A 122,204-nucleotide genomic window follows, 5' to 3' on the forward strand; every position below is an offset into this window, starting at 1 on the left:
TTCAGGGAGGTTGTTTTGGTTTGGATGGTGTTTTTTTTTTTTTGACACTGCTTAAAAATAAACTCCAATCTGCTACAGAAGTTGGCATTTCACTCCCACTGGCTGGGTGCTGACACATTCATCTAGAAGGGTTTTGAATTCAGGAATCTGGGGTGTAGGAGGCAGGTTTTAATCAAGTGTAAGAGCCCAGCTTTGGTTTGTGGGTGCTGTAGCGTGCACCCCGTTCTGCCAAGCACCATGGAGAATGTCCTTGTCCTTTGGGAGAGCAAGGACCTGCAGCACTGCAGTGCTGGGGGCTGGCTGAGGTGCCTTGGAGCAGAGATTCTGGGCAGACAGCTACTGCTTTTCTACAGTAGTAGAAACTGAGGTCAGTCTCCAAACCTCTGTATCAGATCCCAGCATGTTTCCCTGATTCTGGGTCACAGCTTGAAGCCAAGGAAAAGAAACCTTGTGCCTGCTGCCTTCATGGGCAGATGGCAGTGAGAAGCATAGGTCATCCCATGGGTTGGGGAGAAATCCATGGGTGTATTCAAGGCACAAGTGTGGCAGGAATATGTGGAACTGGGCGTGTTCTGATCTCCATAGTGTGACTATCTCTAGAGATGAAGCAATGCATGATCTTACTCTGTTGCACTGGTAGATTTTGGAAGCCTGTTGAGAGCACAGGTAACCTGTGGAATGTGTTTAGGTCAGTGTATGACTCCTGCAGGCTTAATGCTGGACACTGAGTCTGCAGTATGACATGATAGAAAGGCTCTTGGGTGAAATTTTGGCCTCCGGTCATGAAGTGCATCCTGCACCACCCAGTGAGCCAGGCTTTCACCCCCACTTCTTCACTTGGTGTCCTGGGTTGGGGACAGGGGTGGCAGTGACATCCTGGCCACCCTCTGCCATCTGCAGCAGCACAACCTGGTGACACACTGGGACAGCTTTGTTGGCAACTGTCAGCTGCTGTTCTCCTGGGCTGAAATCTCTGAAAAGACAACTGCAGCCATGCTCTTTGCAGATATTTGTTTTTCCTTGTCTCGTCTCTGAAGGGGTATACTTCACCCTGCCTCTTCTTCCTCCCCAGTGATCCCAGGACCTTATCCACACACCTCAGCACTTGCTTTTTCTCTCTCATGCTCTCCCTGCTCCCAGCACTGGGCCAAAACACACAGTCCGTGCCTGGAGGCTGGGCGTGGGTGGCTTTGTGGGGCCCTGCTCTGCACCACTTCACTCCACAGTGTGGAGATCCCTGTGCTCTCACTGTGCCACAAAAGCAAAATCCATCCCAGGTGAAAGTATCTCCTTGGGTCATAGCTAACAGGTAATGTCCTTATTGCTCACTAACTGTATCAACCAAGGGACCCGACCTAAGACAAGGAATAAATGTGACTTTGATGATGTGGCCTTTTAACCTTTGTTGCAAAGAAGAAGGTGAAGTCTCCCAGGGCACAAGCCGTGGGGCAGCATTGATGGCCGTGAGCATTGGGGTGTCATAATCACCCCAAAACCCCATCAGTGAGGGAGTATGAGCTGTGCTGCAGAGAGCTGGAGGCAGTCAACTGTTTCAAAGCCATGTTTCCATGGCTATCAGGAGTGTGCTGGGAACATAACGCTGCTTGGCACAGGAACGCTGCTGTCTGACTTGTTTTGTGCAGCTCGGTGTGGAGCAGGGGACAGAGGCTGTCACCTCACACAAGGACTGGGCTTAGAACAATATTGAGTGAATGTGCTGACAGGGTGAGAGAGATGGCAACAAAGGAAATTACTGAATCATATCATGCTAATCTAAGCATTGCGGGAGAGCTTATGGGTTAGTCTTTGTGAACAAACACCTGGTATCAGGAGGGGACTGCTTTGGGAATTGTCAGATATAGCATGAAGAGGATTTTGCAGTGGTGAGAGGTGCTGTATTAACAACTACAAAACACAGATTCTTCCATCTGTCTTCAAGAGGAAAGTTAAATGTGAACGACAACAAAAGGCTCCTCTGTACTGTCCTACCTCAGTGCAGGCTTGGGCCTGAAAAGCGAGTCTGTTCCCCTGACACATTCCATACGTGGCCCTGAGAAGGATTGCCAGCCAAGAGAACAATAAATGCCAAATGTCACGGTGTTCCTGAAGACGGAGACACTTGCCCAGTGGAAACTGGACTAGAGCCAAACTCATTTAGCTTAAGCCATCAAACAGTCATGAATTAATTGTAGTCTTTGACAGGCGCATCAGGAATACTTTTGGAGAGGCTGCTGTTTGCCCTGGGTGCATCTGGAGATCTGTGCCCACAGCGACAGCGAGGAAATGTTATCATGCAGCGTGCAAAGCCACCAAACAAACAGAAGTTTCTAGGAAGCGACTTGCATGCTTGAATCCCCTTCTAGCAAGCCATTTGTGGTGCATCTATATATAAATATGGACATCATGCAAGATGATTTCTATAGCCCTCATCCTTTCCTGGTCATGGGGTGACTCCCTGGTCTGCACCTCACCTGACCATCACTGGCTTCATGGCTGAGGGAACTGAGCAAAGTGATTTCAGCAAGGTGACACAGGAAGCCAAGGACAGCCAAGTATAAACCCAACATCTCTCGGTGCCCAGACAGGAGCTTTAACCACAAGACTCCTTCCTGCTAAGTGTGTCAGCTGGTACTGTCAGCAAATGCAGCACTGTAATTCTCTGCCCTTTTAGGCATGTACAACATTTATGAATGGTACACACAGGAACTGTAAACCCGAGTGGTAGCAATATGTAGAAGTTTTAAGTTAATATTACTACTGCACATGTCCAAGCAAATGTCTACACATTGTGTTTTCGCTCTTTTAGTCATATATAGTGTTCTTTTATACTCAGCTCCTCCTAGGAGGGTGTTTAGTGATGTATTTGGAAAACTCATGCCTGTTGCACAGGCTGTTGATCAACTTTTGCAGGCAGATCTGAATTGAGCTGGTTTAGTGCTTGATGGGAAACCACTGAAGATATTGCCACTGGCAAGTCAGAGAATATTCTTCTGAAATGAACAGTGTTTACATGACCACACTGGGAAAATATTGACACTGACTGATGGAAAGAGCTGTATAAGTTTGGTGATGGTGGCCCAGCAACAACCTACAGTGTATTTGCACTGTGGTGGTTACTGAATACACCATTTGTGGAGTGTGACCACATGTGCACCAGGTGCTGTAATTACACAGCAAGGAGACACCTCCTAACCCAGATCCCACACCAGACACAGTTAAGCCAAAAAAAAAACAGTTGAGGGCAGAGTGAAGGGCTGCTGGGATTCTGCAGGAGCAGAAGTGGATGGATGGTGCATTAGGAAGAGTGCTGCCAGAAGGTATGGGGGGATCCTGCCCCTCTGCTCAGCCCTGGTGACACCAAACCTCGAGTGCCGTGTCCAGTTCTGGGCTCCTCAGGACAGGAGAGACATGGAGCTCATGGAGCAGGTCCAGTGGAGGTTGTGGAGATGCTGAAGGGACTGGAGTATCTGCTTTATGAGGAAAGGCTGAGGGAGCTGCGGCTGTTCAGCTTTGGAGAAGATGCTGAGAGGGGACCTGAACAATGTTTGTCAGTGCCTGCAGGGAGGGGTCAGAGGATGGACCAGGCTCTGCTCGGGGTGCCCAGGAATGGGACAAGAGGCAATGGGAAGAAACTGATGCCCAGGAAGTTCCACCAGAACAGGAGGAAGAACTTTTTCACTGTGTGGGTGGCACAGTGTTTGCCTAGAGAGGGTATGGATTCTCCCTCAATGGAGATGTTTCAGAACCATCTGGACACAGTTCTGTGCCATGTGTTTCTGGGATGACCCTTCCTGAGCAGGGAGGTAGGACCAGATGACCCACTGTGGACCCTTCCAACCTGTGATTCGGGGAAGTTGATCCTGTCCTTTAAGAGAGTTTAGTCCTCAAAGGCACTTTGAAGCTGCTTCCTCAGAGCTGGGGTTTGAAGAAAACAGGTGCATTTGCAGGACCTTCCCCCGAACCTGCTCCTGGGCTGCAAGTAGGACACACTTGGCAGAATGTGGAAGGAGAAGGAAACAGCAGCCATGACGGCCAGGACATGGTCTTGCTGATTAGCTTCAGAATAAACAGCATTCAGTGACTGCTGGAGAAAAAGGAGGCATGTCAACAGCCTTGCCACCAGATCCCCAGCGTTAACTAGAGGAAACTGAAGCCCTATTTCCACTGGGCTCAGACTGATGACTGGAAAAATGTTTCTCTGTTTACAGGAATCTGAAACCTTGTAATTCTCCTCTGCTCTCTCTCCCCTCTTTGCTCTCTCCCCTGCAGCCAGCCATTCCACAGTGGGCACACTTGCAAAGGAGGGTTTATTCCAACTTGAAACCTCTGTAATTTAATAAGAAAAACAGTTTAGGAAGAATAGGAACCACAGGAGCAACATAAACAGAATATTTAAAATAGTCTAGGTCTAGAAAAGTTTGGACAAAGTGCGCTGGAATCAGAGATGCTGATATCCCCTGGGACCAGTAACAAGAGGACAACCACGAGGACAACCAACTGACATCAGCATGGGCTGGGGAAGAAACCAGCACCTGGAGGGCAGAGCAGAGCTGGGGAGAGGCCTGGCAGAAGCTGGGTGCTCTCCTGCAGTTTTCTTACACATATTCCACCACTAGAATCTCCTGATCCTGAAATTTGGTTGATTTAAAGGCTGGAACCTAAGCACGTGTTCTGAAATGTAGGGTACTGCTGGTACAGACTGTGACTTGTCTGCACTCTCCCTGTGACAAAAACACAAACAGGCGGTGAAAAGTTCAGATATTTTTAGAAAGAAAATTCGTCTGAAATACGTCTGTATTGAAGAAAAATTCTGATACTGCATGAAAAAATAGGCCTCTCCTTGTCTTTACTAATTCATTTCCCAAGTCACTGTTGACTCTGGTGGGGTGGGCTCTTGCCTCCTTTCTCAGCTCTGGTTTTATTTACAGAGAAGCTGTTGAATCTCCACTCTGACTAGAGGAAAATTCCTAAAATTGCCATATCAATGAGAGGAACAGCTTGTCCTTCTGTTTCAGTGTTCATAGGGTAGAATAGAAATGATCAGTAAAGCTGGAAAAGGGTGTTTGGAAAGAGTTTTCCCTTTGGATGTGCTGTGCTGTACATCCATCTACCTTGCTTTGAATTCAGGTGTAGCAGGAGTTGAATTCCCAGTTTAGATCCAGGAGTCTCTAAAGTAGCCAAATTCAGTAGTTCATATGAAAGTTTTCAGCTTGACCCCCCTCCACATGTGATGTGCATTATCTTTATTGCTACTTGTCCATATTATGTGTCATAATTGTTTAATGTCTCACTGTTTAGTGTCTCTTTGGTTCATTGCCACATGTAGGTTATTATTGTTCCCTGTTTTGGACTGAAGTTCAGAGATGCTGGATGTAAAAGTTTGCTATGGAAGTCTAGTTGAGCTTTGTTAAGTGTTTAAAATAGTTTCCCAGTGTCTCTGAAATTGTCCTCCTCCAAGTGGAGGTTGCTGGGCCAAGGCGTTCTTGCTCTTTACAACTCCCTGACAGGGGAGTGGAGCCAGGTGGGAGTCGGCCTTTTCTCCCAGGGAACAAGGGACAGGACAAGAGGAAATGCCCCAGGCTGTGCCAGGGGAGGTTCAAGTGGTCATCAGAAAGAATTTCTTCATGGAAAGGGTTGTCAGGCATTGGTAGGGGCTGCCTGGGGAGGTGGTGGAATCCCCATCCCTGGAGGTGTTCAAGGAAAGACTACGTGCCACTCAGTGCTCTGGTCTGGGTGACAAGGTGGGGATGGATGACAGGTTGGACTCGATCTCAGAGGTCTTCTGCAACCTAAATGATTCTGTGATTCTGAGGTGGCTAAGAGCCCCCCACAGCTGCTGGGGCTGTGGGTCCTGCTCTGTCTCAGCCCTGGGCTGGGATGTGACCACAGCCACCTGCGCTGAGCTGTCTGTGCCAGGAGCTGTGGCTCCTGGATAACCTGCTTGCCCAAGACATCTGGTGTGTTCCAGGCACTTGTGCCAGCATCTGGATACCTCAGCAGGCAACCCCCAATGCAGAAACAAAGGTCAAAATTCTGCATCTCTTTTTTCACTTATGTTTTTCCCCTTTTTGGAGTCTTATTGTGAATTATTTTGTAGGCTAATGCTGAATGAATCAGCTGTATTCTTTTTTATTACCTGTGTGAAGATGGCATCTATAAGACACACCAGCAATTTTAGCACCCAAAGCTAAAGGTGAAAGTGGGAAGGAAAGAAGGCCCAGGCAGATCCACAGGAATTTACCTTCCTCAGACTTCCTCCTGTTTAAAAATCAGCAGTGTTAAATCTATAGTATTAATTGGGGACTGTGAGTGTTTGAACACCAGAGATACATTATTTACCAGCAGAAAATTCTGGCAGGTCTGAAAATTCCCTGAGATCCTAAGTGAGGCAGGAACCTTTTGAATTATTCAGAACCCAGATAGACAGCAATCATTGCTGCTGTTGTAACAAGTTTATTATTTTAAACTATTATTTTCTGGTACTCTCTTGTGCACACTCATGTCTTTTTAATGGCTTCTTTCTTTTTTCCCCCTTGTATTCAGAAAAGACTTATAAACTTTCACAGGTGTGAGTATTGCCAGAGCTTCCTCCCTTCAGACAGTTTGCTCATGAAGGGTCACTGGTCTTCATTAAGTATTTTATTGACACCTGACTTGAGCAATTCCTGATGCTTGGCATGGGCAAAATACCAAGAAGGGCATTTCTGTGCCCCTCCAAACAGGCTGAGCCTCTCCCAGAGGAAGGAGCCACCCTTTTTCAATTCAGTTTTATATTATGAAGCCCAAGTGTTGGAAATTTTCTTTGAAGAGATTTTTCTTTCTTCTTCCCCTTTAAATCTTGTAAATAGGCTCCTCTGCTTCTTGGGAAATTAGTTATTTTTGGAGCAGTGAATTCTCATTAAGGCAGAAAGTATTTACGGCAAAAGGCTTAAATGCAGGTGGAGACATTCCTGCACATGAGGGAGTTGTGCTGCACCCCCACAGCATATGTGAAGCCAGCTGAGGTCATCCCCTTCCATGTGGGACATGTGGCTCCTCTGTGAAGTGAGAAAGCCCTGGGCACCTGAAAAAAGATCCATGCTATTGACTTCTGTGACCTCTGCCTCAAGGAAAGTCAGTTAAAAAGGGCAGGGAACAGGGCGTGGCCAAGGGGATGTTGGTTGATACGTGACTGTCACCAGCTTATTTTATATTCCTCTGGTGCCACAGGACCTGAGCTCCTGTGGAAGTGAGTGGGGGCCAAAGAGTCTCCAGAGCACAGGGGGTGAAAAGGACCAACAGTCCTTTCAGGTAACCTATGGTTCTTTCCAAAGAATTGGGGTCTCTCCAACAGCCTGATCTCGCCTCCCAGACCCACTATAGAAACAGATTTACTTTGGCCCTGCTTTTGTGCCGAGATATCCCTCCATAATCTCCCCACTCCATTTTTCATGCCTTTTAAAAAGTGAATTTGACAGCGGGAAGCACTGCTGTTGTGATAGCCCTTAGACTGGACTCCTAAAAGAAAAAAAATCCCTATTGTCATTAGAGAAGAGCTGAGGGAGCACTGTTTGGATTGAGATGGATCAGTCTGGGTGATAGGATTCAGCATTCAGGGCTGAACTGGGACTGAGCCTCTTGTTTTGCAGCCATACAGTCCCACGAACTGTTCCCCTGAGAATTCAGCTATGAATACCAGACACCTTATCAGGATTGCCACAGCCTCCTGGGAGCTGCTGCATTTCTAGCTGAATCTTTCAGAGAAGTGCTTTTAAGATAACTTCTGCATCTGAACTTTTTCCAGAAAATCATAGAATAATTTAGCTTGGAAGGGACCTCTGGAGGTCACCTTGTCCAACCTCCTGTTCAAAGCAAGGTCAACTTCAAAGTTATATCAGGTTACTCTGGACCTTGCCCAGTCAAGTTTTGAATATCTCCAAGGATGGAGGTTGAACAGACTCTCTGAGAAGTGTAAACATTCTCATGAATTTTTTTCCTATATCTCATCTGAATTGTCCTTACTGTAACTTATGGCTGTTGCCTCTCCTTTCTTTACTGCGCATTTCTGAGAGGAGGCAGCTCCGTTTTTCTTTTTCGGTTGTGGAAAACTGCAATTAAACACCTCCAGAACCTTTTCTCCTGAACACTAAAAAAACGTGGTCCTCTCAGCCCATGCCTGTGTGTTTTGTGCTCCCTGATGCCTCAGTGCCCCTCTGCTGCACTCTCTCCTGTTTGCCAAGCTCATCCCTGTCTTAGACCCCCCCAAACTGGACCATGCACCCCAGATGCAGCATCACAGATGCTAAAGACAATCCCATCTTTTGGCTGGCTGGCTATGCTCTTGTTAATACAACCCAATAAGTTTACTGTTCATCGCTATGAGGACACACAGCTGATTTCTGTTTGCTATAAATCAGATGTCACGTCCTCTTCTCTGTTGCATAGTCAGACCCCAACCTGCTGAAATAACCCATTACTGATGCTAGAGTGGTCATGCACATGCTGGGATGGGATTCTGGATTCAGTCCTGCATGGCCTTGGAAGTTCAAATGCAAGAGTTCAACTCCAAGGGTTCATGAGACAACCACATCATCTGGTCAGACCATGAGATTTTTCTCCACTGCCTGTAAAGATCATAAAGATATTGTAATCACTAGAGAAAAAATAGAATGAAAACTTAAAGCTGAAGTCAGATATGCTGTGCTGCCGTGACAGGCCAAGAGGTTGCCATCCCTTTAGAGTGCCAGCATAACAGAAAGTGTAATTGCTTCCTATCTCAGTTCTGTCAAAATATTTGTGGTTAGTTTAAGTGCAGGGGAAGGAGATGATGATGTTTGTGGAGAAAAGATAGGAAGGCAAAAAGCAGACTGCAGTTGACTTGGGGATGGAAACCTACTTAGAGCTGCAGGCAAGAAAAACTACAACCTTTGCTTTTGAAATATTGGCAGCATTGGAAAAGCCAGAATGTGAAGGCATCAGCAATGCCATGAGAAGTCTCTTATGCGTCCCAGGTATTCATAGGTCCTGCTTTTTCTCCCATGGGTGTTTTGAAGAGGCCTCTCAAAAGCACAGATGATGGGTGAAGCCGAGTCCCACTGATTTTTTGAAGGGCACAGAACTCCCCTAAACATCTTTGAAAACTGTAGTTATTAAAATTAGACTTGCTTGATAACTGAGGGGAATGAAAGACTGCTGTGGGGAGATGGATATGCTGTTTAATGGCACAAAAATTGCTAATCCTGAATAGCTTTCTCATGTACACTTGGAGTGGAAAGGGTCAATTTATGAATCTGAAACATCAGCTTCAGATCCCTATATTGGTCTGTGGCTTGCTCTGGGATTACAGTATATTTGGGAGGCTGTGGTAGAAGGCAATTCAGAGCAGTGTTTTATGTAAGGTAGCACTCTGCACTATTTTTAAATTTTTATGATATGTTCTAGTATTTTAATAAAATGAGACATGCTCTTCCTTTTCGACAACGGCAGCAAAATCTAGTCTAAGGCTGCCCTGCTTGACAGCTTGTGGCAGGATTATAAAAAAGAGTTTATTCTGGGGCTATATATAAGTATTATACGTGGGTGGAGGCTGGACAGAATTGTCTCATGGTCACATCCAGTATGCAGAGCCCAACTTTCTCCTACAGATGCTGGCTGTCAATACCATGGAATTTGCTCTTTTTTTTTTCTTTTAAAGTCACAAAAATGTAGTCTCAGTAGAAGGAGAGCCTAGAGCTCACAAGTGGTGGATTTCTGCCTTGATGTCCCCACCACTGCCATCCTCTTTGTCCCACATGGACCTGGAGCAGACTATGTGCTCTCCTAACATGAGACACATTTAGGCTCAAGGCTGAAACTGTGCTTCATATGTGCTCTGAGCATTGGCATTGCCTTCTCACTACTTCTGTCCTCAAAATAAACCCCAATTCTCCCTTCATTATGTCTCCATACAGTAACTCTGGGTATGTTTAAGGAACTGATTCTCCATGGGTTCTAAGTCTGAAGCCATTTTGTTAGAGTTAAAATAAACATGTGCCCTCTTTAATCACATGGGCTCAAATAATCATGTGTAAACTTCTTAAAAGTTAAAACTCACTCAGGTTTGATAGTTTAACTATGGCTAAATGGATTTTATCAGATTTTCCTGAATGATTCACCTCTGGGCTAAAAATAAAACTGGAGTCACTTTGGGTAATTTACAGAAGAAGAACACAAGAAAGCAGCGTTTGGAGTCAAAGCATCTTCTCTTGCATGACAGCCCTGATAATTCTGTGTGAACAGTCTGATCCAGGAGAGACAGGGAGAAAAATAACAAGGAGCAGAATTTGGCAGATTCATGGGTGTTACTCTGTATTTTTACTGTAGGAGCTGATGATAAGAATTTACCCAGCAGGCTTTTAAAAATTCAATAACGATTTAAAAAAAGCCTCACTGGTGTAGGGAAGGACAAGGGAAAAAAAAGACCTGAAGACAAGATAAGTCATTAGCAATGCAAGGAAACGCTGCTGTTGTCTTCAGGCTAAATCTATCGGAACAGAGAGCCATAAATCCAAGATTCATTGCTCCCTCTGCTCATTAGCTGTGTGAAACTGTGACTAAGCTTGAAGGTTAGTTGGTGTAGGGCAGTATTATTGTTCTCATTGCTCTGGACCAGGAAGGCAGCCATGATTCACACATACTGCCTGCCCTGTGAGGTGCCAGATTTCCACCACTTTTTTCCATGAGAAGGAAGATTCTGCAGCCTTGTATGTCTTCTGGCTTCATTAATTTTTTTGCCTGGACAAAAGGAAAATTATTCAAGTGGATCTCTCATTTATTAAAGAAATTGAATTTGTTCACTAGACTAGACTGGGAATGTAACAGGCAGAGATGGAAAGCATGAAGGATACAACCCCAGTGGACATTTCTATTTTAACAATGAAAATATGCAATCTGTCTCAGCAAAATACAGCTGCTGAGCAAATTAACTTGTGTTGAATGCTTATTGGGGGCCCACAGCTCATTCTTTTGTTCCTCCTGTTCAGCAAATGTGTTTTTCTGCCTAAGAAATAATAGATTGTGGCTCTATAGAGCTTTTCATCAGATGATCTCAAAGTACTTGGCAAACATTAGTGGCTTGCTGGGAGAGACTAAACCTTACAGTATATGCAGTACCTAGAGAGCAGGGTGAAAAGTACATTGCAACTGCTCAAGAGGGCTGCAAAATGTTCAGCTTATGTGACTAACAAATACCAGGTGATGTTCTCTGGAGAGATGTCTGGTGTTAAAGTCCAGATATTTCTATTTTCATTTATGGCAACTATAGGAGGATACAATAATGAGGTTCTAATTTGTTTTTTTCCAAGCTAAGGTGTGTGTGCCCACCCAAATAGCCAGATAACTTTAGCACAGTTTCTGTGCACCCTGGCTTCCATCCAAGTCCTTGTTCCCATTTCCATACTCTGCCCCTGTGGAAAGTAGCCCATTCCACATACCAGCTGGGAATTTCCCTGACACATGGGCCTTCTCTGGGTAACATGAGATTGGCAAATGGTGGTGTTTGCAACCCCCCCCTCTTCTAAGCAATGAAGTATGTCAGGAGTGAGTGCCTGGATATTCAGTGTCAAAAGACTGAGCTGGAGCCTCTTGGTGCTTTGTCTTCTCAGGGTTGCACTCCACACGCACCATAGGAAGTTAAACAGGAAAGTCCTGGACTTCTAGAAATTTGAGGTAAGGAGAGGAGCAGTCTCGAGTCAAGCTCAGAATTAAAGCCCAGTTTTCTCATGTCTTTTTAACTGCTCCTACTTCACTGTCTTGAGTTAAAACCTGTAGAAGGCACAGCTGACATTGCCTGTGTTTGCAGTTTTCAGGCTCCTGCTGCTTTTATGCTGTTGTTTTCATCCACCATTTGAACCCAAGTTCACAGAATTTCAGCATCAAGTATGTACCCTGGTGTTGGTGTTTTCACAGGCCTGGACAGAGTCGTGGCTTTGGAGTTAGACTGGGGCTACAGCTGCAAATCTTATACTCTGTCCAGGTGTCTGACATGGGTGGAAATGCAAAATTCTGGATTAAGAAGTTATTCCCACAGTTCCCCATTTGGTAAGAGGACTCTCCTGATGCAATCCAAGGCTAGAGAATCCCTAAAGAGTGAAAATACCACTGGAAAGTCACTTTTGAAGCATGGCTTTATGAGAACACCTCAGACTTGTGGTAACATTGGAAATAAGCATGTGTTCTCTTTTAGACCAAAACATGGATTCATTTGTAATGTAATCTTGTCACGAAGGTCTCAGAAATCAACAAACCATCATCTCTGACCCAGCTGCAGAGAAAACTGGCGAGAGCTGGGGTTTCATGTGGTGCTGTTGTAACTCAATGGAGCAGAGGGAGGAGAATGGGATAGGACTGAGCAAGCCACTGAGTGCAGCTCCTGAGACAAAAAGGAAACTTCAGCTCTGCTCGGAGATTTACATAATGTCAGGCAAAGTGATTTAAATGCAAATGGCCTGGTAAGATTGTTGGAAATTTTGCAGTGGCTCTGGCAGCCAGGTGTAGCATAAAGAGAGTAAGAGCTAAACAAATATTTCCTTCCTCTGTGAGTTCATTTATTCACAACCCAGGTTCATTTCTTTGGCAGATATATTTTCCCCTCCATTTAAAAAACCCCAAACAATATAAGAACTCATAAGAAGGCTGGCTAGCCTCTCTTTCCTAAACACAACACAGAGAAAAACATGCACCCATATGCAGACAGGGGATAACCTCTCCAGGTGCTATGTAATACATATATTTATTGAGTCTGACATCAAGTTCCATGAAGTGAGGCAGACACCAGTGTTTTAAAACAAATTCCCTTCTCCCTCTCTTCTCATATAGAATCCTAGAATGGTTTGGGCTGGAAGGGACTTTAAAGTTCAACTTGTTCTACCACCTGCCATGAGCCGAAATACCTTTCACTAGATCAAGTTGCTCCAAGCCCTGCCCAACCTGGTCTTGAACACTTCCAGGGATGGGGCAGCCACAGCTTCTCTGGGCAACCTGTGCCAGGGACTCACCACCCTCACAGGGAAGAATTTCCTCCATAACTAAAAGATTTCTTCCATATGGCCTGAGGTGACAGTGATGATGTTGTAGCTGCAGCTTTCTAGTAGTCACAGATTCACTCTGTTAAAGCTTTGGGAAAGCCATTCAAAACTACTAAGGGTAAACCTTGGCTGCACTGAGATCCGAAGTTCTTTCTGCCATTGATTAGAGTCAGTTAAAATCTTGGTGTCTCAATTTCCCCAGAAGTGCTCTTGAGAACTCGGTAAGGGTCTGTTTGCTGCTGGTAAAACTGTCATCTGAGGACCTATTCTTAAAAACCCAGGAAAGATAATTATACAGTTTGTGTTAATTAGTTACCATTCAATGTCCAAACAGTGCTCAGTGTTGTAACCTTCCCACAGCAGTTGCTAGAGGACACTTGCAATGGAATTGCAGTGGAATTGCTGGTGTGAATCCCTTTGCAGTTAACGTTTCACCTGCAGGATCACTCTCTTCATGACACTGCAAATGTGTTTGTTCTATTAGAGATGCTGTATTTAGAAATTTGCTGGGCCTCCTCTCAATCGAACAGTTTGACCTCAAGAATTAAATTATGAACAATTTCTCAATGAAAAGACAAGCTGCAGAAAGGATCTATTTCACTTCGCTTGTCTCACAATACCTGGGCAAATTTAAAGCACATCCATCCAATTTAAGGCATATCCATCAGGCAAAGAGGAAATGTAAACATCTTCAGAGCTAAAATCATGTAGCATCTGTTCCAGGTTCTGTCAGTAGAAACACTGTGTTTCCCAGAAAGGCTAGCTGATTTATTGTGAATAGCTCTTATCAAGATCAGAAGCAGCCTAAATTTGCAGTATAGAATATTTTGGGACTTAGGAAGGACTCCACAGTCGATCTGTCTGCCTCACTGGCCACATGTCACCAGTGCAAGGGCTGGTGGGGATGGAGTGGGAGCAACCATACTTGGAACATCTCCCTGTGCCAATAGGGATTCACACTAATGGGTGGCAGACTTCTCATGCAATTTTGAAAAACATTTGTTAAGCAGAGAGTTGCATCCCAACTTTCTGGATAGACTGATATAGATTTGAAGACAGGCTTGGGCTTGTGCTGGAAACATTTGTTCCCTGCTGCAGACCTTCCCAGGAGTCTGGCCTGTGGCAGTATCCAAAACTGGCCAAAAGTCTGGTGTGTCTCTAAAGAAGGGAACTTGGGCTTTTGAAAAAGCCTCCATGCTAGGAATTTTTTCAGCTTGGCCAAGGAGCCAATTAATGCTCTGGCTATGCTTTCTGTGCCCAGGGTCCCTGCAGAGGCAGCAAGGCAGCTTTCCCAGGACTACTCTGGTCATTACTGGTCCTGACTGGGTTGGAAAGACCTCCAGGTACTGTGGTATTTCCATGCCATAGGGCTGTTCTGGCACAATGAGCTTTTTGGGGAGTTGTTTTTAGAATTTTCATTAATAGCTTCCCCTTGTGAACTTTTTCTTTCCCCAGACTCTGCATTTTGCTTGTTGACCTTTTCAGTCAACTGGCTCCGGACGCAGTTGCTTGGCTCAGAAAAGCACGTGAAGGTGTTAAGATAAGGAGTTAAACCTCCACCTCACTAGATGACTGTATTTACCCTTTAACAGTCTTTGGAGTCGTCCACCCCTTTCCTCTCCCTCTCCACAGATCTCAAAGATTTTCCCAGTCCATCCTACTGCACCCACAGGACTGGAAAAAAATATCCATGAGAACTGCAATATAATATGTGAGCATTAATCTAATCTAGCAATCTTCCCTTGTGAGTGCAGATGAGATGGCTCCCCATGAGAAAGGTCATAACGACAGAGATCAGCCATCATGTGGTGTTTGCACTTGCTGATTGTTGGTTTATTGCAAGACACTAACACACAGAAGGAGGAGTTATCACGAAGCTTATGTGATCATAGGTATCTGCCTATTGTAATTGGATTTATCCTGTTAACAGAAGAATGTTTGTTTGTGAAGGAATCCACACTTGATGCTGTACTTTTGCATGCTCCAAGTAGTCATATACTTGCTTTGATCTCCAATGAAACTGTGATATTAGGAGCAGTAGTTTGCCTTTGTTAGCTCTCTCAGGTTTAAAAAAGGGTCAATTAACGATCTAATATAAAATCATGAGGCAACAAGATCATAAAATCTTGCAGAAAGGTCATATTTTTCCTGTTTTTAAGCATTGTCATAGTATTTCTCCCTGAATGCTCAGTAGGATTTCATAGTATTTTTTTGTTTTATTTTTGTTGAGTTTTTTTTTTTTTTTTTGTGTGTAGCTGGATCTCTTCTCTCTGTGAGGGAGAAGGGGGGAGGGAGGCTTACTTTTCTTGGTAATAATCTTCATAATTTTATATGCTTAAGTCCATACAAATAGCCAAGAGATTATCAAGCAAACTCTCAAACTCCAGACCACATACTGAAGAATAATCTTAAAAAAAAAAGGGTACAAATAAAAAATTAGTCAGGAGCAAATCATTGAAGAGATAAATTATCCTCATAGGAGAAAGGTCTTTGTATCATGCTGAGTGGATTTCTATAGGTACAGTGTTGCTGGCTGAGAATAAATGAAAATATAGTATCATTACAAAGCAACAGCCACTCACTCATAATAAAATATGTTCTGCTACTCCTAACCCAGATTTTGCTGTCAAATACGCTCTAAGGCTTTGCTTGGTTTCATTTTTTTCTCTCTAATTCATTGTTGCTTCCTTCAGACAAGTTAATCAATACTCTGAAGGCTATTTTTAGATTCAATGACAAGCTGACTACATCCTCAAGGCAAAAGGAAAAGTTTCCAGGTCTCTCGCAGCCCTTGGTGGATTTTCAGAATAGCTTGGTAGGAGAGGGAAAATGAGACTTTCTAAAAGCACAATATTTTTAACTGTAGTTTGCTACTAACAGGCTTAGGTTTTCAAATGTCTCACTGATGGTGGATAAACATGTTTGAAACTGCCATTGTACTGGAGGGAATGGTTTTAAACCTTGTTCTGGTTTCAGTGGTTCCTCTGCTGTAGGTGTTGTTTTCCAGCTGCAGTACTCAGTTGAGCATCCCTGAGTGCCCTTCACTGCAATCATATCCCTGCCCTGCATCCCATCCAAGCTTTCAATGCCTACAGAGGTCCAGATCCAATTCAGCCCTGGTGCCCAGCCATGGTTTCTGGGCTGAGAAACCCTTGGCTCCCCACCCAACCTGTCCTGCAGCTCCAGTTGCCCACTGGCTGCTCCTCCTGGCCCCAGAGTCCTCTGGACTCCCCAGGCCATCCAGGGAGTCTGCTGTGAATCCAGGTCTGACCTGGGCACAACAGGCTGCCCCTGTGGTTCTGTAAAACCAACTGATCTGCTGTTTTCCCTCTATGGTATCAGATAATAACATCATAAAATATGCTGAGCTGGAAGTGACCCACAGAGATCATTCAAGTCCAACTCCTGGCCCTGCACAGGACACACCAAGAATCCCACAATGCCTGAGGACATTGTCCAAATGTTCCTTGAGCTCTGGCAGCTTTGGAGCTGTGCCCACTGCCCTGGGGAGCCTGTTCAGTGCCTGACCACTCCCTGAGGAAGAACCTTTTCTGATATTCAACCTAAACATCCTCTGACATAACTCCAGCCATTCCCTGGATCCTGTCACTGGTCACACAGAGCAGAGATCGGAGTTGCCCCTCCACTGCCCCTCACGAGAAAGTTGTAGACCGCTGTGAGGTGTCCCCTCAGTCTCCTCTTCTCCAGACTGAACCAACCAAGAGATGACAGGACACAGGTCCGAAGTTTTGTGTCCTAAAGGATAGGGGATCAGCACGTGGCCACACTGCTTGTGCTGTGCCTCTTCAGCTTCTGCAACTACTATGCAGTTCCTTTTGTCTTTAACCTCCACCTGTTTGCTTAGTTGGGATTTGAACAGATCACTGCATCCTTGTGCTAATTACAGTTTAATAATTAGTGCCTATCAAAACACTGCCTTTCAACTGCCATTCATTTTGCTCTTTGCTTGCCAAGTAACCTCACCTTCCCCTCGTTGCAGACACTGTGTTCAAGGGTGACAGAGTTAGTATTTCTTAATTTCACATCCAGTTCCTTCTCTATCCTGTACTTTACCCCCTCAGTGTTTTCAGTTTTACTTCCCAAGATAAAAGATACAAATCACTCTTAACATGCAGAAAACCCACTGTGAATAAACCGAGCCCAGAGTTTCTTGCACAGATACAGAGTTGATCTTCCAGCAGAACAAAAGCAAAAGAGATGGCAGTCAGGCTTGTCAGTGCCATTTTCGGTTGGAGAGATTCATTCAGGTTTAAGGTGTTTTTGTAGGAATTACAGAGAGTTAAAGGTACAAGAGGCTAAAGAGAGACAGTTCTCTATTCCCAGGATTTTAGATGCAGTGAGATAGAAGTAAGTGGCTAAAGTCAGAGGAAAATGACTTCCTGACCTTTAGTCCAGTGATCAAACTGGCTGGCAAGCCCAAGAAGTATTTGTAACCTTTGCTAGTGGCCTGGTGACTTTGAAGCATGGATAAAAGTCCCTTCCCATCTCTTTGTGTGTGAGTAGCCAGGATTGTTGTCACTGCCTCTGCAGCAAAATGCAGTTGCTGCGGAACCACTGTGAGTGTGCTGAGGAGTGACTGTGCCCCACCAGCAGCTGGGGAGAAAATGGATTTTGCTTGCAATGTGAATTGTGGACCAGAAAGAAGCTGAAACTTGATTTGAACAGTTTTCAAGGATTTCTGTGCTACATCTCATTAGTGTTAATTGCAAGTTTATGCCAGTGATTAATCAAACATTAGAAATGCTGCAGACCAGGATTTACATTATGTGAGCTTTGAACAATTTCATCACTTCTTGCTGGGGGATATTTGATCAGTTCCTCTTCATTTTATTTTGTTTTAATCAGCACAAACAGCCTGTCACTGACAGTAAAGCTGTAAAGCTTCTTTATACTTCCAGTGGTGGATCAATAAATGTTCTCTCCATGCTGTCTGCCCATTCACACATTTGTCCTCCAGAACTGAGGGTGTCAGGACTTCACTCCAGAGCTGCTGAAGTTGCAGCCGCCCAGAGTCATGTCTGCCATGTCAGTGATAAACATCCAGAAGAGCTTCAAATAGTTACTGTGCTGTCACTTTCTGTACAGTTCTAAGGTTAAAAGATTATAAAGGTGTTCCATCAGTCATTAAAAAAACACCAAACAACCAAAAAAACCCAACAAAACTGCTGTTTAATGGTATTGTAGTAGTAATGCAGATAAGTTATACATAAAGCCAAGGACTCAGTGGGTGACAGGCTGGCCACACTATGCTCTGCCCTCACTCCACTGACCCCTACTGAAACACAGATAGTTTGGCTTAGAAACGTAATGCCTCCTCAACAGGGTCATACCTCTGAAACACATATGCTAATCTGCCCCCTCTGCTCTTTTCAACTACTGTTATGTACACAGGAAGATTAAAAAACCCAACCAAGTGAAGATGTGTTCTGATCTTAGTTTGAGACAGAGCATTAACCAGTTCATTGCCTGCTCTCACCACCAAGGGATTGCCCAGCTCCTGCTGGCCCAGGTACAGAGTTGGATGGAGAAAGAGAAGACCCTAACAAAATACAAATGATACAAATCTGAATTATCAGACTAGTAAATACTAAGGTGATAGTGTAAGAATCTCCCTGCTTCCTGGAGATATCGAACTGCATTAACTGAGCAGGACAGATAAGAGCTGCTCAGGGAAGCAGGATGTGGGCTGTACCCCGCATCAGCTCAGCTGCTGTGCCATCCAGTACAACCAGACCCAACTCCTCCTTCCCTCCAGCTCCAGTGGGGCTGCTTTCTGTCTCAGATGCTGATGAGCATGGAGGGGACAGAGAGAAGAGAGTCTGCAGCAAACCAAGGCTGGTCCCCAGATGGGAACAGACTTGGGGGCAACACACATGCATTTTCATAATCCTAATTTTTTCTGTAATGTTTGTCCTCACATTAGCATCAACAAACAGGCTCTGACCTTGCCTGTTGATGATTTAAATGCCCTGTTACACAGCAAGCATGGGAATGAGTTAGTCACATGGAAAGTACTTAGTCTCACATGGGCTGTTCATGTGCAGAGAGGAAAAAAACCTCAGTCTCACAAATACAATAATCTCTGCAGGAATCTCCTTCTCTCTCCCCCCACTTCTATAATGATGAAATACAGGCTGGATTTTTGCTTTAAGGCAGAATCATATCACAGTTTCAAGTCATTTTAAAAACACAGGCAAATCAATACTTTATTCTTCTTAACAGCCATGGCATTAGCTCTGTCACAAAGGCCACAAACTGCCTTAACAGACAGTTTAACACACAATGCTTATGTACCTCAGCTCAGGGTAGGGCAGAGTCTAAAAAATGAAAGCCCAAAAACCTCTGAAGACAGATGTGTATATAAAACAGTCCAACGTATTTCCCCTCCTGCCTGCTTGTTCCCAGGCCAGAGGTGAGCTGCCAATGCATCTGGAATTCGTGGAAATGCAAGAAAGAGGTGGGTTTTCTGGCTGCAATGTTTCATTCCCAGAAACACACACTCAGCACAGACCCAAGCCAAAGCCACTGCAGTGTGCTCTAATACACACCCAGACCCTTTCCTCACTCTTTTTAACTAACAGACCTGAATTTTAACCATAATTTTACAATAAATCTAATTTAACCATAAAAATCTGCATGAAGCAGCAGATGTGGGGTAGGTTGCATGGGCACTGTTGCTCAAAGATCAATCTGGGAAGCTTAATAAGTTCTCAAGGATTTCATTCCTATGTGATGGCTCTGCCAGGTAGAGAATTCACTGGTGACACCCAAAAAATTCTTTCCATATTGTGGGGAAACAACAGCAGGTGCATGGACAACATAACCTTTCCTCAGCTGGAAAACCTTCCTGAACAACTGCAGAGGTATTTATTTGGGTGGTGAGAGGATACTCTCTGTTGTTGCAGCTCCCAGAATAGCCTCTGGCAGCAGGGTTGGCAGCTGAGGCTCATGTGTGGTGATATCCCTGCAGGACGCTGTGCCTGGTGGTCAGAGCCAAGCCAGACATCCGTGGGCCCACCTGGGGCCTCACTGCCTGTCTGTTCCTTCACTTCTGTGCGTGTTCCCAGTTGGGCAAAGCCATGAGGCTGAATTAGCCTTGGTCTGGTAATGACCCCTGTGTGTAGGGTTTGTCCCAGCACCTCAGCCACTGCTCTGTGTCCAGGTGCTGCTGAGCTTCAGGAGTTGATTATTCCTCACATTGCTTATTCCTCCAGATGTGTGGCTGGTTTAGGCAAGGCAGGTTATAATCACAACAAAGTCAACCAGTGGACTGCTGCTACAGTAAAAGAGTCATTGACATACCTTGTGAAACTCAGAAAAACATACGTTACCTGTGTGGTGATGCAGGGGAGTGGAGCTGGTCTTCACACAGCAAACTTATGCTTCTGGAACACCACAACTGATGGAACAAGTGAAGTGGGAAAATCAAACCATGAATTGCATTGTCAATGTGTTTGCAGTTGCTATTTTCCTGTAGCTGACTGGAAGATAAATACAAGCAACCCTGAAGCCTTTAAAAAAAACAACAACATCCAAGTGTATGACTAAATATTTCAACTAATAGTTGTTTCTGCGTGAGTAGCATACAGAAGTTCTCTACAGAGAGCATACAGTCTAAGCCAGTTCTCATAGATTTGTTATCTGAAAGCTAGCAAAAAAATTTAAAATATAGATGTATCTATCTAAATAGAAAGTTTTAGTAATTTAAATATTCAGAATTATGTTAATGACAAGATGCCACAAAGATCAATACAATTTACGTCAGAGCTAATATTAAAGATACTTTATTCAAGAGGAACAAAACACAATAAATCAAAGGAAATGTGACTGCAGCCCTTCTGATGGTGACAGATGAGTTGGCCAATCTTCCTTGGCCGAGACAGAGTCCGCAACTCCAGCAGATCCAGGCTCCAGTGGTGTTCCCTCTCTCGCAGCCAAGTGCCAGCATCAATTGTCCCTGTGGGATTTCATGGTAACCTTTCCTTTGGCTGCTGTCTCCATTCCTCATTGCTGCAGCTGACATGGCTCCTATTTATGCCTCCTGGTTGCTCTTCCCCCTGCCTCTCCCAGTCCTGCATCTCTCTGAGAGCATAAGCACTTTCTGCACCCATCACTCCCCTGGAACTGGGCAGGAGGATGGAAGCAGTAAATCCACAGTCTCCACCTCTGTTTGGCTAGAGCATTTCCTAATTTTTCCTCTGTGTGTCCTTGCAATGCCTTCATGTGTTAAATCCGTGAAAGAGTAACTTCCTTGGAAATTTGTCATTTGAAAGTGTCTTCATCTGCAATGCTTGGTGCTGATGGTTCTTTCTGGAGCAGAAGAGCCACAAAACCCCATTAGCAGCACAGCGGTTGCCACGATTCAGTGCTGCAGTGCATCAGAGAACTGGCAATTGCTCTTGCTTTCCCATCCTGCCTAATGCCAGCTGGCCTGTAATATTGATTTTTTTTCTTCTGGTTTTAGAATATGATTTTATGTGAGTGCAGGGCCTACTCCTGTTCCATGGTGCAGATCCTCATCACAGGATTGATGGGATGTGTGGAGGGCAGGGTTTGGCTCTGTACTGGCTGGGCACACATGGAAGGCAGGAGAGCTGTGACACCATTATCCGCTGAAGAGAGGTTATACGGGTTTGGAGCTGCTGGGCCAAAATATCAGTCTTGCCTCCACAGGCATTTATTCAGAGATTGTCTCTTTCCTCTCCAGCCTTTGGACTGATTATATCATGCAGCAGAATTCAGGCCTGATCACTTTTGACAGTCCTCTAAAAGTGTCTCTGACTGTAATTTCCCTTAGCAAAGGGCTCTCCCCTACACAGGCTCCTTCAAAGAGACAGATGGGTTTGAAAAATGAAAAGGGAAATCTAATCCATTTTTAGTAATGATCCTCAAAAGTGATGTGCAACTCCCCTTCCTCAACAGATATTTATACAACATAATGGAGCAAAGCTGAAAATACACCTGGGAGCTCATGAGGAAACATGACAATAGTTGTTCATGGCAGTCACCCGTTCCCAGTACCTTTGCCATTCAAGCAGAGAGATTTCAAAGGGTACTTCCTACCTTTTTTTTAAATATGTAATTTTATTACAATTGCTGTAAAATCAGACTGTGCATTTTCTCTACCGAACTTGCTGGGTACCACAAAATAAGTTCCTGAATGAGCTCATATAAATGCAAAGCCTTTCCCACACAGTGCACTAAGCACTCAGAGAGGGGAATATCAATGTTAACATAAACAATATTCTGTTGAATCAGAAGAGCAAAAGGCTCTTCTTCTACTCTGGGAACATACAGTGCCAATATACATCACAATGAAAGAAAAAAATTGACTTTTTACAGGAGATGGAACTGTTTTCTGGCTATACATTGCAACTGAACCCAATTTCTGACCCTCTGCCAGTTGTATGGAATCCATAGACAGAACTGTGTTGTTTCTGGTTATTTATTGTTCAGAGCAGTGTGCTGCTTTCTGTGTAATTACTGGTGAGCACAAGGGGAAGCTGTGCATGGTTTTCCCCACTCTCAGGCTGCAGAGGTAGCACAGCCCTGTTCACGTGTACAGTGCTGCAATGGCTCAGTTGCTTTTAGCCAGTCTTGACATTTAGCGTCGCCTTGGTGATTTTCTGGGTTCTGCAAAGTTAGCCTGAGCTTATAAAACATTGTCTTGTAAGTGGAAAAAATTAATTTTATGAAAAAACCTGCCTGCTAAATCAAGTTTTAGTCCCTCCTGTTGCTCTCTCCTGAGTCAAATATGCTTTGCAGATTCAGCTGATAGGCAGAGGAGTTTGCTGAATACCAGCAAATACATTTTACCCTCTGAATTGTTTGCAAATTGGAAGCTTTGATGATCTATGGTGGGTGATGGGCTGCCAGAATCTCAGTGCTACTCACTGGAGGCTTTAAACTGGAGTAGGTTATTGGCCTATAGCAGGTGACTGGTGCCGAGAATAATTCTTTCTTACGTACTTTAAAGGTATCAGGTTTTGATAATTATTTGAGTTATATTTTTTGCTATGTTAGGTCCCAACCAGCCCAGAGACTGGACTTTGTATTAGCACTGTAGGAAGAAGTAGCCAAAGATAACATGTGTGCTGGAGAAGCAGCGTGAAGTGGAGGATTTGGTAATAGTATGGAAAGGTGCAGCCTGAGAACTAAGTGCTCTAGATGATACCTTAAACTTGCCAAAAAACCTTGCAATTAAGTGTTTGACAGTAAATGATAGAAGCTGTTCTAGAGGAGCAAAGGCTCTGTGCTGTTTGACCCAGCCCTGAGGAAGCTGGACTAGCCCCTGTGCAGTCACCAGGTCCTTGTCTGGCCACTGCCCATCACACAGACCAGCAGGAAGTAGAAGAGCTTCTTTTAGACCTTCTCCTTTTCTCCTCAACTCTTCCAACCTGTCATGTATGATTCCCAAGACCCCTCATCACATAGACCCTCCACTTGGGCTGCTCTGAGCAGCATTACAGCCCCGGAGGGCCACGCCAGAACTCTGCAATGAGCTGCAGTGTCAGGTCATGGGGAAGATGTGCACACTGTGGTCAGGCCTCAGCTCTGCAGAGCAAAGTCTGGTGACTTGTCACATGGAAAAAATATATATAATATCTCTTTGTCTTTGGAATAATATTATTTAGAAGCTTTTGCTAATGAAATCGCCATCCCCATAATCCAGTTCTCTGTAACTTGCCCCCCACCAGGCAGATCTCCCCAACTTGGATCATGCTTAATTTTCCAGGGAACTTCTTGTACATGTCCTAATCACATGCATTAGTGGAAGAATAAAAACTGCTGTTAGCCTGTTTCAGGGGCTGTTGGTGTCCAGAGCAAACTCCCCAGTGTGCTGCGGAATGAACAGGGCCCCCAGTAACATGGATGTGATTCTCTGATTATTCAGGGGGATCTCACCTCCATCTGACCATTCATATGCTACCTCTCAGCCACGTTTACATTTATTGACTGTCCCTCCTGTCCCCTCATCCCTCCTTAGAGAATCGTATTCACTCATTAGGCTTTCCACTTGGAACCATTCAACCTTGCTGCTTTGATTTTGTAACAGGGCAAACTCCAAGTCCTAGCAGGATAAACAAGATTGCATGGCTAATGATTTGTGAGCTTAGCTTGAATGCAATTTACTGCAGAAATTCCAGCCTATGAGACTTTTTGACCTGCTAATAAAGCACTTTTGGCAGAGGCTGTACAAATACAAAGGACTTTGCAGCCTCTGATTCTGGGTTCATACCACCCTCCCAACTTGCTGAAATGGTGGTTTAATGTACAGTTTAAAAACCTAGTGGCAAGTGTTGGAATGGGGCAGGGTTTCATCCCAATTTGACTTCACTTATGAGGTGCAAGGGATGCTCAGTTTTTTATTTCACAAATTGTCTGCTTGTAGCAGAGTCACAGAACCACAGGATACGCCAAGTAGGAAGGGATCCACAAGGAACATCTGGTCCAATTCCTGGCCCTGCACAGGACCATCCCAAAGAATCACACCATGTGCCCAAGAGCATCGTCCAAATGTTTCTTGGACTTTTTCAGGCTTGGCGCTGTGACCACTCCCAGGTGAAATGAGACCCAGTCCTTATCAAGCTCTAAGCAATAATAACCATCATTACATTGTAATGCCAGACTAATCGGTGTCAGGAACTGTGACTTGGCTTTATCTCAGTTTGGTTCCCTGGGCAGGGAACACAGGGCAGTGGTGCAGTGTGTCACATGAGGGTAATCTGCTGGTGCAATGTCTTGGGTTAGGCATTTCCTCAGGAGTGTGGGTATGTAACTATGGCTCTGTCCCTTCAGATTTGACCTTGGCCATGTCAGTATACTTGGAAAGAGGAGACAGTAATTCTTCTTTGTGAAGAGTAGAGCCTTGAGACTCTCACTGTCATTATTTTAAGTGGTAGTCCCTCTCCTGACCTCCTAGTCTGCTGAAGTTCCCACAGGTGCCAGGAGTAAAAAGAGTCAAACACTGAAAATCATCAGCCTGTATTCTCTTCTTTATACTGCTGGAAACCTGAGGGCTGATCTAGGATCACAGTTTTGTTTATTTGCTGAGATTCAGAGGCCAGCTTCGTTTTATTGATTGCACGGAGTCTCTCCTCTCATTCATGGATGCCATTCACTCCCAGATTTTTAGATGGGCTGATGAGGAAATGTCTGGTTATCCATTTCTTTGTCAGAGTCAGGAACCCTTCCAAACACAGCATTAGCTGACACAGGCAGACTGCTAGCTAGACAAACACTGGCCTGCATGTTGTGTTCGAGTAAATACCTGCATTTGATTCCAAAGGGCTCCATTGATTAAAACCAACTCCCCCCGCAGACCCGGGGAACAATCGTTACAATGGGACACTGAGCCATTAAACATTACTACACAAAAATGCTGCTGGATCCTTTCATGTTTGTTGCTGTTCTTATTATTGTTGAGATCTGGAAAATTACCCATCAATCACTCCTTAAGCTACTCATGGAAGTTTTGCTGAACGTGGGGTCTGAGTTTGATGCTGAATTTGTTAATCCTTGCTCCTGAAAAAGAAATAAATCCATGGGAAGCACATTGCACTTCCATTAGGTTGTCTCAATAGTTGTTATTTCCAGCCTGTTGCAAATGCACTGATACTGCCATATGAGATAAGGCACATGATTTCAGATTCTTTATTAAAACATTTCCTACAGATTTCATTTTTTCAGCACTTTGGGTAAATTTTCATGATATCCATACTGAATAGCTTTCCAGACTTTTGTTGCTAGGCCATACAGCAAAAACCTTTATAAAAGCCTAAGAAGAGAGTGCAGTTTGCATGAGAGCAGGTGTTCATCTAGCCCAGTTTCTTCTCTTCAGCAGTGTTTCAAACTGAATGTGGCATACAGAGAAAAGCATAAGAACAAGCCCAACAGCCAGTGATACCTCTGTAGTGTTCATTTTTTTAGGACTCAATCTTGCAGTGGGAGGTAGGTAAGTTAATTATTGGGATTGACAGGTAATACTAGAGGAGACTCCACCTGCTAATTGCAGAATGATAAACTGGGAGTGCAGTTCCTGCAGGGGCCCAAAACTTGGGGATGCTATTTCAGAGAGCCAAGAAAGGAGGGTTTGGCACACAAGGAAGACAGACAGCTTGGGAGTGGGTAAGGCCAGAGATGTACGAAACTGGCTTGAAGGAACTAAAAGTGATTTAAGGGACTGGAGAGAACATGGCAGGAGAGCTGGCATTTGTTTTCCCAGGCCATTTTTTGCATTTATGGTGAGCTGGATAGTGTTGGAGTGGCTGAAGAGCTGAATTGGAGCTGGAGAAAACCCCACAGTTGTTGGAGTTTGGATCAAAGGGTTAGTTCAATCCCAAAACAGAAGCTGCTTATTTCATTGTTTAGATGTGGCAAAACCTCACAGTAACAGCCACTCCCGCAAGATTTGATGTATGTGGGACTTACAAGAGCAGCGACTTGTCAGATTTCCATAATTTTGTGCAAGGATCTCTTAGATCAACTTTTTTGATAATAACAGCATTGAATATGAACTTGAATTTTAGGCTCAATTTGGTTCCAGATCTTTCAGTCATTCTAAAATTAACTCCCCTTTTCAGCTCACATATATGTACAGGGGGGGAAACAGAGGAATAAAAAGCCATCATGAAATGTTTGCTAATAAGGGAATGGAGCACCTGTGATCTCACACGTATTATTTTTATTTTCAAAGACAAATGCAAAGTCCATTGGGTGGAATTTAAACCGCTGTCACTGAGCTAACTGCAGGAACACGGCGTTACTATGGAAAATTCCTGATTAAAGTCTGCAAAGAATTTCCTATGCAGAGGCTGTTTATTAATAGGTACCTCAGCCTTGCATCTGACATTGACAATTCTGCCCTTTAAACGCATCATTTTGCAAGCAGTGTGATAAAATGCTGCACTCCTTTTTTTTTGTAGGAAGAGAGAGCCTGTCCCAGCCCTCCCCCTCAGGCCTCTGCCAGCTCTGACCGCTACAGTTTGCTTTGCTAAGCACAGGAACAAAAACTGCAACCATGAAATTATTTTAACAAGACCATAAAAAAAAAAGAAAAGGATGGTGACAACAACAACAATTTGCCCAAGTGATGCTTGGAAAAAAAATAAATTACTCTCTCTAAACTAATTAAACTGTACTATGTGTCCTTGTGCAGTTCCTGGAGTTTTTCTGGTTCACTCAGTTTCAATAGATGCACAAGGACTGGAGCCAGAGCTCCTGAGTGACTAGTTCAGAACAAAAGCAGGTCTCCTGAGTATTCTTGGGCAGCCAGTAAATTGAGGGAAAGTTATTTTGGGTTAATCAATGTACTTCAGTTGCAATCACATTTACCTTCTAACAGAGGAGCCTGCAAACAAGGAATTACTGTTCTGAGCTCATCTATGGATGGGACTGGAAAGTGTTACTGACTAGACTGTGCTCTTCTCAATGTCTTTTTTATTTTTTTCTTCCTCCTTTTTTCTTTTGCATCCTGAATTTGGTTTGGCAGTTTTATGTGTCCTCTCCATTTGCATTTCCCCCCATGTTTATTTATTTATTTATTACTGGCACCAGGAGCATGGGAATTTATTGGCAGTTACTTAAAAGTCCCTGCAGGGGAGAATTCTTGCCATGTTCTAGCCAGGCCTACTGTATGGAGCTAGAGCAGTTGGGACCAGTGCTCAGTTTCTCAGCAGTAAATCCCTGATCTGTGCAGGTGTACGTCTGTGTGGGCTGGCAACTGGAATTGCTGAGGTGTGGCGAGGCAAGGGGAAGGGCACTTCCAGCATCCCAGGGCACAGGCAGGGTAGGTAAGGCTCCCAGGTGGGTTAACAGCTTAGGTGTGTAATTACAAAATGACCTCAAACTGACAGAGAGTAGCAGATTAGATATTAGAAAAAATTCCTCCCTGTGAGGGTGGTGAGACACTGGCACAGGTTGCTCAGAGAAGCTGTGACTGCCCCATCCCTGGAAGTGTTCCAGGCCAGGTTGGACAGGGCTTGGAGCAACCTGGTCTAGTGGAAGATGTTCCTGCACATGGCAGGGGGCGTTGGAACTAGATAATCTTTAAGGTCCCTTCCAACCCAAACTGTTCTATGATTCTATGAAAATCATTTCTTTCAGCCATCACTTCTGTTCTTGAGGATCTTTAATGTCAGAAAATGCATCTTCCTTCCCCCATGTTTTTTTGCTAATCTGCCAGTGTGTGAGGTGTGAAGGGCTAGTGAGGATCACCTGGGTGAAGGTCCCAGACGAGACTAAAGGGTGCTGCAGTCTTGTCTGCCTCCTGCACTAGGGCCTGGACCAGCTTGACAGAGGCTTTCTGGCTTCATGACCAGAAGCTTTCATAGGTATTTACAGCCCTGAAAGTCATTGTCTGTTCAATGGACTCCTAAATTATTGTTCCTGCTGCAGTGTTTTATTCATTCAGCCACTCCTTGTCACTCATGTACATGCTATTACGCTAGAAAAATGCCAGTTGTCTGGGCACTCAGGCTGCGCTGGAAGAACCAGTTCAATAGATCCATATCTACCAGTTCAAGCAGAGCCACTGCTCTCAGTGCAATCCCCAAATCCAACTCCTCCATCCTTTCAGCCTGCAGACTCTCCTACCCCCAGTAAAGGTCTGTTCACATACCAGTAAGCCCCCTAACAGTGATGTTTCATTCACCTGTTCAGAATCCGGTTGATTAAGAGATTGAGATGCCCTGACCACACTGGACTCATGCAGGAGTTTGGGGTTCCTGGAGCACAGGTAAAAGGTCTGAATGTTGCTTAACATCTTGCAAATAAAGGTTTATATGGACAGACAAAAACTCAGGCTGCTTCCCAGACAAGTCTGGAGGTTTTACATTCTATGTGTCCTCTTGGTAAGACACATAACACCAATACATATTACCTGTAAGTTTTCACTTCACAAGGTTGCTCTTTAGGTCAACAGAATACTGTTACTGGGGGGCATTCTTGAATGAAAAAACATGTTTTCTTTGTGGTTTGCACAAGAGCCCCAGTGCTATTGTGCAACAGTTTTCAGACACCTGGCTGTGCCTCCTCCCCAGCCTGTGCCTCCTCAAACTGGTCAGTGGGGTGCATCACAATGGTCCAGCTATCCCTGAATGTGAGAGGTGGCCTAAACTGTGACTTCAGTACCAGGTGCCAATGCACACAGGATCTAAACCCCTGTTTTGCAGCTTTAAGCACCAGGATGACTTAAGCACAGTGGGCAGACTACCACTGCCCCCCACCCTGATCAGGACAGGGTCCCCCATTAGGCACATGGTCCTACAGAACACCTTGAATCTGACTCACAGTTGGGTTTAAGTGATGTACTGTACCACAACCATAGGTCTGGGAGGCTGACAGGACCCAGCCCAAGTGGTTAAACCTCCAAATTTATGCCTTGAAACTCGCAGTCTCACAGAGGTAAGTGAACATGAGCACATCCAGATCTATAAAAGCTGCTTTTGTTGCCGCTTGTACTCTAAGGATGGGTAGAAACTTCTGTGGGTGAGACCTTCTGTTTCAGAGACTTACAGTCCATCTGCTCTGGAATTACATGTGAACATTTTCTAGTTCAGCTCCTTCTGTTAATTTTTGTTTTGAGGGACTGTTTAAAAATGTATTTATCTGGGTTTGCTTGTGCCATGCTTGTAGGATTCTTGGGTGGAAGCCATGTCTTGGAATCCCATAACTTTCTCGAGCATGTTTTTCAGTGCTTACCATACTCTGCTGCTGTTATTTTCTTGGCTTTGAAATAAGTATTTTTTATCCTTTTCCCATCCTTTTCCTTTCACATCAAAAAGCAGTTTTCTTCTATCTTCCTTGATTAAATGTATATTCAGACATTCTGCTTCCTGGAGTTGCATCTGAACCAAGAGTATAGACATCAGTGCCAAGTGTCAGGCTAAGACAAAACACTGCTTTGTCTTTGGCACTCACATTTTCTGAGACTGTTTTGTTGAGACCACATCAAAATGCAAAACAGAGATCTGGACCTGTAAGTGTGAAAACTTGCTTACTTAATTGCAGGTGGTTTTGAAGGGCTGTTTATAAACACTTGAAAACTGAGTGTTAGAAGAGTTGCTCTGATTTGCTGTGCCAAGTAACAGTTAAACTTTGAAAAGTCTCAGTGATAGAGAGAAACTAAAGGTTTTGGCATGGAAACCAAGCTTTAGTACCTCTAGGCAACTGTATAAGACCAAATCTGTCTGGCCTCAAGTTCACCCCCTTGGTTTTGGGGTTTTGCACTTCACAAACTGAAATAGTTGGTCTGTCAAAGCTGTGCCAAGCCTTCAGCACTCCAAGCCCTTCACAGGATGTTGGCAACACCAGCTTAAACTTCTAGTACAGCAAGAAATTTGCACAACCAACCCCAAATACTCTACACATGAATCTGAAAGCAGGAAAACTTAAGTCTAATTTGAGCGGGGAGTTGAGAGGACTCGGCTGCCGAGGGCGATCACATGTGCTCATGTGCTGCCTCCTAAAGCCAGTGCACATTGTGCTGGTTGGAGCAAGAGGTGCCAGGGAGAGGCAGGATCTGCTCCCAGGGACTCCCTGCATGACTGTAGGACAAGTCACTTCACCTCTCTGAGCTACAGCTTTTCTGTCTGTTGTATGCTAGCATGAGCCTTAAATAATCAGTGCCAGCAAAGCTCTCCTAGAGCCTTGATGAAAAATGCTTCCTGAGCATGGGGTGTTACTGTTGCTGTGCTGGTGCAGTCCAGAAGGCACGAACAGCAAACAGAGGTGTCTGTCCTGTCTCTGACCTTCCAGTTTCTCACTTTTGGCAGTTTAGGTCTGGTCCCTCTATTCCTCTTCCTCACATTATCCTCGCACAGTTGTCTGTGAGTCTTACTACAGCAGGCACTTGTTTTATTCCAATAAGTAGCTCTAATTAAATTAAGCTGCTTCTATGACCAACAGGTCAAATTTCTCAACTACAATTGACATTTACATTCTTACTATGTCTTCCTTATTGGATTAAGTCTTGATCAAGGAAAATCATTTACTGGGGCAGCATCCAGAGGGACAGAAGAACATTCTGTAGCCTGTTCACTGCTTGTGTGGTTTGAGAGGCACCACAGACTGTGGGGCGATACAGGGCTGTTTTCCACAGCCATTTGCTGCCTTGCTGGCGAGTGGTCAACAACAATTTTTCTTGACTGAAAGCTGTTAGCATTCAGGTATACTTATTTATAGGCTTGTATGTTCTGACTGCGTCATGGATGGTTATGATTTTAGCTCCTCTGTTCTCTCCAAGAATGTCCTATTCCATTGGCAGTTTTCATGAGGGCCAAGGGGAGAACATGTCTTGACAATAAATTCTCTGTCAGAAATTCAGAGGGACTTGCAAGGTCAGACCTGAAATATATATTATGTATATTGTATTATGTTTATTTATATGTTTGATACTTACATATATTCTGAATGTTAGTTCTGTAGCTGCCAGCTTCTCTCACAAAAACAAAAAGCATGTTAAAAAAATGCCACGAGCTTTTGCTTCTCTTTTTTTCTTTAATAGGGATGTTTGGGCTGAGTTTTAAAAAGGAATTATTTCACTTCTGATTTATGAGGCTGAAGGGTTTTAAGTTTTTCTTTGCAGTCATGAGACCTAGGAAAAAAGCTAAGACTTTCAGTTAATGGGAATAGTCCAGGAGTTCAGAATTCATGAAAAATACCGAATTCCACAAGGCTTGGAGGAAAGTTGCTGGTGTCGTGAACCCCAGCCACCCCTGGGGAAGGTGTGAGGAAACACTGACTGGTCTTCTACTAAGTCAGGATCTTTTAGGGGAACAAAGAGAAAGGCTCTGTGCCTCCAGGGCAGTGGTACACTCCAAATCTTTCTGTCTCATTGTAAAAGAAGTTGCATTATTCATTGTAGTCCATCCTAGGGAGAACATGGGATCCACAGGCAAATCTTCAAGGCCAGGTTGGATGGAACTCTGAGCAACCTTGTCTAGTGGAAAGTGTCCCTGTCAATTGCAGGTAGGTTGGAACTGGATGATCTTTAAGGTCCCTTCCAACCCACACAATTCTGTCATTTTAATTCATTGTACGACTTTCCCTCCTCCACCTGTAGTGAATGATTCTATGACTCTATGACATCAAGGGAGGAATTTAAAGCTCTTGGCCCTACTCTCCATATCCTCTGCCTGCCAAGGTGTTCAGCTGCCAGTGTCCAGACTCCTTCATCCCTGGCTCTGTGACAGGAAGCAGGGCTTATGCCCCAGCCACAGTTACAAAACCTGTTTCCTGGATGGCACCCAAGGCAGCACTTCTGCTCCTTCAGCAGAACTTCTCTGACCATTATCAGAGTTCAGTATCAGTTCTCCCAAGTGGCACCAGGAAGGATTGCTGAGCAGCTCAACACCTGCACGCCCAAAGGCACCACCCCCCTCACACAGCCCCAGGGCTGAGGCAGCACCCCGTGGCAGGGATGCTGATGTGACAAACGATGTCTGCGCAGGCAGCTCCTCATTTCTATGGTAACGCTGTTCCTCCTCCTGTTTATGCTCATCTGTACAAGTCTGGGTTGTTTATCCCCATCCACACCAACAATTACACCATTCTCAGCCCTTCTCCAGTTGGCCCAAGGAATTAAAAGTGTCCCTTTTCTTGCCATGTTTTAACATCCGATCCCGTCAAATCTCGGTAGCTAAGCAGGGTCAGCCCCGGATTAGTACTTGGATGGGAGACCTCCTGGGAAATGCCGGGTGCTGTAGGTTCTAGTCCTGAGGACCTCACTGGCACTGTCCAAGCTCGCTCGGCCGTGGCAGATGAACCTCAGGACTTAAACGGTGGGGCCACTTCTGCGCACGCTGAGCCTCACCTAAAATCCACTGCGCAGGCTGGAAGGGCACACCCACGTGGGGACAGCCCTTCCCAAATCTTCGTTCGCGAAGTTTGGCCATACACATACATACATACATACATACATACATACATCTTTAATGTCCTGTAACAAAGAGGAAACATGAACTCAGGCCATAGGATTTCTCTGAATTATTAATCGTGGGAACAAAGGAGCAAGATGTTTTCTTTCCAGGAGTAGGGCAAGTAGACCATAGCTTCTCCTTGGGACTATGCAGGAGGAGAAAAAGATGATGGCTCTGCTACTAATGGACTGGTTTAGCCAGCTTTTGATTATTTTGGATACACTCAGGGATGCTGCAATGACTCAGACAAAATTGCTGCTTTGTCTGAGACACGTTTACTTCTCAGAGTAATGAGTTGATCTCCGCTCTGATTAGATTTCACTGCAGTGCTCCTTACCAGTGGGTGTTGGCAGGAATGGGAGTGGTGGAAGGTTTAACTCAAAGGAGAGAACAGAGAGGAACCTGCTCTGCAAAGAGATCTTTCAAAAAAAAAAAGGCATTAATTGCAACGTATGCTGATCATACATAATAGACACCTCTTCCCACCTTCACTCAGTTTCTTCAGCTTGAAGCAGACTGATACCTGTCAGCTCTGGAGATCAGCAGGAAGCAAAGGTGGTTTACAGCCCTAACAACACCACCTTCTGCCCTCCCACTACCACCTTCTGCCCTCCCACCCCAGCTGTGCCTGGCAGACTCATGGATCCTACCAGGGTGGTGAAATTCCCAGTGCAGAGGGTGCAGAGGGTCTCCCCACAGCTCATGCCCTGGGAAGGTGATGTGGGGGCTGTCTTTGAGCAGGGAAGGACCTCAGGAAGCTTGAGACGAGTCAAGTTGAAGCACATCCAGCTGCAGCTGGGAGAGGAGCCCAGTGCAGCTCACTCTGAGCTCCAGCGGCTGAAAGCTCTGGCGAATGTCACTGCTGCTGTGTATTCATCTTAAATATTATGATTCATTACAGTACATGGGAGAACTTTGTCTCAGGCAAACATGACATAAGAATACAGCTGGATGAATAATACCGGTGACATTTTCTACAGCAATTAATTAAAACTGAAATTCCAGTTTGATCTAGCTCTCTTCAAAGGCCTTCTCCAGGCATTCCCACACAGCTGAGTAGTCCTTGCACCAGCAGGGTTGGAAATACTGAGCTCACGTACGCAAGTGCTTGAGGAGGAACAAACTTTATGTGGGCTCACCGTGAGTTTTCACAGTGGCAAAACTCCCCAGCAGTTTTATTTCTCACTATACAGAGCAGGAATGAATTCCAGCTGATACCTGAATATCAAATAATAATTAGAAGGTAAAAAAAAAGTATCTTGTGAAATTATTTTGAATAATAGACAAAAAACACTGTTCATTCATGAGCTATTTCAAACTGAGGGAGAAAAGACCTTCTCTTCCCAAGGTCTTAGCCCAGTGTGACAGGCCAGCACTTCTGCAGAGTCCTCATAGATGGATTTGTCAGCTCAGGAAGAAACCACAAAGGCCTGATCAGACTCTTTCATGGGTCCAAATTGTTGGTCACTGCCAACTGTCATGTGACACCCAATTTAACTCCCCCTTGTCCTACTGCTATCACAAGTTCCTCTCCTCTGAACCCTTCCCCTCCTCTGAGCCCTCACTCTTTTCCAAGCCTTCAGGAAAATGTTAGGGGAGGCTGTCAGTGTCTCCTTGCTCCACTCTTCACTGATGGCCAGGTCAGCTCTTCCTCCACTTCTGTCTCAGTTTCAAACTTTCCACACCAACCTCCACAAACTCTGAGGGGTCAGGTCTGAGCATGAGTCACACAGCACTGGCTGCTGCCATTACTTCGGGCTGGAAATGATATTTAGTCTTTGGAGCTTTTTGAGACACTTTCTGAGCATGTATTTTAATCTCAGACCATGTAAGACACAGGGATCTGTTTCCTGGCTCATTAGTTGGGCTGGAACATTTCTCAGCCTGGGCTCTACTTTCTGCAGGGTATCCCAGAGAAATGACTGCCTTCATACAATGTTCCAGTCCTATCTGTCATGTCTACTAGGCTGTAGAGTGCTTAGATCCCTTCTATGTTTTGCCTTTTTATCTTCCATTTTTAAAATTTTTGTACCCTTCACCCCCATCTTTTTTCTCCTAGTACTGGTAGGTACTTTCAAGGCTCCACTCTCCCTGTCCATATTCTTCCCCCAAATCCTCCTCAGCCCAGCAGTGCATTGAAAACCACAGCAGTGGTTTGGTAGCTGACATGAATCCAGATAAACAGCTTCCATGTTGTCTTTGCAGAGATGGGATGCTTTGCCTGCAGCCCAGTTGTTCCTTCTCACAAGAAAATATTTGGAAGAAAAAAATTTCCAAAACACCATTTTGGTTTAATTTTGAAAAAAGCACAGAAATGTCCAGGCCATTTCACTTGACATTCAAATTGGACTTTCTTTTTTCAAAAACCTTGTTTTGATTCAGGCTGACTCTTCATTTAAAAATATTCTGAAGTTTGGTTATTACGAAGTCCAGAGGGAAATATTTTTTGTCCAGTGCCAAGCTGCCTCTTTATAAGTTCTAAAATCTCAGACAAACTAAATTACTCATTCATGTTTACAGAATTGTCAGCAAACTGAAAACTCATTTGCTCTCATGCTTCCCTGTCTGGTGTGTCTGTACCCACTTGCTCCTCTTGCCCATTTGTTGGGAAATGCTGATGCACCACAGCGCAACGGAGCCTCTTTTATCCCTAAGGCCCACTGGGCACTGTTGTGTTACAATAATAATACTTCATGATTGGATCCATTTCCCTGTAAAGTCAGGAGATGTCCAGCATAGTGTCTCTTCCCCTTTCAAGCCACACGATTAAAGATCAGAGGAATTCTTGCTTTACTGTGGCTTTTCTCCACCTGTGCTGCCCAGTGCTCATTAGCTGCTACCAGAGGGGTGAATGCTGGCTGGGGAGAGGGCTGAATGCCAGCCTGTCAGATGGAAACAGTTTCCAGTGATTCTCCAGAGGGTGTTTTCTGGGAGCAGACAGTTGTTTGCACAGTGGTACCCTCATTTCAGTTTGTATCTGGAATGGTACATTACCAAACCAAATCTTGCTATTGGCTCCTCTGTGCCAACGGGAATTGCTTCTTTAGCATTTCGGAGGGCATCCAGCAAGCTCTAGCTCTGAAGCCCAGTGAAAAAGAAAACAAGTTTGACTAGGGTCAGGGCAGCAGAGCTGATCCATTTCTCTCACAAAATACATTCAAGTTAGGGTGTTCCCCCAACTCAGTACCACTGTGACTGGCTATGCTGTATGAGCCCAGGCTGGGAGAACTGTGCCATGCCTTCCGCTGAAGGCATGTTTCTCATGGTAGAGAAAGTTTTCTCCCTCTCTGGGCACTGAAAAACCCACCACCAGCCCTTCCCAAGCGAGTTCTATGTGTGAGCACAGGGGATATTTGTTCGTCTGCAGAGAAACAAATCAGAGATTAATCAGACTCCTACTTGTTTCATTGCCCGAGGAAACCTGCAAATCTTAAGCAGCATTTCTGGGTCTTGTTCTTTACATTCTAGAGGGGATTTTTACAACTTGCTGAGCATTTTGCTTTGGTGGGCAGGTTAGTTCATGTTACAGTATTACTGGCTATTGCTGTTATGGCAAAGGATCAATAGCATTTTCCACTGGGAATGTGCCTTCCTTCCTTACGGACCCCCTCCAGACTCTCTGACTTTGTGGACTTTGGCTGCAATGCAAGTGGTTCCCTTCACTTGGGGGAGCAGCATCTTCTCCTACATAGAAAATCAGTTTAGCTTGTGATTTTCAGTGCAGCCTAAAATGTGTAGGTGCCCAGAACCCCAAATTAGATTAATATAAATCCCAAAGCAGCTTTGAAACCTCTCTGTCGAGGTTCCTTTTATCACTAAGGTACTTAAAAGCAAAATCAGTTGGTGATGACTTCAGATGCCTGATTTAATGTCTAGAATATGTTAGTTTCTTAGCTTTTGTGTATTTTGGTGAAACGGAGGGGATGCCTCAGTAAGAACTGGGTTAAGCACTTAATAATGTGAGAATCTGGGGGCACTGAAGTTGATGTGACAAAAAAGCAAAGCCAGGGGAAAGCATCCAAGTGTATCAGCTGGTTCTTTTTTACATTACCCATGTCAGAAGGTCCTCTCTTGCTGAGTGGGTCAGACCTCCTGTGGGCAGCTGAGTCAGATGCAGAAATGCAAAGCAGCAGGAGAGGTTCTAAGCAAGGACTAAGGCAGGAAAGCTTATTACTGGGTACAGCCAGAGGCAGGGAGGGAGAGCATTACTTTCCCTGGTAGAAGTGTTTTGAGAGCTGTGGGAGCTGGGAACTGGAAGAGCAGGTAGAGCCATGTAGGAGCTCGGGGTTGGAGTGGTTGTACCTTGGCAGGGTTGAGCCAGCACCTGCTGCCAGCACTTCTGTGTTTCACTGCCCCAAACTCCGTATCCAACCCCCTCTCCTCACCTTGTGTCTTCCACCTTCTTTTCTGTAAGTATTGCAGGCAAAGGGCATGGATATGAGGGCGTAATCAGTGGGAGGCTGTGGAGCAACAGGAGGAACAGTCTGAGTGGGTTTGAACAGGTAATACCGGTGGTGTTGTGGCAGAAAGGAGAAGTTTGCTACAGGCAAGTCATGAGGCTATTTGTGTTTAGGTTATTTTTCAGTGTGGGAATAGAGGAAAGGCTAAAATTGAACATAAAGCAGAAGAAATGATGCAGCTTCAACAAAATGTTGAGTCAAAGACTGAGTCAAGGAGGAAGCCAAGGCTCAGACTGGTAGAGAAGGGACACTAATAATTTCTGAAAAAAACAAACCAAACCAAACCAGGAGAAGAGAAGGTTTGGAGGAAAAGACTGAGCACACATCCTTGGATTCTTGGCCTATGAGGGCAGTTGTCCTGTGCTATGACAGTGTTACCCAGTGAGATGAGCCCTGGCCTGTCTCAGGGTAGGAGTTACATGCTGTTGAAGTGGGTAAAAATCACCCTTGTCCTAACAGGGCTTGAAGGAGAGAGAGGCAAAACCAGAATCTCACCACTCAGCATCTCCAAATGCAGTCACTCACAAAACACTGAGTACCTTGGAAAGTTATTCCCAGAAGCAATATTCCTCAGGGGACTGTCACAACACACACTCACTTGCTGAATTCACTTGCACGTAATAACAGGTGAGGAATGCACAGAACAGTGTTTTTTCTAAAGACAGCTGAGAAATGTGGGTTGTTTCAGTGTGGACCTGCAGTTCTCTCACTCAAATCAACAAAGCCAACAACAGAACCTGAATCAGGACCATCCTGTTTTGAAAGATGAGCCCTGGGAACAGGAACAGGTACGTAACCAAAGTGGAAATCATTACAGTACAGACTTGCATGTGTATGGTTTAAAGAAGGCATTCAGGTCAGTCTCCACCCAGAAGGGATCCAAGCACACTCTGTACTGGGAAGGGAAAAGTCTGAGCCAACTATGTAATCACTCTCCACCTTATCATTGCCCCAACATGACTAATGAGCCAGGGACAGACTGGAGGGAATGAGGAACATGGAAGCAGCAGCAAAAACAAAGTAGGTGTTTGCAACACCTCTGGTTCTGAACAAGTGCACTGAAATCATGCAGCCATGCAGAAATACTTCCTACAAAGCAGAGAAAATATCTTCAGATTAGGTGTTTGGGTGATTTTTTAACTTGTCTTCCAAATTATCAGTTGATTTCATCCAGCTGGGGGATGGGGTGAGAGTGGAGCAGTTATAGTACATTTTAACTTGATCTGATCTTCTTGTTTCAAAACTTCATTTCAAGCACTTGTATCAGACCCTAGAAGTAAAAATGAGATTACTTTTATAAGCAGAGTTGCTGGTTATGTGCATCATGTGCTCACTAAACACACGCCCCCAGTGCTTATTGCTTTGAACACCAGCTCTGAACCAAGTAGGCTTGTGCAAATCTGCAGGGCAGGGATGTGCTGTGTCTGCCAGGCGTCCATGCTCCTCATCTTTCTTTTCAAGTGGCAGATCCCACAGGTCAGGGGTGAAGATCCTCATCTCCAGTTATTTATAAAGTGTCTTTTGACAGAGCTGTGAGAGAGGGAGAACTTGGCTGTACTGTCAGTGACCAGAGGTAAAAAAAAAATTAAAAAAAGCACCCTTCCTTTAGGAACACTAAATTAACTGCAAAATAAATAAATAAAATGAAGAGCTTGCTCTTGTTATTGTGCTGCAGGCATCATTTATGAGATGCTGCTGTACTGTGGAGTCCTTATCTCTCCCTCCAGATAGTGTAAATCAGAACTCCTGTTGCTGACACCCTGAGAGCGTTCTCATCTGTCAGAGATTTAGTTGCCCTTTTCTTGTATGTTTTCCTAGAGCGATTTTTTATTTTTACTTTAACCCTCAGCACACTCATCATTCATAGCTTACACACTCAGGAAATAAAGGGCCAAGGAGGGATGCTCCAAGGTCTTTTGTTGCTGTTGATGAACGTTTCTCTCTGTTCCCAGTGAGAGCATCTCTGCCACAGGCAGATGCTTTACCCACTCCAAATACACACTGCTTTATGCAGTGGAAGAGTCAGGGCTCACACAGTGGTTTCCCTCCCTCTTCCCAATCCAGCTGAAGCCATCAGCTGTCATTCCCACCCTGCACTGTGGCTTTCAGTATTATTCCTTTAATGGGCTTAATGATTTTTTCACTTCTGAAACATGAATCAAATACACAAATTATTCTTTAAGGCACTTGGAAAAAGTTGTGGTTTTATTTAACTCCAGTGACTTCTCTTACTGAGAATCAGTGGCACCTCAGCCAAAGGCAGGAGAAGCAGATCCCATGGGGGAGGGTGATCCATCTGAGCAGGCAGCAATTTGGTGATTCATCACAGCTTTACCATATTTAAACACACTTCGCATTCGTCCTGATGATTTACTGTGGTGATGGGGTCAAAAACTCTACTTTGAATTAGTTAGTGGCTCTCAGACTACAGTTGGACTCTAGGAAATATGCCATTTCTCTCCCCAGTCATTAGGGATTTTGTGCAAAGAACTAATGGACTTTATGTGATAACTCTGCTTTTTGGTAATATTGTTTAAATACTTGTGTGGGTACATACTTTATGACCTTTCTCAATCTTCTTGCCTTGTGTCTCTCTTGTCAGTGGGTGTTTTGACCTTATTAAACTTTATGTCTTTCTCTAAAGTTAATCCAGGGCTCTTCCCTCCTTTAGCCATCATGTTTATAACATTCATAATTTTTCTGTAAAAACTGTCAACAAGGAAACTGTTGAGTTCTAAGGAAAAAATTGACAGTGCCTTGTCTCCAGTAAGACTGTATAGTAACTATTTGGGTAAAAGCCACCAGATTTTCATTGCACCAAAGAAGTGGGTTTAGTTTGATTCTTACTTTCAGCAAAGGCCCTGAGTAAATAAGTTTGCAGTATCTATTTTTACCCATTTTTAATCTGTCCATGAAACAGAGATGTCCTCAGGTTGTACTGTCCAATCAGAAAAATGGAAAGGAACTTCATGAAGAACTCAAACTGAAATAAATGTAACATATTGAGAAACAATCTGAGTTGTAATATAGACATTTTAAAGTGCAAATTGATCATATATTTTTGGCTTGGTGATTAAGAAATGTGAAAAATGAGGTTGTGTCCAGCTCTATTGCAAATGTTATGACAGCTAAACCATAGGCATGAATGTAAAAGCAGGTTTGCTTTTATACACCCTTATATATATGTATATACACAGACATTGCTTTAATGATGAGTACAGGTGCATATTGTATGTGTGTCCTCTATACATTCTGGACTGAGATATTCTGCTCCAATCTTAGTGCAAATAAACAGTGTCAAAACCTGCTCTTCATTCTTGAATTTTTCCGAGACAGATTCAAACAGCTGTTTTGTGCCCAGAAAATATTGTTCTCAGAAAATGGAGGGTCACAAAATCCAATCCCGTTTTACGGTGATTTTGATCCAGCTGTATTTCACTCCCAGAGTTTCTTAAGAATCCAAACAAAGCACGTACAATTTTAGGAGAACTTCAGAAAGCAGCTTTGAAGCCTCCTAGCAACAACTGCTCCATTATCTCTGCAGGTTGGTGTTCTTGTTTTAAGTGTTGGTAAAGGAATCAGCCCCAAACTCAACATGCAGGGCTACAATTCCCAGGCCAGTTTCTGGGGCTCAGCAAGATTTCACTGTTGCAACACATTTTGCGCAAACAGCGAGAGTTTGGCTTGGAGATATATAGAACCTTGGAAGAATTTCAGCCCACCGTAGTAGTTGACTCTGGGACAAGCCACACACCTCAGGAAAGGTGCCAGAATCAAGGTTGCACAAGAAGAAATAAGCCAGTGGGTTTATACTGGCCCAACAGGTCACGTGTGACACCTGCACTATCCTGAAGAACCATTTATTATGCTCCCCAACCATCACAGTTTGTTATTTTGGGTGCTAGCAGATGACCTGGTGACACTCGAATTGCTTTGCTTCAGATTTATTGAGTGAACTGTGCCCAAGTCAATTGGGTCGAGGTACTAAAAGATGTTTAGATGCTTGAATACTGTTGATACGAAGACAAATTAGATTCCCAGTTCCTGTGTAGGAACTGCCTCCATTCTATCTTGTCAAATGTGCCCTGCTTCATTTCCTTGCTCATTTTTCATAGGGTGCCAGGGATAAAAGACTGTGAGGCACCTGCTTCAGGGTTAAACAGCCATTTAGAAGATATGTGTGGGAAAGTAGGTCTGATAAGTCCAAACTGATACAGCAGGAGATGACAAAACCACAGGTTAAATTGAGCTGGCTTATAGTAGATTGGGACGTAGCTACTTTTCCTTACCAGTGTTGTCTTGTACTGTATAATCTGTTGCTTTCTTTCTTTTTTTTTAATTGTGCTTTTAATGCCATGATTAAAACATTATTTTCAGAAGGCAGATTAATTATATGGAGTGCAGTTGGCCTGGGTATGGTGAGATCTGGAAAAACATCTCAGGAATAGAGAGTATATATGCAAAAAGCACCAGGACACCAAACTCAGGGATGGTGCAAGTACCCTGCAAGAGAGGACCTGCCTTTAATATATAAAATAGTGTAGACACCGAAGCTTTGCAAAGGTATTTGTAAACCTGTCAGCATGGTCAGACTCATATGATTAACAACTTGTCAGTGTGTCCTGCTATCACATTATTAAACTTTGGCATTTACTGATAATTGTTGATTTCCATATATAGTTGAATCAACTAAATTCTACAGCTAAAAACATGCACAAAAGTGGAGGAATGATTCAGATGCAACAAGACAGCAGAGTCAGCTGTTGGTAATATAACCTGGAAACACAATATGGCTTAGAAATGACTCGTGTGGCCTGAAGGATATAGATAGAATCCTTTATCTCCATCAGATGTAGGCCAGAGCGGCAGAGTTCAGATCTAGTTATGGATCACTGAACTAGTTCAATAATATCCAGCAGGAGCCTGATGCCACCAGATATGCTCTCTGTTTTGGGAGTTTTGGAGATCTGCTTCCCTTGCACCCCACTGGGACCAAGTGACACCCACATAAAGTGTAAAACTGGGTCTAGATCTGCCATCCACAGAACCAGCGGACACAAAATGGAAAACCACAGAGAACACCGGCTGCCTTTATCGTAGGTGGAGTTTAGACTGCAGTGATGAAAGACAGTTCTGTCAGTGAAAGACAATTATTGTATTTCTGTTTATTGCTAGTGGCTTTTAGGGCATGTATGTTGTGGGTTATGTAGAAACACAGGGGAAGAAATGTTCTGGAGAAAGCAGAGGGCAGAGAAGGGTTAAAATGAGTTGAAAGCTCCTCCAGGATAGAAAGGACACCACAGTATACAGGATGGGTGATTAGTGTAAGAAATGCATGACACTGTGGTGGAGGACATTTGAAATTCCAAACTGTAGGACTGCAGATACTGGACATTTCATGTTCTTGATTTTTTTTTTCTCTCCCTTTACATGGCACACCTTCCATTTGTTTTTCAGAATTTCAATTGTAAACTTTTCATTTTCCTCTTCATCCTGCCTTTATCTTATTTACATCTCAAGAGATTCTGTGCTTCTCTGAGGGCTGACATGCCCTGGCTTAAACTGGAGCTGCCCTGAGGATCATTTTATATTTAGTAGCTCTTTATGAGCTGCTCTCATTTGAAGCAGCCCAGACTGCCTGATATATTTACTGCAGAGATCTCTCTTGCCTCTCCTGATTGCAAAGTAATGATAAGAGTGAGCTTGAGAAGAGGCTAGGCCCTTACCCAAAGTGTGCCAGGGTAGCAGAGCATTATGGGGAACAGTTTCTACCCTCTTTATGCCTTTAGAGAAACCCACAAGATCTGTGGTTAGGGATGCAATTCTGTCCCACAAAAACTGCTGCCAGCAGAGCACAGCTATCAGCTTGTATCATACAGATTACACATGTAGGAAAGGCCTATCCAACTGCAACCTCTTGCATGCTGATTTTTTTTCAGCATTTATTATAAGTTGGCTTCTTCTTAGGGTGGTGTGTTGATTTGGAGGGCTTAAGAGAAAGGTCTTCTGCAGGAGTGGTACAAATGCAAAGTCACTTGGCTTCCCCCATCCTTTGGGTGCCAGCTTTTTAACAGAGAGCTTTCAGGAATCCACTTCTCTGTTTTTATACAAAGCTCCTGGCTTTAGTATCCAGATATGACTATTGGCAAGTCCTTGTGATAGCAATGGAGTGAATCTCTGACCTGCAGCTTTTCTCATTCCGATGGAAAAGTCAGCACTTCTCAAAGTTCATGGGACTGTGAAAGACCTTCAGCTCCCTGTCCAAACACCCCACTGGGCTTCAGGCTGCAGCAGACAAGTTAGTCCCTTTTAAAATGGTCCCTATTTTGAGCCTGTGATGCTTTTGAGTGTGCGGGTGGGAAGCAATGTATCAGATGGAGAACTGCCTCAGCTCCGATATCATGAGCCTGTGGAATAAAGAAACAGCACAATAGCCCCTCTGTGGAGAGCAGCCTTTCCTGGAACAGTTGACTGAAGCAGCAAGGTGGTAACACAGGCTCTGGTCTCTCTCAGTTGTGTTCCTGGAAAAGCTGTTCAATTATTGATAAGGGTCACACTGACATCGCCAAAAAACAACGAGGTTCTTGCTTGCCTTCAATAATTTCTTCCTCTGCAGATCTTTCCCTCCCAGCTCAGCAGAATCGGCATTGCAGGCACATCAGCTGAAATACAATATCCGTGCTGGAAAGGCAGATAGGCGACTGCTCGGCTGTTTCATTTGCAAACTAGAAGGGGACATAGAGCTGGCACCATGGCCCGACCCTGCTCTGCACAGGGGGAGCTGCCATTGTGCAGTTGGCACTACCAGGTTTTCTTTCCTGCTGATAACGTGTGGTCCTTGTTCATTGTTCACAGCAGCTCTTGAGTTCCTCCTCCCCCACTTATCACACAAGCTGGAAAGGAGGATTTCCCAATAAAGGTAAAGAGAAGGGACTGATACTAATGTTCCACATGTAATTCAATTTAACAAGCACTACTCTAGCTAGTAAATCTGCTGCTGTTTTGTTCAAAGTATAGTGCTGACAGCTAATGCAGGGAGGAGCATTAACCCCATCTGTTCCTTGTAGGAGGTTTAGTATTCGAAAAGAACTTTTGTAATTAAAGAGAAAGCTTTAAGCCTAAAAGACCATTTGAGACTTGTGACTGTCTGGGGTATGTTTCTGTGAACATGCCCTACAGAATCAGTGCCAAATGGGGAGCAGGGGGAAGATTTGGAGGACCCTCATGAGATTGTGGCACTCCTAAACCTGAACCTATAGCAAGTTTGTGCCAGAAGCTGAACTGCCACCTAAGATAAATACACATTAAGAGTTCCTTTTTTAATCTACTTTTTTGTTCCTAGACATTTCTGAATGTCCTGGTGGCTGCCATTCACCTAATTAATGGGATCAGTAGCTGCCTGTGGCATAAGGAGGCTAATGATTGAGAGTCATTAGAAAATGGAAGAGAGAGAGATTCGGATCAGCAGATCTGAATGTTAGGCAGGGCTTCCCATCACTTTCAAAATGTGAGACCTGTAAATTCCCAGAAATTCCAGGTGGTGCTGCAAAATCAAAACCATGCACCAGCGTCACACCCAAGGGAAAGGTCAGCCTGGCCATGGAATTTCACTTCAACACTTCCACTTTGTCTGAGGTCTCTGCAGGCTCAGGAGCCACAGAAGATCAAACCACCTGCTTTTCCACTTCCACACAGTTTTAACACTACGTGGCTGTTTAAGGAACCTGTGCACTGTGCACAGGTAAAGTGTCAGGTTCCATTTCCACAATTACTCCTGTGTTGGAGGTAGAAGCAAACATTGGGTTGCCAGCACTTCTGCGTCACAGAGGCAAACAATTTTCATCAGGGTGAAAGCCCGGATGATACCACCATGGCAACCAATTTTAAATAGAAACAATAGGCCAGCTTCTTCACTGAAATAAAGGCACAGGACCCGAGGATCTGGTTCTATATTCCTACAACAGACAGTACAATTTTTGAGCATTCATATTTTCTGTGTTTTTATTGTTTTTTTCCTCAGAGCGTCTCAACATGCTGTTTGCAATTTATATGCAGTAAATACTAGTGGAATGAAGCCCTCTCTGTGGGGTTAGAGGCAGTCAGAGAACAGCATGGTGGATAAAGCAAGTTCTTGCCAACTTCTTTATCTTTGCAGTTACAGAATCTCTTAAGTCCCATGCAGAGAAGTCAGTCCAGTTTTCCCCATGAAAATCTTCAAAAAAATAAACAACAAATCATTAATGCTGAAAAGATGAAGTGCTGAATCATGCCTCCCATGCTTTAGAACCTCTGTTCCACTGAGTCTAATTATTTCACACTTGCTGCCTAAGTCTTTGAGCAGTCTCATCCAAGAATATTCTTTATGAGGGCTGGAAAAGAAAAAAGTTCTAATGAACAGTCTAACATGGGGACAGTAGTTCTGGTTAAGCTCCCTGGAATCTAATGTTGGCTTTACTCAGGAATGGGATTTTATTTGACCCAAACAACCTCAAGAAAACTTGAAATTGTAGTGAGGACATTACAGTCAATGTGCAGCTGACTGAGAGAATAGAAACTGCAAGGAAATGTCAAACATATTTATAAGCATAATTAACCAGTGCTTTTGAGTGTCTGAAATGAGGTGAAAATATATGAAAATCCAACCAGATTGATCTCTATCCTTTTTTGCAACCAGCACACCGTTAACAGAGTCAGTGGGTGTAGAAAAACAAAACTACTTTTTGGTTGTACTTGGGTACTGTGGATTTACTATTGAAAAAATAAAAATTAGAATAAAATATTACTAACCTACAGTACATTCAGGAAGGGCACGTATCAAGTATTCTCAGCTCTTAATCTAAGAAGGAACTTCAATGCTCTGGCACAGTTCTCCCCTGTGCCATTCTTATCTGACATGCAGTATCAGTTGCCAGAAACTATGTGGGTTTATTCTGTACTTTGTATTCTAATATAAATGGAGCTGAATACTTGTCATAGTCCTTTGGGCAGGGCTCCTTGCTGCTGTAGAGTTTAATATTGAGATTGGCAACACTAAGGTAGCTGATGTAATCCGTTCCATTACAGATATTTACGGCACACCGTATTATAATACAAAGACAGAGGTTTAGAGACTAGGAAGATGTGACAAGCCAAAAAAAAACCCCAACCCATTCAAAATTGAGGCTGACTCTGCAGGGGTCAATCCCCCTCACTGGATGTTCACAGAAATTTCTTTTAATGCCTTTAGGATCATGTGTGATGCAAAACTCAGATGAGGCATAAAGGAAAGGGCAGCTCCACTGATGGCAAAGTCCCTGCTTCACACACATCTGACTGCAGGTCTGCCTTTAACATTAGCCAGTGACTCAGGATCACCAGCATGTGTTGTCTAAAGTTGCTCTTGGGTTTCACCATTCTTTGGCCAAACTTCGCAAGCCTTTGAGTGTTGTAGAGCAGGGGGAAGGGGCAGCATAGAGGAGTGTTTGTTCCTCTTTCTAGCAGCTTCCTTATGCTCCTGCAGTAGTCCAGGAACTGATACAGTGAGTTATTACAAGTCAGAAAGCTATGTGCAGCTTATTTATGCTTTCAAAGTCCAGGATATTTCCTTCTTTCCTTGCTCACCCACAAATTCCAGCAAACCTACAACTTCTTCATGAGGGGCAGTGGAGGGGCAGCTCCAACCTCTGCTCTCTGTGACCAGTGACAGGATCTGAGGGAGCAGCTGAAGCTGTGGCAAGGGAGGGTTAGGCTGGATATCAGGAAAAGGTTCTTCCTCCAGAATGTGGTCAGGCACTGAACAGGAGCATTTGGACAACGCTCTCAAGGACAGGGTGAGATTTTGAGGTGCTCTGTGCAGGGCCACAGGTTGGACTAGATGATTCTTGTGGGTCCCTTCCAACTTTGGGTATTCTTTGATTCTATGAAACCTCCTCAAGCAGTTATTTCAGATTCAAGGGTGGAAGCTCAGTGACTCTCTACATGTCTAAGAGCCTCTTTCTTTCCTGCAGCTCTCCTGGAGGATTTGCAGCATCTCTTGTGCAGAAACAGCACTTCATTAATCTTAATGGAGCTGCTTGTTGGGGAAGGCACTGGATAGGCTTCACATGTAACTGAGGAACTTCTATTCCAGACCATCGAGGAGATAATACCCCACCCCCCACGCCCCCCTCCACTGCCTGGTGCTTGTGATTTGATGCAAAAATAACACTGATAGTGTGATATGGCTGCAGGGTGGAGTTTCTGACACAGGTGGGCCCAAACGAAGAGCTTGTTTCCCTGAATTTCCAAAATTCAAGGGAGATTGGAGCCAAAGCGGTTCACTGAGCAGTATAATTTTGTGTTTTATTTACCATGGAAGTGGTAAAAATTGACTTTAGGAAACAAATGCTGTTTGCCATACCATTAAATCAGTTTCTTGCCTTTTGCAATGGCTTCTCAGTGCTATTGGTAAAAATCATGTTGCTTTTCTACTATATCATGTAAAGTGATTTCAGCTGTGTTTTTTCCACTCCTGACCTCTGCAATGCTTGCATTTTAGACAGTTTTATACACTTATTGATTATATGAGGTACTGTTCTAATTTCTAGGAAGTAAGAACATAGCCTTTAAATCATCCAGACTCTGAAATGTTTTAATTTCCTCAAGTAAATACAGCATATTTTGCCAGGAATCTTGAATGTATGATACATGTATCTGATTCCACTTTTACACAGGTCTTGTATAACTCCCTTCACTTCAGTGAAATTACTCCTGATTAGCATTGAGAAACGGGTCCAGAGTATGGGGAGGAGGGTGGGTTAATGCCATTTTTTCTGACATTGAGTGCTTTAAAAGCACTCTGAGACTGTAAACCATTACCATTTCTCAGTAAGTGCCCTTTGAGAGGACTGGGAAGGATTGAAGAGTTTTTAACCAGTAAGTCACCTCAGTTCTTTCCCAAAAGAGTAGAGATTTAGCCATTTCTAGCTCCTGGCTGTTTGGTGGTTCTGTAGTAGGAAAGTTGGTGGCCTCAGCCACCGGTGGACAAGTGTCCATCCACAACTCCTGCTATTGAATTAGTTCCTTTCTGGCAGTCTGGTTCTCTTCCCAGGCTCTGCAAGTTTTCCTGTCAACCAGGAAGGAAAGGAGTTTTATAAAAATGCTTTCAAAAGTGTCTTATTTGCCTCACCCAAGCTTGTCATGCTTCAGTGCCTAAACACCGAGGCTGTTATTCTCCAACAACGCCGTCAAACTCCTACACTTCGATGACTGCTACAAGTTATAAGCACTCCCAAAATAGGGCTGGATTTTCACAGTGATAATTGAGAGCCATAACTTTCCATCAGAGAGGCTCTGTAGGTGGGAGCAGCAGTAGAGACAGTATCAACAGAGTCGAGGCTTTTTACCAGGATGTTATTTAGTTTTATTACAGTATATATCCCATAATCCTATTAATGTATAGTCTTTCCTTAAGGGATGTCTCCTGTACACAGTTTTGGACCATCTTTTGCCAATGGCTCCTGTGGGAGCTTAAAAAAAAAAGACTTTGTCCATATAACTGCCCTAAGCCCTGTTTCTGGAAAATGTTCCTATTCAGGACTGGGCTTAAACTTTATGGAGATTGTTGATAATGCTGGATTTAGTGAACTGATGACTAGAAAACAATGTTCATGCAGCTTTTTTTTCCTTCAAAAGTATTTTCACTGCTAAGGAAAACCACAGTGGCTCAGTTCTGGTGCAAATATCAGAATATTTAAATGTAAGCTAAATAAGATGCTAAACAGAGCAATATTCTCAGTCACTGTAAGCAATAATTCTTCTTATTCTGGGGCTACATGGCCAGAAAGACTGAATCAAAGAACACTTATGGGTCACATTCTTATCTGGTTCACTGCCACCTCAATCAAACAACGCCAGAGTTGCACTGCGGCAGTTGCTGTTGAGATCAGAATCTGCATATAGATATAAATATTCTGTCTCTCAAGTTCTAAAAGTACTGTTATATTTCAAGTCAAAGAGAAAAGAGAGAAAAAAATAACACAATTTATGGCTGCAGATTATTTTTATGCCTGTGTGCTCCACTTAAGAGAATACTCTGTAAATGACTTATTATCAAGAAAAGTTATTTGTTTGCACTAATCAAGACTTAAACTTGGAGGCATAATATGGAACTAATTATTTTTAACTAACTAATCAACATGTTTCATTCATAAGTTGGGATTTATCAATATAGCACATGAAAGGGGAGAACATATTATTATTTCAATTTAGATAATATGCAAAAAGCCCTGTGTTTGTAATGACCTGCTTTCACTGAATATAATCAAGCTCCAAAGCTCTATTACAGGCTGGAAATAGCAGCAGCTTACTTTAATGAGATTTCTGGCTCTGGGCCCCAGCTGTTCTATGCAAGGCTCTCCCTTTGCTCTATGACCTACCAATATGTGCTGTCACCAGTAATGAGACAGGACCTATTTCCTAACATGGGGAAAAATTGGAAAGCATGAGTTCATTCTACTCTGCCGGTGGAAACACACCCTCTTTCCCCTGCAAGGCAGAAGGAGGGGAACACTGAATATGCAACATTCCCCCCTTCCTTGCCAGTGGAAATATGACGTGAAAGCCATCAGGTGGGGAACTCAAAGGAAAAAGTGGAAGTCTCTTCTGAATTTGTTCCCTCTGCACATAGAAACCCAATATTCATTAAGCACATACAGAATATCTCTCTCCCCTGCAAAGACCCCAACAGAGGACTTCCCATTACCTGCAAGGCACAGGAAGGGGAAACAGCAACAGTCTTGGGCTCTGGATTTGATGGATTTTGTGAAATGATGCTCATCTCAGAGCCACGTTGGGAATGTGCCAGGAGCCAAAGAGCTGCACTTAATTTGCCTCAAATGGAGCATATTGTCACTGCTCTCCTTTTTAATAATGGAGATGCAGCCTGGAGACTACAGATTCCAGCAAGCAATGGTCCAAAAGGATCCAACCACTTCAGGTGCTGGGGGTATTGTGGCTCCCAAGTGGAAAAAAAGACCAACCTCATTTTGGTCACTTTGAATTGAACTCTTAATACTGTTCTCTTTGCCTTTTTTATCACATATCCCACACTTCTCAGAAATTCTGTTCTAGAAAATGTTTTATTAGCTAACTTTGGGGGGGGGGAGGGGTGAGTGTTATGCTATTTTTAGCATTAAACTGTCACTTGGGTTCATTAACACTTTGCACAGGAATCTGGTTGGGTTTTTGTTGGTTTTTTTTTTTGGTTTTTTGGGTTTTTTTTAGGACAAGAAGCCAGTGGTTTTTATCCCTTAATAGCATTGTTAAGTATTTCAGGAATCTAAAATCCACAAACTATTCTGTGCCCTGAATACAAACCTCTTTGGAAAAAGCCAACGAACATTTTCAGAAAATTGGAAGGCGTGTGCTTAATGCACTTTGAAATTAAATGATTTGATGCTTTTCAATTTGTCTTTTTGCCCTTCCCAAATACCCAAAGGCACTAGCCCACTTTGTAAATGAATGGGCTACGCAATCTTACTTTGAGAAATGAAGGTGTCACCGAGTTGCTGTAAAAATTATACTCAGCACCAGCATACTTTGCAAGCCCTGACTAATGGGCCCCTGCAACAGCCCTGCATTCCACCTTTATTTACAGGAATTAAATAAGAAGTTATTTATTTTAGAAGTGGGAAAAAACTCTTAAAGCCCAAGAGATTGAGAAGCTAAGTCTCCACAGCATAAAAGGCCTCTTTCCCTGAAGACCATTGAATGACCATTGCTTTCCAGATGCCTTTTGGATAACTGGTGGTGCCCTTGGACATGCTGTCCTGGCACGCCTGGGCATGGCTCATCTGCTGGGTTCAGGTTCAGCCTCTCAGATATTTAGAAAAGGGCACCCTGGCTCAAAATTTAGAAACCTCCAGCTTAAGGAATCCCATCATAGCACAGAGATAAGCCAGGCTCCCTGCAAAAGGCTACAGTGGGCAGGCAAATACCTTGCCATGTGCTTTTGCCCTTCTGTAATTTCAGAAAGAAAATTAGAAAGTGAGCTTTCAAATTGGCCTTTAAAAACTCCATCTCCACATGGATTTTTTTTTGTCCAGCTTGAGGAAGCAGTGTCTTTAAATGGAAAAAGAAAAACGTGTTTGGAAAGGTCACGTCAACGGATTTTGAAGTACAGAACACCACTGCCTTTGCAACACTACCTATTTCCTCTTCTAAATTATTTATGTATTTATTGTATTTTACATGAGCCATGGAAGCTAGAGGCATTTTTGCAGTGTCAGGTCATTCTAAAGTACACTCCACACAAAGAATAGGGCTAGAAAATAGTTGTATGTAATACTGTTCATTAATATTACATAATTACTGCACACAAAATAGTTCTCTGGGCAGTGATAAGGATTTTTTTCATAAAGACTAAAGACTCCAAGGCAATGTATTCCATTAAGGGGTTGCTTAACATATGAGGGTATATCAATACATAGTACCTTCACCCAGATGCAGCAAAATGATGAAGCCAGCTTAGTCAAATGAAGCCATTAGCATGTATAATTATACAAGAGTTAAAAGGTTTATAAAATCATACTTTGATATTGCAATGACCAAGCTGAGATATGATCTAGCAAACAGCAGTTGCAGCTGCATCAGCACAAAAATGAACTGTTGGATTTTCTCTGCAGTCTAGAGAACATTTTCTGCAGTCTTTGAAAATTGCTCTGAAATTAAAAAAAATTCTGTCCATGTAGGCTAATATTAGCTACTGACAGCTTGCCTGGGGTTTTTAGCTCAGCCCTCCTGGAGCAATTGTTTAGGATAAAATGTTGATGCAGCTTTTTGGGTCTTTTAGCTGCTTTTATTACCATTGAATGTGAGCAAGTCCTGTGTCTTCTGTGATACGCTGAACCTAAAGTAATGTAAAGGAACATCTGAGTGACTAATAATCCCATAAATGATCCCTCTGGATTTTAGTATATCCTACTGTACCCTCCCTAAAGCCCCTGTGCCGTAAGTATAGTGTTCATTTGGAATTTAAATTTTATTTACTAAACTGTGTTAAAATGCTGTAGACTGTTGTGTGGATAAGATACAGCAACGAATATTAGTATAGAACTGGAGATCTGAACATCCTAAAAGGCCTTTTGACATTCAAGAAAGCATCAGTTACAGTTTTTGACACATAAGATACAGCTGATAATTCTGCCCCTATAGAAGAGATTCTTATCCCCTTTTTGCTCCCTTCTTTTCAGGCAGATGACTTTAACTGCATGGCAGTGACACTTGAATTCTCAGTTTCCCCACCAACAGTGCAAAATAGGTGCATCAATGTGATGTTCTTGCAGTGTGTGCAGTGCTAATGTTTGACGTTTGTGTTTTGAGTCATCGAGGGCTCACCTTTCTCTCTGGATGACACCGTGACAGCTGCAATCAGCAGATGCGTGAGAGCTGACGGTACTTTGATTTTTTTAAAAAAGAGGGTTGCTGGCAAGGCATTTCCACAAGGATTTCCTTCTCAGCTCTGTAAGTCCTTTCACTTCTTAGCTCAATGGGACCTTGATTTGATAACACTCAGAGTGTATCACAAATGGCACATCTGCTCTCCTAGATTCTCCCAGGATGAGCCATGTGACTGAGCTGGAGAGGCTTCTCGGGGATTCCATTTGCTTTCAGGTTTAGTTTATTTGTGAGCCAACCTATTAAATTATCATTAGCAATTTTATGTGTCATGAGGCATATGACCCTACCAAGACTATGCAGCCCACCTGACAAAATCGAAGATATTCCCCTTTGCTGTGTTTCATTGTGTGTAACACTGAAAAACAGAGCGGGTGCCGTACCAGACCCGAGCAAACCACAGATCTCAAGGTTGTTTCTGACCGAGCAAAAGTGAGCACACAGATTTTTCTACACCAGTTCAGCCACCCTCAATTTTTCCTGTGACCTGAGTCACAGTCAAGCACTTATGGCTACAGTGAGACTGCCAGAATAAAAGCAGGCTGAGAAATCTAATCCTCAGAGGAGAGCAATCTATTCCCACTTGTGACTTAGTCTCGCAGTGAAGAGGTTGTGAAGGGGTTTGTGATGCTGGAGATGATTCTGGGGGATCCTGCTTAGTGCCCAGAGCCATTGGCAGTCATCAGCTAAAGCTGCCTAATGATGTCAGCTGGAGTGGCCAGAGGAATCCTCTCCTCTAAGGTATCCAGAAGAGTTAAAGTGCTTCCAGAAATGAATCCATTAGATGCTGATAGTGATTAGTGGAAGGTACCATGATGACTTAGAGCACTTCAAGTCTCATTCAGTTTGAAACCTCTTTCAGGTGAAAAGTGTTGGCTACATCACAACTGAGCTGTAAGGACCTATTTGGTGGATGGGGCAGCAAATCTGGGCAACAATTTCACTGCTGTTTGTGAGCAAACGCTGCTGAGAAAACTCTCCCCTTTCCTTCCCATTGAAAATTAGTCTTGGATATTTACTGGAGTGGCAAAAGGAAATTTAGGATTAAATTTCTAAATTAGTTAGATTCACATTATTTTGATACCTATGGATTTGAGGTTTTCTAATTATTTGGATCCTATGTTTCAAGTTCCATGCAAAAGTTAGGTCATGGCATAAGCTACAGGAAAATGTCTGTCACTCATTATGTGCAAAAAGGTTAACTTGACTCCACAAGGGTTTGAGCTTATGGCTTGAGTGATTAAAAAAAATTGGAGTAACCTGGTCTAGTGGAAGGTGTCCCTGCCCACGGCAGGTGATTGGAACAAGATAATCTCTAAGGCTCCTTCTAACCCAAATCATTCTGTGACTCTATGGCCCTGAGATTAGCTCAGTTGGTTAAAACTTGGTTGTAATAATGCCAAGGTCATGGGTTCAATCCCCTATGTGGGCCATTGACTTAAGAGCTAGACTCGATGATCCTTATGGGTCCCTTCCAACTCAAACCAGTCTGTGTGATTCTGTGACACTGTCATGCTTTGAGACTCTCTTTGCATCCTCCTGCCACCAAAGTGGCACCTTCCTCAAAGGTTGTTAAATGCACTTATTTATAGACAGTCCTGACTTTCTTCAGTGATTGATTCTTCTTTGTAACTGCTGTGGTGACTGCAACCCCTGCATATCGTTCAGGCATTTTTCTCAAAGAGGTTGAATAAATTGACACAAATCCTGCTGGGCAGCTGATACCCCTCCCAGTGCTGGCTGTCAAGAAACCTCCCATGGTTTGAGCAAACTCTGTTTGTCAAGCAAAGTGATTACAGTCAGATTTTGGAAGTTCTGCTTGTATCACTCTGGTGGATCTGCATCTGCGCTAACACATTGCAAGGGTGTGCCTGAAATTAAATTAAGGCCATCTACTCAGTCTTTCCCAGACCATTGATGGAACAGCAATCTGCTGCTGCAGCCAAGTCCATGGCACCCTGACAGAAGGGCCTGCTAACCCCGAGACTGATGATAATGATGATAATAACAGTATGACTAGAAACAAAGCAGAGGAAAATAATACTTAGTATCAGATGGGCTCACATAGGTTGCAAACAGTAAACAAAAGGGGAAATTATAACCCAGTAATTATATTTTCACAATGATGTTTTCACCATACGTAAACAAGAACGTTTTCAAATATCAAAACAAAGTGTCGGTGATTGCAAACAAAAAGTTTATTTAATAAAATTGTTGGGAAATACTGGGTTTGGTAAAATATCTGTATCATCCAAACCTACAATCAGGTGACTGCGTAGGCAGAAGAGTCTTAGAGCAAGTAGTAGTGGACACCCCAGTATTAAATGAAAACTCCTGAGGAAACATTTCTGCAGGTTTCCTTTTACACTTGATTTTTCTACAGGTGTATCTACATACAGTTATTTTAATTTCACTATATAATGTTCTTTAGTTTTGAACTGTATTTCTATTAGCATATTTTCATTTGTGGATGTACAAAAAGAACACCCATTCCTGAAATGAACTATTGTATAAACTGGACCTTTAGTACATAAACTTTTTGACACTTGGCCTTGAACAAGCCACATTCTTACAAGAATAATTTTTTTAAGCACACATCAGTTTTGGAGCCATTGTTGTGCCCACAGACCACACAACTGTGTATACAGGAAGCCAGTCAAAAGTGCACTGTGTGGTGCTATCCCTTTGGAAAACGCAGTCGAAGTAAAAGCAGAAATTCCACGGCAACAGGGACGAGCAAACCCCCTGCATTTGTACAGATGTGCTACGTGTGATGAAGTAATAATCACTAAATGTTTAATAAATCAGGGAGCTACATAACATACATGCTGAATTAACATTTTATGTTGTACAACTAGCCATGGTGTGTGTTCACTTTCAATCCAGGACTTCCTAAAGCATATGAAAAATGAGGAGTTTTGTATCAGCTAATGGGAACAGGATATCAGAGGAGCTGTGGCTGCCCCATCCCTGGAAATGTTCAAGGACAGTTTGGACAGGGCTTGGAGCAACCTGCCCTCCTCGGAGGTGTCCCTGCCCATGGCAGGGGGTGGGACAAAATGAGCTTTAAGGTTCCTTCCAACCCAGGCCATGGCAGGGGCTGCAGCCCAGCCCAGGGATGCTGAAGGGTGTTACAAATTGGCAGCCTTTTAAGGAATATTCAGTTTTACATGTTAGCCATAATACTGAGAACAGCCGTGCAGAGAAGGACTTGGGGGTGTCCTGGGCTGATCCCACAGTGTGGGCAGCAGGTGAGGGGGATTCTGCCCCTCTGCCCCCTCAGGTGAGACCCCACCTGCAGAGCTGCCCCAGCCCTGGGGCCCAGCACAAGAAGGACATGGAGCTGTTGGAGTGAGTTCAGAGCTGGCACCAAGATGATCAGAGGGCTGGAGCAGCTCTGCTGTGAGGAAAGGCTGAGAGAGTTGGATTGCCCAGCCTGGAGAGGAGAAGGTTGTGCAGAGATCCCACAGCCCCTTCCAGGACCTCAAGGGGCTACAAGGAAACCTGAGACAAACTCTGCATCAGGACTGATATCAGGCTGGATATTAGGAAGAAATTCTTCCTTGTGAGAGTGCAGCGGCCCTGTCACAGGCTGGCCAGAGACGCTGAGGCTGCCACATCCCTTTGGTGTTCAAGACCAGGTCGGATGGAGCTCTGAGCAACCTGAACTGGTGGAAGGTGTCCCTACCCACGGCAGGGGGTAGAATGAGAAGCTGTTTAAGGTCCCTGTCGCACGCAGACCCCTCAGTGTCACCCCTGGGCGGGTTCAGCCCTGGCAGGTGACACCCTGCCCTGCACAAACATGGCGGGCGCCGCGCTCCTCGCCCCAAGATGGCGACCCCTCCGGCATCCGCCTGACCTTTGCCCACACCTGACATGGCCGCCGCGCTGCGGGCGGGCGCGCCGGGCCCGGGGCGGGCGGGGCATCTCTGCCCTTAGCAAACATGGCGGCGCCGGCGGGCGGGGCGGGGCGGGGCCGGGGGCGGGGCCAACACCGCCCCGGAAGCGGCGCGCGGCCCCTCCAGCTGGTTGTCATTTGGAGCGGCCGCTCGGAGCGGGCGGCACGGGAGGAGCCGCGGGACCCGCTGGCAGCGGAGCGGCGGCCGCCGGGGGGGTGGGGGGCGGGGGAGGCGGCGGCGAACGCACCGCAGAACACGCGAAGCGGCGGCGGCAGCAGCAGCAGCGGCGGTTCCGCGCCGGGGACACGTCGCCGGCTACCGAAGGCTTGTCGGTGTCCTCGCAGAGCTTCGCAGCGGCGTCCCCGCAGAGACACCCCCGGCGCGGCCGGTCCATGAGGGGCACGGCCCGCCCGCAGCGCCGCCGAGCAGCCGCCGCCGGAGCCCCGAGCGCTGCGCCCGCACACGGAGCCCGGCCCGGCCCCGCCGCCTGAGCGAGCCCTTCCATGGGGCAGGGAGCAGCCCCGCCGGCCGCGCCGAGCCCGCCTGCGCTGCTGAGGTAAAACCCCTCCTGCCTCCCCCTCGGCCCCACCGGACGCGCAGGGAACGCGGCCGGGGGCTCGCTGGTGCGGGAGAGCCGCGATCCCCGGACAAGGAGGCGAGCCCCGCACCGCAAAGCACCCTCCCGGCAGCAGAGAGCGAGAGAAACCTCCTTCCCCTTCCTCCTGCGCTGTCCCCTCCCTTCCCTTCCCCGAACGCTGAATGCTGATTTCTGAGATGAAAACCTTCCTCCTCGGACAGCCAGGACTCTTATGAAGGACACGCAAATATTGGATCATAAATAAGAAGCGAGTCTGGCGAGCTCTGAAACCCAGCCCAGAAGGAGCAGCATCAAGAATCCACCCTTCTCCTGCACAACTCACTCCCCACCCAGCTCACAGAATACTGATTTCCTGAGATAACATCTCACCCCTTTAAACAACCACACACACACACAGACACACGCGGTGTATGTTATTGCTAAATAGAGTAGGTTAAACCCAGCAGCACTGGGGTAAAAGCCTCTTCTGCAACTCACTCACGCTTTTCACCCTTCTGAATGCCGAGATCCTGAGGTAAATTTTCCCCTTGTCCACAGCAAAGACTCTTTTTGAACAGGACACAAATATATATTAGATTATAGAGATGTATTAAATTATTCCAGATTTAAATCTATTTTTTGCTGCCAAGGGGTTGAGGGACCAGACGTCATTGTATTTTTTTTCTTCCCTCTTAACTCATTTATGGGCGAGTCAAGGCTGCTGAGGAGGAAAAAAACAGCATAGTTAGAATCTCTTTTTCCTTATTTGCCAGAAGCTTTTTCTCTCATTGCTGTGCATTTCCTTTCAAAAAAGGAAACCTCTTATTTTGAGAACCAAAGATTTATTTTTCCCTTCCTCCTGGCCAAGGAAGGAAACGGACACGAATTCACACATTAAAATAGTTGAAGAGATCTATCTTTTGCAAAAGACAAACATCTTTTATCCAAATCTGAAACATAGCGTGGAGGGAGAAACTGGAATATCTAGTGAAAAACAAGATAATTGCTAATCTTGCCTCAGAAGAGGACAAGCTAAACACTAAACATCAACTTGTTCTTACAGGGAGGATTCAAACCCTAAATATAATAAATGGGGGATTACGGGTTTGGAGTGTTAGTGCAAAACAACACTGGAAATAAGTCAGCTTTTCCAGTCAGATTTCATCCACATCTGCAGCCTCCACACCATCATCAAAATGCAACCCCCAGCCCTGCTGCTTTTATAAATAATAACACAGCTGCCAATGGCAGTAGTGCTGGGTCAGCTTGGCTCTTTCCTGCTCCAGCTGCCCATAATATTCAGGATGAGATTCTGGGGTCAGAAAAATCTAAAACTCAGCAACAGGAAAAGCAAGAGTCCCTAGAAAAACAGCAGCTTTCCCCTGGTCAAAGTCAGGAAGCAGGCATGCTCTCTGAACCTGAGAAAGCTAAAACTGAAGAAAATCAGGGTGATAATTCTTCAGAGAATGGCAATGGAAAGGAGAAAATCAGGATAGAATCACCGGTTTTAACAGGATTTGATTATCAAGAGGCTTCGGGGCTTGGTACTTCGACACAGCCCTTGACATCCACTGCATCTTCTCTGACTGGTTTTAGTAACTGGTCTGCAGCTATTGCTCCTTCTTCTTCTACAATAATCAATGAAGATGCAAGTTTTTTCCACCAGGGAGGGGTCCCTACTGCCTCAGCTAATAATGGTGCTCTGCTGTTTCAGAATTTTCCACATCACGTCAGCCCTGGCTTTGGTGGTAGCTTTTCCCCCCAGATTGGACCCCTCTCTCAGCACCACCCTCATCACCCCCATTTTCAGCATCATCACAATCAGCATCAGCAACAGAGGAGGTCTCCTGCAAGTCCTCACCCACCTCCATTCACACACAGAAATGCTGCTTTTAATCAGTTGCCTCATTTGGCTAATAATCTTAACAAGCCACCTTCTCCATGGAGCAGCTACCAAAGCCCTTCGCCCACACCCTCCTCCTGGAGCCCCGGTGGCGGCGGATACGGTGGGTGGGGAGGGTCCCAAGGGCGCGACCACCGCCGGGGACTGAACGGAGGGATAACTCCCTTGAACTCCATCTCGCCCCTAAAGAAGAATTTTGCAAGTAATCATATCCAGCTGCAGAAATACGCCCGACCCAGCTCGGCCTTCGCTCCAAAATCGTGGATGGAAGACAGTTTGAACAGAGCTGACAACATTTTTCCTTTTCAGGTGAGCACACTCTGTTCTGTCCGTAAGAAAAATAACCCCAAAGTGCATTAAAATGCCCTAGGAAGTGCAGTGGGTTGAAGCATCACAGCCTGGTTGTAGGATTTCTGTACTTCTAAACACACTGTGCAAGGAAAAAAGCCCACATTGAACTTGAAATGTCATAGTGGGAGTGATCCTCCCAGCTGTGATTCATGTTGGTTTTTAGTAGTGATGGTGATAAATGTCTATTGCCCACCAGCCACCCATATTACCCACTTTCCTTCAGCTTGATACTTCCACATAGACAGAAATAGCCAATGAAGAAACTTAGTTGCAAGCAGCAAGTGTATCTACAAAAAGGAGTAAGGAAAAAAAGTGCTGCCTGATGGAGGATGAAAGATCTGAGGCCTTTTAAAGTACTCAAGAATGTACCACATCTGAGAAAAAGTATTGAGTGATGGTATTTTGTTTTCCAGTATCACATGGACTTGCAGTGCAACATAATTTTTGTGGCATTTTTTTTAACTTTGATTTTTATACAAGATGTTAATTAGTGCAGTTTGCTCTCCTCAGTAAAGGCAGCAAATTCTGGTTACAGACCATTAAATCAGCCCTAAAAGTAGATCTGGACCAATGTCAGTTGGTGGTCTCCTATATTTTTGCTGTGGCCTTCTCCTGGCAGGAGGCAGTGGCAGTTCAGCCTCTCCTTCTGGCTGACATGTTATGAATTTGAAAAGAATTGTTTAATGTTGAACCTAATTTACAGTAGAAATTAAACCAGAAGTACTCTTCTTTTCATCTGACCACTAGTTAAACCCAGCTTTTATGTGTGTGTGTGCCTTTTGTAAACTCCTTTAGGGTGAATTAAACAACTCAAGAGTTCTTTTACATTTCCAGGGTTGTTTTTCAAGCTCTTCAAATGAGGGCAAAAGTAAAAATCTCAGTGTGATTGCAGTTTTTCTGGCCATGCTGCAAGACAACCAGGGTGACCTACTTTAAAATAATTTCAAAGATAAAAACTGTGTAATGTATCTCATGGTGTAAAGAAACAGAAATACATTTAATAATGGCATTGTGGGGTTTTGGATAGTTGGGTTCTTTGCAAACTGCTGGTTTTGGTGTCGTGCAGGGCCTGCTGACAGTAGAGCACCTCTGGCAATAGCTTTCCTTTAGAGCCCTTTTTTTTCTACTGCAGAGCTATTGGCTGGTTCAATATCAGGTAGAGCCCTTCTAAATTTGGAATGCAGAGTAATAGTTGATTTTAATGTCAAGATTTGTAATGAATATGATGAACCTGTATCCAGCATATGGAATTTACACACTGAAACCATTAGAAAAAGGGCACAGCTGGAGCTGGTCTTTTTTCAGCCTCACTGCAGCGAGTCTTGGCTCAGGGTTTGATTCACTCTGTACCCTGACACGTAGCTGATGTTCAGAGTGACAGAATGAGATCAAGTGTGTCCTTGCTGCTGTGTATAAGCCCCAAATATATACACAGGGATAGAAACGTGCTTGGATTGGCATCAAGGAAATTAGAGAAAACTGGCAACGTCAGCCTTGACTTGTGGATGGTGTTCCAGACATAAAATAGCAGACACACGTAGTTTGATCATGGTAAAGAAATCATTTTAGTGTAGCATGTTAGTGTCTGTTTACATAAACACTCGGATGGAGCTGAACATGTCAAGACCAAGTCTGACACTCCTTCGTGCCAAGAAAAGGAAAGTGTGGAGTGAAGTGCTTTCCAGTCTGGTACTGTCACTTCTGTGAGCAAAAGGGCAGGGCAGCAGAGCAGGACTCAGCACTGCAGCCCCAGAACGATGCTGATTAATTTCAAAGCCATCTTGGACAACTGCTTTTTGTAACTTTTTTCTTTTTTTTTTTAAATCTTTAACTTTGGTCACTTAGCCGAGTGTTGAAAGCACACTGAATTCTTGAATTGGTGGAAACAAATGATGTGAAATTTGACCTTTAATGTCTTTTGATTTTTTTTCTTGGTTATGCTGATTCTGTGCCTGACTCAAAGCAGAAATAAGGAGTTTTCTTATTATATATTTGTGTTCATGCATCTCTCTATATATCCTTCATTTACTATATGAAGCAGCAATCATGTACTGCACAAGGCTATTTTGTTACTGGAATCTTCTTAGATTCCTGTTTAGGAAACAATTGAAAGCTGTCTTTGCTGCAGCACCATAATGGAGTAATTTGATACAACTATCCCTTTCATTTAATATTTATGTTTTGCTGCTTAAATCATTAACGAGTGTTGCTGCAATCTAGTGAAAATTAGTTTCTTTAGAAGGCAAAATGCAAACCAGCAACTGCAAATATTTGGGGATCACTTTCTTTTTTCTCAGAGAATGTCTCTAGGCCAAAGCTTGGTAACACACAGAATCCTGTCTGTCTGGATGGAAGTGTGAGGGTAACCAGGAGCAAGTGCTGATTTCCTCTTTGGAGGGGATGGCAGTTGCAGAATATCCCTGGAAGCCACTGATGTGAATTCCTGCTCACATCAGACATTCCTGCCCATGGCCCTTTGATTCTTGGGTTGAGGTGGGTGCTGCAAATGGTCCAGATGAAAGGGCAATACTGTGGTGATCTGTTTGATAACCTTGCAATTTGATGGTGCCTTGCTTGGTTTGGGGGTTGAGTGCAAACCCTGTGCTTTCTGTTCTAAGTGTTTTCCATTTGGAATTCTGTCTCCTAGTGTTTCAGAAGTAACATGTCTGTAGGAACCTCTTGGAACTGGAATCAAGGTCAGAGAAGACTTACCAGATCTGTTAATGAAATTAAGTTTTGATGTTGTGCTTTAGCCACTGGGCAAGCTTCCCCCTTCAAAGGTCTTTTGAAAAGAGAAAAGCCATTGTTCTTTGTATGTTCGTTTGAAAAGGAAATGGTCTCCAAATGAAAAAATGGTTCCTGAATTAAAATTAAAAAGAAAAAAATGGAAGTCTTTTGGCTCTGACCACCTTTTTTGAGATTTAATACATCAAATGCTTTAACTGTCACTATTGCATCTTACAAAGTTACTGGTTTTTAAAATAATTCCCTCTACTTCTCTCCCAGCAGCTCTGACAAACTGGGTGCTCAGTAATTACATTTTAGGGCAGCCCTGCCTTCAAGATTGTTTTGGCTTTCCTTTTGCTGTGTACTTGCACTTCCTCATGAGTGGAACATCCTGCCTGTTATGCAATGCATAAAACTTGCTTTGATAGGCATTTCCAGGTTTCCAGATCTCATCTTCAGTGTGTGACGATGTTTTTTAAATTGGTCTCTGAAGGCACAAGCAAGTGAAGCAACAGCGTTCTGTAAAAATGCTTAAAAATAATTTGTGTTTCTTCCTGGAATTGGGCTTGAAAGTGACTGCCCATTTCAAAGAATTCTGTACATGAGAGCAGTTCATTATATCCACTTGTTCAAAATGTTTTTTCCTTTCTTCTCCAGTGGCTGGTTTCCAGGTATATAACCCCTTCCAAATCCAACCAGGGGCTGTGCCAGAGAGAGTTGCTCTTCCCCCAGGCAGATATGGAATGTTTGAGAAAACACATACGTGATTACAAAACGTGTTTGAATTCCGAGCTGTACGTCAGCATTTGTTTGCCCATAGAAATGGGTTGATTTAATAAGTGCATTAAACAAATTCATGGGGAACTGAAATTAAAAGATAACTTCTTGAATGCATTTGCCAAACTTCCCTCTCAAAAGTAAATTTCTTTACCATTCCTCTTCATTTTAATATTTGGTTTTGAGGAGCCTTTTCATAGCTCACAAGGGCTAGTTGCATAAAAAGAGATTGTTTGTTTTGGAGAATTCCACTTTTATTCTAACAACAGCAATTATTCCAAGAAATTTCAAGCTATCATTTGGAAATAAATAAATACTTGAAGTTGGATTTTTAAACCTGTTCACCCATTTTTCTGTAACTACATCAGCTATGTAGTAATTAGTGTTTTTTGTGCTGCTCCCCACAGCTACTGATCTGTGGGATTAGCAGCACTCTAATGTGGTCTGACATGCAGAAGTTAAGTGCTGTGGAAGTTAACACTGTTCTTGTTTTATAAACTTACTACTGACGTTAATACTTGGGCTTTGGCCCTCCTGTGTGTTTTTGACCTCAGGGTTTCTGTTTAAAGAGAGCTTTTGTTAGAAGCTATTTGAATTATGTTTGTCTTTTCCTAAGATTAAAAGGAGTACTCTTATTAAGCATTTTGCTTTGAAAGTTGCAGACTTAGCAGCCCAGCATAAAGAGTGAGAACACAAGACATTGTGGAAAGTGTTTTCTAGAAGATACATAAAGAGCTTAATTTGTGGCTAAAATAGAATCAGACATGTTACTGGAAACGTTTATAAAGGTCTGTCATTTCTTACACTTAAAAAGTTCAAGTTTGACTAAACCAGAAGTGTTCCCTCCCCAAAAACCTCCTGTCTTATGTGCCACTTAACTTTTCCAGCTCCTTCTTATTGTTCCCTGGCGAAGCTATAAAAGATGATCCAGGCAGAATACAGCAACATCCTTTCAGGAAAAACCTGTTTATTCAAAGTCTTTAATTCACTGGGTACTGGACTGGGAGCTGGAATACAGCATTTTCAGGGTGGTGGGAAGGAGGAGAAGCTTACCCAGAAGCATAGTCAAGTCCAAATTTGCTTTGCAGTTAAAAGAAAAATGTGAAACTTGTGTTTATGATGTTAAATATGATACTGCCTCTCCCTGTACCCTTTACTGTGCCTGACACACACAGCTTTTGAGTTGTGGGAAATAAGAACAAGGTTTCAGGAAGTTTCAGGCTTTTTGTGCTATAACAGGGGTACAAATGTAGTCATGAGTTTTTTGATTTGCACAAATAATCTGGTCTGAAAAAGATTTAAATATATAAAACAAACCTCACCAATGCAGCTACTCCATAAATGCTGCTTAATCCCTCTCAATAGGTTGTTAGGTGCAATGGCACCTTTTGCATTATTATGCCTTGGACTTCAGGTAAGTCTTATTTTAAGAGCTCAGGCTCAGCCTTGGCTACCAGCAAGAGCTCATACCTTGCCAGGCTTGACTTTTTGTACAATTTGGGATTTAGCCCTGGGAGGCCCTTCATGGGAAGTGCTGAATAGAAACTCTCAGGTGATGGTAATGCTGTGGGTGCAGATTAAATATAATGAATCTGCACTTTCCTGGTTAAGTTAGATGTACATTTTTCTGATGTGCAAGAGAATTTAGGTATGATCTTTTTAAGTGCAAAGTATGGTCATTTTGTGCATGAAAAATTTGTATTTCTCTTGCATGGGAGGATGTCCCAGTATATATTGTTTGTGCTTTGAACCAAGTGACTTTTGGAATGAAATGATTTTGGACTTCGAAAAATAATGTTGGAATAAGGATTAGTTATTTCCTCTTTACCAGTGGCTCCATTTTTCACAAGACCTCTAAACAGAAAATACTCTGGATGCCAGATGGGAGATCACTGTAGTCTGAGAGGTGCAGTGGTTTGTCCAGGCTGGATAAATCCAAGGACAAAGTCATGACAGAGAAGTCCTGAATTCTTCTCTTTTTGCATTAACAAAGAGGTTACATTATTAGGAACAGTCTACATAGAAATTATTTCTAGACAGTAGGAGAATCAGAATAATTTTATTTTTCTGTAGATAGAGACGGCCACTTTATAGTCCAAAACTCTTTTTGGTTGTTGTTGTAGAACATTCATAGTCTCGGTAGCTTGTTCTTAACCAGACCTGCTGGCTGTCACCTCTTGTATATTGTGCTTACTCAAAATCATGTATAATGAATGTCTTTTGAAATGTTGGCTGCAATTTTAAAAAGTCATCTATTAAGAATGCAGGTTTGTTTCTTTCTGGTTGTTTTGTGGGGTTTATTTTGTTTGTGTAGTTTGGTTTGTTTTGTTTGGGGGTTTTTAAATTGTTTTGGTGGCCTTTTATTTAACCTGATGTCTTTTTGCTCCAGTTCTGTTTCTCAAGAAAAGGTGTGTGCACCCTTTGAGCACTCTGATAAAGCAAAATTTTAGATGCCTTAAACAAACTTGTGCAAAGCCCAAGTTGTGTGATCAACCCAGGTAAATAATACCAGGCTGTGGTTGCCACATTTTGTTACTGAAATGTGCACACTCTGCTTTAGTCCATGGTAGTCATTACCATTATATATTTTCTTTGCAAATACATAAATAAGTATCCAGTGAGCAGTCCAGCTCCATGGAAAGCACTGTAACTTTGTGAATTGATTCATGAAAACCACCACCCTGTTGTTATTAATTCTCTCTACATGAAGTCTTTTTGAAGAACATCATATTTTCCCCTAAGCACAGTGTGGTTTATGTGCTTTGTAACTCATAAATAAAATGTATCTGAGAATAGTTCACATCCAGTGTACCAGTTCATGATCAGTATCTTGACTGTTACAGCTATTTTTGAGGTTATGGAGTGAAATGTAGTTAGACATTTCTTCAGTGATGTGACCAGTACCATTAATTAGCCTCAACCACCCTTTATTTTTAATTTAGGTACATATAAATGGATAGATTCCAGATGTGTTCCTGATAAAATGGGCCATCTTGGAAGTTAAGACAGACAAAATCTGTGCAGCTGTTTTCAAAGCAGTCTTGCTATAAAAGAACTTGAATTTGTATAAAAATTTTAAAAACTACAGTGGTGACTTTCTCTAGTAGTGTGGACTTTTTCAATACCAGGGCAAGTAATCAACTAAATTAATGGATTTTTAAATTATTATTATTCTTTTTATAATGAGCACTGTGCCAACATCTGACCCAGCTGAGCTTGGCGTTTTGGCTGGTCTTTATGTAGGACTGACATATTTTCTTTGGATAGATGTTTACAGGGTTACTGACATAGCAAGTTCTTGAATTCTTCTGCATTTCCAGAGTGGGGATCTGCTCCATTAATTTCAGGAATATTCCAAATGCAGTGGTGTCTCTGATAGTGTTGTGTTTAACGTGGCTCACTCTCTTTTAATTGATAAGCAAAGACAGGGAGGAGCAAACTCAAGCCTGGACTGAGCCTGATCTTCCCATTCAGCACCATGAGTTGACAATGATCATTAGAAATGGAAAACTGGAAAAAGAGGCAAGAGACAGTAACACAGCAGCATTTTGAGGGTTCTCCAACCTTTGGAAATCTTCTCCAGTGCTGTGACAAGCAACTGGAACCACTGGAGAGTGTGATTATAAGTGTGGATCACATTTCAGCCATTCCTCCTTTTTATGGGATTGCCAATGGCTGCAGTTAAATCTTTTGTATCATGCACAGGGTTGTGTTTTAAAGTGTTTACAGTGTGATTTGCAGCTTATGGACCTCACACTGAAGAAGAGACACCTTGCTCCTTCCCTCAGAAAGGGAAAACTATAAACTCCTCGCCACAAAAAGCTTCCTTTGAAAAATATGGTGTCCTGATTAGCCAACCACTTCAGTTCCATTTTTTCCTCTCTAATATTTAAATTCTCTGTTCTCAATATTAAAAAATTATCATTGCAGCAAACCCTTTTTTACTACAACTCACTCCAGTATGACCCAGACATTTTAGGGAGAAGAGACTTGCTTTGGCTCACATGCTCCAGCACATACACAGCAAAATAAACTAGAAATTACTTGGCCTGGCTCACTCCCTTCATGTCCCAGACAGCTGAAATGTTCAGTGCCACAATTCCATGAAGACTTGGAACTGCTGAGGTTCTGCACTCTGAAATAAGAATTTTGTAGCTGGTAATGTAATACACTGAAAGCCAGAATGCAGGAAGGAGAAGCTACTGAGGGGCACCAGGTTTTGTCCAACCTGTGTTTTAGGCTATTTTCTGTTGTCCTGTTGTGAGCACTGCTGGAAATGCAGGTATTATCTTCTAGTACCCATTCCTGAGTTTCACAGCTGTTGGATCCCAATGGATCAAAGACCTGAGGAGTTGTACTCAGTCCTGCTAAAGGATTTTAATGTAACCAGAGTTTGAAATAAGTTACAAACTAGTAATGAAGAAATCAAACCAATAACATAAATGCTGCTGATAAAGGAAGAAATGTGTGGAAAAAAAGCACTGAATTTTAGAATTTTAATGCTCCTGATAGTTCCTCCAAGGTTCCTCAATTGTCTTGTAATAGAAATGACCACTGAAATAAATACTGAGGAGAGACAGGTCAGCACTGTGCTTTTTATAGCAAATTTGATATTTGCTAGATTAATAAAGCAACTGGTTCCAAACCCTGGGCTTTCTAATGCTATTTGAAGTGCTGCACATCCGGGTTGAAATACATTGACTGTTCTGTCTCAGTCATAAACTGTTCTGAAAAATACCAGGAAATTTAATTGGAAAATGGTATTTTTTAGTGGTCAGAATATAACTTAAAACTTGGAAATGGATCAGGACTCTGGGAGCTGATGTGTTGCTGCTCTTCAAATAGTACAAGGTATTTAAAGTCCAAAATGACTGACACTGATATCAAGAACCCCCCCCCCCCCTTGCAACATGCAGCGTCTGCTGCTTCAGCACCAGAGTAAAGGACATAACCTGGTACACAACAACCTGTGCAATCCCTTTTTTGTTTCATCACTGCTTTTTAGAAATGTTCCAAGCTGGATCTGTGTGCTTTGGAGAAATTTCAGCTTCACAGCCAGTGTTAGGGACAAAAAACATATTTGAAGCTGTAATAACAATAGTTGTGGAGAAGCTGTTTAAAGAAAAACTGTCCATCTTGAACTACTCACGTTTTTCTTTCTTGTTTGAACAGATACTTCCTAATGCTTGATCTCAGTTCAGAGGGGATTCCTTAGAACAGGAATGAAATAAAATCTTTAGAACTGAAGTTAGAGTGCTTCTTGGACAGGGAAAAACTAAATTCTCAGTGAATTAATAGAGTTGTATAAAATTTTATCCAAATCCAAATGTATAAATAGACAGATAACATGGGTATGTGAATAATTTTGAAAACCATAGTGATTTTTTTGCCTCACTTTGTGATGGTCTACAATGCTGGAAATTACATGGATTTTCAATTATTCTTAATTTGCCAATTAAATAAGGCAGTGCCAGGATATTTTATGTTGCTGTAACATCAGGTTTGTATGATGTGAAATTTGTTGTTTGGTTGGGCGAGTCTGACCTGTATGTGTGTTAAATGATGCCTTTGGTTAATAGGAAGCAGAAATATTTGGTAAAATACTTTGGGTGGCTGGAGGTAATGAAACAGTAAAGTGCAGGAGATATTGTGCCTTCCATCTGTTGAGTCATCCTTTAATTTTAGAAATGCTTGGAATGACAAACTTGTGAATTCAGGGAATAAAAAATCAGAGCAAAGTTTTACCTGGTAAATCAGAGTGTTTGGAACACTTCTACTTGTATGGAATACCTTAGAATTATGTAGAATTTGAACTGACTGTACAGAACTCAATTATTTCAGGTGTTGAGATAGTTGTTTAGGTGGGGGAAATTCTGTGTGTTTCTGGAATTTAAAATTTCTTAAATTTGGACTGAAATACCTATTTTACAATTTGTCCTTGCAGTTCGGTCTCCCAGAATATGATCTTTACTTCCTAGCTTTGAAATTACTTTTAACAAAGTTTTGCTGTGTAGAAAGGACACAAACTAAATATTGAATTGGGATTCTTAAGTGCTCGGTCATGATAACTACAGATCAGATTCATATTTAAGAATATTCTAATTTTTGATATTCCTATATCAGATTGCCTTTGGTATATGGTTTTTGCTTAATTCTGCTGTTGTAATGTAGAAGGAAACTAAAGGTTTTGTGTTCCAGATGGTCTCGATTAACGCTGTGTTGCCTAAGCTGGCTCTGTTTGTATTTGCTTGCAGGATCGCACGAGGACTTTCGACATGCATTCACTGGAGAACTCGCTAATTGACATAATGAGGGCTGAAAATGATTCACTGAAAGGTAAATTTAGAAAGACACTATTTCCTGCAGTAAATAATTGGGAAGAGGTGCTTGCTTAGAATAAGAAACTTGGATTGATTAGGAAAAGGAACATTGTGCACCTGACTCATGGTCAGCTGGGGTGGGCACCCTCTTTCATTTGTCTGTAGATGAAGATGTTGCAAGAAAGGAGCATTTTTTTTGTTAGTTCTCTGCTGTCTTAAACTGCTTTTTTTTTGTATCATTGGCAAAGGAAAAGGGAGGTTGAACTGACTTGCTTTTGAGATTTATCTCTTTTTTTTCTTTTATTTTTTTGGCAAAGGTAATCTTGTTTTGGAAATACCTCAACTTGCAAAGTATTCAAAGTATTGTCTGCATATAATTTTGTCTGAATAGAAACTGTTTATAGTTTAGAACTCTAGTTTCTTGTTCTGTAGAATGAGTAATCCATTTCAGTTCAGTGGTTCTCTGTATGAATAGGGAAGTCAAACTCTCACACACGCTCCTTATCTAACTATTCAGTTTTGTTACCAGTCATGAGACCACTAAAAAAACAAACCTGCACTTGTGGTTTCTGCAAGTAAATTTCTTTCGCTATCAAGGCTTGTGGTGGTAATGAAATCTGACTTGTTTTAATACTGATTCTTGCTCAGAGAACCAACCTCTGATAAACTGGCAATAACTTGTGTTTGTTGCCTTTGCTGTGGTCTGGAAACGCAGCCTGAGTTTCCCATCCCAGAAGCTCAGTGTGATGAGAAACACCATGAAATACACTTTCCTGGTGAAATGACAAGGGGAGCCTGGTGTGTAGATAAAAGTAATGCCAAATGAATTAAAACCCCAAAACACATTTCTTCCTTGCGACCAGGATTTTATAGTATTAATAGCTTTCTTTTGGTTTATATGCTGTCTGACAGCACCCTGTGCCCCCAGCTTTGCACAGAGAACCAAGAATCGGGGCCTTTCCTTGATTACAGCACCTGGGATTTGCCCCGAGGCCTTGTATGCAAGGCCAGGCCCCTCCCAAACCAGGTTACATCTGCTGAAATCTGGCCCAAGGTGACACAGCTGCAGAACAAATAAAATTTCCCTTTAAATTTGAATTTACCAAAGTCAGCTTCATATGTATTTATATTCAGCAACTAAGCAAGGAGAGTTTTGTAAATAGTATGATTTTTAGTTTAAATGCTTTGGAAGGATTCTTTGCGATGGACTTTTTTTTTTTTTGAGTGCTTACCATGTTTTGAGAATGAGGGAATAAGTATGGCAGCGAAGAATACAAATAGTTCTGATACTCATTAATTTCTGCTTTAGCTTGACTGTTAATCCCCTCTGCGGAGTCATCTGTGGCCTGTCTAAAGTTTTGTGTGTGTTGTCTCAGACTGATTGAAACACAGTGATACCAATTGGGTCCTGTTCTGGGAATTACTTCTTAGGTTCTTTGTAAATTACTCTGTTTACTGGTTAATAGTTATATAACTATACAGAAAAAAGCTTCCAAACCGAGATGAGAAATTTAAGTGATTCTACGTGAAATACTTTGTTGTGAAGTCTTGTTTTTCAAGGGTCTGCTCAGCAAGGACACAAAGTTTGCTTACAGTGAAATGTGCAGTACACTGAATTTGCCTGCTGCTCTGGCACAGCACACAGTGACTTAGTTCCTGTAATATATTTAGGAATGGATCTGTATTCAAACCAGCATCCGCCGTGCCGTGGCAATGCTGCAGAGATCATCCCTAAGCAGGGTGGGGTTTGCAAGGAGAGGAAATACCTTCAGTTAAACCAACTGATACAGCTGGAAAAAAATTGTGCCTTGCTGTTACAGAACATTCCACATGAAGCCTGAAGTGGGCTTGTGATCACGAGCCTTTTGTGTTTATTTGCCATCTGTATCAGTTGCTCTGTGAGTGTATCTTAGCACATCCTGTCCCTCCTGTTTTTCACTTTTCTTGCCCCATCTTTATTTAAACCTTGAATCTAGAAATCTTAAAATAGGACTAATGATGGTTGTCAGCTCAAATCTTGCTTGCCATTTCAAACACCTGCATTTAAATAGGTAGATCCATAAGAAGTTTTTTTGTTTGCATTTTAAATGGTTAATCAGTGCATGCAGTGCTTTGAACTAAAGTTGGGTACTCTCAGAAAGGAAAAGCTTCTGGGTTTGAGACTTTAAAAATAGCCTGGGCAAGACACTAATAAAACATACTGGAGAGAGCAATCTCAGAATGGCATGGAAATAATTTAGATGATCTAATAAGTCTCACTGCTGCCTTGTGAGTCTGTGAGAGGCTTTAATACTGACTCGCCATGAGTTTAGTGTGTAACAGTAACAGCATCCCCTTCATACTGTAATGGGCTTCAAGAGAAAGAGGTACTATGTTGAAATGTACCTTGTATACAGGTGAGAGTATGGACGCCCTAATAGACATCAGGCACAGTTTGGAACCTGCTGTCTCTTGGAAATAATTTCTATCTTTAAATGATATGTTCAGAGCAGCAGGTTGTGGATTCTGTAATAAAATCATAAATAGGAATTCTTCAAAATGTAACAAAATCCATTTGCTGTGTGTTCTTCATGACTGAGGTGATTAAGCTGTGCTAGCCTTGGATTTGTTTAGGATGGTAATAATTATATTCTTAGATTGTCTTGTTTTATGCAATAAATAGTATTTCCACTGTGAGGTTAAAAGGTGAGTCTTAAGTATCAGTGATTCAGTACATTCAGTATTACCTTTTAATGCTTTGGATAGGCATTTTACCATTTTTTCACCCTCTTTTAAGGTATATTTTTATCCCTGCTCAAATCCTCTTCCTTTGTTGAGCAGCTGCCATTTCAATATGTTATTTTTATCCACCCCAGTGAGTGTGCTGAGTGCTGCACAGCCCATGTCAGCCCGCAGAAGCCTTTCCCCAGAGACTAATTGCATCTTCTTTACAATGTCTTTGGGCTTCGTGAGCTGAGCCTGGGATCCAGAGACTGATTTTTGAATCTGGGTCTTCCAGATGGCAATTTGAGCATTACTGTAATAGTAGTAGATTGACTAAATATTTCCTTGTTAAGTGACACTGAAATGTCTTTAAATACTTCATGACTGCAGGCTGGTTTATGACTGAAATGTCCTATATTTCAGTTCAGAATATAAGGTTATTGCCTGGAAATGATGCAAGGTGGAATGGATTAAAGCAGCAGGCCAGTCCATCTGCTCTAGCACTGCAAAGCACTCCTGTAAAAATGTGGGTGTGAACAGCTCAGTGTCTGCATGAGTGCTGTGAGTGTGACACAGTCTTAAAAACTGAACATACTTATGCACAAAAAGAAATGTTTTACAAGTAGAATAAGGTCAGAGTTATACACAGAGGCACTGAGAGAGGGTCAAACAGCTTTTTAAATTATTTTTTTTAGCATTTTTTCCAGCTCTAAATTTTAGAGCTGGAAATCCAGAATTATGAGGTCTATTCAGGATTTCTCCAAGCAAGTGTATAGACTGAGCTGTATTTTTAAAACATTCATCAGCCCCTGAATATTGATCTGAAAAACTATGTCAAAATTGAGGGAAGTATGTAAACCTTATAAAGTGTTATGGATGAAATGGATCCAAATAATTTTGAGAGCATTTTCTGAATATTGGATAAGAATCTGAACTAGTTGTTTCATTTCAAACCCTGTGGATTATGCAGCATGTTCATATTGTTTAAGTACAACAGGCCTTTTGGTTTTCCATATGATCCAGAAAATTAATGAGAGTCTGATGAGAATCAGTTCCAATTTTTGCCAAGGACCAAATAATATTCTCTTTAGGAAAGTGGTCCTTTATATATGCACAGACCTACTTTAAAATGTCATGTAATAGATATTGAGGTTTTCCACCAGCCACTGTCATGGTCATACTTCAGACTTCTGGGAGCAGCATCAGTGGTTGATCTCCTTGGTCAGAATTATCTTACCCAAGGGTTATTCATTTCCAGCTTTTTAACATACCCAGCTTCAACTAAAATGCACAGAAACTTTCCCTTCTGCTGCAGCAGACTGTAGACAATTCAGGTTTGCCCTAATTGTCTTTGGAAACTGTCATGAATTACTGTGTGAATGTTTCCTGCTCAGGATCTTCCTGAATTTTTCCTCCTATGCCAGGAAAGGCTAATGGGATTTGCAGACTTGAGTGCATATTAATTAAGAGGAAAACCAATTGTTTTACTACCTGAAAATGTTGCTGAACTGGGTCTAATAGCACTAAACTGCAACCCATGCTGAGGGAGCCAGGGTGGGGGAAACATAGTCTGTGTGAGTTTTATTTGAAATCAGCAGCTCTCATTTGTGTTGCCATCCACTGTTTTCAGGTGGTTAAAGTAGAAATATTATAACTTTTACTGTTCTATATTCTAGAATATTAACAACCAAGGGCAGACTTTCTTTCCAAATGTAGCTAATAGTCAAGATTTTGGGGCAATACTCAGTATTTTAATTTTTTAATCTTTTTTATGTTTTTCCCCCCCATTTCCTCTCATGGTAATTGAAGTGTTTGATGAGTTATCCCTACCTTTCCAATATTTGGGGTTTATCAGAGCTTTTGTTTAGAAGCAGCCAACAATCTTGTAAGAAAACAAAATCACCTGGGCAACAGGAAGGAACTATAATCTTCTATTAATAAACACTGAGATCAGATTCCTAGATTGGATTCTACCCTGGCATGGAGGTAATGGACACAAACCATACATAATGTATGATTTTACACTCATTAGCTATTACCTCATAAAGTCCCAGCTTTCCTAAATGGACATGTGGGTTTGTGGCTTGAACTAAATTCTTTGGGAGAGATGTTGAATTCAGAAAATTCACACACACACACACAGACCAGCTCTTCCTGCCAGGACATGTTTTCCATCCGGTCCCTCTGCAATTCCTGGCTCATCTGTGGTGCTTGGGGGCCTTAGCTGGTTTTGGAGCCTGTGGACCTGACAGGACTCATGATGTAGGTTGGGAGTGGGAAGAGGGAAACCCCACCAGGTACAGTGAGTTTGTTTGGAGTGTGCTCTTCCCTGAGCTGGGATGGAAAGGTCGCTGGGAGAGTTGTGCTTCCTGGAGCTGCTGTGCTCATCTCCCTTTGGGTAATACTGGTGTGAAACAATGGACAGACTTTTCCATTACTGGAGAGGGTCCAGGGGAGGCCACAAAGAGCATGAGGGGTCTGAAGCATTGCTCTGATGCGGAGAGTTTGCAGCAGCTGGACTTGGTTAGTCTGGAGAAGAGGAGACTGAGAGGGAATCTCATCAATCCATACAAGTATCTCCAAGGCAGGTGCCAAGGATGGTGCCAGACTCCTTTCAGTGCTGCCCCGCAGGAGGATGAGGAGCAATGGCCATAAACACAAGAAGCTTCACCTCAAATAAGGAAGAACTTCTTTCCCTGGAGGGTGGCAGAGGACTGGAACAGCTGCCCAGGGAGGTCATTCGCCTCTCTGGAGACATTCAAACCCCTGTGGACATGCTCCTGTGTCACCTGCTGTGGGTGTCCCTGCCTTGTGGAGGGGTTGGACTGAATGATTGCCCAAGGTCCCTCCCAACCCCAACCATTCCATGATTCATAAGGCTGTATTAAAGCTCCAGGCAGGTCCCCTTCCATAATTCAGGTTTCCAGAACCTCCCACCAGCAGTGCAAGCTCTGGGTGTGGGTTTTGTGTATAGCCAGAGAAGGAATGTGGGGCTACACAGGGTATTTTTGGCAGTGCAAGCCTTGGAACTAGACTGACAGCTGAGTTACCCAGTGATGGCTGGTGTTGTGGTGCTGTGTGCCATAGGAAAACAGGGTCAATTAAAAAGAAGTCTTTAAATTTATGGCAATCTGGAATTGGCAGCTTTTAAGTGGACGTAAATGAAAAGAGAATTTGCTGGTTCTTTGGAAAACATGTGGACTGGGATACAGGTTGCCCTGAGGCAAAGGTAGAGTGTAATTTGGGTTAATACTTTGGAGATTTTTTTAATAGAATAATACAATCATTTAGGTTGGAAAAGACCTCCAAGATCATTTAGTCCAATCTTTGATTGATCATCACCTTGTCAGCCGGACCAGAGCACTGAGTGCCTTGTTTATTCCTTGACTTTTTCACCTTAATTTTCTGTTAAAGACAGGAAAAAGCCAAAACCCATTTACAGTATTTCAGAAAACATTGTGCATTGCCAATAATTGTCAGTAAATAATTTAAATCCATTGTATCCATGTACACTGGTGCATATTACTTGAAAAATAAAGCAGTAGTTAAGTTACTGCTGTTAGTTTTACTCTTTCCTGCAAATTCTCTTATTACAATGAAAATTACAAAAATGCCAGGACAGGGAAGTGACATTTAAGGTATATTAAAATATTCTTTCAATCATGTGGAATAACTTAGGAAATAGTAGCACGATCCAATTTGTGTACTGAAATGTAGCAGCTTAGTATTTGTTTTCCCTGATGGAAAACACCAGTTGGAAGACGTGAATTACTGTTGATGCTGAATTAATTCCCCAGGATTTAGTGATAGTCTTAATTGTTAAGTGTGTGGGAAGTAGTTTGTAGGTTATGGTGCTGCTCAAAGTTTGGAGAACTTTTCCGAATGCTGACATGTATGTGCCTTTGGAACTGCATTCACAACTGGGGTTTGACTTATGGTAAATATATATAATGTTAAATTAATACTGGAAGAAAACAAGGTAAGGAAACAGATACTGTGGGTTATCTGTGCTGGGGCTACTTGAGTAGTTTAAATTTTCTGATAATACCTGTGAGAAATGCAAGTTATTATAGAAATGCTGGTCTTGGTAATGCAGATATCAAATAACAATCAAACAGCTCAGTGTTTTTACTTGACCAATGCAGGATTCTGAGGTGGGGTATTGACTGAAGAGCAATACCTTGATTTTTTTTGCTCTGTCCAAAACTGAGCCATTGAGCAATAAACTGGAGGGTATTAATGCAACCATCCTTGGAAGCCAGGAAATTCCTTCCCCTGCCACCACAGAGCAGTACAAATATCCCAGGGTTTTCTGATCTTGATCCAATTTGGGAATCAGTGTTAATATTCCTGTGAACTTCATTGGAGTAGACCTGCCATGCTGTCCCATCTCCAGAGTCTATATGGAAAATTAAATGCCTTTCATATTCTTAGACAAGATATTTCCTAGAAATGTATGTGCTGTAAATGGTGTGGCAGTTCAGGGTCATTAAAACACAGCAAAATGTTGAAATACTGCTGAATATTTTCATGTCTAACTCAGTGATTTGATCTTCAGAAGTGGTACAGCCAACAAAATTGTTCTGAATGCCATGACAGCAGCCTTGCTAATCTGATTAAAACCTTTCTAAGGATTTCTTGTGGTTTTTTTTAACATTTGTGCCTTTGTGAAATTAATTCCATCCCTTTTTTTAAAAGTGTGTTTAATCTTCTGCCTTGGTAAATGTCACTGTCCACCGAGTGGGTTTGGGGTTTTTTTGTCTTTTCTGAATTTTTGCTTTGATAATCTCTGCCCATTCTGGATCATCTTCAAAGCAGCCTTTAATTTGGAGCTGTATTTCATGAGTAGTGTCTGTTCCTTGTTTTAGAAGACACAGACCTTGCTGGCCTCCCTTCCCAAACTGCTCAAACTACCTGTCTTTTCTTTTGGCTCACTTTGTTCACTTTTTGCCTTAATGTTGAATTGTTTGAGTCTTTTGTTAGCCCCATTTTGCATGCTCTCTAATGTTTATGAGGCTGCAAATGGCATGAAAGAAGGAAAAAGAAAAGCCTGAAGTGCTTTTTCTTAAAACTGGAGATAAAGAAGAAATGGGTATAATGAGAATGGTGATGTGTTTTGAGGAAAAATAGGGAGATGAGTGCTGAGTATGAATGTAAAGGGGAAGAAAATGCTCCTAAGAAAGTCATAACAGGAACACTTTTTCAATAGTGGACAGTCATTGCACATACCCAGGAGTGACTGTACAGCACCTGAAATTTGATTTTTGCATCGATTTAAAATATTTTGAGAAAGAATTGCAATCCATATGGAATTTGTGTATTCAGCATCTACTTATTTTAATTCAGCATTAGGTAGAATGTTAAGAACTATTGTTGAGGCAAATTTGAAAATACATCTTACAGTAGATTTATCCACACTTGGTTTAATGCACTGAGTGTTGGAGGGCAGATGGGCCAGCTGTGGTGAGAGGATTTTTCCACTATGATGTTTATAGTTGGGCTTTCAGGTGAGTGGGGCAGTGACGTGCTGTCTCTAGATATGCACATGTCAGGTGAGGTGCAGGGAGTGGCATTTCAGCTTTACTCAGAAATCCCATTAGCAAAAATCCCAGCTCAGAAGTCAGATTGGGTGGGTATGAGCAAAGTATAAATTTTGTGTATGAAAGTGGAGATAATTGTATAAAAACTGTTGGTGCCTGGTCCTGTACACTGTTGGTTTTTTTTAATTGAGACAGAGGAAATGATTCTTTAATGGTGATTCTTTTAAAATACAGTTTTCTGCTTCCCTTCCCATTTCACTTGGGTGTGGGGATGTGAATAGCACAGTTTTTTCACCTGTGTTAGATGAAAAATTAGTGTCTTACCCGAGCAATTTAATGTAAAAATGAAAAATGGAGAAATGTGACTGGAGAGTGCTTGGTCTTAGAATCCCAGAATGGTTTGGGTTGGAAGGGACCTTAAAATTCATCTTGTTCCAACCCCCTGCCCTGGCAGGGACTTCCACTAGCCCAGGTTGCTCCAAGCCCTGTTCAGCCTGTCCATGAACACTCCCAGGGATGGGGCAGCCACAGCTTCTGTGGGCAACCTGTACCAGGGCCTTGCCAACCTCACTTCAGTTTTAAGCCATTCCCCCTTGTCCTGTCACTCCAGGCCCTTCTAAAGAGGCTCTCTCCATCTTTCCTGTAGGTTCCTTTCAGGTACTGGAAGGCCACAATTGGGTCACCCCAAAAGCTTCTCCTCTCGGGGCTGAACAATCCCAATTCTCTCTGCCTGTCCTCATAGGCTCATGTTGACTTGCTTGTGTTACTGTTCCCTTATTTTTTGGGAGTGGAGTAAGAGGATGGTTAAAAAAGGAACAAAGCCCTCATGTTGCATTCCAGGCTGTCTTGTGATCATTCCTTCCACAGACAAAAATAAATTGCTTTGAACCTATTACTGTACTTAAGGAACCCCAGGTTTAAATCTTGCGGTGTAAATCCAGCTCTTGCGAGTCACATGCAGATGATTCAATAAGCACGGGCAGAATTCCTGGTGGAGGAATTGATAGGATGGTGTAGGCAGATACCAACAGCTCTTGGGCTGAAGTGCTATAAAGAATCCAGGAACACAGTGATTCAAACCATGACTGTGAGTGGGAGATTTGGGAAGTTTTTGCACCTTTTCCATATATTTTCATAAGTTTTTCTATGACTTCTATGAGAGGCGCAATAAATTGTTCTTGTCACTTACAAAATAGATTTTATCTAGCAATTTTTAGCACATGGCATCCTGTTCTTTCCTGTCCTTCTGTCAGAACGTCCATCATTAATATGTTTGTGTTACTTGAAATTACGATGTTTGAAGCAGTTCTGTGGCTGAAAAGCTGATTCCTGTAATGCTTTTCCTTCCCTTCTCTCAGTCGCAAATTCTGCCTTTCATTTTTTGTTTTTAAAGTGAATATAGTAATACTTTGTGTCCAGTTACTCCATATCATAAACTGGAAGACATATTGAGGCAAAAGATTGAATGTTTTAATGACTTCTTGTCTGTTCTCCAGTAGTCATACACGAATATGAAAGCTCAGTGTCACCAGCAGTAGGGTGTCTGCTGTCCTGAAATACAGTATAGTTCCAACTAACATCCAGTCTCCAGCTGAGGGTTGTGCTCCATGATTTGCTTTTCTGCTTTTGATTTCTTATCTCAGACCCTGTGGGTGATCCTGAAGAAGAGTTATATCAAATACATATGATACTTAAGGCTTCCACTTAAGTTCATTTGCAGTATCCCACTATAATGTAATTGGAATTAGGGAAAAAATTACTGATACCTTGCAGACAAAGCTGTAGCTACGTTTAGGAATTGTTCAGGATTTATAACAGTTTGGTTCAGGAGAGGATTTCTTTGTGTTCTACTGTTTGATAGTGAGCAAAACATCAAAGTTGGCTTTGAAGATTTTGTATTTTTGAGATGAAGGAGACTGAATTTGGTTTGTTGCCTTTCAGGAGCAGTTAAGTGACTGTTGAAATGTAGGAAAACCATGTCTTGAGGTTCAGCCCATGTGGCCCTGTGTTAGTCTGACAGACCTGAGAGCATCAACAGCAGAGCAGCAATAGTGGTGGTGGGTTTTAAAGCCCTCACACAAACTGAGCTCAGGGTTTTCACAGTTAACCTTTTTTCCCCCTGTTTTCCCTTCAGACTTAGGCTTGAATTGTGGAGTCTCCATCCCTGGAGGTGTTCAAGGAATGACTGGACGTGGCACTCAGTGCTCTGGGCTGGTTGACAAGGGAGTGACTGGTCACAGGTTGAACTTTTCCAACCTCAGTGATTCTGTGATTCTCTTAACTGTGCTGGAATCATGTCTAGGACTTTTTGTCTCAGTTGCCCAATCTGGGAGTTTCCTTGAGCTCCTGGCAAAGGTGGATTTGCAGCTGTGCTGGGATGGAGTGGCTGAGCTGGGAGCAGGTTGTGCCTTCCTGTCACTCCCTGCCAGTGCAGCTGGGATGGGCAGTGCATGGGAATCAGGGAATCTCAGAATTGTTAGGATTGGAAGGGGCCTCTGGAGATGATCCAGTGCAACACCCTGCCAGGGGAGGGTCACCAGGAACAGGTGACATGGGAGTAAGTCCAGGTGGGCTTGAAATTAATCCAGAGAGGAAGACTCTACACCCTCCCTGGGCAGCCTGTAAAGAATGAGAGCCTTTAGTCTGTTGGTTTTTTCCCCCCAAAGGTTATTCTTTTCTGACTATAACTGCACCATCTCTTCATTGAGGCACTTTTGCTTTAGGCAGATTAAAGCCCCCAAAACTTGGAGCTAATTGCACAAGCCTTGGGAACTGTACTTTTCACTTTGAGTGGTTCTCAGCTTCTCTCCTCTTCTGTCCCCCAGTTATTTGATGTATAAAGTTGCCAACACTCACAGTTAGCAGTTACTGTGCTGAGAATCTGCTTTGTGCCATTCACTCAGGTTCTAATTTTGTACCGTGTGAACCCAATTAATTCAACATAATCACAGGTAGAACAGTGTTACTTACCAAAGGATTGTGTAGGTAGATTCTCTTCAGGGTTTTTGAAGAAAAGAAACCTGTTTGCTTTTTGTCTGTGAGTTGTTTTGTGACAGTGACCTGGAATTTAAAATTAAAAATTCTAGTCAGACCTGTACTTGAATGCTATGGAATAACACAAACTTCATTTTGTTACTGTTCTTGACAGGAGGAATGGTAAATACTTGTCTTCAGGCATCTGGCTTTGCTTGAAATAAAGCATAATATTTGCATCTACACTAGTACTCTTGTTTTTCAGAATTTGTTTGGACGTTTTGGACATAAACTAGAGCTTTATTTCTTATAACATGCTTCAAAAAGCTTCTTTTTACATTGTATTTATTTCAAAATATCTTAGGAGGAAAAATACAGTTTTTGGCATCTCTGCTACTTAATTTTGCAGAATCAGAACTTCCAAAGGTGCTAATCCTTGATTTTACTATGCAGCCAAATTTAGGCCACTTTGCTGGTTTGGTGCTGGCCTTGACATTGCTAAAAGTGTGACAAATACACATTTTTCAGATGTATATATAGAGGTGCTTAGTTTTCTCAAGATTGTGTTAAGATTAAGGAAGTACTATTGGAATGTTTTTTGTTCTTTGAAGTTTGGCAGTGTTTGAAATCTACAAAAAAAGGGAATCTCTCATATTCCATTTTAGTGGCTTACTTTGGAAAGCAGTTTTAGGAACAGGAATCTCATTTGACAGTTCAGAGATGGCTGTGACTGTAAGATGCAAAGGTCTCAGATGGAATAAGTTCACTGTCAGTGCAGATTTGTTAAAATTTTGTTCAATTTACTCTGTATGGACAGAATTTATGCTGTCTTAAGTATCCTGGGTTGGTGCCACTCTCTACCCTGCATTGTCTGTTCTTCCACAGTCAACGAATCATGTGCTTGGGAGAATTGGACTGGAATGAGATTAAGGGCTTGAACTGGGCAACATTTTTGCACACAGGGACACGTCTCATGTTAACAAACATGGAACTGGAGCCTAATCCTTTTGTCGGTGCTGTTTTAGAACTAAAATCAAGGAACACATAAAAAAAGGAGTACCTTTTTTTAGTCTGCCTTAGAAACATGGATGGAAGGGAATGGGTTGGAAGGGACTGTAAAGGTCATCTTGTTTCACCCCCTTCCATGGGCAGGAACACCTTCCACCAGCCCAGGTTCCTCCAAGCCCCGTCCAACCTGGCCTTGAACACTTCCAGGGATGGGGCAGCCACAGCTTCTCTGGGCAACCTGTGCCAGTGCCCCCACCCTCACAGGGAAGAATTTATTCCTAATCTCCAGTCTAAACCTACTCTTCATCAATCTGAGGCCATTCCCACTTGTCAGGTCACTACAGTCATGACATTATCTGCTTTCATGTTGAAAATGTCATCTAGGACTTAAGTTGTAAGGTTCTATTAAATAGGAGGAAAAACTTTTGGTTATAGTATGTAGATAGAAAAGATTTTTTTTTAATTTAAGAAAGTGACTATACCTCTTTGCAAAATACCTGCTTGGGTCTCTAAATTATGCCCTAATATAGAGATAATTGAACCAAAGATATGTTAAAAATAGATGTTCTTTAGAACTTTCCTTTTTCTGCTCTAGGTTTGGTTAAGGAGATATTTAAATTCTTCCTTAGTGAAATAGGGTTTGAGGTGACCTTACAGAACCTCTTATGAAATGTACTCTTACCTGTGGTAGGAACATGTGATCTGTGCCTGACATCTGACAGGCCTTGTGAAACCTGGAATGGAGATAAAATCTAACTCCTGAGTTAGAATCAACCCTACCTGCCCTCAGGGAGTAGTGGGGGAAAAGGTAGGAAAATATTATTGTTCATGTTTTAATGGTCTTGTGCACAGCATTGACAATCTTGCTATAATTGCAAAATATAAAAAAACCCAAAACAATGTAAAATAATGTACAAATAAGGCTTTGCAGTTGCAATGTCTAAACCAGGTCGTGCTTCAGTTTTTTTGTTCTATAACTTAAAACTCAGGACAGTGTAAATGTTTTCTCTAATAGATCCAAGGATATCTGGCTCACTTTTAGAAATAATCCTGTGAAATTGTGGTGCTTCTGTTTCTGTAAAAGTTAAATCTTGAGTGAAACAGAAAACAGCCCAGCAACAAATCACCTTCCCTGTTTCTGTTAGGGGCAGAAAATGTCTCGGAGAATGTAAAGGTTAAGTGAAAGCCTGAAACTTTTTGGTGTTGGTCGTATTTGCTTTTCAACGTAAGCAACTGGTCACCTGTGACCAGCTACAGTTAATAATACAGAAAGGTTTTGATATAGAGAAAACCTTATTATACACCTTCTTAAGAAAAAGTGTAGATTCCAATACTTTTCTCTAATGATATAATATTTAAACGTCAGCTGATGGTGATACAGATAAAAAGTACACGTGAAATCACTCCCAGCCTGCAGGTGGGGAGGCAGCAAGAACCAAGTGCTCAGCTTAGTGCACGACAACCTTGTAGGATGTTTGGGATCTCGGATGTGATTTAGGATTCCTGCAGATATTTTTCATGCTTTTTCAGCAGAATGTGTTTGTCATTGGGGTGTGGGATTACACACAACGTGGTGACAGTCTTTGCAGGGCTTCCTGCTGAGGGAAGAAAGCTCAGCACGTGTAATTTGGGGTATGTGAGACACAAAATATAGTTTTTAAAAAAGAAAGGAGAGAAGGAAATGGGCTCAAATGAGGAGAAGATACAAAAATTTGAGTGGGTTTCTCTTATTCATGATGTTCCTTAAAATGAAAGACAGTAAAAGCAGCAGATTTTTTGCAAAAAATCATTGACTTTCTGCATTGGATTATTTCTGACATAGGAAGGAGTGTTGCAGGTAGGGCTGAGGGGACAAAGTAATTGAAGCAGCTGGTAATAGCATTTTAAATTTCAGACTGATTTTATTGGAAAAACATCTCTGCGTTGGTTATTAATGAGAAGATGAACCAGTTACTGCACTAACACTTTGTGTTTCTTAGGTTTTGTAACATAATTCTTTCTGAAACATCTCGTGAGATAAGTAAATCTGTCCTAGGCCCTTTATGCAATTGTTTGAAATATTGAAGAAACAGGAAAGGGAAAAACAGATTCAAGGAATCCAAACCAATGTTGTAGTTTTCTCATTTAGGGAGGGGACAAGTGTTGTGATCTCCTGAATTCTTTTTCTCTGTTTGGTAGCTCTTTAAGGCTTCATTTGTGTAGCAGCTTAGCTGGGTACTCCTGTAGCAAAGATTTCTCTTAATATGTAGTTATGAAAGCCAGAGAGAGAGAGAGGGTAACTCAGCTGCCTTCCTGCCTTGCCAAAAGAGCATTCCTTCACTTCAGTGCTGTTTGTATTTCACAAAGTTTCACATTGTGTGAAATTAATGGCGTGTGATGAACTCTGCATTCAGTGAGCAGAGAGTTTGTATCTGTGCTGTACTGGGGTCGTTTTTAAACTGTGGCTCCTGAGAAATGTTTTGAAATGTCAGATGCTGGGATTTTGTGGGTTAGATGAAGCAAATGCAGAAAATAAGAAGCAAATTAGGGAGAAGAATTAAAAAAAGTCATCTTAGTATTTGGTTCTCAAAACTTCTTCAGTAATATCTGGCACTGAAAATGTGTCCTAGTTGGTGGCTGAGCCTTTTTTTGTTTTTGGTTCAAGTAAAGGAGAAAAATCCTCTTGCCTTGAGTGCTACAGGTGGCAAAGCTGTGAGGAGTCCTCTGACCTGAATTGTAGTTGCTGATCCGCAGTGGGAATCTTGTCTGTGCTCCATGTTCTGCTGCCAGGAGTGGGTGTGCTGACTGAAGGAGCCTGTGTGGTTTTGTTAGTAATTTAGAAACCACAGGCAGGATTTTTATGGCTTTATAGGCAGAGCTGGTTTTGAAAGGGCTTGATGTTCTCTCAAATGTGCAAAGGCTGCTGAGCTTTGCCAGGGCTGCAGTAAGATTGTGTTTGCTTTCCGTGAAAGTTCCTTAAACTTTTGCTTGGAGGACTATGTCAGCATCCTGGCTTTGTATAATTCCAAATTACCATGGAAAAATTATACTTGTAAAGGCTCTGAGCCTTTAAGATTCTCCCAAAAAAACCCCTGTGCCTCAAGAATATGCTCCAGTCCGAAAACCAGAGCTCTGTTGTGTTCTTGGTGTTGTGTCTCTACCAGCAAGAGATCAGAGGAGTGAAATGATCTTACAGATGTTAAATAATCTTGATGTAAATTGGACTAGTATGGTTTTTATTTTGAAAGAGGAAACTACTCCTGTATTGTTGTGGTTTACAAATATTGAAATGCTTAAACTAGTTGTCGGCCTCAATTTTGAATGGGGAAGCAAAGTAAAACACATGATGTGCTCAGTGTTTCTCATAGTACTTGCCAGGAGAATCCTAATTTTGAAAACAGTTGGCCTGCTTTCAGAAACAGATTTTAATGAGATTAAAAGAGAAAGAATGTGCAAGTTTGATTAGAAAGTTTGGCCGTGCTCTGACAATGGGTCCTGGAAGCCAGCACAGAAAATGTTGTGGTTTTTAGTGGTAGAATTTATTTGTTCTGAAACATGAAAATTAGGAACCAGTGGGTAACTTGAATTAATCCAGCAAAGTGTACTGAGTTAGTCTGAGATAATCTATACTGTAGCACACAGACTGCAAGGGGGTCTGGAAGGCACCTTTAGTGGCCCAGACATTTTCTCCTTGACTAGTCAGTTTTTCAACTGCTTATTTGCCAGTAATAATTTAACCAAGGATTTTGTGGGTTATGCAAAGCTTTTACAGCAACCTAATTTCAAAATGAAAAGTAACACAATAGTCTTTCCCTTTCTTTTTGTCAGGGCTTTTCCTCCAACTCAGATCAAGATCAGATTTAGAGTATTCGGGACCTTGGCAAGGCAGAGAACTTGGTGCATGAGAAAAGATCCATTTGCTTATAGGCACACACCCAAAAATAGATTAAAATAAACAAATAAAAATAAATGTGCAAATTGAGGACTAAAATTGTTTTCAAGAAGTCTCTTTCATTATCCATATCCACTTTGTCAGTCTCCTGTCAATGTGTTTTATGAGTAAGTAACAGAGATGGTGTGAGGAAGTCATGGGGGGTGAGGGGGGTCAGTTTGTGAACACCATTTTAAATGACCTGGATATGAAAAGGCTTGAGAATCACTGAGTCAGTGTAAAGGCGATAAAACAAGGTCTTTTGGTCCTTATAACAATGATTGAAAGGCTGTTTTCTTTCTCATTTAACATGCAGCAAGGACATATGGGAGAAGGCGAGGTAACAATATTCCTATTTAATTTTCTAATGTTGACAATGTCTCATGGGAGAAATAACATTAAGTTGTTACTAGAGGGCAAAGTCCAAACTTTAAGCTTGTAAAGGAGCAGCTTCACATAAATTTACATAGTCTGCATGCCATAAATCAACATTTTAACTGAATTAGGGAGTACTCGAGGCTGAAATGGTCACAGTCCTTACCGTGGACATCACCTGTGTGGTTTGTTACCCTGGGGCTGTGTTGCCGTGTTTGTGTGTATGTTATGAATGTCATTGCTGGAGAAGTTTATTTTGGGGATTCTGAGTGCTGATGGAGCACAGACTGTAATGAATGTACATCCTGGCCTGCTGGGTTCAATAACCAGATCCTGCAAATGCGTGTGCTGAGTTATCCAACAGCAGCTGATGGACCTGAAGAGGTTGGTTGGGTCTGGGGAGTTGCTCCCTCCCAGCAATACCTGCAGGACTGGGCCCCTCAGAGATGAAACAAATGACAAGTGCACCAGTTCAGCAGGGAAAAGCAATGGTTAAGTCAATATTACAGTCTTTTTCTCCGAGTAGGAAGCAGGTTTGCCCAGCTACAGAAATAGGCCTGATTGTACTTTTTATTTTAATTAAAGGTGTGTAAAAGATTCTTGAAATTGCAAATAAAGCAACTTGACCAAACCTTTTATTTTTTATTCATGTAAATTATATGGACAGTGGCTTTTATTGCAATTTTTTTCTTTACCTTGTTAGCTGTTTGATTTCTGCATGGAAAATGTCCGAATATTGGTCAGATTTTCAGTTTTCAAAATGTTTACTTTTTAAAAATCAATTTCTTTCAAAGGAAGGAAGCAAGAGCAGGATAAATTAACCTCAACAATACACTTCTGTGGGAGTTTGTGATGAATCCTGAAAAAGCAGACATATCACATCATAGGCAAAAGGAAACGTGTCCTGAAACTTGTAGCACACCTCATTGCTTACTTTGCCTATAATATTTTTGCCTAAAATGCTCCTTAAATGAGTAGAAGCCTCCTCAGTTTGTTGTGTAGCTGTTGAGTACCTGAGGGAATTCATGGAAGAGAACAGCTCATGTGCCCCATTTATGGTATTATACAGTTGCATTTACAATCAAATAACATTATTTGAAAGTAATAAATATTATTAAGGAAATCTGTGATAAAGGATTATCATAGAAGGATGCTGGACTGTGAGGGGAAGCTTTTACAACATTTTCTCTTAGAATGATTCCATTAATTACTCTGTTGTAACAGTAAAGTAAACTTATGGGGGGGACAGAGTTTTCAGTCTTTGCTGTAAATGACAGAGGGTGTTCCTGTTTTCATCAGGTTATTTTTGTTATTTGCAAGTGGGTGGTTTATGATATGCTTTGATATCAGTTAATTTAGATGTGTGATGTATTTAGCTGGTAGAATTCTTGTTTTGCCATCTGCACCATGAAATCCTATCTACAGCCTGTAAGAAGCTGTTCACTGGAAAATGGGATATATGGCTTGATCGGCTTATATTACCTTCTCTTGTTACATTTATGAGAAGAAATCTAATTGGAAACATGAAATATTATGGCAAATGGTCAACCTGAGCATCTGTTAGAAATGCTGCTTTGTTGCAGATCTGTATATCGGGTGCAGTGCAGTTATGAGGAGGTAGGAAATGCATTTGAGCTGCCGAAAGACATTGAAAACTAAAAGGGTCGTATGAAATTGAGAACATAACTGCTCATTCAGAGGGCAGATTGCTCACAGTTCTGCTGATGCAGCAACTGGTGCATTTTTTCCAATTATTTGAACAGTGTGTGCTTTGTTCTGTTAGTATGGTTTTTTTCCTGTTTTTTTTTAACCCCCTCTTCAGGTCAGTCTTCACTGTTTCCGATGGAAGATGGTTTCCTGGATGATGGGCGTGGGGATCAGACTCTGCACAGTGGTTTGGGATCACCTCACTGCTTCTCCCACCAGAACGGAGAGCGCGTGGAGCGATACTCCCGAAAGGTCTTTGTCGGGGGACTGCCACCGGATATCGATGAAGGTACACTCAGCACATCTCACCCAGAGGAGCTGCTTCTGCCTTAATGACAAAACTGGGGTGTGAAACCTCTGTCTGTTGGCTCAAGGAACAATTGTTTTCCAAACTCTTTGATGCAGAAACGGATCTTTGCATTTACCATTTGCAGTCCATGTCAGACGTGGGATAATTAGCGTTGGTTTAGACTATGGTGTATTTCTGCCATTGAAGAACAAAACCACACGCTACCACACCTTTACCTGACTTCAGCAGCGTGAAAAGCATAAAGATGCAAAAATAAACACACAAGTATCACCTGTTGAAACTCATAAGAGTGTTGCAGTCATTTTACAGACCCCAGAAGTCAGTAGGAGGAAAAGTATTGATTGGGGTTTTATAAAGTTTGTGTGGAGTACTAAGGCCTAACTCTGTATTTGGTTGCTCAAGTGTAGCTGCTGAGGTTGTTTCCAGCAGTGATTGTGTCCTGTGGTACCTTCAAATACATGTGTGGTGAGAGCTCAGACAGGAATGAATCTGTGCAGGAGCATCCAGTGAGGCACCAAGAATTCGTGGTGGGTTCATCAGACAGACACAGGTGGCAGAACACTGCACTCATTAAAACAAAACAAAACCATGTATATGTATTGTAAAGCTTCACTTCACCAGAGCTCTGTGTTCTGTATGTGTGAGTGTGCTGGGATGGTGGTTAAAAGAAATGCAGCAATAAATCTGAAAAATTGCCTTTTCTTAATCACAGAGTTGTTTAATTATGTCAGAGAGCCCATAATGCACCGCAGTGTGTGCTGTTGTGACATGGCAACTTGAATTTCATGTCAAACATTAGAGCTACTTTATTATTGAAGGGTCAAATATAACATGCTGTTTACAAGAGGGAAAATGACCTTGTAGTCTGTCCTTGTTGTTATTGTTTGGGTTTTGTTTGTTTCTTAACTTTGTCACCTCTGTGGGTTTAAAAGCAGAGGAGCACATGAATATTTTAGTCTCTGGACCCCAGTTATTGAAGAACAGGATCTTCCTGTATGGGGAGAGTGGATTGAATTTCTGGGTTGCTTCCGTCATGGCTTGTCCTGTTAAAAGCACAAGTGTGGGTTAGAATAAGGAACATCCAATTTAAAATCTACACCACAGCAGAATTTTTGAGGTTTTTCTTATCCTATTTCTAGAAAGAATTTCATGTATGTGATTTAGCATTAAATTTGGGTTAAATGCTATTCTGAACTGAGATTTATTTTAAGAATAGATATGCAGTGCAAGTATTGTTCTCCTTGGTTTATATCTTGATCAGTGCGTAAGCCTGACATACAACCATTGCTGGAGGAGTTCCTGAGGACCTGAAGGGCACAGACAAGCTTGTCAGTTGCTATTTCAGTTGCAGTGGTGTAAACAAACTGAAAAAGACATAATTGGCAACACCTTTTCAGCTTTCTAGAAGAACATGATGGTGAAAATCCCCTAAACTGTGTATTAGGAGCCTCCTCAGTGCTGGTACAGAAAGCCCTGGAACACCAGAAGCAGAATAGAGCTGAGCAGTTGCCAGTTTTAGGGATGCTCCAGCAATGTGAAGTTTGTTCTTTTTGTTTCAATTTTTGAATGAGAAATTCTTGTCCAAAGACCTTTACCAGTGGTGGTTTAGCGTGTTTGTGGAGAAGGGAATAATCACTCAGTTGCAAGACCAAAATCCCAACTAGAAGACTTCTGTGGAACTAGCATGTGGAAATTTCTGCCAGTAATTTGAAGTCAAGGGCTGAATTGAAATGGATACAAGAATTACCCCATGATCCAGTAACATATTCTTGCCATCTCACCTATGAGATTCCATAACTGTCCCCCAGGTTCATGCTATTTTAGTTTGAGCCCAAGCTCAGATGTATGTGGAGGTGTGGCACTGGCATGTGATGGGAACAGGCATGGCTGGGTCTTGGGATAGTCCCTTGGTTTGTTTCCAGTCTTCCTGCAATTATACTGGCAGAGCCGATTGCTTACTAGCAAGTCAGCAAATTGTCTCTAAATTCTATGGGAGAATAGTTGAAGCTGGATGGTTATAACTGTATAGATACAGTGACTCCATTCCTGTAAATTAGTGGGTTATGAACTTTTATTTTTAATTAAAAGTAGAAAGAAAAGCATGATCTTTGGTCTGCTTGTTTTATAATGAGTGTTCTGCCTTGTCTTAAAGATTCCTCATCAACTACTGAGCATTACTCTGAGCTGCTGAACCTTGAGGGTCACAGAATTTGTTTGTAAGGTGCAGCTACCTGAAATCAATGTTCTTCAAATGTCTTCCCTTCAATTTATTTTAATTGAAATTCATGCCTTTTCCTCTCTCCTGTCATAGATGAGATCACTGCTAGTTTCCGTCGCTTTGGACCTTTGATTGTAGACTGGCCACACAAGGCAGAGAGCAAATCTTATTTTCCTCCTAAAGGTATGTATCTGAAAACCAATAACATATGAGCATTTCAGAATAATTTTTCTTTATAAGACTCCATTTTAGACAAGATTGTTTTTACAATGGCACAATGTTTAGGGGGAAAAAAACCCCAGTCTTTGGGATTGTTATAAACTGGGGAAGTTTAGAATGTGGCTTTGCAATTATTATTCACTAAAAGAATTCTTCCTTAACTTCCTGTTCTTACTTTATTCCATTTTCCTTTTTCTCCTCCCGTTGTTCTTCATTTCTGTAATAATGGCTCTTTAAAGGGACTAAGTGGCTTCCACAGAATCTGGGATGGATTTGTGCCTTATATTATCAACCAGAGGGTTGGAAATGTGAGAGCACCTTAAAGCTTGTCCCTTACTGTGTGGCAGTGTGATGACATGGTGTCAAGAATAATTCTGGATTGAATTATTGTCCTATAGGCAAATAGGCAAAAGCAGTTATGTGCCTGTTTTCCCTTTGGTAGGATATGCATTTTTGCTGTTCCAAGATGAAAGCTCTGTGCAGGCACTGATTGATGCATGTATTGAAGAAGATGGAAAGCTCTATCTCTGTGTTTCCAGCCCCACTATCAAAGACAAACCGGTAGGTGGACTTTTCAGGGCCTGCACAATTCCTGTGTGATAACCAAAAATTGGTCTCTTCAGATGCATTTTTTCTGTCTTCAGAATGTTAATATTTAAATTTTTAAGGTATCAAGTTTTCAAAGAGAAGAGAGCAACTTACCTATTTTTGAACTAGACATGAAGTTTTTTAGTCTAGTTACAATGCATAATTTTGTTAGAAAGGACCTATTTCCAAATAGGTATTTTATATTTGATGAAAATGTAGAATTTATAATATCTGAGTTTTGTAGGCAACATGTTTTGACAGAGACAAATCCTAAAAAACATAGCATGGCATTGAAGTAAAATTATTAGTACAGATGGTTTGGGGGCTGATGCAAGTCTGTTAATAGTTGGAGAGAATTCTGCTGTGTTTCTGTGCTTCACATTTGGCCAGCTGTAGGCAAATATAAAGCAGCACGGTAAATAAACAGGCAACTCTGGAGCGTGTTGCATTGAGATAAGGCTGGTCTGGTGCTCACATTTGTCTGGGACAACGTAAGCAGGGTAGATCTGTGAGCCCTGGGGCGGTTGTACAGAACAGTTCAGTCATGATTAAGTAAACATGCAAGTAGAGGGTGAGGTATTTTCTCCAGAAATTTGGATAACAAGGAAGTGATGAAATTTACTATGGTCAAATGGTCTGTCTGAAGAGAGCTTATTACCATTTCATTTTGAGAAATGATTGCTGAACAAGTAGAAACTGAGTTTACAAAGTACAGCTGTTTAAGAAGTTTTCTTCTTTGTAGGACACTGTTTTAATTTATATTACTGAGATACTTTGAATTGTGAATGGTTAAAAAAAAAGGCTTTTTGTCCATAGGTTCAGATCCGGCCTTGGAACCTTAGTGATAGTGATTTTGTTATGGATGGTTCACAGCCTCTTGACCCAAGAAAAACCATTTTTGTTGGTGGTGTTCCTCGGCCTTTACGAGCAGGTACACTGCGTGTTCCACTGGGCATGTTGGATGTGCAGCCTTGTTCGGGGAGCACTGGGGGAAACGGAGTATTTCAGCAAGGGAATATTAAATGGGGGACATGAACACAACTAGACTGATTGATCTGATGCTTTTAGAAAAAACCTGCCAATTCTACAGCACCGTTTGGTTTTCCTTTGTGGTTTAGTGGAGCTGGCGATGATCATGGACCGGCTGTACGGAGGGGTGTGCTATGCTGGAATTGACACAGACCCCGAGCTGAAGTACCCCAAAGGAGCTGGGCGGGTTGCATTTTCTAATCAACAGAGTTACATTGCTGCTATCAGCGCTCGCTTTGTTCAGCTGCAGCACGGAGAGATTGATAAACGGGTAAGGGCTGCACTCCTCGTTCTCTGCTTCCTCTAGAAACACTCTTCCTTGTAACTGTGTGTCATTGTGAAGGCTGTAAATGCTATTTCAGATTAATTGCATATTTAGGGCTGGATTGTGCCACTTAGATACAACATGGAATAAAAGATGGAGTGGTACAGAGCTGATGGTTCTGGAACGTGGGAGGCAACTGTGAAACAGACTTTCTCAAATTGCTGAGCACAGTGGGAAGCATGTCAGCTGCCTTGCCCTTTTATAAGAATATTGCACTCATCATATGCTCCCACTGCAAGTATTTGTAGTGTTTGTGTAATGCAGGGAGTGAAGCATCTGCCAAGGATGGAGCAGTTCTTACTCCTGCTCTGCATCTTTTGGGAGAAGGGCAGAACCACCCCAGTGTTACACAGTGTGTGCTGGGTGTCCAAGACCGTCATGGCAATGCCTTTTAAACTTGTTAGTGTGCATTGCAGCCTCACAGTCATCCCCCACAGCTTGTGTAAGGACTGTGGTTAGTTATGTTATTCCTTACTATTTTAAATTAGAGGAGTATCCCAAATGGATCTGCAGTTTGCTTCTGCCCTCTTCATCTCTTTAAAATGTATCTGCCAGTTACAGTGGTCTTCAGACCACAATTTTGAGCAACTCAGATGCTCACATGCTCTTGTTCTGTCTAATTCATCCATTGTCTCTGGATTTTTCCTACATGACTGTCACTACTGATCTTAATTTTATAGTTAATACAGCGGAAACCCTCCAAACTTGGCTGATTAGCTCATTATCATTTCACTCCTGCTTTGGCTACAAAGCTTGGGTAGAAGAATTGTAACAACAATTTAACTGTGGGCCTGTGAATTGGAATGTCTTTGTTCTAATCTTGGCTCTGAAATAAGTTCTGTACAACTTTGAACAAATAATTTGGGCCGCCCTTGTGCAACTTGTGCTTGCATAAGCAGACACTTGGGTGAATAGGTCCATTGAAGCTGGTGGGACTACAAATTTAAGTAAGTACTTGTGAACTCTAGCAAAGATTTTGCAATCTATTTCCCCTTCCTTCTCTCTTCCCACTCGCCTTATTTCCTCATTTTTTGTGCAGTTCAGAATAAATGTGCTGAGATAAGTGCCCAGAGGATTCATTATAGGAGGGACTGGGTGCCTGAGAGAGGCAAAAGTACATGAGTGGCAATGTTACTTTTTATTAATAAGGTACTATTTATTAGAACTTTCTAATATTGTTTTTCTGTAAAAATAAAAACAAAATTAGTAACAAGAAGGGATTTCCTGTAAAATTAGGCAAGGAGATGCTGCTAAAGGGTGTGCCCTCAAAGAAATAATGCAAATGAATGTTCAGCAGCTAGCATTGCTGCCAAGAGCTGCCACCCAAAGTGGGCCTGATGTTGCTGCTGGAATTGAAGCTTTTTCTCTGCACCTGGGAAATCTCACTGTACCCAGCTCAGGGAGCAGTTGCAGCCCCTGTTCCACTCTGAATAAATGTGCTGACGACACCTGTGCTGTAGTTTGGCCTCTGAATGTGGCTGAATAGAGATAACAGAGCAGAATCGCCACCTGTGTAGCCTCTTTGTCCTTTTAGCACTTGGAGAAGACAACACTTGCCAATAAATCCCGAACTTCACACTACACAGCAGATTAGGGCATGGAGAATGTGGTGTGAGGAACATTTGTCTGCTTCTGCTTTTCTACGCATTCATTCTCCTGAGCTGGCACGGAGGGGTTTTGGGAAATGCAACTTGAGCACTGTAAGAGGAGAAAAACTGAGGTCTTTAAAAAGGCTGCTGTGCTGTCTCTGAGTAGCTTATATGTCCTGTAAGCACAAATGACATCAAACTACTGCAGTGCTCTGTCTGGACTGTGATAAAATGGGGTAAGTTTGAAAACATGGGAACCTGTGAATGTCCTTATTTGACTGAGTTATGACCGAGACTCCTGAGGTGGAGAGAGGAGCAGCCCTGGGGCAGATGCCGAGGTAACAGTAGAGATCCCAGTCCCAGTCTGGATGTTTGAAAAAGTTTGTGAATACACCTAATTAAATGAGCTTCAGAGAAGGGTCACAAACACTTGTAGAGCAGGAGGTTGTACCTATATTTGTTTCTGCTGCACTGAATTACTGCCCGTCCCCTGGCCCTTAATGCCAACAGCGTAGGCGAGTGTCAGTTCTGTGTTAAGCTTCTCATTTGATCCCAACAAGATCAGGTGGATTTCCTTCTGCTGAGAGGACTAAGTCATGAGTACAGAAATGGGCTGTTTATTTAGATAATAAAGTATATTTTTTTTTTAATGTTGAGAATTCAGACATTGAAATTTGCAGACCACATGCACATTTAACCTGCAGTTACAGTGTTATATAAAGAGTTTTCATTCCTGCCTAAATGGGAAGCAGATTAACTGGGCATTGCCATGCTTAAAAATAACACCCCAGGATTCTCTGGTGTTTGGATGGTAGTCTGTGTATCAACAACAGGTTGCTTGGGCCTTTCTGTAAATCAGTGACAGCATGTGTGATACTGATGGTCAGCAGTGATTTCTGGCTACTTTTTAAGGATTGAGAGGTAGAAACAGAACTGTTGTCATGTTAAGTGCCTGGAGTGTTCAACAGCCATGGTCAGGTGTAATGAGGGGGGCAATTCTTGGGTGTAATACTCCCTGCTGTGATGGCCATCCTGCTACAACACAGAGAGTAAATGGTGTGGAATTGTCATCTACATTGCAATTAAGAACTGTAAACTTTCTTCTCGTTTTCTGAACACAGGTGGAAGTTAAGCCATATGTCTTGGATGATCAGCTTTGTGATGAATGTCAGGGGGCCCGTTGCGGTGGGAAATTCGCTCCATTTTTCTGTGCTAACGTTACCTGTCTGCAGTATTACTGTGAATATTGCTGGGCTGCTATCCATTCACGCGCTGGCAGGGAATTCCACAAGCCCCTGGTGAAGGAGGGAGGAGATCGCCCGAGACATATTTCATTCCGCTGGAACTAAAGGATCACTGCAGTGCTCATTTGCAGCCTCCAATTAAGTGCACTCTTCTGTTCTCCCGATTGTCCCCAGCCCTCCCCACCCCGTCTCTTACTCACACAGCATGTCCTTTTATAGTAGTCTGTAATTTAACAATAGTATAATGAAAGAATGACCTATAATATGGGTATTTTATAGAATCTTGTCATTGAAAACTGTATTGGGAACTCCTTTTCGTATCAATAACATGTTGCAAGTGAGTCGAATTCTCTTGTCTTTACTACCGAGAGAACACTTAATTTCCTGCAACGTTTTCTTAGAGGAGAGAAAAATATTAAGAAAAGAGAATTGAAACAATAGAGTATTTTGGTTTTTTAATTAAATTATTGTTAATAAAGAACATAATAATACTTTTATTAAATAACCATGTAACAATAACACTATCAGTCTGTTCTGACACTTTTCCCCCAGGGAAGCCTGTTTTTGCCTCTCCTTTTTTGTTTGGACTTTGGATTTTTCCAGCAACAGATGAAGTTAGCATTTACATACCAACAGGAAAGAGCATGTTTAAAGCAACAAAAATGCATGAGCAAAGTTGAAGCAGCACTATAATAATGATTTTTTTTTAAAATCTCTTAAGGGTTTTGAGGCTGAAATTTTAGCTCAGTGTGTATCTGACCATGCCTCTGGCTACCACCCACATCCAAATTATTAATGAGATAGGCAGAGCTTACTATATTTTCATCAAAATGATTACATTTTAAGAATTCCTGAATGTAAAAGGTGAGTAAAGTTACTACTGAGGGGGGAGTGCACTTTTTTTTCTTTAAGAGAACTCAATTGTCTGGTTACAGCCCTAGATATCCTACCAAAGCTAGAGTAATGACAACTAGTGAACTGGCATTTCCTCTCCTGAAGGATAAATATATAGATTTTATTTTTGATGGCTATATATAACTCTATATCCTAATAAACTAACATTCATCAGGGGCCAGCTTTTGCTCTCCATTTTGACGTGAAAAAGTAGAAAACCTAAAGATACCTCAAGGATATCACTGATTTTTACTGGAGTTTTGGTATTCCATTGTGGCACACAAACTCAAATTGGCTGCTTATTGGTTTCCCATGTAAAGTTCGTTTAAAATTCCCTCAAATTTATCTGTAACAGAAGGCATGAACCGAAGGAGTTTCAAATCTTGTTTTGCACTATGTTCTGAATTTGTGCATGGAATGGTGCAAGTGTGCATATGCCTTTTCTACTCTTCCTGTAGAAAGATCCCAACTAAGATTCCACCTGCTCAGAACTAACGATGGGCAGATAAAGACAGGCAGGTTTTTGAAGTGCCAACATAGTGAAGTTAATGCCGGCTTTATTGTAACTGAGTTCTACCTTGAGGAGCATTAACCCAGTCCATGTGAACTGTGCAGGGGGTTAGTTTGAAATAGTCAAATGAAGGAGTAGTTCTGAAAATTGTTTTTATTACCTTTGAACTAATGCCCTGGCCAACTTCTCAAGTGATGATGTAGCAGTGTGCAAATAAACTGATTTATTGGCAATCTTCTGAGTGGCCTGGGACCATCCCAGGGTCTCCCAAACCAAAGACTTGCCTCAGCACTGCTTGGAAAACATCTGCTCCATTAAAAACCCTCGTTGGCCCCCCTCATCCCATTCCCCTGGCCCCGATTATCTTTATGAGAAGCAGTTTTTATTTTCAATGCAGGCTTTAATGAACTTATACCTTACCAAGTTCCAAAGGTCAAAATGGAGACATTTGCTGTCTACTAGTCAAGTATAGCAAGGGAGCTGCTTTTACTGAAATCCCTGAAAATATTGACAACAGTAATGCAAATGCAGAGTGCTCTTGTGTAGATTGTCAGGGACTTTTTTTTCTCTGAAGTACATAATTATAGTTGGAATGTTCCTTTAATTTTTTTAATGCTTGTAGGTGGCTTGGGGTGTGCTATTGTGCCGATCCTACCCCGCAAACAGGTGAGGTGGGTTTCCATTACAAGAAATAACACTGTTTGAGAACTAGCTTTGAATAATAATTTTTCCCTTTGTACATGACCTGCTGAATTTCGGTACAGTGTTTTTGTAGCTAACTTATTTTGTCATGCACATAATGTATATTTGTTATGCACTACTTTTGTATATCTTGTTTTTCCAACAGTGAGCATTTTTAGGCACACTTTTCACTGACGGGATATCTCTTTATGCAATACCTCAATTTTTCATATTGCAAAGAGTAGCTTTTTGTACTTTTATTACTGAGAGATCTTCATATACTTCATTTTTTAATATAAATAATTTTAATAAATTTTATTTTCTTATATTCTGCTTTTTATACATTTCAGTGCTCTGCATACATTTTGAATTATGGATGTTGTGCACTGGCAATGCTATTTTAGAATCTGCAGAGAAAAGAAAGCATGTTGCTTAAACATCTTAGCCCAGCACCAGGTATTTGGTGTACATATAATTTAAGAAATAGTATATGTAAAGTTGAGAATTAAAGAAGAAAAGCATGAAAGTGGCAAATTACACTTGTCTTTAGACCCATGAAATTTAAATGCATAAATATAGTGTAGAAATTTAAAAATCAACAACCATCAAAATTGTCTACTGCTTCTTACTGAGTTTTTAAAAATTATACACAAATGCAGACGTTTTTGGTGAATGTTTAGCCATTTTTATTATTAATAAAGAATCGATGTTAGGTGTTTGATGCAGAAATGTGTCTGCTCTTTTAAATTATATTTAAAGAATAAAAGAGAGCCTGCTGGGTGGCAGGCATGTAATGTTAGTATGCATGACTAATGTAAGAAATTGTTATTCTACTAATATTCACTTGTGATTGTGTGACAAGCGTGTTTACAGATCCTTTGGTTACACTTCGATTTACAGGGCATAAACAATTATATACATTACTCTGTGCTTCAATAGTGATGACATGTCCTTCTGATTCCACGGGGTTTGTAGTTTTGGGGTTACCATGTAGCTCCAGACGTGATTAACGTGTAATTAGGTACCAGTCGTGGGGTGTCCCTTTGCTGAGCAGTGGATTGGGGAGTGTGGAGTCGGATCCCCCTGGCCTGGCACTGCCCAGGCATTTCCTGTGTAGTTACAGAGTAATTACATGGTTATTTTTGCAATGTAAAATAAAGTGTTTCTGATTATTTTATATGTAAAGGAACCCCACTGCCCTGTGCTTTTGGTATAGTCTCTACTTCTCCATACACAGACCTCTGCAGAATGCAAATTTCAACCTTGCAGTGACTGAATTTAGCATTTTATAAGGATGCTGTTGGAAAGACTTGATAATTCACCCCTTGTGTTTTTGAAGAGTTAAAACCTTCTGTTCAAAGGTGATTTAAAACTTGAATGTGATGAATTGTGGCAAGTTAACTTCAAGTTATGTGCAATACCTATTTCAGACTTCTGGAAGATCTTTGCAGTGTAATTCTTTGTTTTTAATTGCAGACATTTAAAAATGTCATTTTCTACTGTTCTAGTAAATCCTCTTTCTTGCTGGTGTTTCTAAAGAAAAGAATCAGAAATCAATCTTTCTACTAATGTAAATTTGAGATTATTTTTAAAAAAAATGGAATAAAAGGTTTTGGTCATTTGCTTTATTTTATTATCTTATTTTAAAGCTACTGTGATAGCATTGTAAGAATTGGGACAATATTGTATTCAACTGTTTTATTTTTTATATTTTTAAATTTTAAAGTATAATTAGTTTTTATAATTTTCATCAGATTTTTTTGTTATATTTTTTGGAAGTGAAACTTTTAGCAAGTGGGTGTCTAGTTTTTACTAATCCCTAATATGTTTTTTCCCCAATGTATTGCTCATATTATCAGAAGGAAAAGTTATTTAAGTATGTCAGTTAATTGTACTACTTGGCTGAATTTCCATATAGTTTTTACTGTGTATGGGGAGGTTGTAGTATTTATTATAGCATTTTAAATAAGGGTAATTCATTTTTTATTAAAGTCATTTTCACGTTTAAGTTCATATTTTTGTATGTTCTACTCTAAGTTATATAACACAAGTTACTTTTTTTAAAAGAGTTCATTTGTTGAAGTGCTAGTGAAAATTAATGTTATTAAATAGTTTGCAAATGACTATTTATACCAGTATGCATATAATTTTTAAATATTTGTAATGTGAGATGTTGAATGAATAAAACTTTTAACTCAATGTTTCTCTTTAACCTTTTTCTTTTGAGCTTCCTGTAGAAACTTGTTCCTTTTTGGCAGAAGCTCGTGGGGCTTGGGGAGGTGATTTTGGCACAGATTATGGTACATGTCTTGCTGTGTGAGGTTAAAGAGGCTTTAGGGAAAGTTCTGCTGCCTATTCTGCTCACAAAGTGCAGTGAGGTTTCCTTGGGAGGGGAAGAAGGGTCAGGGATGCTGAGAGCCCATGGGCAGAGCTGCACACTGGGAAGGGCTGAGGAGCTGCTCTCTGCTGAATGAGGCTGTGAGAACCCCCTTCACTGCTTGGGTTCAGGTGTTGAATGCCAAGTATTTAATGTTGTGAATTTGGTGCTTGTTGAGTGTTTGGTAGAAACCTAATGAAGCTTTGGTAAAGCCTTTCAGCAGTTCTAGCACTGCCCCTCCTGTTCTTTGCACAGCCTTAAGTGTATCTGCCTGACCGAGGAATTGTGGTTGGGTCACTTGTTTGTGCTCAGTGTTCTCTGCAGCTCGTTCAGAGGGACAGGAATGAAACCCAGTACACATCTGTGAAATCCCAATAACAGGGCAGGTATTCAGTGAGGAGAGAACCACTGAGGTACAAGTAATCCCAGAATGGTTTAGACTGGAATGGACCTTAAAGATCATCCAGTTCCAACCCCCTGCCATGGGCAGGGGCGCCTTCCACCAAACCAAGTTGCTCAGAGCTCCATCCAATCTGGCCTTGGACACTTCCAGGGATGGGGCAGCCACAGCTTCTCTGGGCAACCTGTGCCAGGGTCTCACCACCCTCACAGAGAAGAATTTGCTCTCAATATCTAATCTAACCCAACTCTCTGTCAGTGGGAAGCCAATCCACCTTGTCTGTCACTCCAGGCCCTTGTAAATAGTGTCCATTTTCCTTGTCGGCTCCCCTCAGGTACTGGAAGGCCACAATTAGGTCACCCTGAACCCTTCTCTTTTCCAGTTGAACAATCCCAATTCTCTTTAGCATGTCAGTCAGAAACCACTTTTGCAGCTGGGACAAGCAGATAACCAGACTGGGGCCAGGGCAGAGCCCAGCAAGGCATGGACAGACAAGGATTCTTTCTTCATTGTCTCATGGTTGTGATCTGATAGTAACAGAAGGAAGACATCTGGCATTTTAAAGAGCTTGCTGGTTTCAGTCTTTAATTTAAAATACCTAAATTTCAAATATCTAAAAAGTCCTGCAGTGTTACAACCTTATGTGTCTGCTCTTCAAGGACTTTTCATCAGGAGCCCTGCTTAAAGAATTCAGGAGTTTTGCCGCTAATCTCGTGCCATCACTGAAGGAATGGTGATGTAAATGTTAAGTACATGATGAGTATCATTCTTTTGTCTGGGTGCTCTGGGAAATGTAGATCTTGGAGCTCTGATGGGATGATTCAGCCAGATGCTGATTGCTTCACTTGCCATTGGCTTCAGAGGATTCCCACTTTGCAACTAATGCCTTTAGAAATTAGTTTTTAACGGGAGTGAAAAGTTTCGATGGTAATTCCATGCAGGTACTTCCAATCCCTTGACTTTAAACAGAAAAGCTGGGATGCTTCGGATGAGCAATAGAGAGGCTGGAGATGACCAGTGAGTCAGGAATTCCTCAGTGTTGCCTGTTGTGCCAGCCAAGCAGCACCAGACAGCACGGACCAGTGTGACTTGGCTGGAAAGTGTTGCCTTTCCGTTCTCTGCATCGGGATTCTTGGGAAATAGTCATAGTTCAGCCTCGGCGATGTGTTAGCAAATTCTCGACATTGTTTTCAAGTGCAAATGGTCTTTTGAACAGCATGTGCTTATCAGCGGTTTATCTGATGTTTTTTAACAAGTATGATAGTCTTGAAATTTGGTCGTGGAATAGGGAGGGTTTAAGTTTTTTGGATGTAATGGTGGTGGAATGTCCTTCACAAACAAGGCACTCCCTGACTGATTTCAGTTCAAAGTGCTGTAAGCTTAGAGGTGTTTATCATGATCCAGCATCTTATTTACAGTTGGGAATGTGCATATTCAGTCTAAAATTCTCCTGTTCTGAAGATTGCAGAATACTTTGCTTAATAAATGAAACTTTCTTATATAGGCAGAATCTAAAATATTCAATTCACTAAGGTGAAATGCCAAAGCTCTGGAACATCCAAAATTCCTAATAATCACTGTTGGTGATGACCTTTGCTGATCTGAACTGCTGGGAAGTTACTTTCTGGGACACATGACATAACAAATCTCTCTTGGGTTCCAGTGTGTCCTGAAGCTATAAATAAATGCTACAGGCAGACTCCAGAAGATGAAGTGCTGGGTGGAATTCCAGAATTTCTGCCGTACATGAATCCCAGCTCTTTCAGCAGGATCTGCCTGGAGCACAATCTCCAGCAGCTCCCTGGGCTGCCCCTTGCCCTAAAGGAGCTTCCACATTCCACATCAGTGAAGGAACTCGGTTTGGGTGGAGGTGGGGATAACCCACCTCGTGCTCATTTAAAGGCTGAGCTGTATCTTCAAGGCAGTCTCTGAGCTGTCAGGTGGTTGTTGGACAGTTTCTACTGCCAGTCCTCATTCTCCAGCTGCTGTTGATTCTCTCAGCCCCAGCCCAAAATGCACAGTGCCTGCCTACAGGAAATCTAGGACAAGTAATAGCCTCAGAAAGGACAGATGAGGAAAAACACTGACATCTCTTCCTCTGTGTAAAATAAGCTGATTCAGTCTGTCAGTATGAAAAACAGCCTGTGGGATAAGAATATACTCACAGCTGTCTGTGCAGTCATAGAAACTGAAGGGGGTGAATCAGTGCTGTGAATACATCACTGAAAGTCTTCCTGAATCCTGATGCTCTGATTGATGCCATCAGATATCACCTGTTTTCATGACACAGGAACTATAATTTCCTGACTCCTTGTAGGGTTATTCAGAGAGACAATTTGATACAAAATGTTGATTTATTTGAATATATCTATAACCAAGGGAAGCTCTCTTAGTCACCTTGTTTATGGAGCTTGAGAGACCATGTTCTGTTAATGTTGCTTCACAAAATCTGCAGGTCAAAAGTTCTCAATCCTCCTGGTATATATGAAACATAGAAATATATAAAGTCTGTGTTTGATTGTGCTTCCTGAAATTTATTTTTGGTGAGTCATGAAAGCTGAGATTAAATCCTCTGAACACAGGAAGGTAAAGTGTAACTCTGAGGACACATTTTTGGGTTTGCATTATTCTTAATGTTTAAAATGAACTTGGTTTTATTGCTCTCATCTATATGGTATTTTTTCATTCAAAAACTAGCAGGTTGAATTGCTTTGCTTTTTATGGGACTGAAGAACATAATTTTTGAATGGCAGAGTGATGGGGTAGGTGCAGTGGACACACACTGTGTGCCTTAGCCCAGATCTGAAATCCATGGAATTGAAGCATTGCACTAGTAGGGCAATGTATTTTAAGCAAAAATAAGTCTCTGCCAGCCTTCTCTGAGCCTAGGCTTGAAAAAAATGTTTACTCACTGTAAATCACCATCTGACACTGCTGCTGACTCATGGACCAGGATCAGTTTGCTCTGGGATTGTGTAGGCCTTGCTATGCATTAAGTTGTCAATTCAAGTGTCACTTTGCAAGATGGTTCTTGTGGCTTTAAGCTCATGTGCAGTGCTGGTTTGGGTTGGAATATGCTCATGGCAAGCATTTCTGAGTTTTCTGTCAGCGAGTTAAGTGCAATTTCTAAGGTTTTGGGGGAATTCTTGTAAGAAGCATCAGGCAGGAGCCCCCAGCTTTGCTTCAAAGGGCCAGCTGTGCACAGGCAGATGTTGCTCTCTGCACACTGGCAAAATCAACTCAGCTCTTCAGTCAATGGCAATAAAATTTGCTCAAGCATTGTTTTTACAGGAGGGTGTCTTCAGAGGAATGTGATGGCAGGACAAAGCAGTGACTGCTTCAATTTTCTTTGCAGAGTGAGCAATCTGTGAAGACAGAAGCCTTGCTCAGTTCTTTTTCTGGCAGCATCCTGATGTCTCTGCAGGTGGGGAGGGAATGCTCAGTATCTGTGAAGGCCCCAGTGCTATCACAGAGTGGCCTTACTGCTAAGAATCACAAAATCAGTGAGGTTGGAAAAGACCTCCAAGGTCGAGTCCAAATTGTGACTGATCACCACTTTGTCACTGAACTTCCTCAGCTGTGGGTTCATACAGGGTCTCACTGCACATTCCCCAAAACAGCCAGAGTAACATTTAATATTTAATTTCATAGGCTCTGCAATCTAAAATTTGGTAAAGTGTTCCTGCCTCTGATTTGGAAATAAAGGCTGTCATTGCTAAATACTGATAACTTGCACATTTATGTGGAAAAATTAAATCAGAGCAACCAAAGTCCTTTTCTGCCTTTTCCTTTATCCACTTGACTACAAGTCTTTCCTGGAAATCAGGCTGTTTCATTCTGGTGTTATTTCAGGGCTTATTTTGTCTTTCTGAGTTTTCCCCATAGTTTCCTTTCGAATTGGCAATCTCTGTTTAAATACTGTAACAGAAAGTTCTTCTAAGCCAAGGGTTTTTGTCTCATTGGCTTGGGTTTTGATTATAAATCCTGTGGATCTTCTCAGTGATTTGGAAATGTCTCCAGGGAAGGCCCAGGCTTTAATGTAACAAACCTAGTTTATAGTCTGCTAAATAATTTTATGCACAGTATGGAGTGATGGGAAAATAGGCATCTCCTTATGAGTGGTGTGGAGGAAGTGATTCCCACATGTATGGTTTGTAAAGCAGTCGGAGAAGTGCAGGTTCATTGCTGTGAAGTCCAGGTGCATTCCAAGGGCAGTTGGCCATTTTCTCTCTGTGCTGCCCAGTTTTGTTCGCACAATTAACTGAGAGCCAGGGAAAATTATGAAATTTTACAAGTAGCATAAGCTGAAGGCAAATGCATGGTTTTGACTCACCAGAAGTGGTGACTTGTTTTTGTAATGATTCCTGGTTGCACTAATAAATGGTCCCCAGTGTCCTCTGTAGGGTAACTACATTCTAATTAAATACCTCAGCACAGTGACTCCTATTAAATATTCTGTGAAAATGAAGGTGATGGACTAATTGTTTGTGCTACTGCTGAGGATACAATTAACAAGGTTTGAGTGTAGCTGTTGTCAGAATTAGCACACTTTTCACGTGAGAATCCCAGTTCATGGTGCTAGATTCCTATTTCAGATATACGCACTGTTTGCAGTGGATCAAGGTAATGTAAGAGTTAATGAACAACTGGCCTTGCCTGAGTTATATTGAATTTTAGGGTAAATTCAGGGTAGATGTAAGGAAAAAATTCTTCCCTGTGAGGGTGGTGAGGGCCTGGCACAGGTTGCCCAGAGAAGCTGTGGATGCCCCTTCCCTGCAAGTGTTCAAGGCCAGGCCGGATGGGGCTTGGAGCAACCTGATCTAGTGGAAGGTTCCCCTGCAAATGGCAGGGGGATTGGAACAGGTTGAGTCCCTTTCAACCCACAACATTCCATGATTTTATGCTTATGTTGAATCATGTCAGTACTTTGTTTAATTCCATTGCAGAGAATACTCAGAGCAAAACAAATCTCCAAGAGCAGCAGAAGGGTGGGGTTTTTTCAGGGAATCACTATCTGTATGTGCAGCAATATTCCATCAGCTCCTTCCTTCCTTCTCTTTCACATGAAAGAGGTGTAGGTTTGCTACCACCAAAACCTGCCTCATTTTAAAACTTTTGTCAGGGTTCTCAGATGAAGACACATACTTGGCCAGTAAAACTGAAACATTGGAATTCAGGAACGAACACAAGTTCTGGGCTGGAGGAGCTGACATTGGAATACAAAACAAACTCGATGAGGTGCAGGCTGGAAGCTGGAATCTGGGCTATTTTTAACTAGAGAGTTGCAGCTGTGGTGAAAAGCCGAGATGTTTGTTCAGTGATAAATAGAGAGATAGTGGTCAGCTGGTAGTCAATTCACACGTGTGGAAAGGTGGATGAAGAGCAGTGTGCAGCTAAAATAGCTGAACCTGACAGATCTGCAGATAGATTTTAGGTGATGTTGATTTTTCTGAGTAGCAACAGATCCTAAAAGGGACCCGCACTGAATGTGCATTTGAGATCAAAGTCCTGGCAATGTGCTGTTGGGAAAAGTGGACAAAATGTGCCATACGAGGCTTGTGTGTTTGCATTAGCAGGGTGGAAGCATATTCCATGAATACAGGTGCTGGGAAAACCGCTGATTTGGCAGCAGTGATGCCCTGACGAGGACGGAGGAAGGAAGCAGCCTGCCAGCTGGCAAGGGCAGCGCCTGCCCGGGAAGATACAGCAGCAAGTGTTCCTGCACAATGCAGAGACAGTCATGGAACGAGCACAGGGCTGGTTGGGTTTATGTGTGAGCATTCAATGCGGGTTTTGTGGTGGGGACTGGACTGAGGTGTATTTCAGCTAAAGGAGGCATTTCTTGGCCAGGGCTGTGTGATTGATGGACCTGGGGAGGTTTGTACACCAGGATCAGCTTTTAATGAAGCCTTTGGGTTGCCTTTCTCTGGGTTTAATTGAACACGTTGGCTGCCATCTCATTGGGATATTTGGTTAGTGCAGATCATTGCCGAGGAGGGAGTTTTGGACTGAGGAGCAGTAAAGTTGAGAATCATAGAAGCAGAAAATATCCCGAGCTGAAAGGGACCCACAGGGATCATTGCACTCCAACCCCTGGCCCTGCATAGACACCCCAACAATCCCAATGTGCCTGAGAGCATTGTCCAAATGCTCCTTGAGCTCTGACAGGTTGTCTGTCAGGCTGTGATCCTGGGGAGCCTGTTCAGTGCCCGACCACTCTCTGGGGGAAGAACATTTTCCTAATATAGGAAGTCATAGTTGTTATTTGAGGTCACAGTTGATATCAAGGCTCCTGGCTCAGTGGTTGTGTCATATCTGTAACTTTTTTAGTCCATACTCTTTGGATCCTGCAGGAAGTGCCCTTTTATAATTGTGTAAATAACAAATCACCCAGGTAAACTGTCACATTGTGCCTCTGCAAGTTGTTGTCCCTCTTTTCTAGCTGCATACACAACATGCCCTTTTTCTGACAGTGTGTACAATAGCTGGGAATCCAGGGATACTTGGCAGTACGCTGCCGTGGGAGCGGCGGGGCCGGGACAGCGGCGGGTTCCGTGGGAGCGGCCGCCACCTGGCGGGGCCCGACCGCACTGCACCCGCCGGCGGATCTTGGAATCGCGGAGCCTTTGGGGCTGGAAAACAGCTCCGAGATCATCGAGTCCAACCTGTGACCCATCCCCACCTTGTCACCCAGACCAGAGCGCTGAGTGCCACGTCCAGTCGTTCTTTGAGCACCTCCATGGATGGGGACTCCACCACCTCCATGGGCAGCCTCTGCTAATGACTGACAACCCTTTCTCTGAAGAAACTCCTCCTGATGTCCAACCTGAACCTCCCCTGGCACAGTTTGAGGCCATTTCTACTTTTCTATCCTTTGTTCCTTGGGAGCAGAGCCTGCGCCCCACCTGGCTCCCTGCTCCTGTCAGGGAGTTGTAGAGAGCAAGAAGGTCCCCCGTGAGTCTTGTTTTTTGCAGGCTGAGTCCCCTGAGCTTGTCAGCTCCTCCCATAGGACTGGCTCTCCAGACCCTTCCCCAGCTCTGTTCCCTTCTCTGGACATGCTCAGGACACACACAGGGACTCTCAGCCTTCTCAAAGACTGGGAAGGACCCCGGTTTGCTTCATGTCCTCTTAAGATCTATTCCCAAGGGTGACATACTGTCAGCACCATTCATATTGTTGATGCTGCTAAAACAATTAGAAAAATAGTGTTTTCATAAAATTTATTGTTTCTAATTCGCAATGCTGCCCCTCCTCTGGGCAGTCAAGGGTGCTGAAACCCTGGGAAATAATCCAGAGCAGTATTTCAGTGTAAAAAAACCCCATATGTGGGACTTGATGTACATTCTGTGCTGTGAGGGTGGGGAGGCCCTGGCATGGGTTGCCCAGAGGAGCTGTGGCTGCCCCATCCCTGGAAATGTTCAAAGCCAGGGTGGACAGGGCTTGGAGCAACCTGGTCTAGTGGAAAATGTCCCTGCCCATTGTAAAGAGGTTGGAATGAAATGATCTTGCAGCTCCCTTCCAACCCAAACCAATCTGTGATGACTTGTGCTCTTGAGTGGTTTGAGGGATCCAGCTGTCCCTGTCCATACCCAGCAAACTGTGCTGGGACACGTCTCTGCCGAGCACCTGCACTGGCTGGACTGGCCACGCTGAGCATTCTCCTGGTGTCACACAGCTGCTGCTGCCCGAAGGACAACACAGCAGGTATTTAATGTTCCATTACTGTTCCGCAAGCGGCTGGAGCAGGTGGGCTGTCTGGGTTGACATTCATTGCAGGAGCTACAGCAGCACCTGCACCAATGGGGTGCTGCTGGTTCCTCTGCTGTGGAGACAAACACTACACCAACCACCCTTCAATCAGTCCCCTTATCACTGGCAGAAATAGATCAATATCTTGCATGAAATATATCAATATGTACCTTCAGGCAGCAGCACTGTGCGCTGAGCCCTAGCGCTGGCCTGAGGCAGGGGGACATCCCCGCCCCGCCCCGGCTCACTGAGCCCCGGCTCCCTCACCACCCCCAGCCCCGTCTCCTCTCACTCAGCCCCGGCTCCCCCAGCCCCAGCTCCCTCAGAATCCTCAGCCCCGTCTCCCCTCACTCAGCCCCAGCTTCCTCAGCACCCTCAGCCCCGGCTCCCCTCCCTCAGCCCCGGCTCCGCCGGCACCCCCAGCCCCGGCTCCCCTCCCTCAGCCCCGGCTCCGCCGGCACCCCCAGCCCCGGCTCCCTCCCCTCACTCCGCCCCGGCTCCCCTGGCCGTTCCCCGGCCCGCCGCCGATGGAGCGCGGCCGCCTCAGCCGCCCGCCCGTGCCGCTCGTGTATGTGAACAGCTTCGGCTCGCACCGCCGCGGCTCCGTGATCCGCCTGGGCCGGGGCTGCCGGCAGAGCCCCGGGCACAGCTCCGGGCAAAGCCCGAGGGCCGCCCCGCAGGCACAGCCCGAGCCCGGCCCCGGCCCGGGGCGCTGCCGGGAGGGCAGACTCGGCAGACGCGGCCCCGGTACGTGTCACCGGGACACGGGCACGAGGCCTCTTCCCTGGCTGTGGGCTTTGGACATTGTGCCACCGGGGCTTCCCTCGGTCTCTGAGCGGTGGAGGTGGCTCAAGTATTGTCGCAATGGTCTGTATCGGCAACAGGGTGACAGCAGGACCAGGGCAGTGACTGCCCTCCCCCCCGCCCCGTGCTGGGCGCCGCTGAGGCCACAACTCGAGTGGTGTGTCCAGTTCTGGGACCTTCGATGTCTTTTTTACATTGAGGGGCTGGTGTGTGTCCAGGGAAGGGCAACAGATCTGGAGAGTCAGTACTATGGGGAGCTGCGGGGGCTCAGTCTGGAGAAAAGGGGGCTCAGGGGGGACCTTCTCATTCTCTACAACTCCCTGACAGGAGTGGGGAACCAAGTGGCGGTCGGGCTCTGCTCCCAGGAAACAAGGGATAGGACAAGAGGAAATGGCCTCAAACTGCTGGGGATGGTCAGGTTGGAGATCAGGAGGAATTTCTTCACTGAAAGGCTTGTCAGGCATTGGCAGGGGCTGCCCAGGGAGGTGGTGGAGTCCCCATCCCTGGAGGTGTTCAAGGAACAACTGGACATGGCACTCAGTGCTCTGGTCTGGGTGACAAAGTGGGGATGGGTCACAGGTTGGACTTGCTGATCTCAGAGATCTTTTCCAAACTCAACCATTTGTGATTCTGTGATTTAATGTGCCCAGCACAGTCAGGCTGGATGTTTAGGCATGAGGAGAAACATGGTGTTAAGCTTAAATGGTTGAAATGTTTAATAGGAATGCACAATCACAAAATGGTTTGGGTAGGAAGATACCATAAACATCATCTTATTCCAACGTCCTGCCTTGGGCAGGAACACCTTTCTCCAGACTAGATTGCTCAGAATTACATCCAATCTGGCCTTGAATACTTCCAGTGATCAACATCATCCTTAGGAATATACTGTAAGTTCTCAAGAAATGCTTTATAAATTCTCTTTCTAGTTCATCTTCAAGAGGCTGAGGCAAAGGCTCACACCTTTGACTTTCCCATCCCTTCAAGAAGTGTTGATAAGGTCATTAAACGAAAGAAGAAAAAGGTAATAAAATGTGGGAGCTGAATTAACTGCCTTGGCATTTGAGAAAACTGCTTCCTGCTTGTTCTGTGTGTGAGAGCATGAGGGAGATTAAAAGATAGATTTGGTAGACTGTTACTGAAATCCTCACTTACAGAAAAGAAAAAATGGTATTATTTTCTCCCTCTGGAGGCTTTAAAATCCTGGCGCTTATTCAATAAAGCACTTAAGTGTGTGCTTACCTTGAAAAATGAGAGTGTGCTGTTGACTTAAAGCCTGTACTGAAATGCTCTGCTGGATTGTGGCCAGAGCACTGCACACCTTGTGGGTGAAACCCAGCAGAAAAGAGCTCTGCAGCTCCTCTTCCTCTCATGTTTTAAACAAAAAAATCCCACAGGTTACAAATAAATGAAGGCAGGAATCAGAGGCATTAACACCATCCTTGTAGCAGTGCAGAATTACTTTCTGCTTCACAAATGTATTTCTGTTCCTGTTCACTAGTTCGACAAATGCTTGAAATTTTAAAGGGGACATGAATTAAACAGTAACCTGTTATGAGATAACGTGTGAAGTACAATAATCAGCTAGACTGGAATAATGTCATACATACTGGATTTGAAAACAGCAAAATGCTATTGACTGCAGAGGAGCAGCTAATAACATGCCAGAATATCACTCTGCTGGAACATTAAATGGTCTTCAAAAAGAATGAGGAATATATGTTATGTTTTAGCTATAAATGTCTACAAGAAAGAAATTATCTTTGAGCTGGTTTCACAAATGGGGTCTAGCAAAAGTCCAAACTTCAACATGTCAACACCCATTTCTGTTTGTTAGGCCACCTCTGTCTGAGTGCCCTTATCATTAGGTCCAATTTAATCTTTTCAAAGCACAGGTTTGAAATGTGCCAGCTACAGACAGAACCTCTAAAATAAAGGTTACCAACATCTATAAATCAGATTAATATGGATTTGATATGAAATAAGCAACACCATTCTGGAATCTGAGCATGAGGCCTGAGTTATGCTGCTGTTGAGGGATCCCATGGGAAAGTTTTTGCTCCTGGAAAAATAAACAATCTTATTTTTCCCCATTTTGGATGGCTTTGAAGGGAGCTTAATGGCTCTACACACGTTTTCAGAAGCTTTTCTTATCTAGAAGGACACTTCACAAGTCCTAAACAGAGTTCTAGGCATGAAAGAAGGAGGAGATCTCATGGAAAATTGTGGAAGAATTTATGGTTTTGACTTCTAAATAGAAGCAATTCTTCCAGTATATCCCGTATATGTATCCCTTCTTCACTTTTCTTCCATCCCAGCCCCCAAGAACAGCAAACACATCCAGTTTGGCTTCATAGTCATAGTGTAGAATTCAAAGTTCTGCCCCATAGATGTTTTAATGCAAACTTTTTATATGTTTCATATTTTATCTCTCAGTCCAAAGTCTGGCGAAAGGTCTGGAAAGTGATTTCAAAAATGCTTGAAGAAAATGAAAGGTTCAGAACTCGACTGCTGGCCTGCAGTCAGTTTGGAGAAGGTAGGAAATGAACTGATAGTGTTTTATTTTACTAGAAAAAACAAAGTACTAATACAACTGGTTTGGCTCAAGGTCCTAATATTTAAGGTCCATTCCACTGCCTGTTTTGGGTAGTAGGTTTTGCAACTCACAAATGGAATTCATTGCATAATTTTAACACTTCCAGCCTTATTTGAAAAACCCCTTATGTTTCTTTGAGGGTTTAGTATGTATTAATTTGGAGGAAGGATGGTGGAGGAAGTGTCTGCTGCAATCTGATGTTAAAGACATAAAACACCTGCAAGTTTTACTGAACCTGTGAAATGTGTAACGAAACTTACAGGTCAGTCCAAGGCACTACTGGTATGAGTAGTAATTTATTTTTTCACGTAGGAAAATAGTGGTTTGTTTCATGCACATAATAAGTAACTTAGATGCTCCCCAAAGGTTGCTGTAACACAATTTAACATAGGCATTGAACATGTTCTCACACTGTGCACTGAATTCAGCTATTTCGTTACTGAAAATGACCTAGAAATTAAAACTAGTGCTGTGCATTGAGCCAACTTCAATTAGAGACATTGTAGTTACTGCACAATTTGAGATAATACAATGTATGCTTACAAATGGAATTGGAATTTCTGGCTCACAGTCTGATGGATTTTTAGGAAAAAAGAATGTGCTAATCCACGAAGATTTACCAGGCAAGTTACAAAATTACATGTTCACCCACAACACTTCTGCTTCACTTGCTTTTGTGTTGATGGAAGCTTTCCACATGGAGGCATGTTAGGGGATATCCCAAAATGTAGGTCCATTCCTGCCAGTATCTTATTTTGTAAAGTGCTAGATTAGATTTCCACATACGTGACAAGAAAATATTCCGCCAAAAATTTTCTTTGTGAGAACAAAAGAAGTGCAGTTCTGGTTCAGAACAGAAATCTCTGCCCCTGCAACCTACAGTGGATGTTACTGGAACAGGAAAAGAAATTTCACAGTGAGTTTCAACAATGTGTTTTGTTATTCTTCTACAAATATTCTGCACTATGTGGGAAAGCACTTCTTCTGTTGGCTTTAAAACCAATTCGTGATTAATTCTGGAATTATGACATGCTGGGTATTCATCATGTGCTATTCATATTCTATCAATTGAGATTCCATTGGCCCTCTGTCATATTTCTGTGCTAGGAAATTCCAGTCTACTAAAATCTCTCCTCATATGGAGACTGTTCCACATCCCTTCTCCTGCATCTTATGTCATTGCAGAAGTGTTTGTGCACACCTATTGATGTATGTGTTGGAAAAATACAGATATCTAAGACATACATATCTATGCACATGTAGGACAGTGAATTAAAATAAAAAATCTTCCTGGATTTTTCTTTGCTTGCTTTCAAGAAAAAGTGGAACAAGGAACAAGGAAAAAGGAGGAGAAATCTTCTATAGGTTATTGCCTCAAACATTTCAAGTTACTCTAAAAAAAATCCAACCAAACTTCTGGGGATCATTTTCATTCAAAATACGATCTCCTGGGTGGATTTACCACCTTACCACGATGGCTTTTCTGTTTGCTACAGATACACAAAGTGCTGCTTAAGGTTGTATTTATGGACAGGGCCTGTTCCCTTTTCAGGCAATCATTTCATTTCAAAGGGAGAGCATTTTGTTTGTAAATAACTTCTGGTGACTTTAAAAAACTCACCAACCAACTCACCCTTTCCCCTCCCCACTTACTCTGTCTTTAATTGTAATTGTAATTGTACCTCCTTTTTCAGGCCCTTCAATTGAGAATCTACTATTAAGCCCTATTTAGGTGAAAAGCATCAATTCTTATACCTTCTTTCTAATTAGCAGATTCTGCACAACATCAGATCTAGGAGATAAGTCTCCTATTGATCTGAATTTCTCATTAATCAGGAAGCAAACTGAATCATTGTAGCAGACATTTAGATATGGATCAACAAATTTGAATAAACTGGGTTCATTTTCATATCTTTACTGTTTTAATAACACTAGAAAATTAATGCTGCATTTTATTGTCTCTATAAATAGTTTTCTTTAGAGAACAAAAGTCTACTTGAATTCTAATGTTACCTATTTAGTCCTTGGAATGTTGCAATTAAGATTAGATTCAATGTGACTGAAAATGATGATTTGCCTTCACATAATGTTCTCCCACAGGCTCTGGTGTGAACCAAACTTCTCAGAATGGGGCATATCTGGACAGGGTATGTATACAGCCCATTAACTGCCAAGAAATCTTAAATACTAAAAGAAACAAATTAATATTAAAAAGATGCATTGATCTTGATTATAGTAAGTGCCAGTTAGATACTTAAGTATTACTGACATCCAACTCAAATGTTTTGAAGATTACAGTGGTGTTTAGGGGCCAGAACAGCTCCATCCTCACAGCAAGGACTGTGTGCTTTGCCAAGGCTGGGAGCTGGATTTTGTTTTATTGTGCTAAATCCTAAAGTAAAATCTGAGGCATCTCAATGTTCTGTAGTTGACACGCTTTAAATAGAGACTGTTTTTATATTAAAGGGAATGCACCATTTCACTTTTGTCATTTTTTTCTCTAGGAGGAGTCCATCTTTGGCTGGGTGTAGCAAGAAAACAAAGGAAGATTCAATCCAAAAGGAAATATAAAAGTAGTGAAAGGTCTTGTTTTGATCTGGTTCTTCCTGAAGTCAGTGGCAAGACTGCAAGTGACTACAGAGAACACGGGTCCTCTGTTGTTTGGTTGGTGTTTGTGCTTCTACTGTTTAAGAGGTTTGTTTTTACAGCAGCTTAAACAGTTCTGTTGCAAGTTATTTACTTCAAGCCATTAAGTCTAGTGTTTCACTGAGCTATTAGTTTTCAAAAGCTTTTTAATGAGCATAACATTGTGACAGTTTTCTTGCAAAAGAAGAGATACACATTTAGTGTTGTCTTTGTATTTATCTTTTATTTTTGTAGCGTGTCAGAATAATAAACAAACACAAATTCAGTAAGGCAGAACTCCACACATGATAAAAACCCTACTTTTTTTGCTTACTGATTTGAATAACTTTGACTTTATTGTATTAAAATATTACACAATAACCCTCTCTGTTGATTCATCCATTTATACATGAATCTCAGCTGGTATTTTGAATATGAAACAAGGTGAATGTTTTCTGTGCTACTGTTCACCGTGAGGCACATAATGGTATCATCATAATCAGAAGGTGCTGTTTATCTGCCTGACTTCAATAACACAATGTAATGTTTTGTGTTATGCAGTTTAGTACTTGAACTCTTGACTGACTGTTAAAGCCTTTTAAACCAGCAAATGGTGTAAAGGGAACGTGAAAACTGCGTAAAAATATTTATGTATATGGATTTCATCTCTGGAGCTAAAGCATTCACCTGTCACAATTAGACATCTTAGTTTCAATAAAAGAATTGTTTTCTCATGGCATAATGTCTTTGCGTTAGCAGATATAAATACTGGAATGTCAGAGTGTTGAGCTTTAATAACATGCTGGTGATTGTGTCATGAAGTAGGAGAGCATTTGGAAGGGTTTCATCTCTGGTTTTTGATAGTAAAACTACATGTGTATAACTGGAATGTGCATTTTTGAGGACAGCTCTGGCATCAAGGTTCTTTTCTGATTTGTGGTTCGGTAATATTCTGATTTTACTTAGAATACTTGACATTTCAGCTTGGAAAAGGAAATGAGGAGGCAAAGTATTCAATCAAGATGTGATCATTTTTCTGGCAGACCAAAAATGTCATAGTTCTTTGGTATTTTCAAAATACATATTTGGAGTCACACAAGGGGTTTTGGTGGGTTTTTTTTTTTTAATTTTTTTTTGTTTGTTTTGTTTGGTTGGTTTTTTAAACTAAATTAGATGATTTCCCTGTCTCCACAGTTCTATCAATGAAATATTTCTGTGGAAAGATTTTAGTTTATAATCTTGGTTTGCAAATTGTAGAGTTGTTGCACTAATGTTTCTTTTCTTGTAAACCACAGCTGCAGTTGGTACTTTTACTGGCACAGACTTAGGGGGCCTTGGAGATGGAGCTGTTCTTCCAGATGCATAATTGCTACTTTAACAGGATAGATGAGGTGCATTAACCTGAATCTCTGAATGAAGTTTAGCCAACACATTAAGATTCTTTGGATAAATACAGACCTCTGTCTGTGGGACTATGCTAAATCATTTTAAAAGGAAGAAAGTATAAAAGATGAATATGGCTCTAGATCATCCCTATCCATTTACCTCTTCCAGTCTAAAAGGTCTGTACAGTGATGATGATATAATTAATTGGTTTGGATCTACTAATTGAAAATAACTTTCAGTTGGCAGTACTTTGAAAGGGCTCTTACATTTCAAATCACTTTGAGCCACAACAGCTGTCGCAGTGGGGCAAAATGCTGATTCAGGTTCAATTTCTAACCCTTTGGGTGATAAAGTGCAGCTTTCTACTGTAGTGGCCAGATTTCAAAGTGAGCAAGGGTAGTCAGAGCAGTTAAACTGCTGAAAAGAGGGTCTGGAGGAGAACCCAGGTTAAGCTTTACAAACCAGACCACCATCTTCATCCACCCAGATCCCTGTGTATTATGTTTTAAATTTGTGTGACCATTTAGGTGTAAACTGTGAAAGAAACGTAATTGTAGTGTTGCATTAAAATATGATCCAAGTAAGTAACATGTTTGACAAGCTAAAAAAAGAGATTGGTTTATACATGAAAAACTTTATTTAAGCCCTCTTTGTTAAAAGGAGCCAGAAATAAATGAGAGCCTCAGAGCATTGGATCATATAGTAGAGATTCAGAAAACAACTGTTTCTTCTCTTAAGTCCTGAATCATCACTGCAGAACCAAAAGCCAGGGTCATGCCATACTGTCCTGCTGTGGTTCCTGGGCAGTGATTGTTGTTCCTTCACATTCTTCAAAATGCAGATTGGTTACCTGAAGTTTTTAATAACAAATCTCACTTGGAGTGTGAACTGAAGCAGATGTGCAAATATAGAGGTCACACTTTGTCTTTGCCTTGCTCTCAGTGCATAATTTACCTTTCTATAAGGAACACAAACTCTAGCTTATTCTGGAAGTTTGGAATTTTTTCATCTCAAGTCTGTGAACAGTTGCCAAGAGATCTGAGAAGGTTTCTTGTAGTTCAGAGAGGGGAGGAGGTAACCAGGACACACAGCAGAGCTGAAGGCGTTGCTGCTGAATTCTTGTTATCTGTAAATAATGGTGTCAGCCACTTGTCTCAGGGTCTAAAAGTTGGTCTGAGTAAGTGCTCTTGTACCTGTGTTTCATAAATGCAAATGACTCTGTATGAAGGTGAGCAGTGGACAGTAAGGTCTTTGGGGTTTATATAACTATTCCCTGCTAGCTGGAGAGTTTTTTGTCCAACAAATTTTAGCTGGGAATAGCACATCTTCTGGGCCTGAAATATTTTGGTTGAGGTTATCCCCTTTGGGGAGTATTTGCCAAACTAAGCTCCTCTGGTTCGTGGAGTATTTTTTGGCAGGTCAGCCCAGGCAACTCTGTCTTGGAGTTCTTTGTCCAATGGCACAAGGGCTCTTCAGGGCTTTGAGGCTTGAAACTTCAGCTGGTGGTCTTGGGCTACCACTTTCGACCTGCTGTAAAGTTAAAAGCAAGAAAATCTTGGGAGCTTGAACTCTGTGTTGATTTCCATGTCTGGAAGTGGTAAGAGACTTGGCAGAAGCAAGACTTCCTTCAGGAGCTCCTGCACTCCCTGATGTGGAGCTGTGACTCTGGGCAGGATTCCCAGCGTGTCCTCAGCATCCAGACTGCACAGGAGCCAGAGGGGCTTGGGAGCTCCCACAGCTACTGTGTGGAGCTGGTGTTTGCAGATGCTGCTGCTGTTGCCAGAGACTATGTCACTCATCAACCACAGGCTTGGGAACTTGGGAATTGGACCTTTCTGGGAATTTCTAATTTGTGGGCATTTTCAAAATTATTTGTTTTCTGCTTGATTTGGACCAAAGCCACCAATACAAATAAAACTTCATTTCCTGCAAACTGGAGGCTTGGCTTGCCAGGCAACTCTTCTGCTTATGCCCCATCTGCTCTGGAATTGCGATGAAACAGATTCCTCTGCCCTGACAGCTGAGGTTCTGCAGTCCCATGGCCACTGAATTTATTATAACTTGGCCATTACAATGTATTCAATCACCAAGGTTAATAATATTTCACTGGTGATTCCTTCCATGAAAATATTTCAACTCTTAAGCCAAACTTGGGAACAGGATGATCAGATTTTGGGAAAGTATAGGGTGACCTTTGTCTTCACTGAACATTTACATCCAATAAATGTGTTTTTCTTTAGGGCCCTCTCTGGTAGTCAATGTTCATGTTTTAACTTCAAAGCTTCTAATACAATTTTGCATGGACTCTGACTAAAGGATAGCCTTCAGCAGGCAGCTGAGTTCTAGTTTTCTTTTTTGGGGGGAGAAGTGACTGAAAGCAAGTTTTGGGCATATATGACATTTTGTATGTGCAGTAAGTCCTTAAATATAAAGCAAAGCAGGATGTAACTTTGATTTACAGCTCTTGTAAATAATTCTCCATGACATGAACAGGTTTGTGTATTACATATATTTTTATTGCATAAGGGCTTATATAACTCTGATGATAGGAATTTGCATAAAATCCAAAGCAGGCATACTTGGAGGGATTTAACATGGGCTTTCCAGCAAACTGAAGTAGCAGAACATCTTGCTTAAGTGGAAGTTTACTTTAGGGGGAAAAGAGCAAATTTTATTGAAGTATATTAAAGCCACAGTGGATTTTTAATAAATAATCATAGGAAGTTTCTCATTTATTAGTGACAGCACCAGGAGTCTCTGATCTGATGCAGAAAAATCCACATGTGAAAAATAATATGTGTAGCTGCAGTTTCATTTGGTTGGAAGCAAAAGCTATGGAGGCCCCTATGGAAAAAGGGAGGATGCTTTGATCCAGAGAGGCTGAATAGCCCCTGGAAGATGCTGAGTCCTTTAACCTCCCATTGACTGTGGCACCTCTTAGACTGGGCTGTGTCATATCTCTTGTGCTGAGCATATGGAGCAGATTAGTGAGAGGATCTCTGTTTTCTCTAAATTGGGAGCCCACACATGTGTCTCACTGGAGTGGCTCAGCTGAACTGTGGGTGTTGCTGGGCTGCTTGTGAACATGTCTGATTTCTGTCATCTCCCAGAGGTCATGACAAAAACACATTCATGCAGCGACTGTGTGAGATTTATGGCACTCCTGGCAGTCCTGCACTGGGGAGGATAGAGAGAGATTCAAAGAGCTGTACAGGAAGGTTCAGTCAGGCACTGACAAATGCTCCCTCTCTTCCAAAATCTGTTATTTTGAAATGAAGAATAGATTAACTTTTCCCCCCCCCTCTTCTGCTCTGTGATTATTTTCTTGTTCCTAATGGGTGTGTGACAGGAAGTCAGCAGTGCCGATGTTCTTCTTTGTAATGGATGAGCTCCTCCCAGCAATGACTATGAGTAGCCAACCTTGGCTTTAAATGGACCTGATCACTTTTTACACCCCTTGGTATTTTAAATTCCTTCGACTACATGGAAGGTGAAAAATTTTGACTATGATGCTAATTTGTCTGTGGAGTGATCTCTCAAGGAAAAGAACATAAATGCCCCCCTTGCTTGATTCTTTTGTCATAAACTGAGCCAAACCCAGGGGATGATCAGTGAGGAGCAGTATGGAGCATGGACAAGTATGAGAGACTTGTCCTTTTAAAATGTTTACAGCTCTGCAGTTCCCTCAAGCAAACATTTTAGTGGCAGTAGTCTCGTATTTTAGGTTTAGGTTGAGGTTGTGGTGAAATTCATTCCGAGTTGCTGTTCTCTGTCTGAAGTTACTTTCCATCCACATCATAGCATTTTCTCGAGGAAAATCTGAATTCTGATTGTATATATTTGTTAAGTCACAGGATTCAGAGCAGGGCTGGGTTTGGCTTAAACCATCTCCTGAACCTCTTTACTGTTTTTTTTTACTGTTATATTGGATTAATTTTGAAATGAATTAATATGAATGTTTGAGGAACAAACATGATCCTTTGGGTAGAACTGGCTGAGGTGGCTAATGCTACTCCTGAGATTGCCTTACCTTAACTATCAGGACTTCCTGAGACTTTGTTCTCAATGGTGCCTTCAAGTTTTGTAGCTTCTCTCAGCTATTTCTGTTTCCCGTTCACACATATTCAAATACTTTCACTGAAAGCCTGATTCCAGTTTTTCAATATATGAAAACAGATAAAAATACTGTTTCTTATAATAATGAACAGGAACATTATAGGGAAAATGCATGGTGTGTATAAAACCTGTTTTATGAAGTGAGACAGTAAGAGTTTCATAGATCAGGGAGAAGGAAAGTAAAATAATATTCATTAACATTGAAGAGAAGTTGATTTATGTGTTCAAGCTTTAAGTGGGTAGAGGCTGAACTCGGCTGTGACTGATATTTTGTTTACAAGTTGTAGACTTTGCAATACAGTGAAATATTGTACCCAAGCCCTGTTACCCTCCCCTGTTCCTGTGCTCAGCTTCACTCCCAAATTCTCTACCTCCTCTTCCCAGTGGCACAAGGGGACAGGAAATGGGGGCTGTGGTCAGTTCATCACACTCTCCTTCCTCCTTGTGGGGAGGACACCTCACACTCCTCCCCTGCTCCAGCGTGGGGTCCTTCCCACAGGAGACAGTCCCTCGTGAACTGCTCCACTGTGAGTCCTTCCTACAGTTCTTCATAAACTGTTTTGCTATGGACCTCCATGGGCTGCTGGGGCACAGCTGCCTCACCGTGGGCTGCCCCTCCTTCCTGACTGCCCTGGGTGTCTGCAGAGTTGTTTCCCCCACGTACTCTCACCACGTCCTGGCTGCAGTTGTGCAGCTTTCCCCCTGCTTCCTTCTTAAATCTGTTATCCCGGAGGTGCCACCCCTTGGAGTCAGTCTGTCGGACACAGGGAAGCTTCCAGCAGCTTCTCACAGAAACCACCCCTGTAGCTCCCACCACCACACAATGCATTAATATACTGTGGGAGACTTATTAAAGGAATAAAGAGAGGCATATATTTTTGTTGACAGAAGAAATATATTGTTTATTCCTCTGGAGTCTCATGTTGCTCATATTGCTGCTGTGTCTTATTGCCTGTCACTGAGCTGTGCTGTGTGGGCGGAAATGTCAGGCTCTGTATTGGCTCCACAAGAAAATCTCTGTGTTACTCTAATTTCTCATACTCAGTTGGGTTTGCTTTAATGTTGTCCCTACAGAACATTCACTTTTCCTGACAACTTTAGGCATCTGTTTTTTCTATGAAGTTTTCTGCTACACAGATTTACTCCTGTTTATTTGTTTGCTTGTGAAAGAGGGATTTTGCAAAGAATTATTTTCAAGCTGAAATGGGCCACATTGACCCTGAGTAGACACAGAGCAGGTTCAGTCTCATGGAGGAAATGGAAGTTACTGGATGTAAAACGGAGTCTTTGAGAGTTTCAGTATCTCTCTGCACACATCGCTCTACCACATTGCCAACACCCTCAGATGGTGCCACTGACAGACATTGCTTAAAATGTGCTTCTACACTGAAAAGTCAGAAGGTAAAAGCAGCACCTGCTCATTTCTTGCAGGTTCTTGCTGCTGGTATGCAGAACTAGAAGCCTTGTAGTGGAAAAGTTGCTCCCAGTGCCAGTGCTCAAGTGTTGGCCCTGCTGAGCCGCTTCCTCTGGGTTATGTGGAATACCTGCAGCAGAGTTTAGCTCTGTTTAGTTATCAGGAGATTTGCAGCTACATGAAAGGTATTTTACAGTGGTAGCAATGCACGAGAGGGAAGGGGATTCATCTCATTGCCCATTAGCTTTGTTACTCTGAAGAGCATGCAAGTATATCCAACAAAAGTGAATACATTAGCTCTGTGAGCATATCAGTGTGTTCAGCTGAGTAGAGATGTAGAACAAGAAGGTAACCTTATTTATAGACTTATTTTTCATTGTGCAACCACAGTTTCCATGAGTTTGCACAGGTGAGTCTAGAGATTTCACATCAGTGTGTTTGTGAAGTGTTGCTCAAGATCTCTCTTAAGTCAAAGGATTTGCTGAAGTGTCACTAATGTAATATTTTGTCTAAGCAGGATATTTATTGCCAGTGTTGATGTGGATGAAAATGATTTGGTTTTCAGATCACAGGATGCATTTACAAGCTATGAAAGACATCACTTGCTTTTCAACAAAGTGCTCAAGTTGGTAATTGCCAGATAAAGGTGGAAAACCAGAATGGAGTTGCAATGCATAGATAACTGTAGATCTGTGAATCATTTTGTATGCTCAAATCACTTCAGATTATATGATCTGTAATATATTGAAACTTGGGAAAAGAGTTTCTGCAATGACACTGTCTTGCTTGAATCTGCAGAGTCAACAAAGTCTGTAATGAGACAGGACTTCTGTCATCATTTGCAAAGTATGTGGTTTTGGATTTTCCTCACAGCCTCCACATTTGGAAGGTCCTAATGGTCCCCCTGAGCCAAACCATCACAGTGATGTTCATCTCTGTGCAGAGCATGAGAAAAGGACTTTGCAGGGTGTATAACTTGCTGTGTATCTGCACAGATCCTGGCCCAGATGGGTATGGATGGTTGATTTCTGATATTACTACAATATTAAAACATTATATTGTAGTCACTTAATCAACAATCTTTAGTGAATGGGGGTTTTATGTGATCCCTCAGACCTAAAGAGCACAAGTCCTACACTTTGCCCTATCTGTGGGATACAACCTGCCAGCTTACTTTGTAGGCATCTATACCTGGTCTAGTCTGCAGCAACCTGAAGATGTAGTTTTAGTTGAAATTTTGTTGAGTCTTGAGCTGAACATACCTCTGATGGATCAGATCTCAGGGAATCCCTGCTACTGAGCTAAAGAAATCTTTCCTGAATGTCAACTCCCAAAATCAAATGACATGATTGATTTTTTTCCAGGTGATTCTGAGAACATGAAAAAGCTACCTGACAAAAATTTATAATGCTTCAAGCAAAAGTTGTTCATTGTTAAGTTTTATATATGGCAGAGCCCTTATTCTTAAACTCAGAAAAACTCTCTTGGATGAAATTTACTGT

The 122,204-nt window shown here is 42.4% G+C and overlaps 2 protein-coding genes across 3 annotated transcripts; both read left to right on the forward strand.

Moving 5' to 3' along the window:
- Positions 1 to 56,911: 56,911 nt before the first annotated feature.
- CPEB4 (cytoplasmic polyadenylation element binding protein 4) lies at positions 56,912 to 99,434 on the forward strand. 2 transcript variants are annotated; one of them, XM_071570186.1, is made up of 9 exons: positions 56,912 to 59,545; positions 69,346 to 69,427; positions 85,862 to 85,885; positions 87,743 to 87,916; positions 90,249 to 90,338; positions 90,817 to 90,935; positions 91,779 to 91,893; positions 92,081 to 92,262; positions 95,027 to 99,434. In XM_071570186.1, the coding sequence occupies exons 1-9, from the start codon at positions 58,424 to 58,426 to the stop codon at positions 95,252 to 95,254; spliced, it is 2,136 nt and encodes a 711-aa protein (XP_071426287.1). In that variant the 5' UTR covers positions 56,912 to 58,423; the 3' UTR covers positions 95,255 to 99,434. The 2 variants fall into 2 exon arrangements, with proteins under 2 accessions (XP_071426287.1, XP_071426288.1); XM_071570187.1 differs by lacking the exon at positions 85,862 to 85,885 and having other exon boundaries at positions 56,913 to 59,545.
- A 7,817-nt stretch (positions 99,435 to 107,251) lies between these two features.
- On the forward strand, positions 107,252 to 114,482 carry C15H5orf47 (chromosome 15 C5orf47 homolog). Its single transcript, XM_071570591.1, is given in 7 exon segments — positions 107,252 to 107,279; positions 107,688 to 107,758; positions 108,058 to 108,514; positions 109,507 to 109,589; positions 111,002 to 111,101; positions 113,262 to 113,308; positions 113,666 to 114,482. Coding segments are annotated over 7 exon segments (813 nt in total). The 3' UTR covers positions 113,693 to 114,482.
- Positions 114,483 to 122,204: the final 7,722 nt, after the last annotated feature.

The sequence above is a fragment of the Pithys albifrons genome, chromosome 15 (genome assembly GCF_047495875.1).
Source record: "Pithys albifrons albifrons isolate INPA30051 chromosome 15, PitAlb_v1, whole genome shotgun sequence".
Classification (NCBI taxonomy): Eukaryota; Metazoa; Chordata; class Aves; order Passeriformes; family Thamnophilidae; genus Pithys; species Pithys albifrons.

Bases quoted from the DNA above. Each gene is read 5' to 3' on its own strand.
- CPEB4 (XM_071570186.1), top strand. From the start codon at position 58,424: ATGGGGGATTACGGGTTTGGAGTGTTAGTGCAAAACAACACTGGAAAT. The intron at 59,546-69,345 runs GTGAGCACACTC...ATTTGCTTGCAG, and splicing joins ACAACATTTTTCCTTTTCAG to GATCGCACGAGGACTTTCGA. The intron at 91,894-92,080 runs GTACACTGCGTG...TTTGTGGTTTAG, and splicing joins TCCTCGGCCTTTACGAGCAG to TGGAGCTGGCGATGATCATG.